The sequence below is a fragment of the Myodes glareolus genome, chromosome 25 (genome assembly GCF_982192425.1).
Source record: "Myodes glareolus chromosome 25, mMyoGla1.1, whole genome shotgun sequence".
Taxonomy (NCBI): Eukaryota; Metazoa; Chordata; class Mammalia; order Rodentia; family Cricetidae; genus Myodes; species Myodes glareolus.
The window spans coordinates 15098663-15242841 of NC_142050.1; the positions used below are offsets into that span (position 1 = coordinate 15098663).

Genomic DNA, 144179 nt, shown 5'->3' on the forward strand with positions numbered 1-144179 from the left:
TGAAGTCATGAATTCTTTTTACTGGTTAACCCTGACATCTGCCAAGAATTCTTTACATGTGAGGAAAAGGGGGTCAATACAGTGCTTTAAATAATTATAATTTTAAAGCAGAGAAACACCTTGAATAGTCTGTCTTAGTGGCAAATACACCTCTATACATACATGAACAAGGACAAACAGATATTCCATATCTGTCATATGATGTAATAATTTCCCAACTGTTTTCTTACAGCACAGCATCCCCTTATTGTGGCTAAGTTTTCATTTGATTCACAGGTCTATTATAATTTCCAAAAGGACTTTAAACAAAATAGATCAACCTCTGTGACACGTCTATTAGATCACTAAGACCTTCTTAAGTTCAACGTCAGTGAAGATGTAAGAGAACAAGTTATATTTAGAAATAAATAGGCATGGGAGGTTCCCATAAGTAACCACAGGATTATCGTAGCAGAGTAAAGATTGCAAGTTCAAAGTCATCTGGGCCAGCACAGTAAGACCTTGCCTGAAAATACAAACACAAGACCTACGATCAAATTTTCTATTCTGTCATATCCAGTACACTACCACAATCACAATACATATATAAACACATGAACATCAGTCAAATTGAAATTAGAATAAATAAAAGTTAATTTTTTGTTAAATCAAGTGTGTTTGTTTTATTATGATAGTTTTACATGAATGTCCCTGTACGGTGGAGGGAACGGCTTATTGCTTAATAATGAGTACATTTCTCTTCTCCATTAGGTGGCAGCAAAGTTCTTCCATACTGTTCAGTTTTCAGCACTTCCTCTTCAAAAGTTGGGTTACACCTCCCAGAGAATTAATGTTTAGGAGCAAGATCAAATGTTCCGTCTCAGGGAAAGGGACTGCATGAACACTAAGATTAGCAACACATGGAATTTAAAAGATTGCTACTTAGCAGAGGGGACCAACTTTCAAATTTTAAAATAGCAAGCAGAATTACTTCAATTTTTCAATCCAATGTTAATAACAGGAGAAAGCTGATTTCCCCTCCTTTCTCCTCAGTCCTTGTCATCTGAATAACCATCCTGATTACAGAATTCATCCGTACCGAGAAACCCGAACTTCTAAATCACCATAACATATCAAAATTAACCCAGCTGATGTCGGGGTTCATCTGTTGTGAGCCCCACGTTGTGGCACTGTCTGTCATTATTCAGCCTCCACAGGGTTCATCTATCATGAGCCTCACGCTGGGGTGACTTCTGTCGGGGTTCACATGTTCCAGGGTAGGGATATGTGGATTAGAAAAATTAGATAGGAGAAACAGAGATATGAAAGAAATACAGAGACACGGGACAGAACCGGGAGGAAAATCCAGTGAATACTGAATTTTCCTACATTTATTTTCCATAAGTTTATATACCCCAATCCAAAAGGGAGGGGGAAAGAAGGCAAAAGACCACTTTAACATGATACAAATGAAAAACAGAGAAATTACTTGCTTTAATACTTTGCTTTCAAACATCAAGCTGCTACATTCTGAGTTAAGCATTCTGGTGTTTAGGCAGGACATGCAACCACTACACCTTAGACCAAGCATCCTGTAGGCAGCCACTCCCTGGGTCAAATCTCCTGTCGTATTCTTGAAGAAGGTTGAATTCAATGAAATCTGGACAGGGATGAATGGATCCACCTCTGTGGGCCATCACCATACCCAAACATCAAGTAACTACACCCTTGGTCAAGATATCTTCTCTGTAGCTACAACTTAAGTCAGACTTCTTGCCAATAACTTTGAAAGAGCAAGATAGGCTTAAACTCTCTGATTTTTAATCAAGATTGAGGAAACCCACTTCTGTAGGCCCCCACATATTAACTTTAAGCCCTGTCTACAATATTTTCTAAAGTTACCTTGTTTGCCACAGTTATAACTTTGGCATTTTGAATTTCTCAAAACTCTGGAAATCACTTCTCCTTTCCATGCATCATCATGGTCATGAGACCCAATACTTATTCTATCTTGAATTCATTCCTCCAAAGATGCTGACCTTGTCTCTAATTGCCTAATTATTCTTTTGCATAGAGAATTGGCATTTTCAAAGGCCAGAGATGCAATTATTTGTCTAGCTTCTGAATTTGGTATCATTTTATTCACTGCTGAAGTCAATCTTTGTGAGAAATCTGTAAAGGCTTCCTCTGGGCACTGTATAACTTTAATAAATGACTCAATTTTCTTTCCTATTTCTCCAATTCTAGTTCAAGCATTAGAGCTGCTGCACAGCATAAATCCAGGGTGTGGTCATCATATACAGCATGCCTTTCTATAGTAGCATAATCTCCTTCCCCAAGAATTTGATCTGGGGAGATTTCCAAACATCTAGCTTTACTCCATTGTTCAATAATTTTTGCCTCTTCTCAGAACTAGGTACTCCATTGTAATTGTAGACCAGGCTCTAAAACTTTGTTAACAGATTCTATCTAGTCTTTTGGAATAATTTCATTACAAACTAATTACAAGTTTAACATTTGGTTCACACAAGGTGAATTCATGTCATATGAGACTATCGCTTCCTTGAATCTCCATAAATCTAACATTGACACAGGAGTTAAGTTAGCTGTAACAGAGCCTCTGTCATTTGATGTTGTTCATCTGTCAGGAGCCCCATGTTGGGGCAACATCTGTATGCCTGCACACCAAAAGAGAATATCATATTTCATTGTAGATAGTTGTGCACCACCATGTCATTGCCGGAAAGAGTAACCTGTGCTCTTAACCTCTGAGCCATCTCTCTAGTCCTTGAATGAATTATTTATCAAGGAAAATTTCTACTTGTGTGTGTGTGTGTGTGTGTGTGTGTGTGTGTGTGTTGTATACATGTATTATAACATATTTCAAACCAAATGTTCCTCATATATCCCTTAAACTTCAAAGAGAATAATTCTCTTGTTATGAAAATTTAAAACTGTTGTGATAATTGTAACTAAATTATATTATTTCATTATATTATCTCTGCATATTCTGACATTATAGAATGTGATTTCTCTGGGTTTTAAAGCACTCTGAGCCTTCTCTATTAAACTTAGGTCTAAGAAGAAAGAAAAGAATCACAGGTAACATTGCTCCTTGGAAAGTATCATTATGAACAAACATCACCTGATCATAAAATGCTTGGCATAGTAGAGACAGTCTCAACGTCATCAGCATCATTTACCTTTTCTCCACCCCCTATTTTGCTCCAGGAAACAAGGAGTAAGTAAGCAAATTAAGGTCAAATCTATTGCATAAAAGTATATGACTAGCTTCCTCTTCAAAAATTTCACTGTTATTTTACTAAACCTCTGTATGCCTATTGCATTGTAGAAATATGGTACTTGTTAGTAATGCCCCAGCTTAATTATTGTCATTCTTTCCCCAAACTATGGCCATCTTGCTGTTGAGTATTCTTTCTGCCTTCTCGCTTTATATTATCAAAGTAGTATGATGTAAATCAATAAATGATAGACTTAAGGATGTAGATTATTTTTTCCTTCAAAAACAGTAATAAACAAATTTGTCAAAAAAATTATCACAACCCAATTTAAAACTAAAAGTTACCCAAACACTTGCATCACTCCATGAGGAAATATCATTAAAGAGCCATTGACTCTTGATGTGAATGACAAGCTTTGAGACATTCTAACCCTTAACCTTGAAAATCAATAACCCATAATTACAAGGAAAATCTGTAAGCTGGAAGCTAATGGAGGAAGAAATAAGATTAGACACTCACCCAAGTTCCTCTATTTCAAGAGAACTATAACTATTTGAGACACCTGGGAGGTCTATTCACAGGCTGTCTATTTGAAGTGGCTCAGAAGGGTGAAGGGTGGCTGGCATTTCTGTTCCCCTTAACACATTTGCTGAGAATAATTAGAGGTCTGGTTAACTATGCTTAGCTCCCTGAGCTAAGGAACAACAGTTGGGAGAAATAATAAGCTAACCAAACCTCTTGAAAGAGAAAACTTGAGAAGATATCCAAAGTTGTTGATGCACAGCTCTGGAGTATTACTGGGAATCCCAAGGCCACACACATGCGCATTGCTATATGAATGCTCAGGGCATAGTTGAGAGGGCTCTAAGTTCAATTCTGGCTAACCTTGAGGTGCCATGTAAGTGGGAGGGAAGGCGACTACAACAGAGTTGAGCCAAATGGTAGAGGAGGGCTGTCAGAAGCAGAGATCCTCAGAAATGACTGGTGGACAAGTGGATTTAAAGAACACAAGCGAAGCTCTGTTTTACGACTTCCAAGATAAGCATGCAGAGCAACCCCCTTGGGGTTTCACATTGGATATTCTGCATATCAGATATTTATAATTCATAAAAGCAGTAAAATTACATGATAGATTAGCAAAATAATAGTTTTATGTTTGGGGTTCATCACAACATAAAGAATTGTATAAAGGGTTGCACCATTAGGAAGGCTGAGAATCACTGATGTAGATGATGTCGGGCTCGTTCATGTATGACAAAGAATACAGAGTTTACAGCAATAAGTTAGAGAACTCACTAAGCTCACAACTAACACCATTTAGGAAGAGGAAATCTGATATGTAAGTCTGTTACGTTCTTTGATTAAAATCCTGAGTTGCTGACAAAACATGGGACATATAAAGTGATGATAGGGCAGCAGGGGGTGAATGAAACTACTCCAAGAAAACAATAGCCCTCAATTTATTAAACAAATTTTCACATATTCTATTTTAAAGATGTTAAGAAGAAGGATAGGAAAATATACCTCAAGAAGGAACAGAAGTAAAATAGAAACAATGTCTTACCAAGTAGAGAATATAAAAAAGTCAAAATTATAAGATGAGAAATTCTGGAGCTGATGGGCCCAGCTAAAGTGGAAAGTACACTACAGGTGTTGAAGGAGAGTTCTGGGGAGACAGAAGACAGAATCAGAGAAACAAGGCATAACTACATTGAGATGATTTAGTCTGTGGAATAACAAAAATGGAAATCTAGCAGAGATACAAGCCATCTATGGCTCCTTCTACCCTGGGTCAACTAAAAATACCTATGCTAAGCTCCTCCCTGCTACTTTCTGTCAACTAGTTGGTAACCCCACCTATCTGGGTCCAAGTTAATTTTATTTAATTAATATAAATGAAACACATCTTTTGGTAAGCAAACACAACAAAAACAAGCGTTACACATCTTTGCCTAGTTAAACAAATATTCCACATTTCCCCCTTTTTCTCTAAATAAAAAGAAAGGTTTTAACTTTAATAAATAAAAACTATATGCAATAAGAACAGTTATCAAGTAAAAATTACATTTACAATATCCAGTTGCTTTGCATTTGGCAAATTCAGAGAAATCACCCTATTATCTATTCTATCTTAATGAGTCCAAAAATCTGTACCTAATTTACCTTCTATCGTAACTATGAAAAACTGTAATTGTAAGTAACCTGTCTTCAACTCCATTAAAGACCCCATAGGATATAGTATTACTTGCATAAACAGAAGTGCAGAGCAAGCAACTTCCAAAACTATAGAAACAACAGAGACATCTGACTGCCTGGGCAGTCACCTATGGTTCTTCTACAACATTGGGGCATCCATTGTCAACCTACAGGCCTAGAATTTCTATAAAACAGGAATTTTGAAGGATTGTCCCATCACGTCTTGGCATATTTCAGCAGTCTTTTTCCTTCATGTTTTGTTTGTCCAGTTTGTCCAGTATACTGTCAAACATTGAGGCAAGGGCAGTTTCTCACCCAAACAACTAAATGACTAGACTTGACACAATAAAAGAGAACTCCATATGGAGGCTCTCCGATGCCCACATTGTAAGTAGATTAGTGCTGCCAGGAGCAGATATGTCTCATTGTCCTGAAAAGTCCTATGTTAACAAAAATTTTGAATGTCATATTCTGTGGGTATTTGAAGTATTTGAAGACCATCTATCTAAAATATTGATCTGTATGATCTTGAAGCCATAGCTAACATAACTACAAGCTTGATTGTTATAGATGATTTTAACTACTAACCGACATTTCTTAATTATCCTAAATGATTTATTACAAGAATTTTCCAGGAATAGAATTTTACCTTATATGTTTAGTAGAGCTGCATAGGTTCAATACCTTAAGCAAAAGTACAAACGTATATACAGTATGTTGTAACAAAAGTAACCTTGACTTTGTATCAATATATAAAAATCTCTTAAACAAGAGTAGAGGTTTATACACAGTATGTAACAATAAAAGTAACATTAAATTTGTATCAATATATAAAAATCCATACCAAAGCAAAATATTTGAGCTTAATAGTTGTTTTCATTTAAAGTAGATTCAATAATCTATCCTTTCATTCTATCCTTTTCATAGTCCCACATTTTTTTCCTCAAAAAGAGATACTTGAATCCAGCCCTCCTTGCTTAATTTCTTCCCTTACCATGACCAGTAGCAATTTACACCCAACCACCCTAAATGATTATATCCCTTCATATCCCACCAAATGACCAAAAACTACCTGTGGCATCTCTTGGGAATGTGGCTTCATAGTCTTAAAATTACTTCATGTTGTTTGGGGGCAACAGTATATTTAAGGGACCCTGAGACAATTGAAATAATGCTCAAGTCTTGGGAGAGCTAGCTATGTTATTTTTTGTTTAGTCTCTGAGTTATGGGACAGCACACAACTTATCTGAAATCTTAACTGGAGAGTCTGTGAGACAGGCCCATCTCAGCTTTGAAAGTGTCCTGAGCAGTTTGTAGCTCAAAGCTGAACTTTGGGTGTTGTTTGTTAGTTCAATGACATTGACACAATACAGGTAGAATTGTCGTTGTGGGACCCTATCATCCTTTTGAAGACTACAAAGGTTCCTGTTAGGAATGATCACAGTTAAATGCAGAAAACTTAAAAATTTTTAAATTTCACATGCAGTAGACTTCAGGTTAAAGAACGACAATATATTAAATGTATCCAGGATACACAAACCTAATTCTTAGTTACCTGATTCAGGCTCAAGCCCTAAATCATGTGCAGGAAGCTAGATAAAGACTATTTCTAGAATAAGTACTCTATATGACCATTAATTTCACAACATAGAGTTTATATATATATATATATATATATTTCAAATTTATAGATAATATTTATACCTTAGTGACAACAGAATATTCTCTTAATTTTTATTTATTTTTTTTGGCCCATATAGGTGGCTCTCCTGACATGAGACAGAGATTTTGAATTTTCTTTTGACAAGTGTGCTTGGTTGTAGAGAAGAGAGCTATACTCTAACTTCAAACCTAGATTTGATTTTTAATTGTATTAGAATCACAAAAAGACTATTTGCCTTTTAAAAAGCAAAAGAAATAATTATTTGAGAAGATTTATAAACTCTATGTATTGGAAATGTGCTATAAGCTTAGACCAATTTCACTTTTATGCTTGAGACATTGTTGTTGGGATAATTTGTCCTTCTTCATATCTTTTATTTGTCCAGTGGTCTTCAGAATCCTTTATTAGATGCTTTCTTTCTTCTGGAAAGACAAAGTCAAAATTCCACCCCAACCCTAACTTTGGTGAGTTCTTTTTCTGTCAAATTTTATCTTAGTTAATACAAAGTGTTTTGTGGCTTCAGAAAAAAACATTATCTTTCACTAATAAAAATTATGGTTATTTTTTCATACCTGACCAAATAAAAGGCATTTGTTAGTCTTATAAGTTAGTTTAGATTGAATGATCAAGCTGTTTGATAAGCTATCGCCTATCCTCATTAGGAAGGCTCTTCTGTTCAAATCTAATCTTTATCAATCTTGATGATATTCATAACTTTTCTTTTCCTTTAGAAACAAAAGCAAAATATCTTCACCAATGTAACACATATCCTAGTTTTCGTTCTGAGGTTAACATATCTTTAAGATATGAAGGCTGATTTAATTCAGGATTCTTTTCAATTAGTCAATATCTCTCCAGAGCTGTTATTCCTTTGACAGTAGTATTTACAAAATTTAAAGTCAATAAAGCACTGAATAATCTATCTCTGGGGTTTATTATTGCCCCTTTTTGTTTATTAAGCATATCTTTTAAAGAACAATTACATCTTCCTATAACTGTTGCCCTGTATGACTGTGTGATGTACCTATAACATGCTTTATGTTATATTATACAAAAAGTACCTGCTTCATTTTACTGGAGACATATGCTGGAGCATTATTGGTCTTAGTTTGTGCAGGTATCCCCATAATAGCCATGATATCTGATAGTGTGCAATTAAAGAATCAGGCTCTTCAGAACTCAAAGCAGTTGCCAGTTGAAACCTTGAGTATGTATCTATGATATGGTACACATATTTTAATCTTCCAAACTGAAAAAAGGAACCATATCCTGAAAAAAGGAACCATATCCATTTGCCAAATTTCATTTCTTTGAGTACTTTTCAGGTTACTTCCTGCAAGAAATGGAGTTTGATTTTACAAAGAACAAGTAAGACATTTCCTTATAATTTCCTTGGCTTGTTGCTAAGTGATAGAAAAACTTTCTTCAGACTTTTTCTATTAACATGGTATTTCTTATGAAATTCTGAGGCTTCTAGAACATTCCCTACCAACAGCTGATAAATTTCATCATTACCTTGTACTAGAAATACTGGGTAAACCCATATAGGAGCTGATATGCTGTATATAAGGGATGATTTCTTTTTCAGATTAATGATTGTAGTTGAATAAATAACAAAAGTTAATTCTTAATCATTTGGAAAAAGTTAATCAGTTTCAATTGTAAAACAGTTCTTTCTGTATATTGATAGTCAGTAACTATATTAAGAGTTTCTGAAAATTCTAATAATACCATGAGACTGATTAATAAGACCATACAGTTCTGGTTTCTGAACTGAGTCATAAGGGTTTTGAGCCACTTTATTTATTTTGCCTTACTTATAACCTGCCTTTTGTGATTTATTTGCTTTGGTATAGAGAGTAAGGGCTCCAGAAATTGGGTAACCTTTATTATATGAGGGAGAATCTAAAAATAGTTCTTTTTATAAACTCTTTTGCTTGGGGGATATTTGTTGCTAATCTTTCCCCCCAAAATACTGCACTCTCTTTACCAATTTTCATTTTCTGTTCATAATGAGGAAATTTCAGCATTAATAAAGGTACCACAATTTTTGCTGGGTAACTTCCTGTTAACTGATGAAGTCTCAACTTTCCTTTCAGGATCAATCCAGAAACCTTTTCTATATAGGTCTTTAATTTTTACTCTGTGTGGTAAAAGTATTCATTCTAAGAGATTGTCTTTTCTCTGCATAAGAATTCCCATGGGAGAATGAGTAGAAAGCAAAATAACCAGAATGCAATCATGCTCCGGACCCAAGCGATCCACATGTGTATCCTGTCCTGCAGTTTCTTTTATACAGAAGTTGGTTATGTCTCAGCCTCAGCTGATAACTTCTTGGACTATTTAAGTTGTTATCACAATGTCAGGTTTAAAATAAATTACTTTGTTCTTGAGTTATTAATCCAATTTCATCTTTACCCAGTTTATATCTTCCAGACATTTTTGAAAATCAAGAGTTCATAACTGATCTCTCCTGATTTGTCCTTTCTGTGGTTGGATTTTCTGTAAACCTATTTTATACCCTAAATAATCAATAAAATCTCCTCTTGTGTTTTGTTTTTTTTTTCAGGAGCAATTCTGTAATCCCCAACAAGGCAAATTTATCTTTACTTCATCAGACACTTTTTCTCAAGTATCTGGGTCCTAATCAGCCAATAAGATATGACCCATGTAATGTTAATTTATAGAATGAGGAAGCTATTTACAAATTCTTTCAAATAATAGTTGTACAAAATATTGATATAAGTGGCTGTTTAACATTCCTTGTGGAAGAATCTTCCACTAGTATCTTTTAACAAGCTGGCAATTATTATAAGTAGGCATTGTGAAGGCAAATTTTTCTCTATCCTGTTCTTGTAAACATATAGTAAAAAGCAGGCTTTTAAATAATTCACTGTAATAGACCAGTCCTTAGGTAGTAAAGAGTACACAGGAATTTCAGGCTATAAAGAGCTCATTGTCTGAATTTATTATTTTACATTATTTATGACTTAAATCAGTTACCATTCTCCACTTTCTAGATTTCTGTTTAGTTGTAAGACCTGACTCCGTGTTACCCTCTCAGTACATTTTGCGTGCAACCGTACCTCACGCAGGTCCGGGCAAAGGCCTGGAGATTGAAATAAAAACACAAGAGACCACGGTCATTCGTCAAGAGATCAGCAAATGCCACTTTATTTAGCTTTCTGCAAAGCTAATATACCTTGGCCCCAGGAAAGGAATTTCCTCCCAGCCAGAGGGGAAGCCTGGCACGAGGAGCCTGGCACCACAGGGAATTCCTTTCCGGGCATGAGGGACCTGGTGCTGTGTGTAGGAACTCCTCCTGGGCAAGTGGGAAATTACCATACCAAAGATAAAACAAAGCCCTACAGCTAAATCACCAGGCTATAGCAGAGTGAGCACAGGAATTAGCAGGGAGCTTTAGCTGGCTGACCAGAACTGTCCTCCAGACGCATCCCAGGGAGCAAGGGAAGACCGGGCCCTACATTTCGAGATAAATATTGGAGAATTCCAAAGACTGGTCAATTCTTCCATATGTTTAGCATTTAACTTCTCCCATAACACTTGTTCTAGTGTCTGTTTTCTTTTCTTTTCTTTTCTTTCTTTCTTTCTTTCTTCTTTTTTTTTTTTTTTTTTTTTTTTTTTTTGATGTCAAAGGACATTGTTCCACCTACACAGGTTTGTCAGTTAACCATTTTAAAGGTAGGACTGTTGATACCTTTAAAAGACCAATAGGCCAGTGGCTGTTGTGTTCGGCTTATGTACAACTTGGATTGTTTGTGGCCATCCTTGATAATACCCTCTAATATTTCTCTGAGAAGCATTCCTTAGTTTATGGTTTGTTTTGAAATTGGGGGAATGTTAATCTGTGTTTTTTTATTGCTGCAACAAATCACATCCCCATCAATTCATTACGATGCTAGCCACATATGACTTTGGTTTTCCTATCTGTCCTTCTCCCCTGTCCACTCCACCCATCTTGTACTTCATTTTACCTGAGATAGAGTTTCAATCCCTAGAAACTGAATATTTATTTCCTGAAGAGATCAACCTGAATACCATGATTTTGTTGAAATTATTGCTACATCTACACCTATGCTACTAAAACCTCCATTTCTATGCCATTTATTTGTGTTTTGAGCTTTGGCCTTCGATCATTTAGAGAAGTTCACCAAAGTACTTGCTCTATGGCTTCTCCTAAAAATCTTGTTTTATCTGCTGAAGCTCTTCTGTCACTCAGAACAGCATGGCTTTCAACAACAAGTATTAAATCTTTTCATTGCTCTGTGGAGGGGTTTCTCTAGTGCTGCAGTGGAATGAATGAACCAAATTTGAGATTGGGGCCTGCAGGAAGCCCCTCAGGGCATTGCTCCATGGCAAAGGAATACCTTGCATGTCCCTTGTTGATCTCCATTCCTAAATCCAATGCAAATCTTTCCCCCTCTCCACCTTTTGCATACTGTAGAAGGCTGAGGCCTTCTATCTGGATTATTTACTGAATAAGTGTTGTTTCTAGGAGCACCTTGCCTACAACCTCCTCTCAGATGACCTTGTCGACCATAATTAAAACATCTAACATTTTGATTTTTCTTGATATTTTTAAAAGCAGTGCTCCTATCTAAGTATCATTAGAAGTGTAGTGTCCAATATCATCTGTATTTCAGATCCTCTCTTCTTTGGGTGCTGAGTCATTAGACAATGTGAAGTATCTGCTATGAACAAATCCACAAGAGAAAAAGTCCTAGACTTCTCCATCCAGTTCCCCGGCAAGCATTTATCTATGCAAATACAAACTCCATGGAAAGTTATATTATGTATAAATAGGTCTTCTCCAGACAGCTCTCTGGATCTTACTTTTAAAGGCCTAGTCACCTTTTGCATTCTGAATTAGCATTTTCAGAAGCCAAAGATCCTATTAATTTTTTTCCTAACATCTAGATCTGGTATCATTCTATTTATAACAGGTGTCAATCTTTGTAAAAAAATAATTAGTGAAGACTTCTTTAGCACCTTGCACAATTTCAGTAAATGCCTCAGTCTTCTTTACTGATTCTTCAACCCTGTCCCTAGAATTCAAACATGCTACATGACATAGAACCAAGGTATGATCTTCAAATATAACTTGTCTTTGCAAATCAGCATACTGACCCTCATTGAGATTTTGGTCTTGGGAAATCTTGTGATCTCTAGCCCTACCTTATTGTTCATGGTCCTAGTTTCCTCTCTCCACCATGTTCTCCATTGTAACTGAGAACCAGTTCTAATGCTGCTGCAACTAAACTCTTCCAGTCCTGTGGAATAATTCTGTTCCAGTGTTCATGAATTTAACATCTGTTTTACAATGGATGAATGCATACCAAATGAAGTTACTGCTTCCTTAAATCTTCTCAAATATAGCATTTCTATAGGATTCCAATTAACTTTTCCATAACATTGGGGGTTCTTGTCATCTTGTGATCATTCTTATATGGTAACTGGACATATCAAGGTTGATGTCCTAATAAACTTACACTGTTGCTCTTCAACTTCATAATGCAATGGCATGGTAGGTTCTACTCTAATTCCTCTGTGTGTGAATATTTTTCTTATTTTCATTATTAGTTTTTTCTAAGATTTGTGCCTTATTAGTACTCAGTCTCTCTAAAGCTTGTATCTTATCAATCATGTTATCATATTTGGCACAGTTATCAGAACACACTTTAAGGAGAAAATATTAATTACCCAACCAATAGTAATTTCAATCAACATATGTCATTTGTCTTCTCATTCACATTTTCTATAGTAGTTCTATACAGTGTCCTATCACCCTGCATTGTGATGTTCCCCATTCTTAATGTGGGAAGGAACTCTTCTAAAGGATTTACCAGGTAGCTTACAAAATCTGCTAACTTTTCCATTTGTGCATGTTGTATGCAGCAGGTCAGGCCCCTCCTGCGCTTCCCAAACTCATGCCTGCTTTCAGAGTCCCAGCAAGCAGCAGCTGCCTACTGTGAATGCTGGAGTGGAGAGGCACAGAGAGCACCTGCGGCAGAGCGGTCTGGTGTGACTCTCCATCTGAATGATTATACTCTGTGTTGGAGTACCCAAATGATGTTTTTCTGCTGATACAGCGGCTTCACTTTAAACTATTAGAGCCCAGCTGCTCAGGCCATAGCCTGGGGAAAATTCTATTCTCCCAGACAACAGCTCTGTTGCTGGTGCTAACGGTAGCTTTAACCCCAACTAAGACACATTTATTGACTTTTCAAATAAAGTCTAAGTCCCTCTACAATCAAGCTTTATTAATCTATTTGTCTACTACTCATTGCTCTTTTAGCTATTCAATTGCTCATCCAGAAAGACCCTTCAGTCTTTTCACCAAATGTACTTTCATACGTCCATGTCTTATCTGTTTTTTTCTCATTCCAAAAGTAAATATTGTTGTCTGCTTCTATTATACCCTATTTCTTATACTTAGCACTTTTTAATTTTTGAGTGTGGGGGATATAAATGTGTGTAAATATATATATATATATATACATATATGTGTGTGTGTGTGTGTGTATACATGTGTGTATTTATATGCATGTGAGTGCCCATGTGTGTAAAGGTTCACATGCACATGTGCTCATGTTTGTGGCTGTTCAAGGCTGACATCGAGTATCCTCCTCAGTTGCTCTCTACCTTGCTTGTTGAGGCAGGATCTCTTGTTAAACACAAAGCTACCCATTTCAGATGGTTTTCCTTGTCAACTTGTTCCAGGAACTTTCTGTTTTCATCTCCTAAGTGCTGTGATTACAGGGAGGCTATCACATCTATCTTTTTTCCAAGAATGGTATAGATCTACTGAGATTTCCCAGGTCCTATGATATAAATCAAATTTCTATAACCAAACCTCTACTCAGGGACAATTGGCCGCTCCATATTATGAATAAAAAATTGCAGAGGTAGTGGACACCATTATTTATATGGGCATAAATTTCTGTATGATAAACTCTTTGTATAGAATCATTTAGTCAGAAGGGAAATCTATTTGTAATTTCATTTCCAAATTGTCTTTCATTAAGAATCTGTTATTTTGTACTCTGATGATGAATAGGTGAGCGGCTCTTTCCCCTCAGCTTCACTAAACTTTGAGTTTTGCTAACCTCACAGTTGAGAAATGTAAAAAATCATGAGATTTTAATTTGTAAATCTTTTATTGTGAAAGAAGTCATGCCTTCCTAGATCTGCAGAATTACCTCCTTTCTGATTGACTTGTCTTTTGACTTTGCTCAAAGTAATTTTGTCACAAGGTTATTTTTTTAATGTAATCAGTTGTGTCAACTTTGAGACTCGCTCCTGCATTTTTTAAAAAAAGTTAGGACTTTCCCAATCTAATTTTAAAAAGAGATGCTCTTATTTTTTTACTTAATCTAGTAATTAAAGGATTTCATTTAAATTGATGCGTTTATATTGGTGTCTCGTTAAAGGAAAGGATCAAATTGTATTCTTTTCTAAACAAAGCTACTTGGTCGCTCTGCAGTGTATTTGTGTTTTAGTTTGTTGTTGCTGTTGTTGTTGTTGTTGTTGTTACTGTGATAAACACATTTATGCTTTTACCTCTTGGTCACCAGAGAAAGACAACAATGTAGCATCTTTGAGCTTCGTGGCATATTCACTGGGAAAGGAATAATCTCTCTGTAGGAAATGAAATGATATGGTGGACATATAATTAATTTTAATGCAATTAGCATCTTGCTATGGGCCAAGAAATGCACCATGAAACTAATTATTTGCCTTTTATTACTTAATTCACCGAAAGCAGAAACAAGAGGATAAAATAAACTGCACACATATTTCTTAATTTCTGAAAAGCGTGTTAGTTTTTAAGCTCACAGAGACATTAAACCTTAACACCACCACCACCTGCCGCAAAAAAAAGAAAAGAATCAGCCAAATCAATTAACTCACTTTCCTTTAATATTTTGGAGCATCAGGTATGTATGAACAGTGATCCAATTTCTGTAATAAATCAAAATATGCAATATGATGAGAAATTTGTGCAATTTACTATTCAGTAATCCCAAAAAAGACATAGTGACCTTATTTGGCATATCTTTCACATCATTATATTGACTAATTCATATATTTAAAAGGCAAGGCCTTACAAGTTTCTACCTCCTTGTATGGTAGGGGCAAATGTTAGACCTTTCAAAGTGCATTCCCAGAGTGTTTCAGGGAGTAAAAGCCTAAGTTTTAAGTGGGTGCAATCCACATTTCCTTCTGAACATAATGGATGTTCTTTCTTACTCAACTATCACGTTAAGACCTACACTAAAGTAGTCACCAATAAGCTGGACCTGTCCTCTTTTAGGACGATGACACTCATGGTAAACAAATTAGCAAATTCTTCTCATACTGATGCATACCAGAGACTCAAATTTATATATAGTTAAGAGGCAATCTTAAAAGTATTTTCTATTAATCATAGCATACTGTGCTCTCAAGAAAGACAATGTTTAAAATGATATCCTTTTAAAGTAAGAAAATTTATTATATGGTAAGTTCATAGGTGGAAGAACTTTCTGTTACAAAGTAAAATTACTATTTTTCTAAAAGTGGTATGCACAATTAAGGCAAGGGTTTGTGTACAATTAATATAAAACTGAAATATTCATAAATCTTACTATCCAGGAGCCAGGAGGCAGGAAGCAGCATGCGCTCCTCGATTTTACAACAGAGTGGCTGCCCAACGTGGTTAACCAACACCGCGTAAACCTGAGAGGGCTTTAAAAGGAATTCTAGACACAAATATAGAGCTTAACCCAGCTTTTTGCTGTTTGCTAGGGTATGCTGTAGAGAGATTTCCTAATTCTGTAACAGCAGCAGAAAAAAAGCCATGCCATTTTAAAACGCGGCTTCCTGGGCTGTGCCTCCAGTGCAAACTCCAGCTATAAAGCATTTCAATGGCTTTTATGGGACTGGATGTTTGTATGCGCACTCGGGATCAGGAAGAAAGTACTCTGAGACCATGCCCAAAGGCTCACCACTCCCTGCCTGCACCTGGGCAGGCAGTAGGATCAGGTTCACTAGGCATGCACAAGCAGGAGAGCATGGCAGATTCCCACCGCCATACACAGAGATGTTTCCAGGCTGTGCAGTGGTCTGCCTGGCAGATTAGGCTGTAACTGAGATAAAAAGCTCATTCTCAGAGTTAAAGTGCTGAGTGTGGCTCCTACCTGGAGGCAGAAAAAAAAAAGCCGCACAGCTTTAAAATGTCAGCTTTCTGGGCCGTCCTGTCAGGGCAAACTCTGACTCTTTTTGGCAAGCAGTCCGACTATGAAGCATTGGAATGTGGTCTGTGAGCAGAATGCTGCAGCTTGCTTGCTGGCAGGGACCTTGAAAGGCTGTAGAGTTGTGGCAGTGAACATGGCTCTGGCCGGTACCTCAGCCATGAGGCTGAAATCTCAGAAAGCTAAGAAATGGGCTGGATCTAGTCATCAAAGCCACGGCTTTAATTCTCTCCATACTTGTAATATGAAGGCCCGCTTGTTGGGGTTTCTGTCCTACCCGGTACTCCACAGCCAGCATTGGATATTTTCCTTGGGGTACCAAGGAAAATCACATACAAGACTCCATAAGATTATAAAGTGATTGGCCCACTAGCTCAGGCTTCTTGTTAACTTTTATAGCTTATATTAACCCATTGTTCTGATCTATGTTAGCCATGTGGCTCTGTACCTTTTCCAGCTGTCAGCTCACATGTTGCTTCTTTGGTGATCTGGGCAAGAGTGGCAGAGGGAGCTTCCTGCTTCCCAGAATTCTCCTGTTCTCATTGCATCACCTCTACTTCCTGTCTGGTTTTCCCACCTATACTTTCTGCCTGGCCAATCAGTGTTTTATTAAAATACATGATTGACAGAATACAGATAATTCTCCCACACCACATACTGCTTAGCAAATTAAAGACTCTTGTAGTCAGAGAAAGAGAGCTATACAGTAAAGAATGATTCAAAGACAAAGAAAACCTCTAAATGGTTTACAGTGTGTTAAAAATATGCAGGCTTAAAAAAGGAGTTAAAATCCTTAAAAATAAAAAGAAAGAGAGTAGTAGGGTAGGGTGGTACACATCTTTAATCCCAATGCCTGGGAGGCAGAAACAGACAGATCTCTCTGAGGTCAAGGTGTGGTAACACATGCCTTTAATCCCAAAGCTTGGGTGGCAGAGACACACAGACTTCTGTAAATTAATTTAATTCTGTAAATTAAAGGTGTAGTGGCAGACACTTTTAATCCCAGCACTGGGGAGGCAGAGACAGATGGATCTCTGTGAGTTCAAGGATAGTCCAGTTTACAGAGGGAGTTCCAGGACATAAATACACAAAGAGAACCTATCTCAAAAAGCCAAAAATTAAAAGTAAAAATAAAAGAAAAAAGAGGGTAAAGTAAAGCCGCATATAGATGGAAAATACACAGAGAATCTTGATACTGTATGTCATTATGCTCTCTTTGAATTGTTTGAATGCTGAGGAAGGAGCAACAGCTGCTAAAAGCATTTATTTGCTTATAAATGCAGCTGAATTAATTCAAGATAGGTATTTTTAAAATACCTTGACTGCAAAACTGAAGTCAAAAGGTATGTTACTTTGGAGAAGAGATTTTGCTTTTGTTTCCACAGAAAATGAGAGGCTGTGGATTCATTCTGAGATAAGAAAAATCCAGTTTGATTAAGGAAGACCACCTAAAAAATCTCCAGTAGGAACAGATGGCCCGGATGTCTGAGTTCTACATCCAGAACAGATTCAAGACTGCTGCCTGAGATGATCAAGACTCACAGGATACTCCAGTCAGGACTTGATTATAACTTTAAATTTTCTTTAGGTCCCCATAAGATTATCAGCGTCCCCCAACCAGCAGGAAGTAGCCTGAAAAACAATGCCCACATTTCAAAAAAATGGACTATGGATAGAATTGTCTGTATTCTGTCAGTCATATTTTAAGTAAGTGCTGATTGACCAGGCAGGAAGTATAGACAGGTCAACCAGACAGGAAGTAGAGGCAGGGCAAGGAGAACAAGAATATACTGGGAAGAAGGAAGCCCATTGTCCCCACTCCTGCCCAGACTCCGAAAAAGCAACATGTGACCTACCCTGCTGAGAAAGGTACCTAGCCTTGTGGCTAACACAGACAAGAATAATGGGTTAATATAAGCTACAAGAGCTAATAAGAAGCCTGAGCTAATGGGCCAATAAGTTTATCTTATGGAGTCCTCTGTGTGATTTTCTTTGGGGATTGCCAGCTGTGGGGTACCAGGCGGGACAGATATCCCAACCTGTAGGCCCTCCTGTTACAAATTTTGAGTTGTGAAGCAACATCATCCAGGACACATTACAATATTCAAGCTGGATTTTATTTCTGTGTGATGATTCACTGTGCTTATTCCTTTCCTACAGGAAGAATTATAGCTGCATTATTCAGAAAATAAGTTTCTACAGTAGTTAAGAGAATGTAAGACTTGGTGACATTTGTTTAAATTTGCATTTTTTTACTCAAAATATTTTCATAGTTACTTTGATTACTGAATAAAACTCTCAAAAGCCTTCATTACTTATTTATAAGAGATATTATTTTACCCAGGGAACACAGGATTGTAGACAGTAATTCCACAAATATTACTAAGCACTCGCCCCACTTACCCACAAGGAAATATTTGTTTTAAAAATAATGAGAGCTTCCAGGGCACACAGAGATTCCTAGCCAATTGCTTCAGTAATCCCCAAAGTATGTTTTATACTTTTGTTTTATAATTCTATTTCTCAAATTGTTTATTAAAAGAGGATATATATATATATATTGACCATTATTATTAATATTTACTATTAAAATTTTCCTTTTAAAATTGATTTTTATTAAGCTTTACATTTTTCTCTGCTTCACTCCCTGCCTTAAGAGAAATAGACATTATTCCTTTTTCCTTTTTTTAAACATTGCTTATATTCTAACCCAGCATTTAAAAGAAATTATTTCTTGCTGTGAGTTCATATTAAAAACAAATTTTAGTATATTTTGTTGCAGTAGTATGGAATCTTCTCAATCAAAACAAATAAAAAGACTTTGTTCTTAGAGTAGAAAATGAAGATTTTGAGTCACCATTTGCCTCCAGGTTATAAAAACCAGAAGTAACTTTTGATACCAGTGACCTCTCAGCATACTGAGACACTGCAGTGGATCTCAGATCATTAGCAGGCTGTTTCAACCTTGCGTGTATGATGGAGCTTCTTCTATATGCTTAGGGAAGATGTGACCCAGAGTTGACTGTAGCCTTTTCTCCTGTGACACAGGGCCTCTGGTCTAGGAGAAAAGCATCGGAGTGTAGCAAACAGGAGGGAGGGAGGGAGGAAGGGAGAGAAACTGTGAGTTCTGTCCGTGTTCAAGTCTCCCCTGATGTCTACAACTGCTTGCAATATTACATACAGCCAATAGCACCTCACTCAGCTGGCTTACATCAGTTCAAATTGTGCCCCTGACACATGCAGTGAGATAAGACCGACATCACAAATTAGTTTAGCATGTGTAAAGGGCAGGCCACTTCCATGAGATAATAACTTGTTGAAAGACTAAGTGAGATAAATCTCATTCCACTCTTCCTTTAGGACACAGGCTGTGTACTTAAGAGTTTTCTAAACCTAGTGTCAGGGTGTAGAATGTGCGGGTGACTTCTTATAGACATCCACAAGTTGCAAGATCAAGAAGAGCTGTGATTACAAGCAGACTAATTAAAAAAGAAAAATCTTCAGGTGATCAACCGTTTCATTAAGAAAAGCCCTTTCCACCTGTGGCCAGAAATCCAAGTTAATGGAGGGTTAAAAGTCATGCTAAATATAAAGGTTGAATACTGTCCTGTACTAATTCAGTATGTGGTCTGAAGCATCTCTTCAAGGTTCAGAGAGCACCAAATTCTGCCAAATTCCTTTTTAAAAAGTCCTCAATCCAAAAAAAAAAAAAAAAAAAAAAAAAAACAGCAATGGGTCAGCCAAGGGACATGGTGAAGCCTTTATGACCTCAGTCTGTAACAGGGACGTCAGTCTTAAAAGTAAAGTGAAGGTGGATAAAGACACAAACTCGGTTCTATGAGATTGAGTCTACTAACACAAAAATTATACTTCGCACACATAGAAAAAAATAGTTACCAAAATCTCTCCCGTTGTGCATTTTTACCTTATGACATTGGTGCTTCTCCTACCGCACAGTGTGGTCCATGCTCTCTTTGATCCTACGTGGAGCTTGTTGAAGCCCATTCAGAAGATGCTCTGCACTTTCACCTTGCTTTCTAGGCATATCTTAGAACCCAGCTACCGTGATCTCCTAATGTTCAAACCATCTCATCTAGAAAGAAGACACAATAACCGTCGCCAACTAGGTAATTCTTGCCCAACCAGTGAGGGAGTGGCCTTTCTCGACTGGGCTTCAAATCATTCTTCTAAAGCCCCAGAACAGAAGCAGGGTTTTCTTCTGTCTGAGATTTCCATGAAGCCTGTGAGAGCCATAAAAAAAAAAAAAGATTCAACAACTGGAGTAACAACATTCAGAAAAAAATGCTTTAATAATCATGTTATGGTTTTTATAGTGAAGGACACAGATTAAAATTAGCAAAGATAATGTACTGCGAACCAGGAAGCTCCCTTGAGCTTTGTTGGCCAGGATTTTCAATCATATGTTCATACCTATATGGCCAAACTTACGCAGCCCTCATCACTCAAGATGTCAAACTGATATCCTGTTTTCACACTGTTAGCATGTACTATCTGGTATGACATAGATCCTTGTCAGGGAGGGTATTCCGAGGATTTAGAGATTGTCCTCTAAAAGCCAGTCAAGAGGTTATCTTTGTTTTGGGATATATAGTGTTTAAATACCCAAGGTCTGTCAGTTAACCTTCTGTGGCACACAAGTGTAGTTCATAAAAATGACAGAAACTCCCTCTACCTTGCTTTCTAGACTATATTTTTATAACCCAGATATCATACTGTGAGGAGGTTCAAGTCGGTTCACAAAAAAAGAACACTTAACAGAGATAATTGTCAGTGGTCCTGATTAGCAGCCAGCATCAGACAGATAGGTAAAGCCACTACTAGTCGATTTTGGCCCCCAGTTGGATGACTGAGACATTCCCAGCCTTTAAGACTTCTGGCTGCAACTACACATAGCAGACAGTACTTTGTTTTGTGTTCTGTTCTAATTCTTCCCACATAATTTTTAAGCTTTCTTGCGTGCTGTTTCATGCCACTGGCTTTGGGGTGATTTGTCATAAGCGTTAAAGTGGTTCCCAACCTGTGGGTCACATGACCCTTTGGGGGGTCACATATCAGATATCCTGCATATCAGATATTTATATTACAATTCATAACAGTAGGAGAATTATGGTTATAATGTATCAATGAAATAATTTTATGGTTGAGAGTCACTGCAACATGAAGAACGATACTAAGGGATTGCAGCGTTAGAAAGGTTGAGAACCATTGCTTTAGAAGGTCAGATACCTTTGGGGTACTAGAAATAGGATGCTGCCAACGAAACAAACATAATGGTAATGTGAGGACTAAAAAGAACCTCAAAAGGCTTTGAGAATTCTATATGGGAGTTTAAACAATTTTTAGGAAACAGTTGTCTGTTGCTAAAATCCCAAGGAGACTGTCAGTGGGAGCTTAAAGTCTCAGAAATATTACAAGCTAGAAAAAGAAAGATTAGACAAGGGTAATTACTGTGTGAAGATTGTTGCTTACAATGATACACATGATTTAAAAAATTGTCCAGAATTGGACTATTACATCTATTGTGTCCCTTGGCTGGTTCTCACTCCCTATGATAGTAGTGGGGAAAGGGAGAGTAGAAAGGGAGGGGAGGGCAGAAGTGTAGAGAGGAGAAGAACATGAGAGAATAGGATGGCTGAGATGGAGGAAGGACAGAGGGAGGGGGCAAGGAAAGAGATATCTTGATTGAAAGGGAGCCATTATGGGGCTAGTGAGAAATCTGGCACTAGGAAAATTCTCAGGAATCTACAAAAATGACCCCAGCTAATATCCAAAGCAATAGTAGAGAGGGTTCCTGAACTTCCCTTTCCCTGTAATCAGATTGATGGCTACCTTAATTGTCATCATAGAACCTTCATCTAGCAACTGATGGAAGCAGATGCAGAGGTCCACAGTTAAGCACTGGATTGAGCTTCTGGAGAGCAGCCCAAGAGAGGGAGGAGCAATAATATGAGCAAAGGAGTCATGAACATAATGGGGGAGACCCACAGAAACAGCTGACAAGAGCAGTTGGGAGCTCATTGACTCTGGACTGATACTGGGGGGACCCGCATAGGACTAAACTAGGCCCAATGAAGGTGGGTGACAGTTGTGTGGCTTGAGCAGCATGTGGGACCACTGGTAATGGGACCAGGATTTATCCCCAGTGCTTGAACTGGTATTTTGTAAAGCATTCTTTTTGTTCAGTCTAGATATAGGGGGGAGTGCCTTGGTCATGCCTCAAAGTGATATGTCAGACTTTGTTAACGCCCCATGGGAAGTCTTATCATCTCTGAGGAGTGGATTGGGGAGGTTGGGTGGGGAGATAGTGGGGGAAGTGGGAAGAAGGGAGAGAGTGGAAGCTGGAATAGGTATTTAAAATCAGAAAAGATGGTATTAAAATTATTAAATTTGATAAAAATAATAAAAATGTAAAAAGAAAAATTAAAGAATGAACAGCTTCAAATGAAGTACATTCTGCTTCTTCTTTTTTTATCTTGTTTATGTTTGTTTTGCTTTTTCAAAATGAGGTTTCTCTGTGTAACCTTGGCTATCCTGGAACTCACTCTTAGGCTGGCCTCATACTCACAGAAATCCAACTGCCTCTGCTGCCTCTGGAGTGCTGGGATCAAAGACATGCCCCAACAATGCCTGGCTCTTTTGTTGTTGTTCTTTGGTTGGTCTTTGGATTTTTGGATTTTCTGTTTCTTATATTCAAAATTTCCATATGGCAAATGCCTTTTAAGTTAGGAATTTAAAAAAATGACTTCAGAAAAAAATCGAATTGAAGATGTTAGTTACATGCCTTTAGTAAGAAGCAAGCAATATCCAACCCAATATTAACACCAGTCAACTCAGAGAGAAGGAGTCCCAGGGATCCTAAGAGTGCCTTTCATAGATAATTTGCATAAAAAGAAAGGGTTTCCAAGGGTATTAAATGCAGTCATATTTCATTTGTATTTTAATAAATAAAGCTTGCCTGAAGATCAGAGAGTAAAGCAATCCCACTGGTCAGCCTTACAGACCAGGCAGTGGTGGCACACACCTTCAATCCCAGTAGCCACACTAGTTTATTATAGAAACTGGGTGGTAGTGGTGAGCACCTTTAATCCTAGGACTAGAAAAGATCATAAAACGGGAGGAGACAGGTATCAGACACAGTCTCATTCTGAGATTCCTGGAGGTAGGATCACCATTTCAGACTGAGGTAGAGGTAAGAGCCAGTGGCTGGTTGCTTTGGTTTTCTGACCTTCAGGTTGAACACATGCTGTCTCTGGGTTTTTATTAATCGTGCTACAATTAAATGCACTATTCTGTGAAAGTCTTGCATTGGAAACACAAGCTAGAAAAAGATAATCTGAAAGAGACTTGTGGGTGTGGCTTGGAACCAATAGAATTAGTTATACAAGATCTACAAGGTTTCTGAAGTAATTGTAGCAACAAAGGATGAAACAAAGAGAACTTTGACCCCTGACTTCTGAAGTCAAGAAGTAAGGCAATGAGAAATCGAGAAAGTTTGATAAGAAAAGAATGACTCAGAGAGCAGAAGCAGGAATTATGCAGAAGAGGATTGCGAAAGAAGAGGGGATGGAGGACACCAAGGAAACTGCTTTCACACACAACGGGACTGACACCCACATGACCTCACAGGAACTATGGCAGCACACACAAAGCCTATGCAAGTTAGAGCAGTGCTGAAAAGGGGGTGTATACAAGATTTCCTACCCTAACGAAGGAGCTATCGCCAACTTACAACTTCTTGCAGAGGATGCAGTTTTCTCCTATGGAATCTCAGTGGGTATATTAATTACACTTAAGCGGGGGTCCAGACCCAGCAGTAAATGGCCAACACAAAATGAACTCAGTGGTATATCTGCAGACTTTTGTCTCCTATTTCTTTGTCTGGGAACGTTTATTTTTGTCTTGCTGGTCTTTTTGCTTGTATATTATGGTTTCTGAATTTGTGTGTTTACGGATTTTTGTTTTGTGTGTATATGTATGTATGTATGTGTTTCTTGTGGTTTTATTTTCCTTTTTTCCTTATTTCTTAGGTTATTCTATCTTATTTTTTGCTTGTGTTTTTTTAAAGGAGGGGGGGAGAGGGCCTGGAATTGGGTGGGTGAGGAAATGGGGGAGGATCTGGGAGAAGATGGGGGAGGGGAAACTATGTTCAGAATATATTGCATGATAAAAAAATTTCAACTACAAAAAAAAAAAACCAGCCCATCCAAGCCCAACAGGTTGACACTATCTAGAGAGCGGGAAGCGGTGCTGATTAAGAAAGCAGCACATTGCTTGTTGGATTTCAGAACTACTACAGAACCGTGACTACTGCATCCACTTTTGCAAGTAAATTTTAGAATTTTCTCACTGGAGCATCTCTCTCTCTCTCTCTCTCTCTCTCTCTCTCTCTCTCTGTGTGTGTGTGTGTGTGTGTGTGTGTGTGTGTGTATGGATGTGTATGTGAAGGACAGATGACTTTCCCTTTTACCTCAGAGCCCTTCTAATCACGAATCTTGTTTTGAGGGCCTCGGCTAATGACCCACACCTGAGGAGCACCTACACCCAGGCTCGACTTGGACTTTACATATTAGAACTTGAGATGCAGAAATTTAAGGAACTTAGGACCACAATGTTGCCGTATTTGACATCCAGGAAGAACGTGAGCTTCTGTGGTCACAGTTGAGGAGGCAAAAGATCATATTTCTCTCATTCCTTATACTCTTTTCTCTTTGACATTCATCATACTGGGGTGGGGGACTCTTGTCCTCTCCCCTTAAACATGGGCAGATCTTTATGATTATCACAAACAATAACACAATGGATGAGACAATATGGGGTGGTGGGGCAGATCACTAGTGTGTCATGAATCCCACTTCACTTACTTGGGATATTTTCTTTCGAATATTTTCTTTTTCAAGGCCTTCATGTTGTGAAAAAGTCCGGCAACCCTTAAGAACCTCACAGGAGAAAGAGCCACTGTTAATTCCAGCCTCACTTGCCAGTCGAGCATGCAGAATCTCAGCAGAGCCATCAGCAAGTACTGCCAGTAGACAAGGCATCCTTTCCTTTCCTTTCCTTTCTTACAGGAGAGCTTGAACAAGACAGATGTTTTTTTGGTTGTTCTCATCTACTCTTTGAAGACAACTGATAATACAAAACTAGACAAAGATTATGGTATCCTGTACAACAATGATTCTCAACTGGAAATGATTTTGCTTCCCAGCAGGTATTTGCCAGTATCTGAAGACAATTTTAGTTGTCATAACTAGAGTATGATGCTACTGGTATCTGATAAATTGACTTCTGAGATGTGGTTACACGTTCTACTATACACAAGGTAGCCTTCTATAATAAATATCAACTGTTTCAAGGCATACTGATTAAAGTCTTTCTTGAAATAAAAAATGACAGATAGTTACTGTAGGTTTTAAGTTCAACCAAAGAAGAAAATAGATTATTGCCCTATAGCATCCCAAATAACTGCTTTCCATAAAAGAAAACTCAAATGATTCCTTGGTAGAAAATTATCATAGAGGACAACACACAAGGAAAAACAAACCACTCAAACACATAAAACTTTTGGAGTGAAGATGCATTTTATCTAGAATATAAGACCAAGAAATCAGCTCCATTGGAGCTTAAGTGAGGTCTGAGGTTTTCATTTTACCAGGGTGTGATTTTGCTGTAGGACTATGTGAAAAAGAATTAATAATTTCCTTTTTTTTATATTGAGCTTTATTTTGTCTGGCCTGCTTACTGTTCTACCCAACAGCAGCCAGTTTCGCTTGCAGTAGGTAAAATAGTAACCTCCAAAGTTCATAACCATTCAGAACTTCAGAATGTGACCTTATGTGGAAATAGTCTTCTCAGATTTACTTAGTTAGGATGAGATCATACGGATGTGGGTGGGCCAATGACTAAGAGAGAAAAGAGATTTGACCATAAGAATATACAAAGAGAAGATGACCATGTGATGGGGGAGGGACAAATTGAAGGGATGCCAGAGAATGACAGAGATTCCAACAGATACCCAAAACCAGGAAGCCTAAGGGATAATTCCTTCCTGGAATCTTCAGAGAAAAAAAATAGTTCTTTTAACACTTTGATGTTTGTGTTTGCAGTTTACAGAACTCTTAGAAAATGTGTTTCTGTTGCTACAAAGCTACCCAATTTGTAGTCATTTGTTCTGGCATTCCTAGTATAAACCAACACAACCCATTCTATATTATTTGAGTCATTTTAAGATTTATTAGGGGATGGAAAGATGACTCACTGGGTAAAGCTACTTGCCACCAAACCTGATGATCTAAGGTCAACCTCAAAAAAAAGAACAGATTTCTGTAAATTGCCCTTTTACCTCCAGAAGCACACAGTGGCACACACAAATCCATATCTCCCCCTCAAAATCAGACGTACAATAAAAATAAATGCTATGTTTTTGTTCAGTTAGTTTTGTTTTTCTGTTTACTTTTGTGGTTTGTTTTGGTTTGATTTGGCTTTTGGTCTTGTGAGATAGTGTCTCTCTGTGTAGCTGGGATGTCATTGTACATTCTGTGTAGATCAGAATGGCCTTGAATTCAAAGATCTACAAGTCTCTGCCTCCCAAGTACTAGGATTAAAGATGTGTGAAATTAACAGAAAAGAATTGAGTCAGACATGAATCAAATCAATTTGTGCCATCCAGACAGTTTGGATTTAGAGCTGGTTGCAGGAGTTTTATTTGATCCTAAGACTGATATATTTTGAAGAAGTAGAGGAGAGACATTTTGGAAATGTGTGCATGGACTAATGTGTACACCAGAGAATGGACATAATTGGCACTACTTATTATCTTTGCTTACAAAGCTTTCCACTAACCATTCTGCATGTCTCAATGTGAGGAGTTTGTCAGAAGCTAAAGGAATTCAACTCTTGTCTCCGAAACAGTTTTAAACCCTCCTATTTAGTGCCATGGTAAGCATCTGTTTTCTTTTAGAAAAAAACAAAACAGTATGACCTAATTTTAGTGTTGTCCATCACAAAGAAGTGAAATGCTATACTGATGTTTGAAAGAAAATAGCCCACGAAGGGAGTGGCACTATTGGGAGGTATGACCTTGTTGGAGGAGGTATGTCCCTCTGGAGTGAGGCTTGAGGTCTCATATATGCTCAAGTCACACTCAGTGAGACAGAACACTTCCTATTGCCTGCATATCAAAATGTAGCCAGCACTATGTCTGTCTGCACCATGTCTCACCATGATGACAATGAACTAAGTCTCTGAAAATGCAAGCCACCCCAACTAAATGTTTTTCCTTTATAAGAGTTGTCACGGTCATGGTGTCTCTTCCCAGCAATAAAAGTCCTAAGATATGCTGATATGCTGTCTTAAGTTTCTTCTTTTTCTTTTTCTTCTTCTTCTTCTTCTTCTTCTTCTTCTTCTTCTTCTTCTTCTTCTTCTTCTTCTTCTTCTTCTTCTTCTTCTTCTTCTTCTTCTTCTTCTTCTTCTTTTCTTCTTCTTCTTCTTCTTCTTCTCCTTCTCCTTCTCCTTCTTCTCCTCCTCCTCCTCCTCCTCCTTCTCCTCCTCTCCTTCCTTCTCCTCTTCTTCCTCCTTCTCTCCCTCCCCTCCTCCTCCTCTTCCTCCTCCTCCTCCTCCTCCTCCTCCTTCTCTTCCTCCTGCTCCTCCTCCTTCTCCTCCTCCTTCTTTTCCAAGATAAGCTTTCACCATTTAGCTCTGGCTGTCCTGGAACTTGCTCTGTAGACCAGACTGGCCTCAAACTCATAAAAATCCACCTGCCTCTGCCTCACAAGTTCTGGGATTAAAGGCATGCGCCACCACCACCCGGCAAGTTTCTTAATCTATAGGTTCTCTTTCCGACTACTTTTTCCCCTTGTAATTTTTCCATTGAAATACCAGGTCATCTATTTGGTAGAGTTTTCCCCAGTGAAGATTTTACTGGATTGGCATTCATTAAACAGGACAATATTTTTTTGTACCCAACTATTTCCTAACAAGTAGAAGCTGTAAAGGAAAACTAGACCATATTGGGATATTATTCTTCTGGGAGTCCTTAGGGAGTGCGTTTGGCACATGACATGCTTATCTCTTTTGTGATGGCAGCAGTCAGTGATGATGCTCCTTGCTCACTGTGTGCTATGGAGTAATGATCTTCTGTCCCTTCAGTATTGGTTCAGAACCTTCCAATGCACTCTCTAATATTTAGTTTTATAGAATACTGAAAATTTCAGAAAGGCTGGATAAATCCTGAAGTAACAGTCTTGACTTATTTCTTTAAATGATTATTGAGTTCCCTAGCATTCTCTAGAATTCAATATATATGAGTAGCATTATTTATATATGTCTATATTTGTATATATACATATATATGATGGATTCATGGATTGAAAAACATTTGATGAATTTCAATCTGCTATAATTAAGGTCATTATTGAAGGTCAAACTGACCCCTTTTGGTCTATGGAAGATCCTCCCAGTTGGCTTCTGACTTAGTTTTAAGTGATGTATATTCCATGTATATGTTTACATGAGTATATTTTCACATATATGTAGGTGCACTCTGCCCATACATAGAGGCCATAAGAGACTCTCTTGCCTTATCCCTTATCCCCCTATCTGTTTCTTTGAGGCAGTGTTTCATCCTTGAACACAAGGCTCCCATTTTCAGCTTAGGTAGAAGTCACAGGAGAATCCTCCTGCCTCCACTCTCCTCAGACCTGGAGCTATGTAAGCAGCAATGGTGACCCTGGACTTGTTAGCTGATCTGAACTCTGCTCCACATGATTATCAAACAAGCATTCTTGGCTGCTGAACCATCTCTCCAGCCCCCACTTCTGACTTCTTCTGAAATGACCCCAGAAGGTTTTCACAGCTCTCTTTTGTGAAATGCTCTCAGCTTATCCTGGATATTTTCTTCTGGGTCAGTCTTTTTTTTTTCCAAGAAGTCCTACGTTTCGTTTGCTGAAATGTTTTATTTCAAATTCATAATCTGTGCACTAAGGATTTATTCTACCAATAGGTTATTGTTTGTAAGCCTTTTGTGGGAATAAAACCAGTGTACACCAGAAAAGTTAGGTAGTTAACTGCCAAATGCCTTTTATTTTTAAATCCATGCATAGAATCCCATTTCTTTCTTTATCTTTTTCATTTATTATTCTATCGTATCTGTGTCACAACTGCAATTTTCCCTCCTTCCTTTCCTCCCATACCCTTCCATTTCCCCCAGAGCCACTTCTTTCCTTTCATAAAAAGGTGTACCTCCCAGGGATAGCAATCAAATGTGGCCTTTCAAATTATAAAAGGAGTAGGCACATCCCGCTTCATGAGGTAACCCAGTTGGAGGAAACAGGTCCCAAACGCAGGCAAAAGAGTCAGAGATAGCCACGGCTCCCACTGTTAATAGTCCCATAGAGGAGCAAGATAAACAACCATAGCATGTATTCAGAGAACCTAGGTCAGACCCATGCAGGCTTCCTGGATGTAGGTTCAGACCCTGTGAGCCCCTATGAGCCCTGGTTAGTTGTTTCTGGTTTTCATGTGGTGTACTTGACCCGTATGGTGTCTTCAAGTCTTCCTTGCCCTCTTCTGCAAGATTCTGAAAGCTCCACCAACTGTTTGCCTGTGTGTGTCTGCATCTGCTCCCAACAGTTGCTGAATGAAGTCTCTATGATGATGATTGTGCTAGGTTCTGGTCTACAAATACAGCAAAATATCATTAGGAATCATTTCACGGACTTTTTATTTTCAGACATGTTCGGTTCTTTCCTAGGTCTTTGGGCTATTCAACCATTGTTTCCCAGCAATCCGGGCAGTGACGAGTGTGGGATCCCTCCTGGCATGGGCCTCAAGCTGGACCACTCATTGGTTGGCCACTCTCACAAGTTCTGTGCCACCGTTATCCCAGCACATTTGCAAGCAGGACAGATGGTAGATCACAGGCTTTGCGGCTGGGTTGGTGTCCTAGTCCCTCCACTGGAAGTTTTGTCTGGTTACAGGAGATGGCCAGTTCAGTTTCTGTGTCCTCCATTACTAGAAATCTTGACTAGGGTCACCGTCATAGACTCCGGGGAGTCTGTATTACACTAGGTTTCTACGTTACCCTTAAAATGTCCTCCAGTGCCAGTCATCTCTTCCAGTCGTCTCTCCTTCTATCCCACCCCATCTGATCCCTCCCGTTCCCATCCTCACCCACCCTCAGTCCCCCAACAAAAGTCTATTCTCCTTCTCCTTCTCAGCAAGACCCGAAACTCCCCTCAGAGCTCTCTTTGTTACTTAGTCTCTCTAGGTACGTAGATTGAAACGAGTAGAATTTCATTTCTTTTTTTTTTACTTATTTATTTATTTATAAAAATTTCCACTTCCTCCCCTCCTCCCAATACCCTCCCACTCCCTCCACTCCCTCCCTTCCTTTCTTTCCAGTCCTAAGAGCAGTCAGGGTTTCCTGCCCTGTGGGAAGTTCAAGTTCCTCCCCCCCTCCCTCCAGGTCTAGGAAGGTGAGCATCCAAACAGACTGGATCCCAAAAAGCCAGTACATGCTGATGAACCAAGACCCTTTTTGTTTTGTTTTGTTTTGTTTTGTTTTGTTTGTTTTTCCAAGGATAGCCCTAGCTATCCTGGAACTCACTCTGTAGACCAGGCTGGCCTTGAACTCAAAACCCAGAGACTTACCTGTCTCTGCCTCTGCCTGTGCTTCTGGCTCCTGAAAGCTGGGATTAAAGGTATGTGCCAACACCACCTACGGAATCTCATTTCTTAAAGTTGCAGTAAATGGTAAAATTAGATGATCCCATTATCTACCTGCTGTACAAATAACAGCAGACTGATGCTAATACTATCAGCAACACGAATTCTAAGAGCTCTGTGATAATCCTGTGTACTGTATCCCCACTCGCTGTGCAGGCCATCTGTATTGTCAGGTCAAGGGGTTAGTGTACTCTTCACCTCTTGTCAGTCTTGAAAGTCTGTGTTTTATGTTTCTCTCTTTTTGTCAACATCTCCTGAAGAACTTGGCTGTTAGGAGCTCATTCTGTACAGTTTCTTCAGAAATGTTTGTAAAAACTTTCTTAAGTTCTTGGACGACAGTAAACATTTTTATTTCCTTCCTTCTTTCTTGATCTCTCTCTCTCTCTCTCTCTCTCTCTCTCTCTCTCTCTCTCTCTCTCTCTCTCTGTGTGTGTGTGTGTGTGTGTGTGTGTGTATGTGTTGACAACTTTGTAGAGTTGATCTCCTTTCACTTGTATCTGAGTTCCAAGGACTGAACTCAGGTCACCAGGTCATAAACCTCTACCTCTGAGTCACCACCCAGGTCTGTGTCCTTTATGTTTGAAAGTTCATAACCACGTTGAGTTCACGGTATCTTGTTTGAATATCTTATTATTTTCCTCTGGTCTCGGGGGTTGCCTTAAAATAGGTTGATGATAGTTTCCATTCTCCTATAAAGCAAATGCCTTTTTTCAAACTACCCAGACTCTCAAATAATTTATTTTCCCCACTCTTCAAAGGTACATCTGCCTTGGATGTTTCTTTGTGGTGGTTTTTCTGAGTTGGTGTTTTGGTTATTTATTGTACTAGCCCCATGTAGCTATAAATCTTTTTATTATTATCATTTGGTAAAGCTTTCTTGATTTATGTTTTGGGTATTTGTTCTTTTGGTTCGACTTCCTTCTCCTGGGATTCTGATCATTTCCAACACTTTCTTTTCTGCCTCATTGTCTTTTGTCAGGATCTGCTATTTTGACTATAATACTCTAGCCTCATAAAAATTTATTTTTATATGCTTCTTTGGCCTGGACTTGATGGTACAGGTCTGTAACTCCAGTAATTCCAGCCTCTTGGGAGGCAGAAACAGGAGAATAGCAAATTCAAGGTTCTTCTGAGCTACAGAGTAAGTTGGAGGCCACCCTGGGCAAGATCCTGTCTTCAAATAATAGAAAATGGGCTGAGATATGGCTCAGTGGCTCAGCACTCGCCTCACATTTGAGTTCTTCGAGTTCAGCCTACTTTCCACAGCTCTTAGAGACATGATGCTTAATATTCTTGTAAACTTCTCACAGTATACTCCACTTACAAAGCATTATTTATCTTTAAGTTTGTCCTGAGGTCTATCACTTTATGCTGCACCAGGCTTTTCCTTTTGGGGTCGTCATCCAGCTCCCAAATCAAGACACAGAGACTTCTTATTTGTTATGAATGCTATGCCTTATCTTAGACTTGTTTTTTTTTTTCCTAATTTTATAACTTAATTGTTGGGAGATACCTTTTGGGGGTAACTTCTGCCTAAACCCCAGCCATTCTAGGGTAGGAGCATGAGGATTAGAAGAAATGTTTAGTACGAAGAACAAAGATAAGAGCAAGACACAGAGACACGGGATAGTAGCAAGAGGGCAACTCAGTGAATACTGAATGCTGAGTTCACCCACGTTTATTTCTCATACACTTTTATACCCCAATACAAAAGTGGGAAAGAAGGCAAAAGACTGCTTTAACATGATACAAAGGACAACTAGAACAGGTACTTGCTCCAATACTTGAGACATCAAGTCATTATTTCCTGAGCAAAGCATTAGATGGTTGGGCAGTGAATACATGCTAGACCAAGTATCCTGCAGGCAGTTGCTCCCTAAGTCAAACCTATTTCAAAAAAAGGAGCAAAAGTATGCTTGAATTCTTTGACCTGTGGTCTGGGTGGAGCAGATCTACCTCTACAGGCCATCTTAATGTCCAAAGCACCAAGAAGCCACACCCTAGGTCAGGGTGTGTAGTCACAGTTGCCAACAGCTTCGGAAGAGCAAACTAAGCTCCAACTCCAGTCTGACCTTCAGATAAGGTAGAACAGGCTCACATTTTGGGGTCTCCACACTTAATCTGACCTATTTCTCTTTAGCTACATTTTGCTCCAGAGATTTTTAACTTTCCTTCCTTCTGTGTATCTTACTTCCCCTGCTGCTCCATGGCTGGCTGGCAGCTGACTGGCGTCTGGCTCCAGGCTTGTCCCTTTCTTCCTCCCTCACTCTCTCCTCCTCTTGAGCCTAGATTTCTTCTACTTATTCTCTCTCCCTGTCAACCCGAACTATTCCTCAAATGCACACATCTTTACATAATTAAACAAATGCAGCCTAAACAGATGTAACACATCTTTTTATTGCTAACAAAGGCAGAAGAAACAACTTTGTTCAGTTAAAGTCATATTCCACAGCATAAACAAATGTAACACATCTTTGCTTAGTTAAAATAAGATTCTACCGTATTACGCCTAAGGTTTTACAATTATAATTTATATAATATTTACATATATCAAGGCTTTTATTTCTTTAATCTTGTTTACAATAATAGATCACTAGCTGGGAAGATGGCTCATCAGGAAAAGACACTTATGGCCAAGCCCCAAGACCAAAGTTCGATTTCAGGCGCTCTGAGATAGAAGGAGAGCACTGACTCCAACAGGTTGTCCTATGATCCTCCACTTATGCTGTGCACTCATTCCCATTCTGTCCCCACAAGCTAAATGAATAAATAAATGGAAAAATTGTTTTAAATTAAAATAACAGCTCATTGTTTTGTTGTGCCCTTATGATCTGTAGGCATATTTTTCTGATCTATTTTTTCTTACGATGAACTTAGTGAATTTTGCCATCAGAATTTACCACAGCTCATTTCATACGTTACTCATTGTTTTGTTTGTTTGCAGTAAAGCAAGGTCTAGAAAACTTTTGTCAACATCACAGAGCCTAGTCTTTGTTTTTAAAAAGTGTTTAGAAATACAGTGGTGTTTGGGGGATTTCCTCTCCTCACTGAGAAGAGGAAGTATGACTAGCGTTAGTAAGAGGGTAAAATTTAAATTTGTAAACACTCTAAATATTTTAATATAGATTAAAGATTGCACTGCTACTGGCTTGTCTTCTCCAAATGCTTTAGATCATATATTATTGAGATAAGGTTTTTTCATTAAGGAATATATGATATACATCATGGGCTATGTTTTGAAAGGAAGACAATTGACTCACTAACCAAAGAGAAATCAGTACTGACATTTTATATACTTCTTTCAGAACCCCTTTCTGTGCACGGTATTTTTTTCATGATTGTGGGAATATTGGATATACAATTCCATGTTCCCCTTGCTCCTATGAAGTAACTGTTACCCAAATCCCCAAGTACCATAGTTTCATGCCGTGCTAAATCTACTGCGTGCTTCATCCATTACTCACTAGTCAAACGCCAGTGTTTGGGCAGTTTAAAAAGCATTCCATGTGGTGTTTTTTTCTGAGATATACAGGTGCCTATTTTCTATTGAGGTATGTCTCCTACGGGAGAGCCTGCAATGCTATCCAAGCTGCTAATGAGTCACAACAGCCATACCAGGCTCACAGGAGCATTCTTCTGACAAGTTTCAAGCAATGATTAACTTCTCTGTGGAGGCTTACAGAGTCCATGGTAACAGCTGAGGAGAAAGATGTAGTCATCATTATCTTGAAATCTCACCTCGTTTAATTTATACAACTTTCCAAGGATTCCTTTTGGTATTTATGGTGTGTTTAATATGTATATTATTATACGTACACGTGGGTGGAGTAGCTGTGAGCAGGTCTTGGAACCAACTCGGATCCTCTGAAGGGCAGGAAGTGGTCTGTATCACTCGCTGTTCAATCTCTCCAGCCCCATATGCAAACACACGTAGTCCTGTGTTCACATCATCTGTATCTTTAGCCCCACCCCTTTCTGTTTGTTATTAGACTCAGATTCCACCAGCTTTGCAAATTTGGTACATATGAAACTGAACTCATTGCCTCTCTGTTACTTGCAATCAAAAAGTGTTTAATTACAACATAAGCTCCAGCTAAACAAAATCCCAGCATAAGACAGTGGTAGGGGGTATTCTGCCATTAGTTGAGGAACTATTGGCTTTTGATAGCATCTAAGAAAGGAAAAGTCAATTTTCTTTAACGGTCTGATCCCTGGTAGGTCTGCTACATGCCGGGGCCCTAACCCCAAGTCTAGCTGACAAACACAAACATCTCAATGGAGATGGAGAAGGAGGAACCAGTGTCAGTGGGAGAGGAGTTGGGGAAGAGTGTTGGGATAGTCTTTCTGTACACTTTGTATAGATATGTCTCTGCTTTACCTCATCTTCCTAAGGCACCTTCTGATTGGTTTAATAAAGAGCTGAATGGTCATAGGTTGGATAGGATAGGTGGAACTTCCGTGTGCAGAGATAGGAACTCTGGGAAAGATTCTAAGATGGGACATTCGCCAATTGAACAGAGGAACTTGGATGTATGGTCCTGCAGAGAGGTAACAAGCCATGTGGCAGAAAAGAAATTAATATAAATGAGTTAATTTAAGTATTAAGAGCCAGTTGGGAACAAGCCTAAGCTAAGACCAAGCTTCCATATTTAAAAAAAAAAAAAGCCGGGGTCTAAAGAAAAACCGTTTACAGAAGGGGGCATGAGTATGTTCACAATGCATTATATGAAAGTCTCGAAGAACTAATAAAAACATTCTTAGAATACACTAATCTTCAGCCAAGGAATACGCCTCTGGGAAGTTTGGCAAACACCCATACCACCCTATCCCCTGACCTTGGTTGTGCTTCCTCAACTGGCACAGTTTTGTTACTCCTACAAGTATCCTCTCTGTCTGCAAAATATATTGCTAATCTGTCACAACTTAAGGACAAAGGAAACATCTCAGGCATGCTTAAATGGCTCAGCGTAACACTCCCACAACAGCACAAAGGTTACAAGAATGGTTCATCCACTTCCCTCATCAGAGACTGTAATAAGATAACCCACTAAATTTAAGTGGAAAAATACTACATTGAGATTACATAAAGAACTTTTTAGTGTGTGTGTGTGTGTGTGTGTGTGTGTGTGTGTGTGTGTGTAAAATCTAGACTGTTTGCTTATTTTTCTAAGGATAGACTTTCAAATCCCAGTATACTCACTTCTCTATCTGATTGATTTCTTTTCTGTCTGAGAAGGTCATGTGTTTGGCTGATTTTCCGTGAGTTTGGCAGTAGGGCCAAGTCAAACATTAGCCACAGTACTTCAGTAGGCACAATGGGAACTACAATTAAATAATACCTGCCCCACAATTCACCAATGCACTCCCCAAAAGTTATCAGTGATTTTTGTGAAGTACACTTCACACTTGACCCTTATAATTCACATTGTTAGCTAACCCTCCCTGGATTGCCTTTCTTGCTTGTATAGATTTTAGACTCCTTCACTTTCTGTGTACTCTTTGCCTAGCTTTTCATCTCCTTTCTGTGCTGGTCCTGTTCAGTCTAGCTTATTAGTTGTCTTCCGTAGCTTCTACTTTACTATTCCCACAAGCTGTTGTTGTCTCCATGACTTTTAATTAACTCAGGTAGGATACTTACCTATGTCACGATTCGAGCAGAGGCTTTAACCCTAAACTTTATATTTTGATGCTTGACTTCAACATCCCAATTTCCTTACCTTTACCTGTCCATCTCCGCAGTGACAAATGTACATAAAATCCTTCCTTGTCTTATGGATTCTCCTTCCCCTGAATCTTCCACAGAGATGGTCACGCTGGAAAGTCCTGTCATCTGCCACCCCCTGTACCCAATCATCAAGCCATGCCAGTTCTAGCTCCTTGGCATCTCTGCTGCTTAACACTTAAAGAATTGATTGCAGACTTCAGTTCAACTTTCCTAACATTGATCTACCACATTTTACTTTTCTATAAATTATGTACTGATGATTTGCAAGAATCCAGAGCTGGCACGATGGGGAATCCAGTTAGAAACCACTGAATCCCAACGCTATCTTTGCTAATGCTGCTCACACCACGTGATACTGAGAAGGTTTGCAAGGGAGAGGGGAAAGACAAAATTTGATGGTTAAAGAAAACCAGAACAACTAACACCTCCATATTATTTTTCTTGGGGTCATCTCTGCTATTTCACAAAAAACGGGCCCCCAGTTTATGTCTCAGCATTTGCTTAATGCCTTATTCTAAGATGATTTACCGGACATTTTCTATCTGTTAGACTTTCTGGGAAGGCAAACACACTATCATTGCTAGACCTCGTCAGAGTACATCAGCACTTAAAGGGGTAGACTTTGCAAGTCCACATCTGCCCCATTGTTTGGGAAAATGACTTAGAATGCTTTACCTCAGTTGAATAAAAAGGAAAAGAAATGATCACAATCTGTTTTGGTCATTGCATTAATCAGATATGGAAAACATTCTGATAACTCTGTACTCTGCTAAGCACTGTTAACACGTTATCAAGTAAAAGTGTAGAAAGTGTTAGCTAAAGTGAATTTTGAATCGTTCTAGTTGCCAAGTTTCTAGAGGTAAAATGAAACAACACCAGGGCTCAAGCACGCCCATTGTATGGAGATTTTATATTTAATATTGAATGTATACTTACTTAGAGAGACATATATACATGCATACTGTAGATGCCAGATTAGGGCACTATCTGACACCTAGCCATTAACACTTTCTACTACAAGTAGGAACTGAAGAAAATTGCTCGGGGCTGGAGAAATGGTTGAGGTATTAAGGGCTTCTGCGGCTCTTGCAGAGGACCTGATTCCAGTTCCCAGAGCCCAATTCAGGAGGCTCCCAGCAACCGGTAACTCCAACCTCATAACATCCCAGCCATCCTTCTGGACTGTAAGTGAGCCTGCACTCACAACTGCACATGCTCATTCATAGACATGTAATAAAAAACGTTGATTTGCCTAAATCAAAACGCTTCTTTCCCTCAGGTCCACATCCTGGAGAAGTTACTGTGACTCATGCGGGAGCTCTGCCCCCAACATGCCAAGACATTTGACATGTCTTTGGGGCCTTCAGTTCCCAGCAAAATGTGTGAAGTGAATTAATCCCTACACCCCACCCAGTCTCTCCAAGGTGAGGGTCTTCATTGCATTTGCTCTTGAATGAGGGTATGAAGCGGACTGGCTTCCAGTGGTTCAGGCTTCTGTGAGACTGGCGTTTGAAACCGGACTTCACGAGAAGCAGGGGCAACCTCGCCTTATTACACTTAGTAGGCACAAAAGGCAAGCTTCTGTTTCCCAAACAAATATACCACTCACTTCTGCAGAAGTTTGTGTGAGCCTTACTTGCTCACAATGTAGCAATCTTCATTGGCATGTAGGGTGTCAGGGAGGATTCTTCGGCAGTGTTCGGGACTCTGGAGAAAAACATTTGAGAAAGGGACATCTTCACAATTCAGTAGTGAAATCAAGGCTTGAATATCAGGTTCCTGGTATATCCTGGTATGCCGAAGGAGCTCCATGGCTCCTCTTTGCCCTAAAAATCAACCAAGAAGTTGGTATTAGGGGAATCACTCCTCTTGGCCTGAGTCAAAAGTCCCGGCGACATACAAGCCAACCCACCGAAATAGAAAGGTCTGAGCCTGGTCTTCAGCTGGACGCAAGCCTGCTACACCCGTCCTGGTGCTAGGCTTTGGGGAAACTGAGTCCCCACCACTGGACAACTCCTCAGGGCCCCGCCCCCTCGCTGCCCCGCCTCTCACCTTGCTCCGGCCGCGAAGGTGCGTGCGGCGCGCGCTGATTGGCGGCTTCCTGGCACTGCCCCGCTGCCATTGGCTGCCAGGGCCTCTTTGTTCCAGATCCCAGCCTCAGCCGAATCGGGCTGCGGAAGTTCGAGGGCGCGGTGTGTGTGTAGCTGCGGCGTCGGCGCCCGAGTCCCCGCAGCGGAGCTCGCGGACGCGGGACCGAGCCCCTCCGACGCCCAGCATGGACCTTGAAACCAAAATAAAGAAGGTGAGTGGCGCGGGCGGCGGCCCAGGTCGCCTCACCTGAGCGCGGGAGCTGCCCCGTGTTCCCGATCCAGATCCCGGTAGGTGCGGGGAGAGGACCACCCCGCCGGCCCCGAACCTTTGAGGGACTGTCGCCATAGGGCGGGACCCTGCGAGCCGTTGTCACCGCGCCTGAAACTTTCCGGAAAACCTTTCAGCCACGCCTTCCCCAAAGCCCAGGGTGAGCTCTGGGCGACGGTGCCTGACAATGCTTCCTGCCTGGGGAAGCTGCGCTCTGGAAAGCCGGTGTGGTTCGATGATGTGGCTTTGACAGCCCCGACCTCCTCCCTGCAGCCTGGCTGCCCCAGGCTCTCTAAAGTGTCTGCTGACTCGCGACACTTCCTTCACACCCGCGCTTGCTGATAACTTGTGAAGTGATGACTTTGGGGGAAGTGTGTGTGTGTTTCACTGATGGACTGAATGCCAAAATACTGTCTCCTTCTTGAGAAAATGTTTGGCCGCCAGCTGCACACAGCGGTTGTTGCAGATGCTGGGGAAACACCCCCATGACTGTTCCTGGTGTCCAGGCTAATAGCGCTACCTGAGGAGCTCCGAGATTATGGGGAATCTCTCAGGTCGCCTGGGAGAAAGGGGTGGGGATCAGACTATGACTCAAAAGAACACTGACGTCAAGTTCTATTGTAACATTCGACCTTAAAGGTCTTGTTCTAGGGAATTGTGCCTGTTTACATCGAAGTAAATTTAAGCTAGTGATCTTTTATCAAATAGGGAAGGAAGTTGTGAAGAGTAAAAAGAAAAGTTGAGAAAACTTTCTTGTCTTGCTACCTTACAGTTGCCGGTTCATCTTCTAAAAGAGAATTTCTATTTTGTGCCCAGAATTGGATTTTTAGAATTGTATGCAAATATAAAGTATGAGGGTAGGAAGCAGTTGACAAATAGATGTTTGAACCTAGAAAACACTTCCCTGGTCCTGTCTGATTAAAATCAGCACTCAGAAGGGAAGTCCAGAACAGGAAACATAAAATACACGCTTGTCTCTTCCTGTTTGGTGTTTATTCCCTTAACGTGTTTTCTGGTTAACCATGCTTCCCTCTTAGAAACCATTTGATGGGTTGTGTAGTCTCTTATTATGAATACTGAACTCACTGAGTGTTAATGGAAGAACTGCTTGAGGCATGTATCTCAAATGGGAGGGTATTTTTGCTTAGAAATACTGATTTGAAAACTGTTCTGTAAAAGTGTGAATTCCTTGAAAGTAGAGAGGGGTGAATAGGCAAATCGGAGGATAATGACGCTGTTGTGTGTAATACTGTCCTGGTATGTATTTGTCAAGCCCCACAGGATATACGGTACCAGAAAGGAACTCCGATGTGGATTTTGAACTCTGGCGTTAGTGATGTGTCTGTGTGTCTCATAAATGGCCATCTCTGAAGCACAAGGTTGATAATGAGGAATGGGCTGGACATGTGGAGACAAAGGCCAGTAGGGAACTGAGCTTCCGCTCAGCTTTGCTGTGGACCCAAAGACTATTTTTTAAAAGTATTCTATTTTTTTTAAAGGCAATCTTTGAGACAATAATTCTTAGAGGAAAAGTCCAAAACTAAGAATTATTTCTACTTGCAATGGGTTTAAAAAATGCACATCTTTAAAAGCACTTTCCAGCAGTCTGGGTTATAATAAATATTCTTTTGAAATATGGCATAGCTATCCCCCTTCATTCACCCTTTACTTTAAAAGGATGTCTTTTCAACCAAGTACCCTAGCCGTCTCTGTAAGCTTACTCCTTCCCATTCCACCTGAAGAACAGGTGTTTAAAGAAGATGTTTCAGAAGTTTAAAGAAAATGAAATTACAGCAGTAAATCCTATTTGATGAAGCTCTTGCTCCCAGTGATGCTTAGAGGGTCCTCTCTCGGTGATGACTAAGACACCCAAAAAGTGTTCCATTTGACTGCCGACTATGTCCTTGATCTACCTTCCTAAGCTGATTTTAGTGGATTGGATAAAAGGTTCCCCAATGCAACACCCTTTGAAGATTCTTGGAGTCAGTTTTACCCTGTAAGCCATAATCTCAAAAGAAACACTTTTAAGAATTGCTTTATTTAGAAGTTGCTTTCAGACACACTTAGAGAAAGAAAGATTACAAGACTTCTTCCCTCACTGTCAGATCTTCTTAGGTTGCACAAGAAAAGCCATAATTTGGATGTACTTTCCAAACAAAGGCAGTTTGGAAATGGAAATACAGAGGCATTTAAATAAAAGTCAACTTGACCTGTAGCTGAAGAAGTGTGGTATTTTTCCCTTTCAAGGCCCTTGCGTTTCATTGTTGACTCCAAAAGGAATTTTCCCCAGGCAGATGGAAAATGTTATTTATTTCCCATATCCTGTAAAAAGAAATAAAGAGGGCAGTCTTTACCTTTCAGTGACCTAGGTGGGTTACTCTATTGTAAGAGTTTTGGTCGATAAAAGGAGAGATTTCTCCATATACTTGCCCTTGGGTTGATTAGCAATTGCACACCACTATCATGGGCCCTTTGGGTTTCATGATTGCTGTTTTGCTATATTTTGTTTTGTTTCAGGCGAGTGAGCTGTTTCTAGGATGTGGAAGCTGGTTTGTCTACACAGACTTTTGGTTTAGCAATATTTTAGATGAGAATTTGACTTTTATGTTTACGCCCTGTCCTCCGAAGCACTCAGCTGGACCCTGTCCCTGCCTCTTGCATCCCTTTTCCTGTATGTAAGTAAAAATCTGTGTCTGATTGCAAAAATAAGCAATGGCTCTGAGAGGTGGAAACAGCCTCATTTTCATGTTCAATTGTGGCCCATCACCAGCTGCTTTCCCTTGGTGCCACTTTGTCCAGGAAAATCAACTTTTATTCTAAAAAAGATACCAAAGAGAAAGAAAGACTCCGGGGATTGCCAGTATACTGCCTAGAATTGCTGCCGGGGTTTGATTCTGCTGTATTTTGTAAACTTCATTTGAAAATCTATCCTAACATCTTACATGCTTTTCTTGAAATTCTTTGTTTCATTAACTTTACTTTAAGAAGAATGAGATGCATCTTATATACGGAAGGCCACTAACAAGAGCGAGAAAAGTCCCTCTCTGCGCTCAGATTTGTTTAAAAAGCTTTAATTATTATCCAGAAGTGGATAGTAAGTCCAAGTGACTGGAGCTGGAAAAGATTCAGAACAGAGATTACTGCATTGGAAATGAGAATGAGCCTTTCCTCATAGGTAGCCCCTTAGTTGAGTGAAAAAAAGCAACTATATTGGAATCTTTTGTCCCTCAAATCTAGTTAGCTTTTCTGCTTGAAGCCTTTCTTGGTATGGGAAAATGTTGACAAAAAACTTACAACTCTCACCAGATAGGAAGGGAGGAAGGAGGGAAGGAAGAGAGAGAGAGAGAGAGAGAGAGAGAGAGAGAGAGAGAGAGAGAGAGGAGAGAGAGATTATTCTGGAGCTATTTTGAGTGACTATGGCCCAGGAATACAGATTTAAGTTACCCGATATTCCATGTTCCAATGTGGAAACACTTTCATGATAGTTTATAACTTTGCAGTACAGAGACAGTCATAAATCAAGGCAAGTCTAAAATATGCCAGAGATGCAGACATATCAAGATGAGGGAGGTTTTCTGTAGGCCAAAGATACAAGATGACATCATGTTGGGAGGTTCCTGTAGGCTGGAGATTGAGGATACTGTCTGATGACCTCATGTTGAGAGGTTTCTGTAGACCCAAGATTCTGACGGCCTGCTTAGCTTTTTGAGTAGGTAGAAGCTAGTCATCTGCTAAGTTAACAGATTCCAGAAAGATTTCTGTCTATTAGATGTTAGTTCAGATTCAGATGGGCTGGGAATGGCTGTTCCAGAGGGCTTGAACTAGCCCAAGATAAGGTAAGGCTTCGGGCCTTTAGGTGGGAGGAGGGAGGGGGTCAGCATTCCAATCTTTCCGTAGTGCAGCATTTCTGATCAGTCCATCACTTTCTGCAGACACAGCTTGTTTCCAGGACTTTTTGTTCACAGAGCACTGGAAACACATTTTCTTCAAGTGTCATCGACACGCATTGGAGTAAAGGGAGATTGTCTTTAAAGGTAGACGCTCCGACTCAGAAGCCATGGAAGAAAGTAAAGTGCCCCAGCTAAGCTGTTTCTCTTTCTGTTGCTCTGGTCAAGTGCTCCCACAACAATAATATAGCAGAAAGGGTTTATTCTGGCTCATAGGTCAAGAGTCCAGTGCATCACGGTGGGCGAGTCATCACGGTTCGGAGCTTGATGGAGTTGGTCAGAGCAAAGCAATGGTTAGGAGACAGAGAGCCATGAATACACTTTGCTCCTCAGCTCTTATTTTCCATTTATACATCTAGATACAAGCATAGGGAAATGATCACCTACTGGCGTACTAAGAGCTCCATCTCCCAAGGGAGGCAGAGGCAGGAAGATTTCTGTGAGTTTGAGGCCAGCCTGGTCTACAGAGCCAGGACAGCAAGGGCTCCACAAAGAAACCCTGTCTCTTGGGAAGAAAAACAAAAATAAAAAAGGCAAGGAAAAAAGAAGAAATTATGTTTGAAGAAGTGATTTCTATACTAATAAAATTACCAGCTATCCTACTGGTTTTCAAGGTGTGGGCTTAAGTCGGTGTTTGATGTATACCCATTAGTGTTAGCTGACAGATAGAAGTCTACAAAAGTAAAAGGCTCATGAAAAGGAATTTCTGGGAGACTTTTACAGACAAAGAAACTCGAATAGAATTTCTCATCATATCTTCTAGAATTCTTCCAACTTCTCAGTTTGTATTGGGAGCTGAGAGTCCATATTCAGTGAGATCCTCAGCAGTAGGTGGCCTGTGTTGGGCTCTCTGCTTTGGGAAGTCAAACATAGCATAGCATCGGGATCTACAGGGGTCCTGGTGAGCGCGGGAAGGGCTCTACCTTCTGAACTTCACATGCGGTAGAAATCTCCACACTCTGTGGGTAGGAAATGTATTTTGCAATGGCACATGCCCCACGTCATAGTAGGCCAGCCAGAACAAATGAAAATATCAGGGCACTCCTTATGCTGAGGAAGTTATTAATTTCCCTCCTGCTTACAAAGAACTTTTGGTTAAAAAGGCAGTGAGAAACACCAAAGTGGTGAACTGTCTCTTGAACTTGCTAGGGAAATAATATTGAGAATGGAATTGATATTAGGGCCAGCACTGTGCGGAAAAGCATGCTTAGTAGGGCTTCCTTAGTGCTACACTTTGTTTGTTCTCTGAGAATTCGAAGAGCGCTTGGCTATCCGATAATTTGAATACAAGTTCTTTGTACAAACCGAACCACACAGTGTACTTAGAAATTAGGAAAAATCAGTAATGTCCAGGTTTGTCTGTGTCTGGAGAGAGTACCCGTGTATCCAGACTTTCTCCCGTTTCTTTATCAGCATCCTTTCAAATCACACTAGGCTATAGTAGGTCTACTATTTTTTTGTTGTGCTGACTACCTTGGATCTCAATTTCCATGTGTGAGAAAGCTCAGTTGTTGACAGGGATTATTTCTAAGGTTCTAAATCCCTGGATATGAAAGTTATGTTAACAGTCTACCAAGTTCCATGCCGCTTTAAAAACCACGTAGGCCACAAATGTGCCTGTGAACACATATGCACACGTACACAGTGTAACTGTTTCATACATCTGTGGGGTCCAAAGGAAGTTATTCCATGAGCAGATGAACTCACATAAGAAGTGTTACGTTCCTTAGTGTATGGAGAAATGATAAAGGAAGAAAGACTTGGTGTTTTTAATCATCCTGTCCCTCAAGCAAGCCTTGTCTCTTAAAAACTGTCTTTAAAAATGATACCTAGGGCTGGTGCAGGATATTTATTGTATAGCAATAAACAGAAAAGACATAGGTTTACACTCATATAAAGAGTGATAAAGCAAAAACAAATAAGTACAAGCAAATGACCGATGGAACAGGGCCAGGATTGCAGCGTCCTGAGGAGCCTATACAGGTTAGCAAGCGCTGGATTTCTAACACAGGGAAGTTCGGGGTGAGCCTTAAGGATCACGAATCTTGCAAACTTTGGAATTCTCATTTCTTTTATCTTAATGGCCACTGGGGGAGAAAATGGTAAAGCAATTCTATATAGTGAAATGTAGATCAACCGTAATAAAGTGGGGCAATGTAACTGTATCCTTGCACCTCTCTGGTAGTCACATTTGCTCTTCTTGATTACAAATGCCCTGCGAGAGTCAGCCTTGGGTTCCTGTTTGCTGTGCTCACACAGTTTGGTTAGCATCTACTGCCATTTTTTTCTGTTAAGACAGGGTTTCTTTATGTAACCCTGGTTGTTCTGAACTCACACTGTAGACCAGGCTGGCCTCAAACTCAGAGATTCCCCCTCCCACTGTGTGCTGGGACTAAAGGTATGTACCTTCACTACTCAGCGATATTGTGAGTTCTTAAAAGTCTCTTCATTAGGCCATTAATATTCAGGGCGTATAGGAAATTCATTTTTATAAGATGGTGAAATGTTCAGAAAAGTTATCTGGGTTGTGATTAAGGAAACCTCAAAAAAAAAACACAGAAGGGGAGAAATAAGACCAATCAAATTGAAAATAGGTTGCAAAATACCATTTGCAAGATTTTAAAGAAAAACAGAGTCACAGGTCTTGGAATAAATATGCACTCAAGCCCTGTACTAGAAGTTGAAACATTTTTTTTCAACTACCCAACTACAGCCTTCAGCTCTCCTATGAAACAGTTACAGTCTGATCTGTTTTTTATTTTCCGAGTTTCACGTCCACCTAACTTCCTGTTTCAGTAACTGCCTAGAGAGAAAGAAAGGTATCTGTGATCCGTGTTCTAGCTCTTCCTGCTTTGACTTGGTCCCCACAGTAAAAGGGCTAGTTCATCAACTCCACTTTCTCTCATCTCCCCCAGTCTGCTGAGAATGGGGTTTGGCTGAGTTTGGCCGAGGCTTAAGGGTGGAGCGTGTTTGGCCTGAAGCCAGCCTGTGGGGGCCTGCAGAGATCTGCCTGCTCAGTGACCTAAGGCTACTACTGGAGGAATACTTTGTCACTGAAGCACTGACTCAGACCGGGAGAGTCTGAGCATGTGTTTATCATAGTAACACTCTGACTACCTTAAACAAAACTATGAAAAGGAGTTTCAGGGAGTTTATTGGGAAGCTTCTTATCTGAACCGTGGCCAGCGGAGCACAGAACACTGGGCTGGGATGCTGTAAGCCGCAGCTACAAGAACTTCTTGCTGTATCTGATACGAAAGTGATATTATATTTCATTGCAATAAGGTCACGCAGATGGTAAGGTAGACTTTTGGTTTTATATGGACACATCTTCAGGACAGCCGGATAGCATGAGTCACAATGGTAGAATGTCTGGTTTTGTCTTTTATGAGGCTCTGGCCTGCAATAAAAGTAGCTGGGACTCCGCAAAAAGTTATGCTTTGTTTACATTTAAGATGGTAGACTCTAAACGGGATTCCTGCCCATGTCTCTTGAACCTAGGTAGTTTAGAACACTAGGGTGCCAGCACTGGTAAGAAACACGGGGAGCCTGGAATGAGAGGAAGGCAAGACAAACGTAAATCTGCCGCAGTGCTGGCTAGGCTGGAATAAATGTAATAGTATTGTTTCTTTCTCCTGGTAAGGAACAACTTTGAAAAAATTATCACGGGATAATTATCTAAAAAGAGTGAAAATGAGTTACTAAAATAAAAGCACCGAGCTGTTTTGTTGTTGTTGGTGGTGGTGGTGGTGGTGTTTTGCTTTGTTTTTCTTTTTCTTTCTTTTTTTTAAATTGTCAAAGGCTTACTGGCTCCTGTTGCTCACACTCACTTCTTTATATGTCTCGGATTGCCCTGGTGAGTCATGGTTTGCCAACTGCCACATTTTTGAAGAGCACAGCAATACTAGGAATGCAAACAACCGTTACTGAGTCCCTGAGCGAAAGTAATTCCCTCTAATTGGGCAGACTGGGAGTACTCTGTTGAGGAAGCAATTCCTAGACAATAAAGAGAATTTCATTAGGCAAAGAAGGCGGTTCACAGGCAGACCAAGCAGCAGGAAGCAAAGGTGCTGGCTAATAGAAAGTCAGCAGGTGCATCCGTGCTTGGAGTTCTCACTGCTGAAAGCTGCTCTTTGACCCTTCTAACCTAAGCCAAGGGCATGGACGCTCCAGCAAAACTTGCATTTTTCCCAAGGTCCAGTTTGAATTGCGGAAATATGAAGCCAAGCTGCTGAAGCAGCCTAGCTCAGTGCTCTGGATCTCTGCCCCTTTGCTCCAACTTTGATTCGCATTTGCTAAGTGGCTTCAATCTGCCTGTAGAAGGAGGGTACTCCACGTTGTGGGCTAGTTGGTGTTGGCTAGACTCGGCTTACAGCTGGGGGTTGCCAGCGCTCTGCAACTGTTCTTTTGTCTTCATTATACCGCCTATAAACTCAGGGTTTATTTGTTCTGCAAAGATAAATAGGCAAAGTGAGACCCAGGGTCCGCAGCTGTGGCCCTGGGTTCTTAGGATCCTCAACCTTACTCTGCAGTGTGAGCGCTCTGCCAGGGGTCCAGCAATGCCAGTGAGCAGCTAGTCAGGGGCCTCACCGCCTCTCAACAGCCAAGGGCTTTCTGGAACTCTCTCGATGGCCAGGACCTGACACTCTTCAAGAGCCTTGCCTCTTTATAACCCCCACCTCACAGCCACAGCTCTCTGTGGCTCTTCCTACCCCTCTGCTTGTCTGTCATTCTTGAGCTGCTCTCAGATTGTTGCTGGGTACGCCTGGGTCCGGAAGCTTGTTGAGTCGTCAGAGTAGTTCATTCTACCTGTAGTAAAGACTACAAGCGGCTGCCAAACCCTCTTAATGTGGCCTTATTGGAGTTGGGCCTACAGCATCAGTGGGAAACGTCCAAGAGTTCTCCCGGACTGCTCTGGACGGCTGCCAGGGAAGGAAGAGCAGTGAGCAAACCCTTCACGGACACTGTTATGGATGGGCTAGGTTCTCCTCCCAGTCACAGTGAGAACTTAAGGGACATATTGCAGGGTTCTTAGCAGGGTCACCTGAAGCTTAAATGATGTAATCAGTCTCCTGAAGCAAAGGCGCAGTTGGAGAGGCAGCCACGGCAATGGCAGGGCTCCGCGTGTGTGGAACAACATTTGTGTGCATTGATAGGTTCCATTTCTCTGTTATCAGTTCAGTCTTCGTGAGAAGCTAGGAGGGTGTGTGTTTGCAGATGTGTCTAGTTTTTATGAGATAGGGTCTCACTCTAGCCCCAACTAGCCCAAACTAACCTTGAACTTCTGGGGGTCCACCTAGTTTAGCATTCCAAGTTCTGGGATTACAGATATGAACCCCTATGCTTAATTTTAATTTTTTAAAAATAAAATGTGACATAGCCCAAGATGACTTTGAACTTTCTATGTTACCAATGATGACCTTGTGGTCACTTCCTTATTGTCTCAGAACAGACAGGTGAGTCATGGTTTGCCAACTGCCACATGTTGACGAACATTGCAGTAATTCGAATGTCAACAGCTTTCTGCTTTCTGTGTACGAAGAGTCACTGATGTCCTCCACCGTGCCATGCCTAGCTTTTAAAACAGCCTCGCCTGTCATGACAGACATTCAAGGAACTTCTTTTGGGTCTGCGCGGGAGTTGAATAACTCCCGTGTCCCTTGAACATGGTGGGGCTGAAGCTGTGGCTGCCCTGCTCCCGCGGATCTCCTGGAACATTGACTAGCGCATCCACAATCCAGCAGGCTCTGGAACAATGGACAGCACAGTCACAGCTCCATAGCCAGCCGTCACCTCTGTTCCCCCCCTTGATTACTCACTCCCTTCTCTACCCAGCACCACTGAGGCTAGAGGTATGCAGAGTACCTCACAGCTGTCAGTCAAGTGGCCATCAAGCAAAGGAACTGCCCAACTGCCTTACTCATGATGAGGAAGAACATGAGGGAATAGATATAACAAAGATCTTACAGAAAATTTATCATTTTCAGTGAATTTTATCGAACAGTCCTTAACTTCCGGCTAAATATCCTTAAAGAAGGTGGTCACCTTCTGATCTGTCTCACCTAAGTCAGGGAGTACTTGAAGCAAAGGGTTGAAACAGTAGAGGGCAGGTAGTCTTTGGGCCTTCTGAAAGGCTGTGAAAGAAAACTAAGATCTTTTTAGTGTGACTTACTTGATTTTCGGTGGGCCTGTTTTTAATCTGGTCACTTTCCTGCTAGCTTTAAGACACAGATCTCTCCAAATTCTTCTCAACCGGGTTGTGTTTCTTGCACGTTGCTTGAGGAAATGTAGAACTTATTTCTGTGGAAGATGCCAAATTGCCTGAGGTTTTTAAGAGAGGTTACAAAGTCTGACCTTTTAAACACTATAAAAATTCCAAAATATGCTACAGAAACGTTCACGCTATGGTGTGAGTGTTAGAATTCGTCAGTGCTAATTGGATGCAAAGTTCTCCAAAGAGAAAAGGGAAGGATGGAAGGCGAGACATATTTACCCCAACTTCACATTCTTCAAGACACCACAGAGAAAGTCTTATACCTTCTGCTGACCAGATGGATTCAGTCAGGATACTGACCACTTCCAGACTCTTGTCTGTTACATGGGGATTTAAAGGAAGCCCTGCAGAGCTTGGTGTTCCTACTTGTATGTTTGAATCCCAGCTTTGATACCTGCCTCTTAATCTGGACTGGGACTTCTTCTTCTTCTTCTTCTTCTTCTTCTTCTTCTTCTTCTTCTTCTTCTTCTTCTTCTTCTTCTTCTTCTTCTTCTTCTTCTTCTTCTTCTTCTTCTTCTCCTTCTCCTCCTCCTCCTCCTCCTCCTCCTCCTCCTCCTCCTCCTCCTCCTCCTCCTTCTTCTTTTCTTCTTCCTCTTCTTCTTCTTCTGTTTTGATTGCTCTGTGAACTGATAATAGTGCTCAATAATGTTTTGGATTCTCTGATAAGGATGCTTAACGCTGATAAGTAAAGGTCTGGAGAGCCAGGATTGTATCAGTGTTTGTAGTGTACCCTGTAGTCTCTTCTTGGTGTTAATTCCCTCTCTGTACACAGCCTACCAAGTTACTTAACCCTCCAAACCCTACCCTATCCTCGTCCTCAACTGTCGAGGTCACTGCGAGTGCCAGTGTAAGTGACACTAACATTTAAAACATTATATCTGGAGACTACACATAGTAAACAAATATATCATCACCATCATCCCCTAGAGGGAAGAAAACCATGCAGATATCATCATGCCATTTAATAAACACCTCATGGAATCATCAAGAATTTTGTGATGACATGCTGTCAGCAAACTTTTGCAAGTTGATGCTTTCCTGACCACAAAGAAAGATTCCATTAAAGCTTGGTAACCTGGGGTATGTTAAATCGCTGGATTTAATTGTCTTCCTTTTCAAAGCTGTGTTAAGTTCTCGTCATGACCCACTGATTGCACAGTGTCAGGTGTTCAGGATAGGGAACTGGCATGTCTTTTAAATCAAAATCTTTAATTTCTTTGGTTACTTGCAAGAATATCATAGGTCTTTGCTGCTCCTCCCATGAGATTGCAATCTGCCCATCCCGCCCTTCAGTCTGTACTGTGATGGGACTGACTTGGCCCAGTAGGGTGTACTGGGTGTGCTAATGTCAGTTCCAGGCTTGGGCTTTAAGAGACGTTGCTTGTTGCTCCCTGCTACCTTGGAGCCCTATCTGGGAAGTAGCCCAGGTCAGTCTGGAGGAAAATGAGAGATCATGAGAAACAGGTGAGCGATTTCAACAGACACTGTCCTGAACTACTTGTCCTGAGCTGCACAAAGCATATGTGGCTGCTGGTGCATGGCTGCTTACCCCAGGACACACACATGTGGAAGCATGAACAAACTACTATGGTCAGACAGGACAGAATAAATAACTGTCTTTACAGGATGCATGGATTTTTAGGTTTTTAGGCACCAAAGTATGGCACCTGTCCCTTGCTGGGATGGAGTCTGATCACCGCTATGCAGTGAGAGGTACCAGAAGAGTCTGCTGGTGGCCTTCCTCATTCTGAATAACCTTTGCTGTCCATAATATTCTGTGCATAGGAAAGCATCAAAGTAACATTATAGGTGACTTGGGAATGGGCCCGCTAATCACTTCACCTTAGTTTTTTCCTTGTTCTGCCAAGATAAAGGGAAATTGAGTTAGCATGCAATTGAAATCTGATTGCAGTTATAAATAGAAAGTATATGCATGCTTTGAAAATGTCCTAATTTTCTTGAACCATTAAGCAAATGTCAATGCTGCCCATGTGTTTTCTTCAGTGGGGAGGTCCTCCCACAATAGTCAGTAAATAAGGAACACAGTTTATGAAGAACCAAAGCCTTCTGTCTTGTTCTTTTTCCTCTTTTTTTAAAAGATTGTTTTTATTATTTTTAAAAACAATCTTTCTCATTTTGCATACCAATTCCAGCTCCCTCTCTTTTCTCCTCCGGTTACCCATACCTTCCACCCACCCCACCTCCACATCCACTCCTTAGAGAGGGTAAGGCTTCCCATGGGAGTCAACAAAGTCTGTCAAATCACTTTGAGGCTAGATCAAAGCTCTCCCCACCATATCTAGGCTGAACAAGTTATCCCGCCAAAGAGAATGGGCTCCAAAAAGCCAGTTCATGTACTAGGGATAAAGTCTGGTCCCACTGCCAGTGGTCCCACAGACTGCCCAAGCCATTCAACTGTCACCACATTCAGGTGGCCTAGTTTGGGCCTATGTAAGTTCCCCCACTGTCAGTTCAGAATCAGTGAGCTCCCACTAGCTCAGGTCAGTTGTTTCTGTGAGTATCCCTATCATGATCTTGACCCCTTTGCTCATATTATTGCTTCCCCCTCTCTTCAACTGGACTCTGAAAGCTCTGACCACTGCTAACTGTGGATCTCTGCATCTACTTCCATCAGTTGCTGGATGAAGTTTCTTTGTTGACAATCAAGGTAGTCATCAAACCAACTGAATGGGAAAAGATCTTCACCAACCCCACATTGGGCAGAGGACTGATCTCCAAAATATATAAAGTACTCAAGAAACTAGATGTCAAAATACCAAATAATCCAATTTAAAAATGAGGTATGCATCGAAACAGAGAATTCTCAAAAGAAGAATTTCAAATGGCCAAAACCACTAAGGAATTGCTCAGCATCCTTAGCCATCAAAAAATACAAATCAAAATGACCCTGAGATACCATCTTATACCTGTCAGAATGGCTAAGATCAAAAAACCAATGATAGCTTATGCTGGAGAGGATGTGGAGAAAGAGGAACACTCCTCCATTGCTGGTGGAAATGCAAACTTGTACAACCACTTTGAAAATCAGTATGGCAGTTTTTCGGAAAATTGGAAATCAATCTACCTCAAAACCCAGCAATACCACTTTTGGGCATATACCCAAAGGATACACTCGCATACCACCAGGACATTTGCTCAACTCTTTTCCTCTCCCATTAGGGAGAAACTCAGAACTTGGCTCCTCCATCCCACTGAGCCTAGTCTCAAACCAGTTTTGTAATCCATCAACTTAGATCACAGGTCTAAATTAATTATGGCACGCCCCATTCATGCATTCCGTTTTGATTTGTTTTCCAGAGTAAGGAATGGTGTGGAAAGTCTGGATACTAAGTAAATTAGCAAGCCCAAGGACCGCCAGTAGGAACCTTTTCCAGTTTCCTGACTGTTCTGTGAAACGTATTTTTCTTCTGCATGTCATTCTTCCCCCTGATTCCCTGTGCCTTCTCCCTTGGGCCTTTACTCCCACGTTATCTCGGGTTTCCCAGCTTCCTTCAGCAGCCCCCTCTGCAGCTTTGTCAGCCATTACAGCGAGCCTTTTCTTTTTCTGGTGAAAACCTGCCTGTACTTTCCTTGTTCCTACATGCACTCCAAAGAGATAGATGGGGAACAGGGGTCAGTAAGTCATTTGACTGTGTGGTCACCTTCCCCTGTTCCTACTAACGTGTTACAATGGCGTACTTCTGAAGCAGTTATGCTACAGACCTCGTACTTGTCAAGAATGGTGGCACTATTCAAATTCTAAGGTGCACTGTCTTCATAACGCTTCTTAGTGTTCTTCTGTCTGAATGGTTCCTCTTTGGAGCCAGCTATGGAGGTAGTGACTGACACAAGACCAACTTAGGGATATTTGCTGCAGTTCACCCTCTTCTGAGGAACTCCCACAGATAGATACCTTTTGGATGCAGGTTCTGAAAGTCCCTTTTATAGCTAATAAAGAGAAAGTTTTTCAGGACATGTTTCTTAAGCATATCCCACTGCAGAGTCCTTCAGTGGAACCAATCTTAATTAAGAAGTGATTTCAGCAACAATGATAGTGCTATTAACTGTGGCATCTTTCCAGCTTGCATTGGGTTTTCTCTAAGTAACAGATTCTCGGGGAGGCCTTTTCCTAGTGAAGCTTATGCAAGAGGAGATCTATTAAAGGTCATGACGAATATAATTTGGAAGTTTTCACTGAAAGTGTTTCTAAGGAACCTGCTTAAACTAAGGAGATATATGGCAATTTTTCTATTCATTGTTCACCCAAAATATATGAAATCTAAATTACATTGTCTCTAATACTATTCTGTGGTCAAATTGTCTTTGAATGCTCACTTAACATTACATATAAGGATGGTTGGCCATAAGTGCTCCCTAATTTTAGTTATGTAGTAATATCCTCAGACCAAGGTCCCATGTCTTTTTTTTCCCAAGTGTATTTCTGTAAGAGATCTTATACAGACCCTTATATAAAACCTTTCCTACTTTTTCTTTGTGTTCTTAAAAGAAAACCCTCATGTGTTATAGAATTGTGGAGATTTTCTCATAAATGTGTCGCTCTAATTTCCTACAAATTAATCCTGGTATTTTATATAGTATTCTATAAGCATTTATCACTGCATATGTGTATGTACAGTTGTGTATGCTTACATACATTTGAGAAGGAGAATGGGGTTTTGAGGATTTAAAAGAAAGTTATCTACTGTCCTGACTTTGGGAAGATTTTCCTGGTCCCAACAGAGTGAACAACCAACATATTGAGAAAGAAATTACTTGTAGGGAATAAGTAAAATTCAGTTTTAATGTGGTCATTTGACTAAAGAGATTTGATACAAAACAAAAATAAATAAAAATGAAGCAAGGTGCCAGCAATCACTCCTTGTACCTGTATTCATAGTGTGCCTCCTGCGTCACAAGTCACTTTGTCAGTTGGACGGAAATATGGGCATCCATAGTACCCATGCTCTCCAAGCCTGTTAGAGGGCTCCCACAAGTTCATGGAACCAGAACGGAACCGTGCCTGGCAGCTTGAATGCCCAGTAAGTATGGGCTCTCGCTGTTACTGTCATAATCCCTTCCAGGGACGTTCTTGTGAAAATGGTGAAATTGGTTGGGGGTAAGATACTGAGGTTTTTCCTCTCAGCTTAGCAGCTCCACTGATATTTAATTATCATCTGCTGCAGTAGGGGACGTGGAAGAAATGAGGCAGGGTGGGTTTGAAAGTATCTCCTCTGACGTTGGAAAAAAGAGGAATTCATTGTACATTAAAAGTATCTGGTAAGAGGAGCATTGTGTGGTGAGTTAATTTTTGAAGCAGCTGGATGACATACAGGGGGAGGGCTCCGTCACAGTGTGGCACTACATGGCCATGTGGAGAGTCTGATCATGGACACTGGCTATGGGTGAGAGAGCAACCTGGCGTGTTTAGGGCTCAGCCCACAGTAAGCATTACCTGCCAAGGATTGAGAAGATGAGAAGACTTTGGGCCCTCAGTGAGGTGATGAGGCAAATGGTCACAACCCTTGCTTTATTATTTCTCTCATATATTTTGAAATGGGCCAAAATAGGAAGTTTTGATCTTCTAAGTTAAAAAAAAAAAGGTAAACCTAAAGGTTTTACTTTGGATAATTTATCTGTTTTCTTACCTTTGGAAGATGTTTTTGTATTATGGTAGAGATTGGGAAACAGACAACGATCTGAACAATCTCAGCAGTTTGAGACCTTGCATCAGAGAAGAGTCAAGACTTACTGATTGGAAAGTGGAGGTGGAGCTTCACAGTAACTACTCTGTTTCTATGAAAAGCATTGTTTAGAAATGTCATTCGTCTATGACTATAATATAAATCCATACACAAACCTATATGTGTGTCTGTGTATACACTTGCATGTATGTGTGTCTATGTTTCCTATATGTGAGTAAACAATGCACACATGGAAGAAAACATAGACTATGTGCATTTCATATTCATATCATTTTCCTCAGGAAGCCTCGTTCCAAGGTGATCAAACAATGTCAGTAACACTTGCTCCACAGGGAAAGTTGGTTATAAGGCAACACAGCTCACATGATCTCACCCTGAACACTTCATAATATCTTCCAGATCCAAATTGTCTCCAAATCAACCCAGACCATGTTTGAAATACCAGATGTTTTGTACCCTTCTTCTTCCCCAACCCCCTTTCTCTTTCAAGTGTCTGACATGCGATCCCTCTGCTCTGGATCAAGAGGGTCACTTGAAATGTTGCCAACATATCTGGTTTCTTGACATTATAATTATGGAGAAATTGATGCCATTTCCATTTCCAACTCTAAGATAAACAGAGGGAAGCAGGGGCTTGGAGACTCAGGTCATGGAAATGTAAGCTGTGTTTCTGGAGCCTACAGTGATGGCTACTTAAAAAGCCTTACCTGTGGCTAGTATTTCAGGATAGCTGCCACAGAGTGACTGTTGTCCTTTGAGAGGCCCTGGATGGAATTCGCACAGCCCAGCTATGATTTCTCCGAATATAGTCAATCCAGAGGACCTGTTTTCTTGGGCAATGAAAAAGAAAAATTAATGTGTCATATCCTTCTATTGACAATGGCCAGAATGTGTTGCTAAAATTGTATGAAGTAAACAGCTTCAGAACTCGTGTGCTTATGAGAACCATGTGTTTTTAGGCACCAGCTGTTGATCCTGCAGGGAATTCCACCACACATAGCTTTTGAAATGGCGGTGTACGATAGAACCGAACAATGCAACTCACAGCTGGGTTGCTTGTATCCTATACGTACTTTGCAGACTGTGGTCCAAATCATTGTGGCTTGTATGAGCTGCTAATACACTGCCTTTCTCAAATGATCATTTTATATTTAGCAATTTAGCTTTGACAGGTTGACAAGAGACTAACAAAAGATAAAGTTGCCCAACATGTGATTTACAATCATAATTTTAAAATTAAAAAAAGCCTGGAGCCAATCCGATTCAATCCTTTCCTTATCTAGACAAAACCCAGAGGAGAAAAATGATTTTAAAAAAAATCTTTGAATGTGGCTGGTGACACTGTGGGACTAAATCACACTTTTCTTGACTCTTCTTCGTTGGTCTTTCTTCATGTGCACAGTTTTCTGTTTTATTAATTCTCTCACGTTTATACAATACAATTTCATCATTTTCTTACTAACTTGTAAAACTAACTCTTACATCACTATTACATACAATCACACAAATCTTAGTGTTCATATGAGCCAAGGATCTGGCTTTCATTGACTAAGTGGCCTGTTTGCCTTAGCTGAGAAGGAACTAAGACATAGCCCGCCCCCTACACTCTTCCATTCCATCCCACACAGACCATCAACCTGAGTATCATTAGATAACACATTCACACAGACCTGCATCCTGAGTATCATAGATAACATATTCACACAGACCTGCATTCTGAATATCCTTAGATAACACATTCACACAGACTGCCTCCTGAGTATCCTTAGACAACACATTCACACATACCTGCATCCTGAGTACCATTAGATAACACATTCACACATACCTACATTCTGAGTATCCTTAGATAACACATTCACACAGACCTGCATCCTGAGTACCATTATATAACACGTTCACACAGACCTGCATCCTGAGTATCATAGATAACACATTCACAGAGATCTGCATCCTGAGTATCATAGATAACACATTCACACAGACCCGCATCCTGAGTATCCTTAGATAACATAGACACACAGACCTGCAGCCTGAGAATCCTTAGATAATACATTCACAGAGACCTGCATCCCGAGTATCCTTAGACAATACATCCCTTAAGATTCCTCCCCAGCAGTTCTCAATAACAAAGAACCAGACAGAAACTAGCCTCTAAGACTTAGGTGTCTAAAAATAGCGATCACCTCTTCTGTGAAAAGGAGGACTCTGCCCAGTTGGGGTGGTCTTGGCTGAGGACAAAGAGGAGGGAAGAAGTGTGGTGAGGATTCTGGGTCTTAGATTTCAGGGAATCCCGACCACAAAGTAAAGGAAAGAGAGAAATTGCTGAATATTTAAGAAAAAAATAGGGATCTTGAACTGAAATTCAAAGGAATTGGAAGCCCAGGTCTCCTGACTGTGCATTAGAAGATGGGAGTGGACCTTAAAGAACTCAGAGGCGGGTTGGTGTATCTGGCTCTACAAAGTAGGATTAGTATGGTTTCCATCTTCTAGGTTAGGCTTGACTGAGAGGAGACTGACATTGTCAGATGCCTCAATTAGGAGCAGATCAGAAGAAATTCATTGCATGCCTGTAGAGCTACCGACAATGTTGTTGTATTGGGTTTTAGAACTGCATTCCAGATTACAACTCAGTCTGGCAGCGGGTACATCTACTGACCACAGAATGAGAGTGGAGATCACTAATGTCTTTTCTTAGAGTGCTTTTGTGCTTGCTTATTACAACTGAGGTTGGAGAAGAGAGTTGGTGTAGAGAAATTCTTCCCCCATGATGTGGCATAAGATAGAGATCTTCAGCTGGGTGACAGTGAACTTTAAGTTCTGTAGCCCAGCTTGTGGAAATGCAAAATAATTTCTGTCATAGGCAATAAAAGTTCATGGCCAGCTCAAAATTCAGTCTCATGACTTTAGTTGATAGCAGTAGTTCTGAAAACTAGGTGCCTTTATTTTTGTTTTGTTTTTAATTAGGACTTCTTCCCTTGGGTCACAAAAGGACACCGTATATACTGGTGTGATCTCCTGCCACCCTTAGTTACTTAATTCCTCTGTCAGGGACATTGTTGGTGCCTTCACTCAGCCTTGGCACTCAGAAAAGATGAAAGTATGTGTGCCAATCTCTGTCTAATTCAATTCCATCATCATTATTACTACACGTGAGCATGTATCTTAGTGTTCTTATTATGGGTTCAAGGATCTCCTACTTAGCATGTCATTTAGGCAACCATATTGTTGGGAGTTCATGCATGTAGCTTCCCTTTCATATCCAGATGTTACTATCCAGCTGCAAGTATCTGGCCCTCTGGCTCATACAGTGCCTCACCACACCCTGATGTTCCCTGAGCCATATTGTAGATGTGTCATAGCCCAAATTCAGTTGTTCTGTGCAAATAGTTTCCATCTAGTACAAAAACACACCTTTTTGATGAGGACTGAGAGATACCCTTACCTATGGGTATAAGGTTATGTATGCATTTAGACTACAGTTTGATATTATACCGCTTTAGGAAAGTGTTAGTAGCAGACTCTTCTCTAGCATTCATGACCTCTTAGCTGTCGATACTTGTTTGGTTTACAGTGCCAGGCTTAAATCTCTACCCCCTGGGCAGGTCTCAAGTCCAAGTAGACAACTGCTTCTCACCCCTCATATAAAAGTACCACTATTGTGCCATTGTGGCTGTCTCAGCAGGCTGGTCATTGTCAAATCTAGATTTACAGTTGGCTAGGCCTGTTGACTGGTTTTCTCCCGTGGCAACCTTCATAACCCCTCTGGGTACTGTGAGAGATAGTCCTCAGAGAGGAGGTGTCCAGGTAAGTTCCAGAATGTGCTGACCTTTTGATCCTGAGCAAATTCTGAAAACTTTTTGGGTTTCAACGAAATCATCTTTAAAGAACAGAGAACAAGCTGGCCAGTGGTGGTAGCGCACACCTTTCCTGCCAGCTCTCAGAGGCAGAGGCAGGTGAATCTCTGTGAGTTTGAGGCCAGCCTGGTCTACAGAGTGAGTTCCAGGACTGCCAGGGCTACACAATGAAACCCTCTCTTGAGACACACACACACACACACACACACACACCACAAAACAAAGAAAAGAAAAGAAAGAGAGAGAGAGAGAGAACAGTGCGATAGTGCTGCCTGCTTCCTAAGTGTTTTATGCGGTTTTGTAAGATTTTAATTCAATAGTAAGAAATAAAGAATACTGTTTCAGGTATTCAATAAATGTTTGTAGTTGCTTTGATTATATTTTCATGATATAAAATAATATTTTAATTGTAATTCCTAAACTCTTTCGCATATTTATTTGCTTTCCAGTCTTTGCCCTTTGAGCTCTCCCGGTATTTGAGGTATTCTGGGCACATAATGGGCAAAGACATAAATTCATGAGTTTTGTGGCCTTTCACTGTTTGTAGTTTTCTCTAAAGTTGTATTCGCTTCTTCTCCTTTCCTGACAAAAGCAATGAGAACATAAAGTATGCTGTGTACGGGCTTGCAGCCTCTATTTACATACCTGATGCCTTCGTTGGCTGAACAATGTGAAACCCATAAAAGATTTGTTTGAGAGTTACATCAACAAGGGTGTTAAGTGGAATTAAAAAGTGTGGTTTATTGAATTTTTAAAATTTTTTCAAATTCATAATACTAGATTCTCTTTTTTTCTCCCCCTTAACAGATGGGCTTAGGTCATGAGCAAGGATTTGGAGCCCCCTGCCTGAAATGCAAAGAGAACTGTGAAGGGTTTGAACTGCACTTCTGGAGGTGAGCTCTTGAAACCTACCGTAGTATCATCAGTGTTTTCTCCTGTTGGGCAGTGTCCCTTGGACAGCGTGCGTGCACTCTGACAAGCTCTTGACCAGCTGCTTAGTTGCGGGGCTTCTGTTTTCTAAGAAGTCAGTAGACTGTTCTACGTTCATGTCATGAAGTACGACAGAGTGGGTTGGGCAATAACGATTGTAGGAAGAGGTGCTTGATTTCTTACTCCCCCACCACCCCCCACTAAATATGCCCTTTCTGAGAGGCAGAGGAGTTTGTGGTAATCCCTCTGAGGACTGCTAATTAACCTGATACTAATAGTCAACTCCGCATGGCTCATGCCTGCCTTTGCACGGGGGTCAGCGTGTATCAGTTGTGAGCTCATATCCTCATTGTCAGGAAGTAACACTAAGTTTGTTCTTAAAACCTTCTCTCGGGTCAGTTCATTACTGAGAAACTTTCAGGAACTTGATCCTTTTTAAAAGAAGTTGCCAATTTTTGAATGATGCTTATGTACCCAAGGGACAGAAGTACAGGCTCAAAACTGATACTTTGAATAGATCTTATTTGTAGCCCTTAAATCTAAAAATGGAAGTGTGCTCTTTCAAAGAACATCAGAGTTCTTCCACATGCCTTCTGGAAGTCAGAGGCAGCATAATATTGTCAATAAAAATACAAATCAGTAATCGGTAGATAATGGTTGCCCTGTGGCAATGTTTTCATTTTAAATACTGAGGATTGTATTGTACGCAAGGCAAACATTCCACCACTGAACTGTAGGCCCAGTCCATGTTGAACTGACTTCACTTAATGACTACCTCCATGCCTCGGGTACCATGCAACACTAGAATAAAAGGTGTCAACATCCATTACGGCTGTATACAGCGTAAGCGGGAGAGGGACATAATATAATCTGCCATATTTGTCTCCTTTAAAAGCTGGCATATTCAATAAGCTCTAAGAAATAGACAAAAATGTCTAAAAACCGATGGCAACAGAAACTTCACCATTTCCAGCAGTAATGCTTCCGTTCTTTATTTTTGTTGTTTATTTTCAAAAAACTTATTTAGAATTTTCCATTGGGTTTGTAAATTCCTGTCTTAAAATAGCTGTCGTGTCTGTAGGGACATACGAAGATATGTATCATTGAGCAGAAATAGTTTCTCAGGATTAGAGGTTATCTCCTCGTACTACCGAAGAGGCAGAAGCACACATGCTCAGATCTCATTGTGAAAGTCTCCTGTTTGCTTACATTCTAGCCACACACTTCTTCCTATTTCTGTTGGTGACTAATTCTTCCGTTGTACTGTTTGGGGAAGAACAGCAGATGTGTGTTTGTTTTATTCCTCCTGTTTGTTGAACCCATGAGTGAGGAACCCGAAGATACCTACCTGGGTGGGTTCCCATTTCACCTTACTGTCCGCACCACTTTCCTTTGTGACTACTGTTGCTTTTGCGGAGGGACACGTCGCCCCCTGCTGGACACTGTGTTTTCAAGCTTAAAATAATCCTTTCAGCTAGGCAGTTCTGTAAACTGCTCATGAGATCTGTAAAGCTCCTTCCTTAGGGAGATTTCCTCCTCTGTAAACCAGGCTAGTTTAGAGTAACTTCTTTGTCTGGGTCCTTTCTATCCTGCAGGCCGCTATCATCTGATATTTTCAAATTCTTCAAACATTGGCCAGGCAAGAGCAGACCTTCATGGCATGAGAATCAATTCTTTACCTTTTACCACACAGGCCGCTTGGATAAACTGGCCAGAGACTTAGAGTCCAAGCATCGTAAATGTTAGAGGTTGGCCTCCAAGCCAGCTGGTGCTTGTATGGTCCACCAGATGATATTTCTTAGTAATGTTGTCATTCTCCTGGCGGGGGTCCAGACACATTTCTGTGGTATGATTTCTCATCAGTCCCCAGCTTCCATAACTGGAAGACCAGAGGCAGATGCCATGGGCCTCTGGGTGAAGCTAGTTTTCAGTATTTTTTAAATGTTTTTTAAAGTACTTATTTGTTTATTTATTTATTTAATGTATATGGGTATTTTGCCTGCATGTATATCTGTCCGCCACATGTGTGACTAATGCCCTCAAAAGCCAAAAGAAGGTGTATGATTCTCAGAAACTGGGATTGCATTCAATTGTTAGCATCCAGGTGGATGCTGGGAACTGAACCTATGCCCTCTGGAAGAACAGCAACTGCTCTTAACCCCTGAGCCATCTCTCTAGCCCCTGTTTGGTACAGTTGTAGTGAAATAGTCCAGACCAGGGGTCCTAAGTGCAAACAAAGATGCTATCTGCAAACCAGAGGCATGGGGTCCACAGCCACTGAATCACCTTCATCATCACTGTCAGTCCTGACATTTAGGATTCAGGTCTGTACCTCTTTACCAATGCAGCCTCCTCGTAGCCACAGAATGTGATGCTGACGATGGTTTGTAGTACTGCTGTGGACTTCGTTGTTTAAGAATCCTCTGTGCACACTGAACCTATTCATTTCATCACCTTCTTTGGCCTTTGTTGGCAGACTTCAGCATCTGGCCCCACTTCTTTATCCAGTCATTCTCTTTCTTCTGAGCATCATGTACTCCCAACTACTTATTCCATGTTATTTCCCCAAGTTCCATGAATTTCTTCCCACGTATGTCCGTGCTTGAGGAGATACGATTTCCAAGCACTAGAAACAGAAATTCTTAGATCACGCACTACTGTTGCCCACTGTATTAGTTAGCTCCAGCTGCTATAACAAAAGAGCACAGATTTGGTGGATTAAGTATAAATGTATTTCACCAGGCATTGAGAAAGCTGTGAAGTCTGTCAAGGGTCTGCTTTCTGGGTTGTAGGCAATCGCTTTCTCACCATGCATCCTCATGGCCAGTGCATGTGTGCATGTGGACACACATACATGGGACAGAGTCGTCCATGTGTTATACATGCCCTCCAGTCCTATCCAATTAGGACCCTTTCCGTATGACCTCATTGATTCCTAGTCCCCCCCCTGGAAGCTTTAACTTTACCAGGCTTCTGTTAGGCCATGGGAGTTCAGCATATGGACTGGAGGGGGGCGATGTGATCTGTGGCCCTCCTTCCTGTGTTTCCACACATTCCCAAGTTAGAGATCGTTTCTCCTGAATACTACGGCGTATTCAGGCTTCACTCTGCTTCTCTGGCTAGTGCCTCGCATTGCCTCACGCTGAGGACAGAGGAGCCCCCTTTATATGGTCAGCCTCTTGGCACAAGACAGAGTGCCGCAGTGATGCATGGATCCGAGAGGTGAATGGAAGCTGAGAATGTGTCACTAAAGTTATAGCAAACTAAAAATATTTGTACTTATAGAAGTTTATCAAACTTTATTTAAATAGCAAAACTTTAAAAATGGTATAGTGACTTGTTTTGCCAATGAGTTTTTAATATATATAATTTATGAACCCTTTCTATATACCACAAATGTTTACTGCAAATTGGTATGCAAAAACAGCACCTATGGATTAACTAGCCTTGGTTTGGACTGCATAGCTGAGTCTGTTTCTTGGCGTTTCAGAATGGCACCATCAAAGTCTTGATACATACCAAGACTTTGTTTTGCTTTTGTTTTGTTTATATCTAATTACTCAGCCCTGTTGTTTGTAGAGTTTGATTTTTCCTGTTGTTGGACAACTGAGGTCCCCATTTCCTCATTACCATTCAGATGAGGTTGCTGTCACCTGTGGAAGCCACACACGTACCTTGACTTACGGTCCTTTCCGTTTCCAGTCAATAGTGCTTAGGACCTTTCTGCGTCCCTCGTCTCTCTGATTCTGTTTCCGTTCCTTTTGAGGGGCTTGAGTGATCAGATTCTTACGGTGGCATTAGTCTGCCTGCCACAGCATTTTATTCCCCTGATTATTCCTAACACCCATTAGGAGGAAGCCTACTTAGGAGAGTAAATAAATACCTTACCAATGTCATGGCTTACGGAGGCAGAGCTGAACTTGACCCCAAAGCTTGGCACAGTCCTCCTCACGCCGCGTTAGGAACTGGAACACATGTTCATTCTCACAACCAGGCAACTCTGAGCTTCACCAGGCCGTCTGCTCTGCAGTGTGATTTTGGTGGCACAGACATCCTTGCGATCAGTGGCATCCTTTATCTGAGAGCTCTTCCCTCCTTTAATGTGCTAGAGAGTCCAAGACTAAGGGAAAACTAGAGGCTAAGAAAGTTGCTCTCTATGCAACAAGAAATATTTATGGGACACACTTTGAGCAAAATGCAGATATAAGTATTTATGAAATGTCTGGCACAATGCCAAGATTTTAAAACATTTGTAGCCAATTTTTTTCCATATTGAGTATATAGTAAGATCATTACAACCGTAATCACTCACGCGTCATATAAGCAATGGAATTACACTTTGACCTTACCTGTGTTAAAACAGCCGCATTTTACAAAAGGTGAAATTCCTTCATCGTCGTGGACATGTTGCAGAATTTCTGACTGATTTAAAGCTGGTAGAAAGCTGAAGATTCCCTGCCATAAATGGAGTAACCATTCTGTTGGATTCTGTCACAGAGGCCCACACTCCTGCCCATACATGTATATCCCTGTTCCAAAAGGGCAGCTTCTAGCCTTTTAAATTAGGGTTTGTAGCGGTGGCATAGCCTTGTCTTATGTCAGCAGGACAGCTGGCAGTGCACCAGAGCTCTCCAGGGTCCACCGCTTGCAATGGAAAAATAATCATTTTTATGAATCATGGTACAAAAACCATTTCTTTCTTAGGAGGGTGAATTGACATCTTGGACTGCTTTCAGCTTGAAACCGTAAATTTCTGTGTTTTTCTTTGTTAAGGCTTTAGAAATTCCATTCTTTCTTGGATTTAAGTAAAGAACTCTTAAGTTATGCCATAAAATGTTAAACCTGGAGTTTGGGTTTGTTCTCTCTCTCTCTCTCTCTCTCTCTCTCTGTGTGTGTGTGTGTGTGTGTGTGTGTGTGTGTGTGTGTGTGTGTGTGTTAGGTGCTAATTTTAAAAGATAACCTTCTACTTTTCTCTCTCTTTTTTTTAAGTAAACTAAAATTTTAACCTGACTTAATTCTGAATCCCACCAGCTATTTATTTCCCCGTGCATCTGACGTGCCTGCTCATCCCCATAACTCCATATCTGCCCCCTCTTTGTCTCTCCCCTCCCTGTCTCCTTTCTCTCTTGTTTCTTCTCTCCACGGTATGCCTAGTGTTTCCAGTTCATGTACTAGAAAGAATTTTAAGAACACTGAAGGCACAAAAACATATAATTATATAAGAATTTGTTATTTGGCAAAGACATCCATTTATCTCTTAGCACTTCGTTTTTCCTGGTTCTGGCATAAAATTTCAACTCTAAATCTGAAATCCAGTTAAAATCTTCTCCATGCTAATGCTTTACATTTTTATGTGGCCAGTGAGAGCATCAGGGTATAACTCCAGAATTCATTTATTCTTTCTTCCTCTCTTCCTTCCTTCCTTCCTGATGAATCTGATTACTTGTGTTTCGTTGATTTCCTTCTCTCTGCTCTGAATAATACCTACAGGAAAGTATGAATAGAATTGAAAATAGCAGGGTTAGTTTCTAGCTTCAAATCTTAAAATTAATATACTAACTACAAATGTGTGCTCAGTATTTGGTGGACTGGGATTGGGTATTTGTGGTTTCCCTCCTGATTTTTTGGTTTTTTGGGCAGTCATGCAGTGAGTTATTAAGAAAACAGAAACAGCAGAAAGACATTGTTAAGGGAATGGAAGCAGCCGTGGTTCGCCTCCCTACAGCACACTCCCCATCCCAGCTCACCACCTCCCTCTCATAAGCATCAGATCGGGAAGGGAAAGGGTCAGCGTCGGCTCCAGTCTTCTGATGAGATCCAAAGACCAACGGCGATCAAGAAAGACGTCAGAAGCCTCCAGTAGCCAAATTCAGATGACTAGTTCCCCTGTCATTCTATCTTTATTCCTCATGGTTTAGAGTTAGTTGACCTTTTCCCACTCTTTCCTGGGTGGCATTCTTCACCCTGTAGTTGTCCTTTCGTCCTCTCTGGCTGAAGCAGCGGAAGATACTCCCTCAGCAAGCCGCTAAACTCTGACGTTTTGCTCGTGATCTGTGTAATCTGGCTCACGGCTAACAGTATCTTATGCTCATTTGCCTCTGACTTGGCCTCCTGAGTAATCTAAGGTTGCAGAATGCGTTTTGGAAATGATCGATTTCATTGCCCCGTATTTCCATCCAAGCTTACAGCTTTAATACCACAGAGCTCCCCTGGCCCTTTGCCTCCTCTGTCACCTTTCCCAGTGTGATCCTTGCTAGACACCCTCTGCTCCTCAGCCTTTCCTGCCCTGCTTCCCCCAGGAGGTGAAGGTGGTTGGCACAGTTTTCACATTGCTCTCTGAATCTCAAGATCTGAGGGCGTTGTTTTGTTTCACCGGAATAGTTAACACTGGATTGTTGTTTATTGTAGTCTACTTGATAGCATTGTCCCATACCTCAGGCAATCCAAATACCACAGTAGTTTAGTCCTGAAGATATTCAACCTTTCAACTTTTCCCACTCCTTACCTCAAATCTATTTCTCTTTTGTATTTAATCTTGATGAATCCAACATTCATCTTACTCTCCTTTTCATTATCAAAATCTGTTTTTTTTTAGAGAATATCACTAAGCCCACACTGACCACAGAGTTTAGTTATATTTACTTGTATGAAGATCTGAAATCTCTTCTTTTTGATCCCACTCTCTAATGCCCTAGTGAGAGCTGTAGTATGCCTTACCCTCAGCACAGCAGAGACCACCAAATATGTGAGTTACATTAAAAGTAGCTACGGTGGCGCTGTCATTAAGAACCACACCGCTGCTAACTCAATGCACAATTCACGCATAGCCTTCAAGTATGTTTTATCCCACACTCTGCATGGTAGGTTGTGTGGGTATTTGAAACAGTAGGTCTGTTCATGTTTCTAATTCTCTGTGTTTAAGTAACTCATAAATGCTACTGTAATGAAGGTCAAACTCCGCATGATGCACCTACAAGTGTCCCGTGCTTGTGTCCTTCTCCAGCCTCATCAGCTTCTCACTCATTCACTGCTAGCCTCATCTGGTATAGGACCCATGTGAATATCCCTTTCCTCCTTTAGGGCCACTACAAATACTTCTCTTTCTATTCGTGTGTTGGGAACCTTTTCTTGTCCTTTCCCCATCCACAGATACACACTTGCACACCCCTATACTTATGGTTTATGCAACTTTCAGGTCTAAATTTAAATGCCCCTTTCTTTTCGAATCCTTTCCTTACCAGGTTGAAGTAAAAATTCTACAGTCACGGAAGTCTGTTTCTCCATTCCTAACACAGATGTATTATAAAATATATCTGTGTGTGTCTGTGTAATCATCTCACTAGGAAATAGATTTTATATGGTCAAGCTAAGCAGTTGTGGTGCATGCCCTTAATCCCAGCACTGGAGAGCCAACCTGGTCTACAGAGTGAGTTCCAGCACATCCAGGGTTGTTACACAGAGAAACCCTGTCTTGACAAACTAAACAACAGCACAACAAGAACAACAGAAGTTAAATCTGTGTTTGTCATTGGGTCCTGGTTTCAAGCATGCTGCTTGACACATGGACACACACATAGGTTGCATGAGTGAATGTGTGATGCTAGAGAGATTGGTGGAGCATGGTTTTGTTCTTGAACTGCAAGAAACACCATGAGGCCAGAGGATCTTTGATTCATTTGTCTTATTTTGGAGTCGTGGTGTCAATATGTAGCCCTGGCTGGCCAGAACTTAATACCAGGCCATTTTTCTCTTATGAAAATAGAATACATGACAGGTGGTAGATAACTATTTGAAAAAATAAGAGAGAAAAAGGGAAGGAATGGGGAAAGAAAATATGAAAAAGGAAAGGAAAGGGAGAGGAGTAGAGGAGGAAAGAAAATTGAGAAAGGCTATAGACCTGAACGTAGGATCTTGGTCTTTTAAAAAAAGCTTAGGGAAAGACAATGAAATATTAACAGGTAATGAATAGAATGTGAGATCCCTCCACCCCCACACACACATACTTTATCTGCATTTATTTTATGCTGAGTTTATTCCCATGCCATAAGTTTTTGTTTCTTCTGAGATATCTTTTTCTTCTGTGCACCTTCCCCTTCTGACTTTGGAACAGTTAGTTCCTTTCCGGGGAGGGTCATCTGGATGAGGCGGGGGAAGCTCTTGTTAATCCGGCCATGAGCTCTGTAAATCCATCGACGTATCTTAGGTGCTTTGTCCACTGGATGTTTTCAGTAACTAGAGAACCTACATCTCAGCCCTTCGGTTCGTCTCCACTCTACATTTTTAAGCACATGCAGCAAATTTTCAGCACTCTGTCTTGGCCACCGACCCTGTGTCCAGCCCCACTGTTTGGCCTGGGTGCAACTAACCGACTCCAACACATAGCTCCGGACAGCACCTTTCAGATACTTGGTGGCTTTTCAGATATGCGCACCCTTGATGGCCTGGGCAGTCTCACGGAGTTCTTAAAATGAACCCGAAGATTCACACCTCTTGATTTGCATGATTTTGTATAGTAGCGGACCATCTTCCCAGGTCACCTCAGGCGGCTTATAGGAAGAAGAATGGAATGTAGCCCCTCTTGCTGTAATACTTTGGGCAGCTCTATGTGTTTATTTATTTTGGTTAGAGGGTAAGGTGTGAGGAATAAAGATCACATGGGTCATCTTCAGACCGGCCCTCTTGAATATGCACTTTTTAGTTATAACCTGGCTTGTCGAAGTCCCATAAAGCAAGGATGTGATTTCACGTGTCTTCATCCCTCCGCATGAAATAAAGTACTTTCTTTTTTATATTATTATATATAATACCTTCTAAAGTATTTTATGAGCCATGAAGGACTGCACATTAGGTTTCTTGGTTATCTTCTGCTTTTCCCCAAATGATAGGAAAATATGCCGCAACTGCAAATGTGGGCAAGAAGAACATGATGTCCTCCTGAGCACCGAGGAGGACCGGAAAGTGGGGAGACTCTTTGAAGACACCAAGTACACCACCCTGATTGCCAAGCTGAAGTCTGATGGAATTCCCATGTATAAACGCAATGTTATGATATTGACCAATCCGGTTGCTGCCAAGAAGAATGTCTCCATCAACACTGTTACCTATGAGTGGGCTCCCCCGGTCCAGAATCAGGCGCTGGTAAGTACTGGGGGGAGGAGGATGAGGGAGGAGGCTTTTGTTGTTCTTGTTGTTGGTACTAGACTTAGGAACTAGGAAGTACTTAGTACCCTAGTACTTCCTTCTGTAATAGAGTCAACCGCTACACATCTGTTTTCCTTGAGTTCCCATTACAGAGACTTTAGGTTCAGATTACTACATTTTAAAATATGAGTCTAGATAACTCATAGACTTTTTTAATATTTATTTATTTATTATGTATACAATATTCTGTCTGTGTATGCCTGCAGGCCAGAAGAGAGCACCAGACCTCATTACAGATGGTTGTGAGCCACCATGTGGTTGCTGGGAATTGAACTCAGGACCTTTGGAAGAGCAGGCAATGCTCTTAACCTCTGAGCCATCTCTCCAGCCCCTCATAGACTTTTTTGAATGTCTAATTTATCTGATTTTTAAAGGAATCTTTCTAACAATTTTAGTAATTATGTGAAAATCAGATTAAAATAATTGAGAGTTTTTATATCAATCTGCCCAATTTTCTGGTATACTCACAAAACTTTTTCCAGGATGAGGAGGAATAAATAATAGCACTTCTGACTTTAATTAGAACTGAACAAAAATGCTCCAACATTATATTTCTTTTACTATAAAAGGCAAAATATGTGATTTTTGCATCAAGTTTCTTCCATTATTATGACAACTGGATGAGGCATTGGAAGGTCAGTTAGGTCGCCATCACAGTAAATCTTGCAGTGGCGTTTGTATATGCAGAAACAGCCGCTGACCCACAGCGCTCACAGTGATCTGCCCAAAATCTTCTCAAAGCCACGCGTCTGTAGATTCAACACAGCTAAACAGTAGTGATGCAAATGTTCTGAAAACTGGATGGAGGGGGCTGATTTCATGGAGAAAAATGTGTTTATTATGTTCATAGGAACCTGCTTTTTATGCCTTACTGTCTCTAGTTGTTTATAGTAAAGGATGAACCGCCCTTCCTGAGTAAACTTGTTTCTGGTGCGTTATGAAAGATTGACTAACCCATTTAACACCCACCTCCCTGCACTCCAGGCCAGGCAGTACATGCAGATGCTGCCCAAAGAGAAGCAGCCAGTGGCAGGCTCGGAGGGGGCACAGTACCGGAAGAAGCAGCTGGCAAAGCAGCTCCCTGCTCATGACCAGGACCCCTCTAAGTGCCATGAGCTGTCACCCAAGGAAGTGAAGGAGATGGAGCAGTTTGTGAAGAAGTACAAGAGCGAGGCTCTGGGGGTGGGTGACGTGAAGCTCCCCTCTGAGATGCACGCCCAGGGTGACAAGCTGCACAGCCCTGCTGGGGATAGAAACACTCCAGCGGCCGTGCTGCCCAAGGACAAGTCCGCCGAGCCCAAGAAGACCCAGTATGTGAGTAGCCGGATTGTTGCCTTGCGTTCGTGGATGCTTCCTTTCTTAGAACGCTTCCTTTCTAAAAGGAATGAACAAGGGAAAAAAAAAAAAAAAAAAAAACGAGTCAAAGTTCAGTTTGGACTGACCTTGGAGAGTTATATTTAGGAGGTCTGTCTGAAGCTACATTTTCTGATTATTTTAAAGAATAATCTTGAGTTTGTGTGGTCACAGTAGTTGGCCTTACCTTGACCTCTTACTTGAACATAACATGCCTACCTAGCATCTGTTTCTTTCAAAAACTTTTGAATGTTGTATTTATTTATTATTTTTGTGTGTATGGGTGATTTTTGCCTGTACTATATATCCACAATGCCCATGGACGAGAAGAGGTTTTGGGTGTCCAGGGGCTGGAGATATAGACAGTAGTGAGTTACCATGTGAGTGCTGGGAATTGAACCCACGTCCTCTGGAAGAACAGCCTGGTGCTTTTTTTGTTGTTGTTTTTTTTTTTTTTTTGAGACAGGTTTTCGCTGTGTAGCTCTGACTGTCCTGAAACAAACTCTTATATTCCAAGCTGGCCTCAAACTCACAGAGATCCACCTGCCTCTGCCTCCCTAGTGCAGGATTAAAGGCGTGCACCACCGCTGCCTGGTCCAGCCTGGCACTCTTAACTGCTGGGATATCTCTCTAGCCCCAGCATCTTCTTCCAAACATAATCTTTGTATTAACTAGTTATCTTTTATATATCTAATGTTTCTACAGTTTATTACATAGGCTAGCATTGGCTAATATCATCAGTGTTAACACTGAGTGGTGATGACATTACTAGCATCTTCCTTAACTGACTTCAAAGAATACACTGAATTTCTGTGTCTTACCGTGATATAGGCAGATCAAAGTAAGGGAGTGTCTGTCAACTCCTGCTGAACGTTTTATTAACGCCTGTATTAATGAAACGTTTGTTCCTTTCTCAAGTTTGAGTCAACTTGTGCTTTGACAATTTCACACATATATGTAATATATCCCGATTGCCCCATCCCTCTCTTATCTTCCTCCCACTCATGTTAAGCCCCCATGTTCCTTTCTCACACTCGTATCTTTCCGTTTTATTATCTACTGAGTTGGTGGCCCTGGGGTTGGAACTCTGCACTGGAGCCTAGTGGGTACCCAGATGAAGACAACGGCTGCCCATCACCCAGAATCCATCAGTAACCCATAGCTCAGCAAAGAGGCCATGCGGCCTGTGAGGCCCGCCCTAATGCATGATTGACTGTTGACTGGCCCAATTTTGCGCAGGCCCAGTGCAGACAGCCTCTACCGCTGTGCGATCCTAAATGCATCGGAAGAGTCATTTCACAGCCCTCGCTTCCCTGTTTTCCAGTTCTTAGACTCTTTCTGCCCCGTCTTCCTAGGTACTCCGAGTGCTCTCAATGTTCTCTTTGAGGCTGGGCACTTGCCACCAAATAGCCTCAGCTCCATGAGCAGCCTCAGCGTCCTGAGCCGTCTGAATCTTCCTTCGCCGTGACTAAGGCTGAGGGCAGTCTTTGTTTATAAGCATAAACAAGAACATGTAGAAGGCAGTGTATGGCTGGATCAGTGTAACTGGACAACAGTAGTGAGCTCCTCCCTAGCACCACCTCAGCCAGGGGTTCTGACTGGGTTTACAGTAACAAGTATGGATTCCCTCTTAGGAAACAGGCCTGAGATGCAATCAGAGAGTTTATCTTTAGACATAGATAAGAGTGAATCATGCTTAGGTTAATCTAGTTTTGCTTGTGAGACCATACCTAAGATTCAGACTTGATGTATACACCTGTATTGGCAAGAGTTTTTAAAAACTCTCTTCCGGAGAGGTTTTTTTTTTCTTCTTCTTCTTCTTTTTCTGTAATAATTTGACCATGAAGGAGAATCATGATTCAGCTAAACGAAGCATCAGGTCTGAACTGACTGTAATGTATTTCTCATAGATACAGTCAGCAATCGGTTAATACCGTTTAATCTTCAAAAGGCTTACTAACAACTTTAGAGAATAGTTTTTGCGGGAACTGATAAAATTGAGGTGAAATTATTTTCCCCGAGTGACTTCCATGCAAGAGATAGGGCTGTGTTGTACACAGGGCAAAGGAAGCGGTTGGGTTAGGAAGAAGCTGAGCGGTTCCATTTCACGGGCGTGTTCACTCTGTCTTGTCGCGTTTTTTAGAAATGGCCTCTCTTGAAGCCGTTGCTTCATATGCCCTGAAGCGGGGTCTGGGACACCAGGGCTCTGACGATTCCCGTTCGGGTTCTTTCCCCTAGTCATGCTACTACTGCAAACAGACCATGAAGGAAGGAGACCCAGCCATCTACGCGGAAAGGGCCGGCTATGATAAACTCTGGCACCCGGCCTGTTTCACCTGCAGCACCTGCGGCGAACTCCTAGTCGACATGATTTACTTCTGGAAGAACTGGAAGCTGTACTGTGGCCGCCATTACTGTGACAGCGAGAAGCCCCGCTGTGCTGGCTGTGACGAGGTGTGTGTTCTCCAGGGCTTGCAGCCTCTCCCTGGTGCTGCTCGTGGCTCCCTCAGCCAGCAGCCAACAGGCATTCACCAAGCACTAATTATGCAGGAAACTTGGTTACTTTCCACCCTGCGTGTCCTGAGTAAACTAACAAAAGACTGTCGGCAACCAATTGATTTTAATTATAAATTCAGACCTAATGTTACCGTTTTCAAATATCGAACCCCAAGAAGGCATTCGCTCTTGTTGATTTAAAAGCCTGCCTAGAGAACCTGGGTTTATCACTGTGGTCTAGAAAAAGAGATGACTAAGGAGTATTACTTTTCTCCTCTGGCCAGCTGATATTCAGCAATGAATATACCCAAGCAGAAAATCAGAACTGGCACCTGAAACACTTCTGCTGCTTTGACTGTGACAACATCCTGGCTGGAGAGATATACGTGATGGTCAATGACAAGCCTGTGTGCAAGCCCTGCTACGTGAAGAACCATGCTGTGGTAAGTGCCGCGGGGTGGGGGCGCCCTTGCCCCAGCCTGTCTGCTGACTGCAGTGTCTCCTGAAAGTGGAAAGCTCGTGGTTCCTTCATGGGCTGTTTAAAACCAGGCAGATCAAAAGCTGCAAATGCATTGACAGCCGGGACCTGTGCATTTATTTGCCATGTAGACTATATATGATGCTTGCTGATAAGTTCCTAACCGGGAAATAAATTCTTACTATGAATGGATTTATTCTTATTACTGCAGATTAGATTGCACTTAAAATGACTTCTGGAGACTTTAGAGTGGGCTTAGCAGTTTTGAGAGCTTCTTGCTCTTCCAGAAAACCCAAGTTCAATTCTAAGCACCCACTTGGCAGCTCAAAATCATCTGAACCTCCAGTCCCAGGGTTTCTGATGTCCTCTTCAGGCACTAGGCACATACATGATGCACAGACGAATATTGCAGGCAAAGCACTCATGCACATAAAATACTAAAATGAATACACTGAAAAAAATTAAAAATGGTTTGTGTATATATTACTGACTCACCCACTAGGACCTTGTTTTTCTCCCTGGAAATGACAGTGACTGCTTTTTAAAACCCTCATGGAATTGATGTAGTACAACAAAAATTGGCCTTTATATTTAGATTTATTGTGTGGACCATTCAGGTGCTTAATGTGCAAGCGTATTTTTATTGCATCCATTATGTTCGCAAGAGCTGCTGCTGCATGCTGGCCAAGAGATGGGAATGCAGATGCAGGGCGAAAGATGACCATATATAGTCGGGCTCATAAACCAGGAGTATCAGAACGACAGGCACCTACCTTTTTTTAGTTTAGTTTAAGGCCCCCTTAAGCTATTACATAGGGGAAACTCCTGGGAGATGAAGAAAATGTACTTATATGTAGTTCTAAAAGTACAGTGCTTTGACAAAAAGGCAAATTTTGACATCTGCCATCTTCAGTCTTGACTCATTGTCTCATGAATTCTCTATCCACTTTAAAAAAGAATGTCTAATCATTTAATTTTATAATGCGCCATTGTTTCTTTTAGAAAAGTTACTTTTTCAGTAAAGTGAACCATTGGCTTTACCTAATAGTAAAGCAAGACATCTTTATCCCTCCTGAAGGGGAAAGATGTTTGTGCATGCAGCGTGCTACGTGACGCAAATCTTTGGAGATCATTGACCTCATGGGGTTAATTTGAGTAGATATCTTAATATTTTTAAAAAGTGACAGAGAAAACAATTATTTTTTAGAGCTGAAGAAATATCCTCAATCTAAATAGGATTTCTGAGATAAACATCAACTGGAAGGAGATGTGAAATGACCAGATACCTAGTTTGGTTTGTCTCCATGTGCTCCGGAATCCCATGGGCACCCAGGATTCACATCTGGGAGGCTCATAGGGTCCACCTGCGAGAGAGCCATTTACAACGAATAGAATTAGCTACCTCACATCTCATGTTCAAATGAAAAAAGCCAGAAGGAAGGAAGGAAACAGTCCTCTGAGCTTTGTGAGGTTTATGAACACAGGACATATCCTGCCAGATACATTGTGGGAAGGGTGCTGTTCCCTCGAAGGCCCTTAGTGCACAGGTGGCTTTGACATTCTTGAATAAGTTTTCTGCATTAATATAGATGATCATGTGCTTTCTTCCTGTGTATGTTCAGTTCCGCAGGATATTGTGCTGTGTGTGTATGTATGACGGGTGCGGGAGAATTATCTGTATTCTGTCAATCATGTATTTTAATAAAATGCTGATTGGCCAGGCAGGAAGTATAGGCGGGTCAACCAGACAGGAAGTAGAGGCGGAGTAATGAGAATAGGATAAGGCTAGGGAGGAGAAAGGTTCCTCAGCCATTCCTGTGCAGACCACCGAAGAGACAGCATGTAACCTGCCCAGCTGAAAAAGGTATGGAGCCATTATGGCTAACATAGATGAGAATAATGGGTTAATATAAGTTATAAGAGTTAATAAGAAGCCTGAACTAATGAGCCAATCAGTTTATAACCTGATGTAGACTCCGTGTGATTTTCCTTGGGACTTGCTGGCTTGTTATGGTACTGGGCGGGACAGAAACCCCAACAAGCTGGCCCTCATATTACATATGACTGTGTCTGCATCCTTTGTATATTTGAGTATAACACACAGGGCACTGAAGGGCAGCCTGGGACTATAGTTCAGTGGGTGCAGGACTTGCATTGTGTGCAAAGCCCTGGCTTTGATGCCCAGCACAGAAGACATAAATCAGGCATGATGGTGCCCTCCCATTATCACAGCACTTGGGAGGCAGAGGGGGAAGTGTGGAGAATTTGGGCCCAGCCCGGGACCTTGTCCATGAAACACAAGCGGAGTGGTACAGGGGATGGAAGTATTAAAGTCCGTGGCATAGATGCCAGACAATAATGACTGATCTTATGACGGAATGGAAGCTAATTAATTGGAGCTATATTTATGGTGTGGACTCATTATTCTCAAGAACTGTCAGTATTTTTAATCGCATCCTTAATTACTTTGAAAATGGTTTTAATTTACTACTCTCTAGAGATGAGTCATAGGTATGACATGTCCGTGCCATAGGTATGAGGGTACCACTTCAAAGCTTTAATGAACTGGAACCAAATGCGGTGCTTCTGGGTTTGCTGCAGTAACATCCTATTTATAACACCGGAGGGGCATCTTAGGAGCGCCCTCTACCTGTTTGCCTTTACCTGCTACTTCTCACCTTGCTCGGCATATACAGATCCCGGCTGGCTTCGATGATTCCTGAAGATGCTGCTGTCACTTGTCTGTTTTTCACATCCTTTTCAAACTGACCATCTGCAGACTCAGGTTCCGTTTGCCCCCGGGTGCCAGCGTGGCTGACGCAGTCAGTCTCTAACCATCTTCTGCTGACTTTACCCCCAAACAGGTGTGTCAAGGCTGCCACAACGCCATCGACCCGGAAGTGCAGAGAGTGACCTACAATAGCTTCAGCTGGCACGCGTCCACAGAATGCTTCCTTTGCTCCTGCTGCAGCAAGTGTCTTATCGGGCAGAAGTTCATGCCTGTGGAAGGGATGGTTTTCTGCTCCGTGGAGTGCAAGAAACTGATGTCCTAGGAGGAGAGCACCGAGCAGCGCTGAGCCATAGCGATCCACAATGGCCTGCATCTCATGATACAATGCAATTGGAAAAACTAATAAAAGGGGGGAAAAAATCTATATAGCAAACCAGAAGATTTTGTCCAATATTTTTTTTTAACGTTAGGAATTTTGTCTGAATTAATTTCAAATTACTGCTTTAGGCGTGTGATTTAAAAAAAAAAAAAAAGTAGAACAGTGAAGAACGTCGCTTTCATTTCCACACCTGAAATCTTTGAGTTGGAAGCTTGAATTTAATTGATCTTTATAACGGCGTACCCATAATGCCAAATAATATATATATCACTTAGTGATATCACGTTAGTGTCCTGGGAGAGATGAACGTTTTGACTCCTATGCTTCGATTCACATGGAAAATGTAAAGGAATTAGATGTTGCCTGATGGGGCACTCGCAGCCTGTCTCATTGAACTATGTGACGCGCAGTGAGTTCCTTCTGCAGATACTTGGGGTGCTGCGTAGTGGGTGTCCCAACGCCTAAGCCTTCAGAAGCGGCTCCTTGGAGGCAGGGGGGACTCTTTCTCGTTGCCTTTCTTTGTATTTCCCTCTCAGTGTTCTCTTTTGCCATCTAGTGACCTCCATTTATGGCCTTGGATATTTTATATGTATGTGGTGGAACAATATGTGCACTTTGCTCTTAGACTTTTTTTTTTGTCTAGATGATAAAAGCAGGCTATTCATTTAGTTTTTTTTTCTTTTTTAAATCCAAAGAGTATGTATAGATTTCATACCTAGGGGGGGAATTATAATTTGTGCTGATGTCATTTGCCATGGATACTGCTATGGCAATATTTTTTGCATGATTTTCAGTCTTAGCCAATGGAAACTCTCTTGCGCTACCTCTGGGCTTGCTGTAGACACGGTCTGTCTTCTTGCCTGCACACTCCCATTCTTGGATGTTTTTAATGTTTTCCCCTTGTATGCTTTCACACATAACTATGCACTATAAATATTAAAAGGAATGACTATTATATATGCTATTCAAAATAAAGTCTCTTTCACTTTTAATAATTGTCTTTTTTTTTCCACATCCGTTTTGCAGTTAAGTATCTAGTACAGCAGGGGGCGATGTCTCCAAGAGTAAAAATACCCTGACACACATCCTCATCTGAGAGGACAGACACAGAGTGTCTCCATGCAGAGAAAGAGGGAGTTTTGGGAAGCCTTAAGTCAGGATTTGTTCGTAATCATAATATTTAGGTCATTCAGAAGTTTTTATTAAAGGTGTCACTACCTTAAACTTTAGAAAGAGAACCAAGTATTGCATTCTACTTGTTTTGAGAGGGCATTTTCTTTCTTTCTTTCTTTCTTTCTTTCTTTCTTTCTTTCTTTCTTTCTTTCTTCCTGTCTTCCTTCCTTTCTTTCATTCTTTCTTGCTTGCTTGTTTGCTTTTTGCTTTTGTTTTTATTATTATTTTTTTGAAAAGCTGGGGCCTCAAAAGGTCGTCCCATTAGCCTGCCTCAGACTCAGTTCTCCTGCATTAGCCTCCCAAGGGTTAAGACTTCAAGTGTGCCCTATGGTGCCTAGCTATAAATACAATCTTACAAATTTCCTAGGGATTTTTCTAGATTCTAGACTACTGTGTGTGTGTGTGTTTGAACTGAAACTGGTTTGGTTTTGTCTGTTTTAAGATAGGGTCTTGTGTCTTAGGATGATCTCTTAATCACTTTGTAGCCAAAGATGACCTTGATCTTCCTGTGTCATTCCCCGAGTACTAGGATTGTACAGCTGTGCACCCTGAGCCTGGTTTCTGCTGTGCTCTTAACAAAACTCAGGAATTTCATGCATGCTGGGTAAACACATTCTGCCTCCCTCCCTCACCTCCCCAAGACTTGAAGTTTTTCTGTCTTAGTAGTTTTAATTTTTCTGACCCATACTCAGGACTGTTGGTTTGGGTTTTTATGTTTTTGTTGATTTTTGTTTTACTTTGTTTTGTTTTCAGTTGCTGTTTTTCTGTTGCATTGCATTTATGTATTGCATACGCACACACACAAACACACACAGAAAGTATGTACAGAAGTACTTAACAAGTACATTGTATTCCTTCTGAATTGTGCCAGCCCCAACAATGAAAAGTACCCTTTGAAGTTGGAGCACATAGAACAATGTTGAAAAGAGTAATCCAGTCCTACATATTAATATCCTGTAACCACCACTTTACCCTTATCTTCACCTTGGTTTGTCCCAAATAGTAACAGGTACGTTCCAGTCCATTTTGTCTGTAACGTTTAATACTTTCCCCAGACTTTGGCAGACTGAGAATAAAACCGAATGGAACCCCCTTCACACTACCACAGCGCACTCATCCCAAGTCTGACCCGCTGCCCTGTGCCTCCAGCTAAGGCGGAATAAGGCTGGCACTAGGCATGCCATTCACTAAGGGAATGATTACCTGTATCTGTCATGGATGGAATGAAGAGCGGAGATGGCATAGATCCAGTGGGCCTGACTCTCCCCTGAATACGTGTGGTTTGCCCTTGCAATACAGGGTCATGAACCTTGCGGCTAAGGGGTCATCAAGGTACTTGAACATTGTTGGTCGGTGCCCTAATTTATCTCTGTTGCTATGGAACACCACTGCCCAAAGCATTCTGTGGGGCATTTGATTTATAGGAGACAGTCCCTTATTGAGGGAAGCAAAGGCAGGAACCTAGAGTCACAAATTGAAATTAAGGAATGCTTCCTATTGGTTGGTTTCCTTCAGCTTGCCCAGTTAGCTTTGGTACACAGGTTAGGCACACTTGCCTTGGAATGCCACTGCCCACAGTGGACTGGGCCCCACTACATCAATTAACAATTAAGAAAATGTTTCACACACAAAACAGAAAAAATAAGAATGATAAAAAAAAACCCTCAGAAACATGTCCACCGACCAATTCCATGAAGGCAATTTTTCAATTGATCCTTCTTCAATTTAAAAAAAATAATTTAAAAAAAAATGAAGCAAGCTTGGGCAGCCCATATATGGTGGCTCTGTTGAGCTTGTCCATATTGGGTTTCATGGTCTAAGTTGATGAGGACAACTGACCAAGTCTCTTCCACAAGAGGGCACCAGATCTCACTACAGATGGTTGTGAGCCACCATGTGGTTACTGGGAATTGAACTTAGGATCTTTGGAAGAGTAGGCAATGCTCTTAACTGAGCCATCTATCCTGTTCAAATTACTTTATTCTATAGGAAAGTAGGATACTAATTCTATGCTATTATTTTTCTTCTACTACTGAGGATATAGCTCCCTCCCTGTCACATAGCCATTTCTTCTGAATAGAAGCATTCCCTTAAGGAAGGGGGGACAGACCCTTATTACTCAAGAAGTAAGCAGATTTCACAAGTCTGAGAAAGCTGAAACAAGATTTATCGGTGCCTCTCCCGAGGTTGTAGAACAGTGGTTCTCATCCTGTGGGTCATGATCCCTGAAAGGACCAGAATCAGTACAAGACACCCAAGACCAAGTTCTCAGCACAAAGGAGATTGATTTCCCCTGGAGGAAGAAAGGAAAGGTAATCAGGGACACATTTAGGAGACAGAAGATGAGGGGGAAGGGGAAGAGAACAAGGTAAATAGGGAATGGATATTTGCCCTGGTGGGACAAAGGACTGCCTCTGGATAGAGGAGTGTGTCTCTCTCTCTCTCTCTCTCTCTCTCTGTGTGTGTGTGTGTGTGTGTGTGTGTGTTTGTAGACGCACATGGCCCATAGGCAAAGGACAGTTAATAAAGTAAAAGGGGAAACCCCATGTTAGGATGAGTTGTTATGTTTTGATTGGACATGTTAATTAGGATAACCACAAGGGGACTTCTGATTGTTGAACTTCAATACTTTGATATTCTCAGCAGAGAAAACAGCCAAAATAAGGGACTAGACCTTAGTGGCTAGCTTTAGGAATGCAATATAATGGGCTTTTTGTTGTTGTTGTTTTGTTTTTAACAAGGAAAAGGGAATGGGGAAGGAGGACAAGGCCTGTCAGTACCAGGTTTGTCAAGCTTGGGCCTACTGGAGGCCTTCAACCCCTTTCACAGGGGTCCTCTAAGATCACCGTTGAGCAAATGAACATTAACTAAGAGTTCTCTTGCTGCAGACACCAGCACTAAACCCTTCCCTGGAAGCTGAAAGAAAAAGGTTCATCTGGATTTGTACATTTCTTTTTCTAAATATGAACAACAGAATAGTTTTATTCAAATTACCTGTTAACTGGTAAATGATAATAAAAAAATTTCTTATTAGACCCACATGTGAGTTCATTCCTCCGGTGCAGAATTTAGTTTTTTGATTTTTTTTTTAATTTCTGATATGGCATAAATGTGACAACCACATCATTGCAGTTAACATCAAAATCCTCACTAGAAGAGAGCTGAGAGCCATGGCTGGCACTGAGGGCAAGGCCAAAGGTGTCCTCATCCTCCACAGAAGCCACTAGCTTCATTATGAAAAGACGTGATGGTGACCTTTGCTTTCTTGTCCCCTACACAGCAGTGGTAACTCAAGAGCAGAAAGTTCAATGAGGAAAGAGAAGGGAGAAGCTTCTTGAGGTTCAGGAAGTTCAAAAGAAGATGCGGAAACCGTGTCAGCATGCGTTTCGGAAGAATCTCAGACCACCCAAAAGTGGTTGATCGTGAACTCCTTCCTGGAGTCCACACATGCACATAACTTTAGATACAATTATAATTTTGAGAAATTGGTGGAACTTTGTTGTTCGCTTTCACTTAAGACATCCAAGGTGCTCTAGTAGCATGTTGGCCTTCACGTTTGTGACACGTCATTTTTGTCTTTTAATCTTCCTCTTTTTTTTTTTAACAAAGGACAACAGATTGTCTTTTCTTTAAGAAGTTCTAACCGAGCCACAGTGACTGAAGTCTCTAAGCATATATTTCCAAGTTGACTCAAGGGTTTCAGATGAATTTCACCGAAGGCAAGAGATTCAGCACTGAGTCATTCTGAAGCAATTTGCAATACGTCGTGTTTGAGCTCTCCCAACTTCACCGTGGTTACAAGACACACCACCAGCCGAGAACAGTTTTAAGCCCTTGTTTCAAAATGCCCTGGCGTATCTGAACTTGTCTTCTGAGTTTGTCCTCACCTTCTTAGAAATGTATGACTTCCCTGTGGCATAAAAAAAAATCACTTGGGAGGCATATCTCATCTGTCACCCTCTGCCTGTCCTCACCACTGCTGATCCAAGTGCTCAATTAACTCTTGTCTTTACTGAATTCTCACATATATGAAAAAGGCCTCCTTCCCTGGGCTATTTAGATAGGGGTTTCAGCACACAACCTGACTGGCATTCTGGCTTTATTAATAGAATTGTTTTTCTTCATATATTTACCAGATGTTTAAATACCTGTGGCTAATGATTCTGTCTTTTCCTGGGGAGCATGTCATTGTAGCTCCTATTTAATCTGCTAATATATTTTGAAACACTCAAAACAAAATACCATTAACCTTTATCCTTGTTTTGAATGTCATTTTAAATGACATTTATAAAGGCTGTTATTGATTTTTCCTCAATGCTGCATTTCCTTAGGACATCTTGACCTTCACCCAATAACAAAAGCACCTTCTACCCAGTTGCCCTTGGTAGCCAGAGGAGTCAGCCACTACTGCATCGAGTCATATTGCCATTGGTATCCAGAGTCAGCTACTACTGCATGGAGGCATATTGGACTCAGTTCTCTGTAAATACCGTCTGACTGAGAACCTGGAGGCCATGATAGAGCTCAGAAATTCTGGGTTTAGGAGGTGAAACAAACTCCTGGCAAAAAGTCATTGACTCTCCTCTCCAGTTACAGCTGGACAGGTGGAGGGCAGGAGTACTGGATTTCAGGAAGACAGGGAAACTCAGGCTCAAGTGTTATTTGAACACCCACGAGTCTGCTGAGGTCCTCACACAATGACAACAACAACAGAAATGCAAGAAAGAACGAGCCAGAGACTAATGCTATTAAAAAATATAAAGGAATATTCTGGAATTTGACAGAAAATAGGAACATATATATATGCCAAGTACCACTTCTCTCTACTGTGTGGGGGTTTTATCACACAATGCAACAAACATTCTAGCTTCATGAAGAGGGATTTTGTCTCTCATATACTTATAAAATGCTTAAATAGCTTTGTCTAATGAGTTTGCCCTTCCACTGGGAGCGTTTCATTGAGCCTCCTATGTAACACAATAATTATTTTTTTTCCTGAGGCAGAGTTTCTTTGTGTAACCCTAGGTGTCCTGGAACTGACTCTGAAGACTAAGCTGACTTAGACTCACAGAGAGCCACCTATCTCTGCCTCCCTCGGACAGCAATTAAAGGCATGCGCCGTGACCATCAGGCGACAATAATTACTTTTTAAGCCTTCGAAACAAAATGGAATTGAATGGTTGGAAAAGAAATAGGTGTTAAAGTCCAAGGCTCCTTATCACACGTTCAAAGACTGTGACTGTCAGAAACCAAAAGGAATTAGCACAGAAAAGAGTCTGTATGAGGAAGGCACCGACCTACCTACCTCACAGGCACTGTAGCCAAACTGCCTGAACAGGGGAAGAAAGAGTGTCTACTTGAAAGAACTATTAATAAAAGTAAAATTTAAGTGCAAAGCACAGAGACCATTTCAGCCACAAGCTGAAGAGGTTTTCAGTAGAAGGGCATCTTCGGTTTCCAACAGTTAGATTTCAGAATATCAAGAGGAAAGAGCTCAGGAAGAGAGAGGGTCAGATGAGGAGACGAACAAAGCAGCTTGGGTATCTGCTTTCCAAAGGAATCTGAAAGCTTGGGGTGACTGGGGGTAGAAAGGGCTAGAGGCCCACTGAAGTTCTCCCAAGAAGCTTCCTAGAGAAAGGTGAGTAATCAGGAATGCCTTGGGCAATGACTGAAAACAACTGAGTCACCCTCCTGGAGACTGTCAGCTAACCAGATTTGGCTCAAACAAGTGTGTGTTAATCTGTCCACTCTGCGGTCACCTATGGTGCCTTCCACCCTGGGATTTGCCACTTCTTTAGCACTAGTCCCCTGACACCAGCATAAGGGATAAGGGTGAAAAGAGGGAGAGTTGTTTCCAGGTAGGTTTCCAGGTAGGCTTGCCTAACTTTCTGTTTGGCTGGTCACAAATGACTCATGTGTTTATCCCATAAAAGGTAAAAATAAATAGAACATCTATGGCTAACTTAGCCTGTCCTGATTTATCCCTGAAGAGCTAGGTCTATAGTTGTCCAAACAAAAGGAATTTTCTGAACCAGAAAATGGAGACTGCAAGTTCATTTTCCAGCTGCCCAGACCCAAATAATGACACAGAAACTATGTTAATTACAGCACTGCTTGGCCAATAGTTAGGTGTATTCCCAGCTAGCTCTTAAATCTTAAATAAACCCATTTCTAATAACCTGTGCATCACCATGAGGCTGTGGCCTACCAGTAAAGTTCTGGTGTTCTTCTCCTTTGGCAGCTACATGGCGTATCTTAGACTCATCCTCCCTATCTTTCTATCTATCTTTCTATCTATCTATCTATCTATCTATCTATCTATCTATCTATCTATCTATCTATCTTAGTTCAGATTGCCCTCCTTACTTTTCTCTGCTAAGCCATTGACCAAAATAGCTTTATTCATTAACCAATAAAAGCAACACATATACAGAGGGACATTCCATATCACCAGGAGGAGGAGACAAGGCTGTCAGATTTTTTTTTTAAAGTTTTTTCTTTAACATAGCATTTTATTTGTCCTTTGGGAATTTCACATTATGCACCCCAATCCCACCCATTTTCCAGTCTTTTCATATCCCAGCCTCTACCTTTGTAACCTCTCCCCCCAAAAGAAAACAAAAATAAATAAAAAAAATAAAATTTAAGACTGAAAAAAAAAAGTACATTTTGCCAGCATCTCTGGGCATCAACCTGCTGTCCTTGCACCACTCTGCTCCACCATCTTTCCCACCTCTCCATCACTTATTCGTTTGTCTTAGTGGTACTGGGTACCATGGTGTAGGTCTATCATCACGCAGTATACCCTTTGGCCCCAACAGCTTTCATTGCAATGAGTCATTGGTCTGGTTTTTGATACACCATCTATACTAGACCCCCATCAAGACTCCTCTTGAATATCCTTCTGTTGTCCTGAGTCATGGAGATCCTGTGGCTATAGTTCCACATCACCGGCCTCTTCACAGTGCTCCAGAGCTCATAGATGGGGTAGGTGTTGGGGTATGCCAACTCAAGATCCTGGAACTGGGCCTCAGTGTTAGAAAAGCTGATCAGTTCAGTCTCAGCTGGGCCTCCCCGCTGACTGTGCAGCAGCAGGCCAGGGGCAGGGCCACATCTCAAGGGGTAGGGCCTGATGGTTGCATTTTCAATCCACAGAGATGGCTATGGTAATTATTTAGATTCAGTCTTCAACTAGAAAGTGTGCTTGCTCGCATGTTTCTAAGTTTGGAGATTGTGTTGAGTTGTAGGATGATTCAACAACATCACTTGGGAACACAATTCTTAGGCAAGAATTACCTTAAATAGACAGCAGATATATGACTTCAGACTTAGAGACCGTGACATCGTCAAGGAGGTTACTTACTGGTATCTTCCTTGCTCTTCCCACCATCTTATTCCATCTTCTTGATCCTTTTCTAACTCATGGGCCATTGCTATTTTATCATATCCTGCCACCCACAAAACAGTGCAGCCTATTCCTAGGCATTGTTAACATGCAGACTGTCTTCCTATATGAAACCCTTGTTTGCATTTGACTGTGCCTAAGGTCTCCATCACTGTAGCCAGGACTTCATTTCTGAACCAGCAGCTCTCATGAGGCTCACTCTGAATTCTTGTCTGGGTTTCCTGTGCCCACTCTCACTCTTGATCTAATTCAATGGTTCTCTGACTGGAGTAAGCATCAGAACCTTCTGGAGGATTCCTGAAAAATGAACAACTGGATCCCATTTCTCAGACTTTCTGATTCAGTAAATCTTGAATATGGCCCAATGGTTCATATCCTAACAAGTTTCTAGGGGACTGGTGTAGATGATATGAATTCACAGTTTAGAAGCTCTTGTTTGGATCTAGTCTTTGTTATTTGGCCAAAGCACAGGAAGAAGACAGCATTTCTGCACCCTTATTTAGAGCATCAAGCTGTAAGCCAGCTTCTTCCAAGCCCTCCATTCATATACCTTGTCATCTACATTCCTAAATGCTTACACCCTTCCTACCTCCATGACTTTGTAAAAATGTGGCACTTTTGGAAAGTTAATTCATGGCCCTTTTTCACCCACCAAGTTTGGGACTGCTAATATATGCTCACACATATCTTGTCCTAAACCAAGAGAATTTTTTTATGTCGTGTCCCACTTAAAGGCAGAGGTATAAATCGGGTATTCAAACACCCTAGCAATTGATTGTAATCATCAGCAGAGGAAAAGATGTAGTGATTGGCCTCAATGTTTACCAATTCTTGGCATATGATGGTAGTCATAATTGGCATTTTACATTCTTTGTTAGAGTTTCTACGTCAAATATTAAGAAGAACTACTTCCATCCAATTGTGAGTGATAAACTCCAAGGATGAGACTTTCAAAGTCTTCACCCTGAGAAAGTTAGTGAGTACTGAAAACTATGTGTAGCAAAGGCATACAGCACAGTTTTACACACACACACACACACACACACACACACACACACACACACCTCTTTTCAATCTAAGTTCTGTGAGTGGTGTCCAATAGGGGCAGAGAAGAAGGAAGCTAGGAGCCGGCAAAAAGCACAGGACTGCTGCAGAATCTGGGACTTCATTCTGGGTGTGGTTCCCATGCTCTGTTCTGTGCTCACTGAATGGCCCTGCACCCAGCATTGGCTGTCATCACCAAACACCCTTCGCAACTTCTCATAGTGTCTTGTTATTATGATAACATACTATTGTACTTTCATTATTTTTACCCCATGTCACCTTCTCCCTTCAGTACTCTCTGCTCTCACTAGTCTCCTTCTCTCTTCTTCACATCATACATATGTATGTGCATGTGTATGTATATAGTCTACATGTGCATGTTACTAAGTGTAGATTTTCCGTATGCTAGAAAACATGAAACATGAGCTATTTTGTCATTCTTGCCCCATTTTCCTCTATTCTCCCTCCCCTTAGGTCCTTTCCTCCTCCCTGTCATTTTCTTTCTATTCCACATCTCTCTCTCTCTCTCTCTCTCTCTCTCTCTCTCTCTCTCTCTCTCTCACACACACACACACACCGTGTGTATATATATTTTACATATAAGAACTGTGGCTTTTCTCTTCCTGAGTCTGTATTTACTTAACATGATAATCTCTAGTCCTACCTGCCTACCTGTTTTTCCACACATGACATAATTTAATTCCTGAGATAGTTACAAGATAGTAAACAAGGCAGAAGCAAGGCTGTCATGGAAGCTGCTTCTTGGCAAGATGTGCATCCTAGGAGGGTAAGATTTAGTGTTTTCATGGGAGGTGATGATGTGGAAGTCCTGTCTGTGTACTGTCATTACCATTAATGAATAAAGAAACTGCCTTAGCCTGTTGAAAGGACAGAATGTAGGTAGGCAAGGAAGACAGAACTGAATGTTAGGAGAAAAAAGGGCAGAGCCAGAGAGACACCATGGAGCTGCCAGAGTCAGTTATGCCAAGTCTTTGCTGGTAAGCCACTGCCACATGGTGATATACAGATTAATAGAAATGGGTTAAATTAAGATGTAAGAGTTAGCCAATATGAAGCTAGAGCTAATGCGCCAAGCAGTGATTTAATGAATACAGTTTCTGTGTGGTTATTTCAGCTCTGGGCGGCCATGACGAACAAGCTCCCTGCAGCAAGGTGAAGACAACCCTTGTTTCTTATAAATACAGTTACCACTTAGGCAGTCAAATGATTTTTTTGACAGCCCTACCAGACTTCTTAAAAGACTTATAGATTTGTTGTTATTGTTTTTTTTTATTTTTGCATTCCATATAAAGTTTCCTCTCTCTCCTTTTTTTTCTCAGCTACCCCACTGCGACGCGCATCCTGACCAGCAGGAATGAACGCCACTAAAAACGAGAATTCCTTCCCTGGTCACGTCTTTATTTGGAGCATTCCGTTGAGGAAAATTGGGGGAAGGGAAGATAGAGCAGGGACAAGAGAAAGCTTAGAGAGAGAGAGTAGAGCCCAGAGGCAGCTGCTTTTAAACGGTGGAGAGGCTTGAACGCTGTCCTGATTGGTTAATGCCATTCTGCTGGTCTGAGCATGTGCAAGCAAGGGTGCAGGCAAGGGTGCTCAGCCCCACGTGGCTAAGCCAGGTATACCTCCAAACTGCAGGACCACCTGTGCCTCCAGGTGGCTTCCTACATCTCCCCCTTCTAATGTAAATATAAGCAATAAGGCAAAACTATTTTCCAATCTGGTCCCCACCTCATGATGTGTGGACCAATTAAAGAAAAGAAAAACAAGACACACCCTCCGCCAATGCATACCTTCCTCCGTGCTTTGTGGGACTATCTGGTCCCTAGAGGGTGCAAAGGCTATGCATGGCTAATTGCCTATGAGCTCTTTTGAGGCTGAGAGCCAAACTTGGGGTGAGGATACACAATCCAAGGCTGCCAAGGCCAGTGCCACAAAGACCTTGTCCCTCCTCACTTGGGCTAGCAGGTAGCACACCAATCAAAGACATACAGCACTTCCACCTAGACGCAGCATGCCAAGAATATCTCTGCTCCCACCCACTCCTAAGGAAGGAAAAGGCAAAATAGAGTCAGTCAGAAAATTGTTAAGAGATAAGAGGTTGCACAGGGTGTTGCTCAAGGTGATAACGTGAAACAGCTGCTCTTGACACCGCCCAGAAGGTCATCTCTGCTGCCTCTGCACGAATCTTCCACAGCAGGACACTCAGCATCCACTGGGTCATCTTTCTTCTTTATTTCTCTTGTCAGTCTCGCTGGCACCAAGATGTATGTCAGCATTCCTAGAAAAACATAAACAAAACTCTCCTCCCAAATTAACATTTAAGAGTACTAAAAACTCTCAGTGTAAAAATTCAGCACAATCAGTACTGGAAGTAGGCTGGTTTTGAACTTAGAGATCTGCAGGTCTCTGCTCCAAAGAGCAAATCTTGTTTGCCTGTGCCATCAAAGCAGGCCTTAGAATTAGATGGAATTGCTTTCAAACAGAGCATGTCTGTCTGTTGCTGTTTTTCCAGCAAAATTTTGAATTAAAAATTAAGTGTAAAGAATGCAAGAGAAATCCTTTCTCTGGGGGAAGCTGTCACTGGTAGTCCCCCTCTATTGTCTAAAACCAAAACAGTTGTCACTGGGAATTGAACTCATGACCTTTGGAAGAGCAGGCAGTGCTCTTACCCTCGGAGCCATCTCTCTAGCCCCCTTTTCAAATGCGAAAAAAAACCTCTAGGTAGCATTGTTTTATTCCACCCATTGCCAGAGGCAATAGGTAATGGTAACCAGGTTGACGCGCCTTTATTATGATAATTACGACCAATTCTTTGAGGGAAAATGGGCGTAGACCATCAATCTGACTACTTCCTGCTGACAAAAGGACATTGTGAATTTTTGGGGGGATAAATGTTTTTATCTGACTGAATTTTTGGCGACAAATGTTTTTATCTGACTGAATTTTGGGCGACCTTGGCTGTGAGCGGCGGCAGCAGCAGTGGACGGCGACAGCTCCGCCTCTGAGGCCCATTGTGGCGCGCTCAGCATGGCCCAAAGGCATGGCCCCGCCCCAGGCCGTGCGCGGGCTCGCTGTTTATCCCGTACCTGCGAACTGTGCGCTCTGCCTAACCTCAGGCATAGAACTCGCACAGCCGGCCGTGAGCCTTTTCCAAGCTCCGGCGAGGGGGGCCTCTCCTGCCCGGTCTGCCCGCGCGCGGAGCCCCGTTCTCTGGGAACTCACCTCCCCGCTCGGGGAGGGCCCGGTTAGGGCCGCGGGTGGCCCCAGTCTCAGACCTTCCCAGGGGCCGGGGAGTGACGAGCACTCAGCACGTGGCCCTGCTGATGAGCTTCCTTCGCCCGCCCATGTTGCTATGGAAACGCGGTTTTTCCGCAGAGCCTGTGCTGGGATTAAAGGCGTGCGCCACCACGCCGGCTACTTCCTCAATCAAAATTAAAGTTTTCTGTACGTGAGAGCCAGAGACTGAGCTCTCTTATCAAAATTAGGCGAAAATCACCTCAGAAACTGTGTGGCTCTTTAAGAACAGGGAAGGCAGTGATCGAGCCCGCCTCCCTACGAGACTGTTGCCTCAGAGTCTCTAACAGCGAGTTGGGAAGGGAGCCGCGGATCTCCCAACCATAAACCTCGCTTTTTCTCAGCTCCACCTGCACTGAACTTAAGGGATTTTTCTTCCCCGTTGCTTCTGGTACCTTCTTTCAGATACCTTAACTTTGGTTCTTTCTATTTTCTTTTCTTTTTAGGCCTATACCTTTTCCATTCTTTTTCCTCCCCTTTCTGGAGGATTTAACTGACGTCACTCACCGCTCCACGTGGCAGAGTTCTGAAATTCACGGCTCTCTGTGTCCTGGTGTCTGATCTCAGCTTTTTCTCCCGGGCTGGGCGCTTCCTTCTCAGGGTCCCCCAGTGTAGTTGTCAGGGTCCCTCGGCGTCCCAGGGTTTCAAGCACCAGTTGCGACGCGCATCCTGACCAGCAGGAATGAACGCCACTAAAAACGAGAATTCCTTCCCTGGTCACATCTTTATTTGGAGCATTCCGTTGAGGAAAATTGGGGGAAGGGAAGATAGAGCAGGGACAAGAGAAAGCTTAGAGAGAGGAAGTAGAGTCCAGAGGTAGCTGCTTTTAAACGGTGGAGAGGCTTGAACGCTGTCCTGATTGGTTAATGCCATTCTGCTGGTCTGAGCATGTGCAAGCAAGGGTGCAGGCAAGGGTGCTCAGCCCCACGTGGCTAAGCCAGGTATACCTCCAAACTGCAGGACCACCTGTGCCTCCAGGTGGCTTCCTACACCCCACTTCCTGTCCCATCCACTCGTCCTCCTCTGTTTCCCCTCAGATAGACAGGCCTCCCATGGATATCAGCCCCCCATGGCATATCAAATTGCAGTGAGACTAGGCACCTCTTCTTCTACTGAGGCTGGATGAGACAATCCAATAGGAGGAACGATTCTCAAAAGGTGGCAACAGATTCAGAGATATCCCCTGGTCTCACTCTTAGGAGTCTCACAAGAAGATCAAGCTATGCAACTGTAACATATGTGCAGAAGGCCTAGGTCAGTACCATGCAGGCTCCCTGACTGTCAGTTCAGTCTCTGTGAGCCCCTATGATCTCAGTTTAGTTGATTCTGTTGGTTTTCTTATAGTGTTCTTGACCCCTTTGGCTCCTACAATCCTTCCTTGCCTCTCTTTGGAAGTTATTTCCCAATCTCCGACTAATGTTTGCCTGTGGGACTGCATCTGTTTCCATCAGTTGGTGGAAGAAGTCTTTCTGATGAAAATTAGACTAGGCACTAATCTATAAGTATAGCACAATATCATTGGGAGTCATTTTATTGACCTTTTTTTCCTTGTTGGTTTTATCTTAGCTCTCTGGGGTGTCCCACCTCTGGGTCCTATCCCTCAGGGTGGAACTCCCTCTCAGGGTAAGGGTCTCCAGCTATGCCAGTCATTAATTGGTCACTCCTACAATTTCTGCACCATTTTTACCCCAGCACATCTTATAGGCGGACCATCCTTCCAGAGATTCCCCCAGATTCCAGTTGTCTCTCCTAGTACTTTTCCCTCCATTCTACCCACAGCTAATCTCTCCTGATCCCATTCCTATCCCACCACATTACAGACCTCCACTCACTCCCCCATACACTGGCAATGTCCATTTTATTTCCCTTCCCAGTGAGATTCATGTGTTCCCCTCCTTGTTACTTAGCTTCTCTGGGTCTGTGGAATGTAGCGTGGTTCTCCTTTACTTTACAGCTAATATCCGCTTAGGAATGAGTACATACCATGTACTTCACTCAGGGTGATCTGTTCTGGTTCCATCCATTTCCCAGAAAATTTCACAATGTCATTGTTTTTAACAGCTGAGTAATACTCAATCGTGTGAATGTATTACGTTTTTTATCCATTCTTCACTTGAGGAACATCTAGATTGTCCCCAGGTTCTGGCTATGATGGATGTACATCTGGTTTGGTATGTCAACATGGTGCAAACTAGAGTCATCAAAGAGGAGGGAGCCTCGATTCGGAAAATGCCTCTATGAGATCCAACTCTAAGGTATTTTCTCAATTAGTGATCAATGGGAGAGGATCCAGCTCACAGTAGGTGGTGCCATCCCTGGAATGGTGGTCCTAGGTTTTATAAGAAAATAGACTGGGCAAGCCATTGGAAGCAAGTCAGTAAGTGGCCTCTTTCCCCCAGGTTCTTGCCCTGTTTGAGTTTCTCCTGTCCTTGACTTTCTTCACTGGTGAACAACAGTGTGGAAGTATAAGCCAAATAAATCCTTTCCTACCCAACTTGCCTTTTGGTCATGGTGTTTTGTTACAGCAACTGAAATTCTAAGACTAATTGGTGCCAGAAGTTTGGTATTACTGAGACAGACCTAACCATGGTTTTGTTTGGAGGAATTTGAATTTGGGGACTTTGGGTTAGGAAACTAGTGGGATGCTTTAAACCCTGCTTAACTGGCCTACCAGTGGGGTCATGGAAGGCAGTGATGCTGAGAGTGATTTGAACTGGCTGGGAGATGTAGCTCTAGAGGTTTCAGAGGAGAATAATTTTAGCATGTTGTCTAGGAATCATACTTGTGATATTTTGGTGAAGAATATGACGGCTTTACCCTTGTCTGAAAAGTGTGCCTGAGGCTAAGGTGAAGAGTTCTTGATTAATACTCTTGGCAAACGAAATCTCAAAGCAGCCTACTACAGATTATTGTGCGGTTACTAGTGTTAACTCTAATGAAGACACAATGAAAAGGAGCAAGCTAAACAAGAAAAATATTTGAGGAGAAAGCGAGCTCCAAGAAGTGGAATGGAGCCAAGTCCTGTGTTCAAGGAGATAAATAGAGTAAGAAGTGGAATAAAGGAAGCGGTGACCTCAGAGCAAGATCCCACCCAGTTACGTTTCCAATTTGTGAAAATGAACTCCAGAAAAGCTTAGAGCTAGTTGTGGTGGTGTGCGCCTTTAATCCCAGCACTGGGAAGGCAGAGACTACTTGATGTCTGAGTTCGAGGCCAGCCTGGTCTACAGATCCAATTTCAGAACAGCCAAATTTGGGCAGTGAAGGTGGAAAACAGAAAGCTGGTGAAGATGTAATTGAACAAGTGGAGCATGTGCTAGCCCCAGCAAGCAGCAGAACTTGTCAGCTTTTGCCACATGGTTCTGGCTTTAGAGTAAAGGAAGAAGAGAGTGATTATAAAATTTGCCCTTGCAATTAAAGAAAGTCTCTGAGGCCAGGCAAGTGTCAGGGATGTCCCTGAATGGGCCTAGAGAGGACATTGTGTGAAGCTATGAAGGTGAAGCTATCCCTGGATTGCCTTGAAAACCCCAAGATGCCAGAATCATGGGATACCTGCTGAAGAAAGGTGCTAACAAGGAGTGGAACCAGCCCAAGATAAAGAAGTATGATGCAGTCAACAAAGCTGAAAGGAGTTGGCGATCTGAAGATCATTTTTACAGCAGACATGGGGACGTAGAGTTTGGAGTTTGCCCAGCTGATTTTCAGTCTTACTTTGGTCCAGTATTCCCTTGCTATGCTCCTTTTCCTAGATTTTAGAATGGTAAGAATATCCCGTGTCATTGTACGTTGGAAGTATGTGATCAGCTTTTTGATTTTGATTTTACAGGTTATTACAATTAAACGATTACATGAATCTCAGAAGAGATCTTGAGCTTTGGATTCTTAAAATTTGATGAGACTGTGAAAGCCTATGGGAACGTTTGAAGTTGGATTGAATGAGTTTTTGCATTATGATATGGTTACAAGTCTTTGAGGGCCAGAGAGAGGAATGAGGTAGGTTGGAAGAAAATGGCTCCCAAAGGAGTGGCACTATCGGGAGGTGTATCTTTGTTGGAGTGGGTGTGGTCTTACTAAGGAAATGTGTCACTGTGGAGGCAGGCTTTGAAGTCTCATGTGTGCTCTAGCCATACCGAGTGTTTCAGATTACTTCCTGTTGCCTGCAAGATGTAGGACTCTCCATTCCTTCTCCAGTACCATGTCTGCCTACGTGCTGCCATGTCCCACCATGGTGATAATGGACTAAACCTTTGAACTTTAAGTAAGCCACCCCAATTAATTGTTTTCCTTTATTTGTGTTGCCGTGGTCATGGTGTCTCTTCACAGCAACAAAAACCCTAGCTAAGATAGAAATTGTTAACAGTATAGTGGGGTATTGCTGTGACAGATCTGATCATGTTTTGGGGAGGAGTGTCGATGGACTTTGGAACTTTGGGCTAGAAGAACCATTGAGTGTTAAGAGTTCTGTGGGATATTCTGTGGGAGCTTGGAAGATAAAAATGTTGAGAGCAGTGCAGAAGATGGAGGCCTGGCTTGTGAAGTTTCAGAGGGAAGTTTAAAGACTCTATCAGGGCTATTTGTTATTTTGAATTATGATTCTATGGTTCTGGTTAACTGGGGCTGAAGCATCAGATAACCACAGATTGACAAGATACCAGAGCTGTTAAAGCAAAGTTTTGCTCTAATGGAATGCTTAATGGGGCTCAGCTGGAGCTACGAAATTAGCAGTGATTAAGAAGAGACCCGCATCAGCCAGGTGGTGGTGGCCCATGCCTTTAATGCCAGCACTGGGAGGCAGAGGCAGGCAGATCTCTGTGAGTTCGAGGCCAGCCTAGTCTACAAGAGCTAGTTCCAGGACAGGATCCAAATCTACAGAGAAACCCTGTCTTAAAAGAGAGAGAGAGAGAGAGAGAGAGAGAGAGAGAGAGAGAGAGAGAGAGAGAGAGAGCAGCACTACTGAAGTGAAATCTTCTGGGACATATTTGCTGAGAACACAGAGAAGCTGTGTTCCAGAGATGACCAAGGTTATACCTTGTACTAGCAGTCAGAGTTGCTATTTAATGTGTAAGAGTCACCCAGGTGGTATTTCATTTAAAGACATGAAAAGTTGATGGAGAGCAGCTGAGGTCTGGCACTGTGGGAAGCCAGGAAAGGCCATCGGTGAAGGTGCAACCTCAAAAGCAGTTGAAGGCCCAGGACTGAAGGGGTCATGAAAAGAAATTAATGCTTGGCACCCTGAAGAGAGTCCTAGAGAGGTTACTGGTGAAAGCACAGCCCAGTCGCCGCAGAAGACCCCGGTGTTTTGGAGATGCCAGTACCATAGGATGGCAACCAAGAACACCAGCAGCAGTGGCGTGGAGTGGGCCTGGGCTTAGAAGACAAGCTGTGTGTGTTGCAGAAGGCAGAACCAGAGAAAGGACCCGCGTCCTTGGGAGGTGTTCAGAAGATCATGAGTGAATCCCAAACATTGGACAGTTGAAATTTTGTTTTGATTTGATATCATTGTGACTGTGCCCTGATTTTTCCCTCTGAAATAAGAAAATATTTTACTAAAGCCTACAGCTGAGAAACTTGAATTTTAAGTCTTTAGGAAGTAACCCAGACACAGAAAGACAGTTATCACATGTACTCACTCATAAGTAGTTTTTAAACATAAAACAAAGAAAACCAGCCCACAAATCACAATCCCAGAGAACTTTGCCAACAATGAGAACCCTAAGAGAGACATACATGGATCTAATCTACATAGGAAGTAGAAAAAGACAAGATCTCCTGAGTAAATTGGGAGCATGGGGATCTTGAGGGAGGATTGAGGGGAGGGGAGGAGCAGGGGAGGGAGCAGAGAAAAATGTAGTTCTCAATAAAAATCAATAAAAAAGTCGTTGGGTTTTTAAAGAAATTGGCTATTTTAAAGGGACTGAAATTTTAATATGTTTGAATTTGTAAAGACTGTGGTACCTTTAAGGGTATTGAAGATCTTAGGGATGAATAATAAAGAAAGGGTTATAGCTTAATAGCGGTGTGTTTTATGTCAAATTTGCAAGGGCTCAGTTGTGCTGACTGATTTTGTGTGTCAACTTGACACAAGCTACAGCCATCAGAGAGGATAGAGCCTCAGTTGAGAAAATGCCTCCATGAGATCCAACTCTAAGGTATTTTCTCAACTAGTGATCAATGGGGGAAAGCCCAGCCATGGGTAGCTGGTGCCATCTCTGGGATGGTGGTCCTGGGTTTTATAAGAAAGCAGGCTGAGCAAGCCTTGGGAAGCAAGCCAATAAGCAACACCCCACCATGGCCTCTGCATCAGCTCTGACTCTTTCAGGCAGGCAGTCTGACTACGAAGCATTTGTGTGTGGTCTGTGAGCAGAATGCTGCAGCTTGCTTGCTGGCAGGGACCTTGAAACACCATAGAGTTGTGGCAATAAACATGGCTACAGCCGGTACCTCTGCCATGAGACTGGAATCGCAGAAAGCTAAGGAATGGGCTGGATCTAGCTGTCAGCCACAGCTTTAATCCTACCCATATTGCTTGGTAAATTAAAGACTCACATGGTCACAAAAAGAGAGATATACAGTAAAAGAAAGATTCAAAGACAAAGAAAACCTCTAAATGGTTTACACTGTGTTAAAAATATATGCAGGCTTGAAGAAAAAAGGTTAAATTCCTTAAAATAAAAAGGAAAGAAAGAGAGTAGTTGGGTGTGGTAGCACACTCTTTTAATCCCAGCACTTGGGAGGCAGAGACATGAGGATCTCTGTGAATTAAAGAACAGCCTGGTCTACAGAGTTATTCCAGGACAGCCAAAGATATACAGAGAACCTGTCTCAAACAGTAAAAGTAAAAATAAAAGAAATAGAGGTTAAAATAAAGTCACATAAAGATGGAACACACATAAAGAATCTTGATACTGTATGCTATTATGCTCTTTTTGAATTGTTTGAATGCTGAGGAAGGAACAACAGCTGCTAAAAGACTTTTGTTTACAAATGCTGCTGAACTACCAAGATAGGTATTTTGAAAATGCCTTGGCTTCAAAATTGAAATCAAAAGGTATGTTACTTTGGAGAAGAGATTTTGCTTTTGTTTCCACAGGAAATGGGCTGTGGCTGCATTATGAATTAAGAAAAATCAGGTTCAATCAAGGAAGACCTGAGAAATCTCCAGTAGGAACAGATGGCCTAGATGTCTGAGTTCTACATTCAGAAAAGATTCAAGACTGCTGCCTGAGATGATCAAGACTCACAGTCAGTTACCCAGCTACACAGTAAAGTAAGAAGTAAAGATAAGCATATAGAATAGATAAAAATAAAAACCCCAAAACAAAAGGCAGGTAGGATAACTTAAGTTAGGAAAAATTGGCTAGAAATAAGCCAAGCTAAGGCCAGGCATTCATAAGTAAGAATAAACCTCCATGTGATTATTTGGGAGCTGGGTGGTAATGCCCCTCCCCAAAGAGTATAAGAGTAAAAGAAAAAAAAAGTGAACAACAGAATTGAATCTGTAGATTGATTTTGGTAAGATTGTCATTTTACTGTATTAATCCTACTGATCCATGAGCATGGGAGATCTTTCCAACTTCTGATATCTTCTCCAATTTCCCCCATTGATCACTAGTTGAGAAAATACCTTAGAGTTGGATCTCATGGAGACATTTTCTCAACTGAGGCTCTATCCTCTCTGATGGCTGTAGCTTGTGTCAAATTGACACACAAAATCAGTCAGCACAACTGAGCCCTTGCACATTTGACAAAAACCACACCACTATTAAGCCATAACCCTTTCTTGTCAAGACTTCAAGCTCTTGTCATTCAGGTCTTTCATTTGCTTGGTTAGGGTTACAGCAAGATATTTTATATTGTGTGTTACTTGATTCCCTGATTTCTTTCTCAGTCTCTTTATCATTTGTATATCGAAGGGATACTGGTTTTCTAAAGTTAATTTTGTACCCCGCTACTTTGCTGAAGGTGTCTATCAACTACAGGAGTTCTCTGATCGAAATTCTGGGATCACATATATGTTATCATATTATCTGCAAATATCAATACTTTGACTTCTTCCTTTCCAATTCATATCCCCTATGATCTTTTAACTGTCTTACTGCTCTAGCTAAAACATCAAGAACTATATTGAACAGATACAGAGAAAGAGGACAGTCTTGTCTTGTTCCTGATTTTTATGGACTTGCTTTATATTTCTCTCCATATAATTTGATGTAAGCTGTTAGTTTGCTATAAATTGCTTTTATTATGTTTGGTATGTCCCTTGTATCCCTGATCTCTGCAAGACTTTTATCTTGAAGTAGTGCTGGATTTTGTCAAAGGCTTTCTCAGCATCTAAAGAGATGATCATGGTTTTTTTTTTTTAATCTTTCAGTTTGTTTATATGGTGGATTACATTAACATAATCTTTCAAAATGAATCATCTCTGCATTTCTGGGATTAAGCCCACTTGAGCATGGTGAATGATTATTTTTTTATGCATTTTTGAATTTGGTTTACCAATATTTTATTAATTATTTTTGCATCAATGTTTATGAGGGAAATTGGCCTGTAATTCTCTTTCTTTGTTGTCTTTATTGTGTCTTTGTGTAGTGTGGGTAGCAGTGTTAACTGTGGCCTCATAAAAAGAATTTGACAATGTTCCTCTGTTTCTATTTTGTGGAATAATTTGAGGAGTATTGGTATTAGCTCTTCTTTGAAAGTATGGTAGAATTCTGAACTAAAACCATCTGTACTCAGGCCTTTGTTGTTGTTGTTGTTGTTGTTGGGAGATTTTTAATGACTGTTTCTATTTCCTTGAGGATTATGGTCTATTAAAATTATTTATCTGGTCTTGATTTAACATTGGTAAGTGGTATCTATTGTCCATTTCTTTAGATTTTAAAAATATGAAACTTTATGAATTTGTGTGTCATCCTTGCCCAGGGGCTGTGCTAATCTTCCTTGTGACATTCCAATCTTAGTATATGTGCTGCCAAAGTGAGCACAAGGCTTAAAGATTTTAACAAAAGGTGAGTGAATAACATTGAAATGACTGTTGTCTGTGCTTGGGTGCATGCTTGTCCATGTATATGTACATGGGTACAGGTAGTTGTATGTGTCTGTACTTGTGTATATGTATCTATACATGTGTGTGTGTGTGATCATGTATGTGTATGCCTGTCTGTATGCACACGTGTGTGTACATGTGCCTGGGTGCATATATTTGTATATGTGCTTGTGCTAGTGTGTAAACAAGTGTATGTGTGAGTGTGTGTGTGTGTGTGTATGCATGTGTTGTGGTGTCTGTGAGATTTGGAGTATGGTGTATCCCGCAAAAGCAAATTTGACTGAAACTTTTCATAAACAAAGCTCACTTTAAGTCTTTCTTTCCTTTCTGAAACTGTCTTACTGTTCTTTTGAGCAGAAGTTCTATTCTTTGAGGTGATCATGTAATTCTCATAAGAAGTCCTCTTCTCACATCCTTTAACAAGAAAGTATCTGACGATGAAGGGATGATAGCATTTGGCCACAGCCCTGCCTGCAAACTAAATGGCTAGAATTGGGATCCTAGTAAGGGTTCAGTACCCAAGGCTGAACCCTCTTCACCCTGCCACAATGGCCTGCTGAGCATCCATTTCTACCTTCTTCCCTTCCATAGACACTGCAGCAGATGATTGTGTCAACACCACATGACAGTGACGGGTTTTGCCTTTTTGCCCTCTCACCAACATCCTCTACCAAGACCTTCTAACCAGCCTACACAGGGAAGGGCACACGTCTGGAAGGACTTGCTGCACTGTGGATTCATTCCTGTGGGGAGGCCGGCAGCAGCAGTGCAGCTTGCTACAGACAGAAAAGTCTTTGCATTCCTAGCAAAACCCCTCTCATTGTGGGCTGAAAGCAAGAAGCTCTCTGCTGAGGTGCCAAGGAAAACACTTGCATTATGAAGTGTTTCTAACAAATGTTTGGGATTGCAAAGGGGAAGTTTTCTAAATATCCGAGGAATCTTCAAGCAGCCAGCCTAGACTGCAGGCTAGCTCTACAGTCTAAGCAGCTTCTGAGGGTTTCCATTTTTTTCTCTGAAAGTCAGCACAACTGTGGCAGGGTTGTCCATTTATCAATTGCCCAGTGACACCACCGTATTTTTCTAGGACTCAATGATCCAAATGGTTTTATAGGTCTTTGATTTTGAAATATATGCAATTTTATTATAATTTTGGCATCCTGTAGCAGAATTTTGAAGTGGAATCAAAGGTTTATCTTTATAAAGTTTATACTCATTCCACAAAGTTCAAGATGTTTGGCAGTGCTTGGAGACTTAGAAACAGTAATAAAAGGTTACCATGAGGAGTTCAAAGCGGCCTTGTATGGTAATGCTGATTCAAGCCACAACATACTTCAGCATCCTAAATCCAGCGGTGATTGGAGTGTTGGATCAGTACTATGGGGCCACAGAGAATTTAACTGGTTTGCCATTTGACAATGGGTAAGAGGTTTCAGGACAGTGACAATGCCTCAAATTTTGGAGAAAGAGAAAGGGAGAAAAATGAAAGAAAGAGGATGGGAAGGAAAGAGACAGACAGACAAATACATATGCATGCATGTGCATGCTCACACACACACACACACACACACACACCCTAGGGTTACATTTAGGGATGCTTTTATCACACATTTATCAAGCACCAAACTGCTCTTTGGTAACAATAGCTGCTCCCTTCCTTACAACTTTAAACTGAACTGTGGGGTTTTTTTTTGTTGTTTTTTGTTTCTTTCTTTCTTTTTTTTTTTGCCAACCTGGAATGCACACTGTATTCCTGCCAGGTCCAAGCTCACTTTACTGTAATCCCTCAGACCTTGGTATGTCAAGCTCTTGAGTTGTTGGCAGCCAGTAAAAGGGGTATTCTTATGAATCACAGTTGATGCGGAGATTGAATGATAGCCCCTAGTCCTGCACCATAATCTATATGGGATGCATTTAAATAGAAGACAAATCTAAAGTTTAGCTCAACAGTTGGTCTCAAAGATACTTTCAAGAATAAGTTCCTTCCTCAAACATTGTCTGGAGATGGAGACAGAAACTGAGCTGCTAAGCTAATGCTCTGAAGTTATTGATTAGGAAACAGACAATATTTGACCCCTTTAAATGACCTAGCTTTCTGACAGAGGCGACAGGAATGGTTCAGGGGGGAGTTAAAGTAGAAAGACCTGCCACGAGAGCACACAGGTACCACAGACAAAACTTCTGGCTAATTCTCTTGAACAAACCTAAAGGTCAAATGAGTCGCAACCTCAACTGTAGAAGGCTAATACCCTTACAAGATAAGGGCTGTTTATTAAAGCCACAGACGGACGTGCTGTGTTCTTTGCAGGTTTACCCAAAGATGAAAATACAGGTTTGCTGATCGACAGCATGCACATACACAGTCAACCACGAGTAGTTGTCACATTTGAAATTTTATTTCAGAGGAAACAGATACATTGTGCTTTTCAGATGTTGTCATTTTCCCTTTTTAATGTCATGAATACTAACATACCTGAAAATTTAAAAATATATAATGAAGGCATTTTGAATGAATAAGAAAGCAGAAAAGATAAATGCAACAAACTCACATATTCTACCAAATTATAGAGAATCCCTACATAGGCCACAAATTGTTCCCTCTTTTCCAAGCAATAATATGAACATGCCTTTTTGTTTTGTTCTTTTTTGTTTTTTGTTGATTTCTTTGTTTTTCATGACAGGATTTCTGTGTGTAGTCCTGGTTGTTCTGAAACTTGCTCCATAGACCAGGCTTGCCTCAAATTCATTGTGACCCACCTGTCTCTGCCTCCTGAGTATTGGGATTAAAAGTGTGCTTCACCACACCCAGCGAACATGCCCTCTCAATTTGTGAATCCTATTAGGCTCCTGAGAAGGAAATATATATGATGCCTACTGGTTTGGGTTATTATTCAAAAGAAAAAGTCAAGTTCTTTCCCTCTTCTCACTTGTAACAAACATTTCAAAATATCCAAGTGGTAAGTGAAAAGAGACATGAGAAGCAATCTATTTTCAGGCCATTGTAATGTTGACTTTAGTAGAAATTCCCATCAGAGTCAATAGTGTGGCGTCATCACCAGGTGTATCTAATGTCAACGATCTCATCCAACAGCCCGCTAAAGGCAGGGAGAAAATACCTGGTCTGTGCTTGTTCTTTTCCTTAACCATCAGGGCTCACAGAGTTTTAAGAACTGTGATACCACTTATAAGATGTACAAGTTCATGAGCTCAAGAACTTAGCATGTGGAGAAAGAAGCAGATACGCGATCAATGAATCATCATGGAACATTGCCAGAGTGCAGATATCCTCCCTAATTCTTGTGCTGGCATTGTCTCTTCCAGAGGAGTATGAGGTTATGGGGGTGAAGCCTTTGTCATTCTTACGAAGGAGACCGAAAAGGTCATCTGTCACTGAGTGGGAACGTTGACTGCCAATGAAGAAGTGGACCTTTAGCAACCCTGGAGTCTTCTGACACCTTGATTTTGCGCTTTCAACTCCAGGACTGTAAGAACCAAATTTATTTCCATATTTTATAAGTCCTCTAGTCTATGACATTTTGTTATAGTAGAAGGAGGCAGTACAGTAGACATGGTGGCATCACAGTCGAGCAAATGGATGCATTGTGTGTTAAGATCAAGACATGAATGCGCATGTGCAGGAGGATGAATGCACATGTGCAGCAGGAGGAGTAATTTGACTGGCGGAAGAGAAGGATCTATGTGGAGAGAGGCCGCCTCTCAGCTGGTGGAAAGGAGAAAGCCTGAGCAAGACGTGCTCAGCAGTGCCCCTGCGAAGTCGTCTTTTCAAAGGCTGCTTGACAGAATGGTGGCTTTGCTGACTGCCTTTTTCTTAAGTTACTTGCAGTGAACCGACAAGGGAAGGGTTTTTTTTTCAAGCATTTAAGAAATTCTGAATTTATTATCCATATCATTTCTGTGTCTAATATGTTAATATATTGTGTGTGAGGTATTGTAATAACGGCAAATGCCCATGCTTAACTGACCCTGCTACACAGGCTGTCGTGAGGAAAGTGTAGCATATGAGGTGCTGGAAACAACCAGGGGAACTGAAGCTCAGAATCACTAAAGGGTGAGGAGAGTCTTAAGAGAGTTTGAACTTCAGGAACTCCATTTTGGCAAAGCTAAAAGGGAACTTGGGAGACTGAGATGGGAGGTGAAACTCTAGGAAAGTCCGTGTGAATGGCCCAGGAAGTCTAAATTTGATCATTTCTAGAAGGCACCGGAATAAATGGTTAATTAGAATGGAAAGGTGAACGGGGGCACAAATGATGAAGTAAAGAAGACGTCAAAGTAGCAGCACTGTGCTACTGAGAAGAACTGAAGGTAAAGGAGCCGGTGTGGTGCATTGACAAGGTTGTCACACCACTAGACACCATATGGTGCGGAAGCCTGTTGGCAGCTGTGAACCCCCAGATCCTCAGTTTAAACAACTTGTTCTCCTTTGCTCTGAGACAGCTTGCTGCTGGTCTGAACATGAGATCCTCAGGAGTTCCTGATGGCAGGAGAGTGGTTTCTGGTGCATTTGGCTGGGGCATGGCTATCCCTATATAAGCTGCCCCTGGACACACTAAGGGGGGAGCATTCTTGGAGCATTCTGGCATCAAGGATGACCCGTGTCTCTGTCTGTGTGTCTTTGTGTGTTTCAATCTGCAGCCCCTTGCCCGGTTCACGAACTGTGTGGTAGCGCATGGAGCGGAGACGGGCGTGGTGTGCTACAGAAGCTGACATTTACCTGGAAAACATTCTGAAAAGAAAAATCAGTGGGTTATGTTCTTAAGAAATATAGAGGCAGTGAAGGTTAAGGAAGGTTCAAGAAGTATGAAACAAAAAAATAGGAAAACGATATCATCCAGGCGTGATTCCTTGTGGCATCTCAAACCTGCAGACTATGTGCCGCAGTAGACACCCATGAGTTTGATAATCCTATGTCAGTTTTGACTTTTTATAGTATGCTCATTTTACTGTATTCATTTTAGAGAATGTTCTTTTTCTTGTAAAGTAGCAGCAAGATGTTTAAGCAATAAGTGGGGCATGAAGCCTGTTACTTCTCTCAAGCAGAATAGAAAAAAGGCAATATATACACATATAAATATATACTACATATTTCATGTGGCAAATTTCAAGAAAGAGAGAAAGAAAGATACGGCAAATATGGTATGTTAAAAACGTGCACTGTTAAGATCTAGTTAAGACAGGACTTTGTAGCCATGCCTTTAATCCCAGCACTCAGGAGACGGAGGTGAAAGGATTAAACACATTAGTGATGAACTCTCAGTCACCGGCAATGCGTCAATGTCATATTAAGGAAAAGAAATAAAAGAACCTTCTCTTGGAATCCTTCAACTAAGAGAAAGCCCATATTTGAATTCTCTACTTCATGTCCCTGTGTCTTCTGTTCTTTTTCTGATACACGAGTCTGAATACATGCCTGCCTGAAAAAGGCTGTCTTGTGAGTCTGTCTGTCCTTGTGTCTGTCTCTGTGTGTCTGTATCTAACAAAGATCTTTATTGAACAGTATAAAAAGCATCCCATGGAAAAGGAAGGGAGTACTTTATAGAAATGTTTACCAGAGATTTACAAGGGATTAAGTGACTGCCTCCAACTGACCTAGATAACAAGTAGTTATCAACCAGTATCTAAAGATAATGTTCAACATTTATGGTGGACCTTCATTTTAAAAGATTGCTTTCCACCTCTGCATTTGCTGCTTTTAGCAACTGATACACAGTGTATGATATAATACAGTGTGTTATACTGGGTGAGGGTATGGAAGAGTATGTAATTTGAGGTTATATCTCCTATGCATTAACTTCAGTCATAAAAGTTGATGGCATGGGAACTACAAGGCAACTGAGGTGGGTTGCTACACTGTTGCAAGCTGTGTACACAGGAGGATAGCAGTCTTACATCTTAAGAGACCTCAAGTTGGATTATTAACGATGGCTGTGAGATCCAGCAAAAGGTCCGGTTTCTTAGAATAAGAGATATTCTCATAATATTGCATCATCACACAGAGGTATGCAGATCTCTGTGTTCAGAGCCAGCCTGATCTACATAGAGAGTTTCAGGCCAGCCAGGGCTACACATGAGACCCTGTCTCAAAGAAAGAAAGAAGGAAGGAAGGAAGGAAGGAAGGAAGGAAGGAAGGAAGGAAGGAAGGAAGGAAGGAAGGAAGGAAGGAAAAAAGGAAAAGAGAGAGAGAGAGAGAGAATTTTGGCTGGAAGTTGTATGAAAAATTTTAGTAGTCTTTTTTTTGCAATTTTTCTACACATTTGAAATTTCTTTTAAAAAGAGCCTTAAAAATATTTATTAGCCCATTGTCACATGTTAAGTATTTATCTGCTTTTTTCACATTTATTTTATGTGTTTATGCTTTCGTGCCTGCATGAGATGTGTACTACCGGCATGCAAGTGTCTGTGGAAGGCAGAAAGCATCAGATCCCCAAACCTGGTGAATTACTCATGGTGTGAGCCAGCTGCCTGATATGGGTTCTGGGAACTGATCCTTCACAAGACCGTAAGCTCTCTTAACTGCAGATTTATCTCTCCAGCTCGAAATCAAAATCAACAGGTCCAAAACGTGATGATTCTGCCACCTCTACCTGCAGGGCTGAGCTCAGAAACAAAACACACAGATCTGGAGATAACGGTCTGACGGAGAAAAGTTAGCTGTGTCTGGAATGTGTTTCTTCACAAGGCCGTGTCATGCTGAGGAAGGCATACCAGGAAAGTATGTCCAGAGTGCAGGAAAGAACAGGCATTGAAGTCTGAGATTTGGGGAGACATCTTTACACTGATGCCCTCTCCTTGCTAATGGTTCTACTTCGATAACATCTCTTCATTCAAACTGCTTTCCACAACGAACTTCCAGCCTTAGTTGAGGTTTTGTGAAACATACGGTATTATTATACTTTTTAAAAAATGAGCTAGCCTCTCCTGAAAAGAAAACTGGCACAGAAGACACATATTTGTTTGTTTAAAATATTCAGATCTATTAAGTAACTTATTTTCAATGCAGTCGTTATTAGGGTCCAGTAACTACAATTTGCTATTCTAGCCATGAATGGGAATGAAGGGAAGTTGGTATATGATGTCAACATTAATTGAAAATGATGACATATCAGGTTAGGATTTAAAATTCCTTGAGAAAAATCACCCTCATCCTTTTATCTTTCTTAAACTTTTATGATCTACAAAGACTTGTTTTGATACAAATTTGATGAGGACAAACAACACTGCAGTGAAAACACTCGATTTAATACAGACTTCCCTATTACCTGAAACTAATTTCATCAGAACAGGGAGAATATTAATGCCAAAATAGAGTGTGCTAGCTAGGCTAAGTAAATGCCAGGTTCCCCAAACCTTTGGGTACAAAACTGAACAGACTTGAAGGGTTTTGCTGAAATAAATATGATCTCCATCTTGTGTGCATAGGCAGCTTCCACTTTTTTCAAGGTCAAATGATGGATATTCTTACATGAACCATTGGTTGCAAAATGCCCGTGATACCTTCCCGCAACCCATCTGTGACTCACACTGGCATGTAAACATCTCATGCGCGATTTATTTCTACTTCTTAGAGCAATTATTGGAGTAAAGCAGAGCAACTCCTTGGCTGTCTTTACTGAATTTAGAGGCTGATCAAATTATATCAAGATGAGCATTTGGCTGTGCTCCCTGGGTTTGATTATAACTCCTTCTTTGGAAATGATCTTGGATGAGGTCCTATTCTTTTTTGAGCCTTGCTTGCCTATCTATAAAATGGAGCAATGAAAACATCTTGAGTTTGGTCACATGTTGGGGCATGTACTTCATGAAGAGGAAAACTAACCCCATCTACCTAGGCAAACAGTACCTACCATCTTCCTCCCGGGACCTGGGGACCACTAAGATGTTGCTGTGTCTGCAGAGTCAGGCCTGGAACTTCCCACCCACGACATTGAGAGTGCTTCTTGGAGGGAAGTCCTCTACAGTGCTGGTCACATGTCAGAGGGCCTCTGGGCTCCTGCTGTGACCATGGCCAGTTCTTCTGTCAAGCTGCAGTATCCAGAAGTGAGTATGGAACACTGCTTGTGTCCTGCTTTACATTGCTGTGCCCTGGCCCAGACAAGTCTTCCTTTCTCATCTCCTGATCTCTTTCAAGACCACTGGAGCACATACGTCGGCCATCACTGTAGTCCAAGAGCTTTTCAAAATGCTGCTCACTGCCTAATTTGAAAATATCAGCCTGCATATTTTAGTATTTTCTTTGTAACAATTTTTATTAACTTCCTCTGGAAAAATCCTCCCTCTAGTTCCGTGAAAGGGTTAGCTGAGGTCAAGAATGCTCATGTTATGTATGGATACAGCATAGTGTGCAGATTTGTACACACCACCACCAAACCCAAATTAAATCCATGCAACAGAAAATTTGACTCTGTACAATGTGTTAAAAATGTTCAATGTATATGTGCTTTGCAACAAAGCTTTGAGGAAGTGTCATTTCCCAGCATAGCCTCTTCTGAACAATTTTAACAGAACAAAGATCACCTAAGAAGAGGCTACAATCTAACAGAAGTCCAAGGTAAGTTCATCTCAACACAAACTTGGAAGACTACCCTATTAAATGACCAATGTGATCTCTCTGAAGCAAATGAAAATATGTTTACCTAGATTTTATATCCAGTTATATCTCACAGGAGATAAAAATCTCCAGGGGTTTGTTTAGGAAAGTTCGATTAGAGAGACAAGGAATTGAGTGCTGGCTCATTGACCTCAGAGGAAGGAACGATAGATAACCAACAGTCACTTCAGTGGGTTGCAGAAAATTTCTCAAAATATTTGTTGATTCTCAGAAAGAAGTATGTCAGAGACTCAATAAAATTAAGCTCAGTGCTAAGGATGAAGCCTGGTGGTAGAGAGAGGAGAACAACAGAGACAGAGACAGAAAGAGATCATATTTCAAATTGTTATGGTATCCATGCATCATCCATTCCTACAATCATCTCCAAACCCATGGGCATTATGATTATCCAAAATTGTTCCAGTGAATCAGAACTGAGTTTTTGTACTATATACATTCTTGATTTTGCTTTGCTTACTTTTTTATACAATATCTTTCTGCTTAAAACTTTGCTTCTTTGGCTTTGTAATTTTCCTCTTAATGCTATTCTATTATTGTATGTCATATTCTTTTTTGAAATAATATTTTACAAAAAATAAAATTTAAACCACTGTCCTGAAATTATCTTCATCAAGACTGAGTTCTTCATTTCGCTTTGTGTTTGCCATGGTCCTCATCTACAGGGCTCTTTAGCGTGATGAATTTGTTGTACATTCAACTCTTGCAAGCTTCTCCAGGTCTGCATGTATTGGCATGAAGTTCTAGCAAACCCTCCTGGGATGCCTTGCCAGTCCACATCCCTCCCTGGGAAATGTTAGTGGAGATTCTCATCATCTGTGGAACTAGTACATTCACTAAGCGTTGTTTCTAAAGGGTGAGATTAGACCTATAACTCAGTGCCAGAACAGAATCCATCCACTCACTCATTGTGTATTTTAGAGTCTCAGTCTATGTTATCCACTCTGTTCAGTTTAGAGCAGGAAACAGCACAGACTAAAGATGGTACCCATGCGTATCAGCTTCTGGGGAGACAAGACAACAATGAATAAAGAACAGAGCAAATATAAGACCCAGAGTGTGGAGTTCAGAGTGAAAAGGCCGAGGTGACTAGTGAGGAGTAGATAAGAAGAGTGGAAGGCAGAAGTCAGAGGCATAGAAGCTAGGACACAGAGACCCAGGCAAGCATGTCTAGGGCTTGAGCTTTGACTTGGGGGACTGTGAGAAGCCATCTGAGGTCATGTTAGCAGACAGAGGAGTGATGTTTGTTTTCTAAGGCTTTATCTTTAGGTTTATTGCCTCCTACATTATCTCTTTCCAGCTTGATGGACAGTGGTCCCCTCCTCTTGTTACGTTACTGCTGGGGAATTTCTTCTTCCTCTTTCATTTTAAGTTAGGTGTTAGGAGAAATTAAAGTGATTCACACAGGTTCCTGCCCTCTCTTCCTACTCCACCCAGGGGACAGTGACTTTTGTTTCCACTGTACTCCCATTTTGGTGGCTCTCAGGAAGGGCCTCTCTCCCGGTCACCTTCCGGGCTTTGTCACAGTGGGCTGTGTCAGCGCTGCTCAGAGTCACACCAGCCCAGCTGCAGCTTGCTGGAGCCTTGGCTTTGCGAACCTGCTGGGTGGTGCTTCACAGCTCCCTCTGCCTGAGTGCGCACACAGCTGCATTGCTCTTTGTCTAGCTCTAACCCTTTGCAGAGTTTGAAGTGTATATAAGAAATAGTTGTAGATTTATTTGTGAAGATTTGCAATAAAGTATCAGGTGGTAAGATCTCTTATCTAGTAAAAGCCAGATGCCTTGGGTTGGACCTGCATTGTTTCCTGTTCCACAGGACCCATGTGATGGAAGGAGATGTAGCTAGTCCCTGTTTCCTTTTTATTTTCTTAATTTTATTTTCTTAGTATATATTTATGTTTGCTCTCAATTTTGCATTTGTTATTTTGGCTTCTTACCAGGACTAGCAATGTCTACTATCAGCCTCAGGCCTTGGAAAAGGTAAGAGTTTCTCCCTGATGCCGACGTAACTTCAGGGATGAAAGCAAGCATGTGGGAAAATTGCAAAGGGAAGTGGCTTTGTATTTCCTCATCTCCACATAAATGCATATGAGTCTGGAGAAGGAAGAGGCTACAGACGCTGTTAAATCAGCGTGTATCACCATTTCCGTGTCAGGAGAGGAGGCCAGGAACATGGGGGGGGGGTCAAGATTAACATGAGCAACTCTAACCATTGTGTAGCAGGGGAGTGTCAGAGAATGGGGAAATCAAAGACAAAGAAACCAAAACTCTGTGATCTCCTAACAGGAGAGAATGAGGGTGCTATGTATTTGACCCACAGAGGCTTGTCCCTCTCCTGGCTGTGGCTGAGAATCATTAGAACTTCTAGCCTTCCCCAGCTCCTGCTTCTACACTAGAGTGTTCCTTTCCTCAATAAAAGCATCTACGCCTATCGCTATTCCTATGTCCCGAGTACAATTCCCTATTCCTGGGTACAGGAACCTGGAAACCTCAGTGTTTGCCCTTCAGACTCTGGCCTATGCCTGTAGCTCTCCCCTCCCATCCTCCAACTATGAGGGAGAGTTTCCCCATCACCTTAGTCGGGTAAAAAGGGCCTTCAGAGCATCAGAGCAGGACCTTGTCGGATCCTCTGGAGCTCGACCATCTGACATCTCTTGGAGATTCCCAGTTGCCAAAGCTGTTACTTTCTGTCCCTAGAGCTGTGCTTCCTCAGAGGCAGGCAGAGATGCTCAATTTCTCATGATCCTACTTGGGAAGCTGCACAAACCCACACAGGAGAATTTCTGGACAGGCAAAATGGCCACTAAAGAGAAGCCACACAGACTTATAGCCAGTCAGATAGTGGGGCTTCAGAGAGAGACCTCGTCTCAAAGAAGAAGGTGAGAGGAATTGACAAATACACCTAGCATTGGCATCAGCCCCCACATGCATGTACATGAGCATCATTACACACACACACACACACACACACACACACAGAATATATGAGGGCATACCCAAACTCCATTTTATTTTCTAAGGTTCAGAACTGAAGAGTCCCCAGAAGTGTTAAGTTCCCTGGCTAAGATCTAACGCTATGAAATGACCCAGTCTGAGTATTTCAACTTACTAAAAAAGAGTCTGATTCAGTTTTTCTGATCTGTCCTGTTTCTCGAGCAAGTCCTAGAAGCAGTTCATTCTTTCTCTGTACTTTCAGATTTCTCCCAATCTGAGTTATATTTAACACATATTCTTTGAAAGAGACAAGTATTTCTGAGTATTTCAAGCTTCTCATGAATTAGTTTAATTGGAGTGCTTCTGTCTTACACAGAAGCCCAGCGGAGTGTGTTGCAAATGACAGGCAGAAGGTGGGGAGAATGGAATGAGGGTGATGGAGGTTATTTCTGCATTTGGACACTGCACAGCACTGCACAGGAGAGCTGTCCGGATGTCCCCCGTTAGCTGGAGGAGCCTTAGAGACAGAAGATGTGAGGAACTATCAGGGTAAGATGGCTCCACTGCCAAAGGATATCGACAAGAGCACTGCTTCTAATGATTGCATTGAAGTGTACTCACAACTAATGCAAACCAACGCTAAGTATCAGGTTGTATGTGTAATCCCATCAATCCAACCACAGACCTGAACAATACACATATGCCTTTTCCCCATATACGTAAATGGAGGAGAGATGTTGAGAAACTCCCTGGTTTCTACTTCATTAGACAACCATCTGGAATAATATGACATAAATATTGTATAATAATATATTATATGTAAACCTGAATATTTTTAGGACCATCCCAATATTCAATAGAAAAACAGTCCCATTTAATTTCATAAAATATGGACTTATTTTAGCACTTAGAAGTATAAATAGGAATCTACAGTTATGTTTCCATGGATTGCACTTTAATTTCTTCCAAGTTCCCTGGAAAGGGCTCAGAGGATAAAGGAACAAATGATTCTGTAGTCAAGGAAAAGCTGACAGTCGAAACCATGTGATTCCTACTCGAACTCCTCATCAGTGCTTGTTAATTCATAAGAAATCTCTCTCCCTTCTATGTTTTGTTTCTTATTTTGCTGTTTTCTAAAAGTTAAAAACCTCTCCATCAGGATTTTTACTTAGTCGCTTCAAGGTGACAGCCCCTCACTATTTCCGTTTTTGTGTATGCATGGCTTGGTCATGCGTACATGGCTTGGTGTGTGTACACAGCTTGGATGGCTCAGTGACATGGTTGCTGTGGGAACACAAGGACTCGAATTTGAGGCACTCATGTGAGAAGCTGGGATTGGTGGCAAGTACTCACAATCCCAGTGCTCAGAGGTGGAGCCAGGCGGATCCCCGAACCTTTCTGACCAGTCACCCTAGCCTAATCAGTGAACCCTGGTCCCAGTGAGAGAGACCCTGTCCAAAAACAAACAAACAAAACAAAGACAATAACAAAAAATGCAAGCTTGATGTCCCCTGAGGAATGAACCTAAAATTGACCTCTGGCTTCCATCTGCACATGCCCACACACATGAACATGCACAAATACTTGTATATACACAAATGCATATACATACATAAACAACCCCCACTAACAAAGTGTATAGGCTTAGTGGGAAATCCTTAGGTCATTAGGGACGTACAATGTAATTCTCATAGGATGACTTGAGTTCTTATGAGGCCATTTTGATCAAAGGATCAGGCCTGGCCTTTCCTGGACCATCTGCTCCTAGTTCAACACAGAAATATTTGTTTGGTCTCTACGCTTTTTCCACACTTGTGTTCCAAACCATGAGATGACTCAGTAAAGGCCTTGCTGTAGAGCCTGCTCTGTGCATTTGGACTTTGAGCTTCCAAAACTATAAGCTAAGTAGTACTCTTGCTTCCCTTACATACCATATGCCAGGCATTTCACTGTGGCAGTGCAAACCTAATGAGTACAACATGGTTTTGGATGACTGTGGTTTGGATTCCAGTCTGGATACTACGCGACTATACTGTGTACAAATGATTACCAGATACTGGTGTGACTTCAGGTCAGCTTCCCAAAATTATACACTCAGTTGCCAGAGTCTACAGGAAAATGAACCTACCTCCTCTGGGAGTTTTTTTATTAACTTTCAATTTTTTTTTTTGCCAGAAGAAAATATAAATAAGGAAGCAGTGGTTGGTATTTTCAAAACTATAGCCCGGTAGCAGTTGAAGACACAGTGCGATCAGTAATGAAAGGAACTCCCCTATCAAGCAGTCAGTAGAAAAGGCAAACTTTATTGAAGAGTGGTAAGAAAGTAGGAGACAAATGATATAAAAATCCCAAGAAACTGTGAGGGGAGTGATGGGAAGGAGTAAAAAGCTAAGACAGGGTCAGCCAATATAGCATCAAACTCAAAGCAGACGTATTGGGGAACAAAAGAGAATGATTTCTTCCTACTGGGAAGTAGGATTAATAGAAAAATGTAGCACCCCTGGGGGAAGGTGGCAATCCTCGACGGGACGTGTCCCACTTTTAAAGTGGAACTGAGAATACCATAGTATCTTAGAAACTGCTGGCCAGAATCTAAGGCAAGCTAAAGTTTGTCTTTTAAAATCTAGACAAACATGACTTCACTTCTTTGCTAAAAGTATCATTTTTAAGTATTAAGAAGTTCGTCAAGAGAGAGGGATAGATTACGATTTCCAAACTAAAGAACTGCGACTGTTTCTGGGGAGAGGCAACGCTGTTTACCTCCCTAACCTTAGCAACCAGCCAGGGACTGGCTGCTTCCAATTGCTCAGTAAATATTAGTTGAATGAGTCAGACTTCAAGCAGACCACCCTGGGTAGCCAGGTGTTGAGTAAGCAACAAAAGACAAGATTAAGGACAGGGGTTGTTAGATAATCAAGGAGACAGTGAGATATATCATCCAGAAGATAAAAACGTAGTATGAGCATGTGTTATGGCTTGAATCCGTAAAGTGCCGCAAAGTCGGTGTGTTTGAATGCTTGGTTCCCGGCTCATGGTGCAGTTTGGTGAGATGGGAGAAGCTTTGAAATACAACCTCACCAGCTGAAGTGGATTAGTGAAGGTGTAATTTGCAAGTTATATCTGCCTCTGGTTCTGATCCAAACTCTCTGTTTTTTGGAGAGCTGCCATAATGAGACCGGCTGAACGAAGTTATCATGAGCAGAGACTAAGCCAATGCAGTTCCTGCCTTCCCATGATGCACCGGAACCTCTGAAACTATTAGCCAAGGTGGTCCTCTGCTCCCTTAAGTTGATTCTGTCAGGTAATTTGTCAAAGTAATAAGAAAAGTAACTAATAGTACATCATTTTAGGATTTCAGCATTAATAGCAAGCCTGGTCTAATCGATCAAAACTGTTTTCCCCCAGTACTACCAATAGCAGCTCAGAACTCTGAATTCTCTGCTGCACTCTCCAACCTTTTGAAGGTCTGGAGGTGTCTCCGATAGTAGCACAGAGCATTGTTCCCATTTAGATGACTAGTCTAGAACTTCACATTTGTTACACCCACCGCTGACCATCTAAGAAGCTCCTGTTGGTTGGTAGATAATACGTGAGAGGAAGCCGATAGGCTTCCCTGACTCCATTGCCAAAGTTGGAAACCTTATCGGCTAATATTCATTGTCCGCTTGATTGGATGTTTGGTCACCTAGGCACTAAGAGATTGGTAAGGCACACGTCTGGGTGTGCCTGTGAGGGTGACCACACACATATTGAAGTGAACCACTTTGAATATGGGTTGCTACTATATGGGTTACCCCAGGTCAGGGGTGACTGAAAGGAGAAAAGAAAAGAGTCGTTAGAACACTGGCATTCTCCCTCTCTTTGCTTGTTTGTCTTTTATGGCATGAAGGGCTCTCTCTGCTCAGCCACGCCTTCTCAACCATGATGGCTGAAACTCCAGGCAGAGTTAAGGTCTTCCCCACGAGAGTTGTATCTGACTTGTATTCTGTCTGATACAGGGATGTGTAAGGAGACTGCTGTGTAAACTAAAATAAACGTGTAGATCAGTGAGAAAGAAATTTTTGTTGGATCTGGTTTCTTGAATCCTTTAAAATTCATTTTACAGATTATTTTACTTGTAATCCATGGTAGTAGCATCAGAAAAAAATATAACAAATTCAGTTTTAACTCTAATAGAATTTGGTGTGTGGGAGAAAGGTATATGGGGTTCATGTTTGTGTGCACATTTGTGTGCTGGTCATATGTGAAAACCAGAGATCAATGTTGTATTTTTTACTTGATCACTCTCTACCATGTGTGTGTGTGTGTATATGTGTGTATGTGTGTGTGTGTGTGTATATATATATATATATATATATATATATATATATATAGAGAGAGAGAGAGAGAGAGAGAGAGAGAGAGAGAGAGAGAGAGAGAGATTGCCTCTCACAGGATTTGGAGCTCAGTTATTTGGTAGACCAGCTGGCCAGCAGACTCACAGGATCTTTCTGTATCTGTGACCCCAGCACTGACCTTACTTCAGTGGCAGGCACTTCCCTGTCCTTGTTTGTCTGTTGTTTTACACGGGTACTGGATACACAGCAAACACTTACCGATTAAATCCAACCATAGTCTTATTGAAGACTAATTAATTATGGTAGTCTGCATTCTATACAGTAGAATGGGAGGTCTTCTGTGATAACTGAAGAGTATTGTGTAAGATGTAAGCGATGACCCAGTCCAGGAAGAAACTATCGAGCAGTGTCAGGTCCCTGATGACAGCTTCCTGTAGCGGTAAAGTCGGAGGTCACTTCTTTACTACCCTGCAGTTTCCAACTTTCTGGAAAAGCATGTCTTGGCACCTATCTGCTTTCTTCAGGTTCTAGTTTGGTGTGACATTTCTCAAGAGTGACTCCTTTTGGTCTGGTCTATTGGTATACAGTACAGGAACTCAGTCCAGAACAAGCCCCCCCATCATTTTTGTTCAACTATAACTACGAGGCAAACAGCCAGCCCCCTTGGATCCGTGGGAAAATCAGAACAAACGGTAGAGATTTCTTCTAGAATCTTTATTAGCTCATGAATCTGATTGGAAGAGCATGACAAGGTGGGAAGCAAGCCGAACCTGCTGTATCTCTCCATGTAGTTATTTTCGACATACTTTAACTTAAATTTATCTTCTATTCTTCTTAATAGTAAGAGCCTCCAGTCCTCCCCATCTCTATACTGAAAAGAAAGAAAATGATGTCCCTCTTAAGATCTAAGAAATGAGTTTGCACTTTTGAAAGTCTGAGGGTCACAAATACTTAATTTAGGATGAAATTTGATTTTAAGAGAAATGCCTTCTTAGATAAAGTTCACTGATTGAGATAACCTGGGATCATCAGGTACTCAGAGTCAACGGGAGGTTGCAGTTTAGTACAGCACCACGTTTTATCGCAACCATGAATGTGACTCCTTAGGGACCTTACACATTTTCACTAAGACACCTGTGTGGTTGTTGCAATTATATAGTAGGTCTTGTGGTGCTCTTATCTTAGTATGCACTGAGAGTTTGGCTCTAGCAGACTCATAGCATCTGAACCAAAGTTTGCCAACACCTGGCAAGAGACTGTGGAAATTTGAATACACATATTAGGAAAATTCATTTCCCCCTCATATTGGTTGTTATATCATACCATAACATTTTCTACCTCCAAGATGGGATTCCCCTGCCCCATAGTACCTTACCTTAGTTCAGTATCATGGAATGAAAATTACAACTGCTACTAAATCCTTGTGTGTGTGTGTGTGTGTGTGTGTGTGTGTGTGTGTGTATCAGCGATGTGGAGACTCTACTGACATATTTGTGCTATTTTAAAAATAAGAATAGAGTAACCCTCACTGAAACTTTACTGCTGGCAGTGATTCATATAGGAGACACAGAAATATGCAAGGCCTATATTTTGCACTAATTATATTTGTAATGTATAATGTAATTGAGATGGTACATGGATAAGGTCTACTAATACAATGTAGGACAAGTCCGGGTGAAGTCTGTATCATAGCCAGAGAATGCTAGCAATGGAGAAGTGTAAACGTCCCTATGGGAGAAAGTCTAGAAAGCAGGTTTATTTTGGGTCAAAAAGGCTGAGTGTGATGGTGTTACAAGGATGACCAAAGCACAGAAAAATCTACAGTCTGGTGAACACACGCTGGATAGGAAGGGATATGCAAAGTAAGCTTTAAGGGTTTGCGATAGAAAAGTTGGTACCAGACTGTCTATAGGAGGAAGGTGGGGTCACAGAATAAATTTCCTGAACACAGAATTCTACTGAAGAAAGGTGGGGGGACAAAGTGGCTTGAGTAACGTATTTAAACTCTAGCTTGACAGCGGTGAGCACACTTCAGCTGTGCAGCTGCTCTTTGAAAATGGGGATCCTCTGGGGTGTATCACATGGCATCGATACACACTGGGACGGATTAATAAAAACCATGTGGAGTGAATGCAGGTGAGAAAGAAACAACCAGGGGAAGCAATATCTTAGAAGGCCGTGCAATCGGCATGAAAAGAAACAAGCTTGTGCTTGTTTGTTTGTTTACTGCCTTTCGAGACAGGATTTTTCTGTAGCTTTGGAGCGTGCCCTGGAGCTAGCTCTTAACGAGTAGACCAGGCTGGCCTCAAACTCACAGAGATCCGCCTGCCTCCTCCTGAGCGCTGTGATTAAAGGTGTGTGCCACCACTGTCCAGCTAAGCTTGTGTTTAAAATAATGCCCCTTGACCAAGAAGCAATACACAAAATCCATCACGTTTGGTAAAAATTAAAACTCAAAATGAAACTTTTTACTTCAGAAGTGTTCAAATATGCACATCTACTATCAAATAAAAGCGAAGTCACAACCATGTACCTCACTATCCAGCCAGGCTACCACCATAACATGTGTCCAGCTAATGAGTGAGATCCCCAAATTATTAAAGGGCTTTAGAAAATCATTTTTAAGTCAAATTTTATGTCTATTGAGAATGTAATTATTCAAATGTCACCTTATGGTAATTGAAGCTACTAAAGTTTATGTAAATTGAAAGGCAAAGGAAAATATTTTAAATTCCTCATAGCAGGTAAGGTTCATAAAACCAACTTTATTAAGAAGTATTTTAAGCATGGATAACATCATTCTAACACTTGGGAAAATACCCAAATTGCTTTCCTTTGCACTCTGAAAGAATGTATATGTTTACATAGCTCATTTGAAATATTTAACATTTAAAATTAAACACAAAATTCCTACTAAAGCTTAACTTGTATATACCCTATGACCAAATAAACCTCTTGTCTCTTCCTATATACGTCCTTAACAGATATGTGTTTGGAGCCTCATAAAAACACAAAGGCATGCCCATGGCAGCACAATTCAGAATATGCCAGATTGCAGAGAGCTGAAATGATCAACAGTAGGATGCGCAATCCAGTACTGCACGTTCCAAAACATTAGAGGAGTTAAAAATAAATCATTGCAATCTCAAGCGGCATTATGGACACATGTCACAAAATACATTGAGTTGAAGGAGGCAGAGCCATAAGAAATACAGTGTTTGGTTCCTTTCATACACAGTTGAAAATAGTCAAATTAATATGATGTCCATCCTATGTGACCACAACCCTGAGGAACTGGATGTTGAGGCTGTGGTTATGAATGCAGGGCTAGGGGATGCCGAGGAGAATAAACACAGGCGCTAGAACCCAGTTAGTGCTGGTTTGCATTTGTGGTGTCATTCCTGCGTCCTAACTTTGCAAAACCTCACAGGTCCGCCCATTTATTTAGGGGTCCTCCTGATGCAGCTGTGTGCTCAATCAAATCTGGACAATCCCACCCACTGGCCCCCCAGTCTCTGATCTGGTTCTGTGGCCTGCGCATGACTCACTTTTGTCTTACCTTTTATACACAGTATCTGGATACTTTCTGACAAACATTAATTAGATTCATCTCCTTTTATAGGTGTTGGCTTCTCTAATTAAAACAAAGTGATTCCTTCCAAGGTCTGTGCAGAAGCAAATTTGAAAGAGCACTGGGTTATATAAGCCTCCACTCCCTCTCAGGTCTCCAGGCCTCTTAGATGTCTAGTTTATGGATTGCTACTGACGCCACTAACTCCCAACTTTTTACATCTGGCTACAGAATAAACATTGTCCCTTCAGTTGCTTCTACGCAGAAATGCTAAGATAAACTGATACTTTCATAATAAATTCTAAGGAAAAGAAGCGCCAATAGAAATAAAATTTAAAAACCAAATTGGACCTAGATAGAGTTAGCTGTGCCTCTAATATGTGTTTCTCATCCTATCATCCCCGTACCTGCCCTATCCACTATTTCCTCAAAAGCTGACCCAACATTATGAACAGATGCAACTAGTTCCGTTTAATCTCTTGATTTATAAAGAAAGATCGCAGCTTTCAAATTACATGCTCAAATGAGAACAAACCTATTCAGAAGGAGGGGAAAGACTCTCGTCATTATATCTTTTCTCAAATTAATGGTTTTAGTTGAACTAATGACTTTTATACATCTACTCCCATAGACTGTCTAAATTCTAGTCAAAAGAAGACTCAGAAACACAGCTATGGGTATACACAGCCCAAAGTATAGAAGAGGTATTCTGCAAATACAGATCAGTCACAAATGCAGGTTAGAAAACACACACACACACACACACACACACACACACACACACACACACACACACGAGTACAAAGGAGAAGGAATTTTGAAGAAAATAAAAATGGGTGAGTAATTAACTCTTTGATGCCCAACATCAACTCTTAACCATTGTCATATTTATAGTTTCAAATAGTATTTTCTGACCTATCCATACACAACCATTTATCTTGTGACCAACTTCTTTTATTTTTTTAAGTAAGATGATCTGTATTTCAGTGTTATCACAGCTGCTTCTAAGAGAGGACCCCTCAGCAATACTCACTTCAGTGCGAGTTAGCATCCCTGTCTTGATAGTTTGAAAACCATGAATTTAGGTCAAGTTTAAGCTTATGAATTAAAACTTCTAAAATGAAGGTTTGTTGCTACCAACCCTTCCCACATGAACTAGTAGGGAAATGGGAGTGGTGGAGGTTTAGTGGAGAGAATCTATTAATGAGCAAGCAATGATGAAGGAAAAAATATGGGTAAAAATTGCAACTGTCTCTGACATTATATGGTGTATATAATTCTTTGCATCTACATTACAGTGAGGATTTGCATTATGGCCTCTCTAATTTAGAATGTAGAGCCAGGTGACTCAAATTATCTTCATAGTTTGTACCATTTCCAGATATTTGGCTTGTGATATTGATTAGAAAACTTCTGATAAGTGTTTTAAATGAAGCTTCATCTAAAATGCCATCTCCCCATGCTGCCTTTCACCTCCAGAATATATTCCCACATGTATTACCTAGGTTTTTGCCACAAGTCAACAAAACAGTTGAAACTCCCTGTTATGTAAGCTTTTTTTCCATTTTATTAACAGAGTATGCAATCACATAACTGCTCACAATGACAGTCAAGAGAGATGCTGTGGGCAGCCAGGAAGAGAAGCTTCCTTTGCCTTCCTCCAAGCAAATAGGGTGGGGTGGGGAATGGAGGGCCCTGACCGGGATGATGGTGGGGACTCTGAACATGACTGTTTCAAGGCCTATTTAATCCATCGACTCCTCCTGACTTGTCATAGGCGCACAGGAAGTTCAAATTCAATTGATTTTCTTCATGTGTTGACTCAGAGGACGTAATTTTTCGTGTGATTCTCAACTACTCCTGTTCCCGTTCAAATCTGGACATTTCTAAGTCCTTTGCTTCTTGTGATCCAGGAAATACCTGCTCCTATGTGCACACTAGCTTTGGGGGTGCTGGGTGTGTTGTCTTTCTGTAAAGTCTTTAGTGCACCTAGGAAGCAAGCAGTCAACCCTGCTAGCTTACATTCCCCAAGCACGCCCGCCCTACGGATTCAGAATCCTGGCCGTTTGCTTTGCCCTTTAGCCTGTTAGCTGAAACAAACACTGCTGAGGGCTTAGCTCAGTGGTTCTCAACCATGCTAATGCTGAGACTGATACAGTTCCTCACGCTGTGGTGACCCCCGGCCGTAAAATTATTCATTGCTACTTCATAACTGTAATTTTGCTACTGTTATGAATTGTAATGTAAATATTTCTGGAGATAGAGGTTTGCCAAAGGGGTCACAACCCAAAAGTTGAGAATCACTCAAGTCTTATTATTTCATCACTCTTCACGTGGGCTGGCAAAATGTCTTACGTGGTAACACTTTTATTCTTGAGACTCTCACACAGAAGCTGGGCAGATAATGGAAGATTTCTATTTCCTCACGAATCTAAATGCTTGCTACTTCTGATATTGTTTGTAATTTCCATCCAAGTACTAAACTGTAAAGAGCAGAAACTGTTCACACTACTTCACGCATGGACTGGAATCCAGAAACGCATCCTGGGCTTCACAGTATCTGTGTGGGTCAATGGTCCGAGCCTCTAACAGTGTCTAGTTAGAAGAGCCAAGCCGCCTCACCTCCACTATGGCACCACAGCCTTCACAGATATATTTTCCCAATGCTTTCGGGGGTGAGGGGAGATAAAACAACTGTTGCCACCTCTGTAAAACTCCCCAAGATCTTCTCAGCACACTGCTGAAGACACTGACTGTTGATTGCTATTGGAGCTGCAAGCACAGGGACCTCGTTTTCTTGAACACAGGCATTTTTGTTTGTTTGGTATGGTTTTTCAAGACAGGGTTTCTCTGTAACTTTTTAAGTCTGTCCTGGAACTCGCTCTGTAGAGCAGGCTGGCCTCGAACTCACAGAGATCTGCCTGCCTCTGCTTCCTGAGTGCAGGGGGATTAAAAGCATGCACCATCACCGTCCAGCTTGAACACATGTTTTGAAGTCAGGCAAAGAAGATGTCCTTGGACTGTGATGCTCTATTTTTTGGTGAGTTCACCAAATATAAAGAAAGAATTTACTGGCATAGAGCGGTGCATGGTGGCCTCCTATTCTTCTCACTGGTGACAGATGAATTCCTGTCACTTCTATTTTGAGGAGCCTGAAGTAACAACAGTTTTAAAACTATCTGGGCACAGGGAAGAACTGGGTAAAGGAAGCCAGCACACCGCAGAGACCACGTGGAGAGCTGCACCCGCAAAGAGAGTGAGTGGGTAGGGGCTGAGGAGGACAGACTTTTCAGTACCCCAAAAGAGGGGAATATCCTTGGTATGGGGGGGGGTTGGGATCAACACGTTTTGTTGCCTGATGGGATGTCTGAGAACTGAAGAAGCGGTTCTTCTGGATTCGGGATTCTGGAGTGGCTGGTTCTACAGGGATCAGCAGGCATTGTGCCTGATGTCTGTGGGAAGGGGGGTTGCTCGGGTCTGGGACCTTATCACCAGGGCAGAGTGGCAGAGCTTTCAGCAAGTCTGAATTTTACTGGGTCTCAGCACAGGATGGACTAATAAACCTTAAGCTTACAACATACAAAATCGCATACATGACAAATGCCTACAGCAGTGTATTTACAAAATGTTATTTTTAAATCTCATAAATCTTTTTTATTTTAATACTCAAGTTGATAATTTACTTAAAATTTCTATTCTATTATGAATATTTTCCATCATACCAAAAATAATGCTTATTATTATTATCATCATCATCATCATCATCTTGGGGGGCTGGCTCTTGTTTACTGTTTGGGCAGTCAAATGGTGTCCTCCTGCACCACATTTCAGTGTAGCGTGAGCATTCACCCCCTGTGCATCTTGCCCCTTCCTATACCTCCCTAGTCTACCTCTGTTTCAAAATGCCCATTATGTGCGGTAGTGGGAAAAACATAATTCAAAATTCTATTCTTCTTTGGGGGTTTCTGGAAGTGCTAGTTCTCTGCTGGTTGGGCAACACCCATGCAGTGGAGCCCTGCGCTCCCACTGTACTGAGTCTAAACCACACATCAAAGCAAATGAATGTGTTTAAGAAGAGTTGGTTTATCTTCTCCAGAAATCAAATTTGTCAGGGTCCAACCTTGATGGGGTTTGCACTTTCCAGGATAGGGGTGTGTAGATTAGAAAAATTAGGTAGCAGGAAGAGAGATACAAAAGAAACACATATACATAGGGTAGAACGGGGAGGGCAATCCAGTGTATACTGAATTCACCCGCGTTTATTTTCCATATACTATGACCTCCAATCCAAAGGGGAAGAAAGGTAAAAGATTTCTTTAACGTGACACAAGGGGCAAACAGAGCAATTACTTGCTTCAATACTTGAGACATCAAGCCACTATATCCTGAGCTAAGCCTCTGTCGTCTTAGGCAGGAACTGCAGCTACTATACCTTAGACCTAATATCTTGTAGGCAGCCACTCCCTGGGTCAATATCCCTGTCATATCCTTGAAGGAGGAGGAATAGGCTTGAATTCTCTGACCTTAGGTCAAGGATGGAAAGGATTCACCTCTGTGGGTCATCTCAATACTCAAAACACCAAGTAACCACACCCTAGGTCAGGATATCTTGTTTGCAGTCACACCTTAAGTCAGACCTCTTGTTGATAACTTTGAAAGAGCAAGCGTAGACTTAAACTCCCTGGTTTTCAGTCAAAGTGGAGCGGATCCACTTCTGTGAGTTCCCACATACTTGGTAAGGTGGAGCAGACCCACGTCTGTGGACCCCCACGCAGACTCTATTTAATGGATCTATATAATGGACACACAGGCGTACTTCTTCCAGTTCTCCAGTTTTCTGTTGTAGTCAGCCATTTGTGTCTTAGCAGAATCCATGAATAAATATCCTCTTTCCTATTGGAACTCAGAAGTTGTTGAAGGATAGAAGATGAGTTCAACCTGTTAGCTTATAAGAGAAAGAATGTGATCTTCAAGTGGCAACCATTTTGACCTCAAACACCCCCACCTCCACACACACACACCACTACCATACGATGGTCAGAATAGTAGGTTCCAGACAGAAAGCCACAGAGCCAACGAGTCCCAAGCTTTCCCCAGGCAATCCCCACAGAGAGAGGTTACTTGGTGGCTCGCGCTGGAGCTACCATGTTCTCAGGGGAACAGACCTGGGCAAAGGAGATTGGGGGGCAGAAAGGAACTTGATTTTTTCTTTGTTTCTGTTTTAATGTTTACTCCTGTTCCCTGTGTGTTGGTCATCTGTGTTTTCTTTTCCGCGACGCATTCCTAAGTACCCTGAACTCAGCAGTACAGTAAGTACTACTACTTCGTAGTACACCTGAACTTCATTATTGAAAACTCTTAGTCGGACATTTCTCAAATTTAGGTGAGAATCTCTTCTGTTTTTAGGGGTGACTCACGAGTTAGAATCACCCCTTCCTGGAAATATCCAGTGATCTCAGCAGAGGAAGGAAGCTTTCTTGGCAGGAAAGACTGCAAGAGGCAGAAGTAGGAGTGGTTGTTTTCCTTTTCTGGTTGGTAAAGAGGAAGAGTATCCTACAATCGTGGTTGGCTGGAATCCAGTATAGGAATTTAATCCAAGCCAGTAGTCACCCATATGTACTATCTGATATCACTCTATGGTAAGAAAATTCGTTAGTGATTTGGTAGTATAGTGGTCAACATTGTCCTTATTTTCATTTTCGCATAGTGCATTATCCTGTTTCTTTTTAAATGAGAGTCTTTACTTTCAAAATAAATTTCCTTTAGGAATACATCAGAGTGGCACATATAACTGACCCTAGCCGTGGACAGAGTAGGATCAATTGGAAAGAGGGGTTGAAGAAGGTGAGTAATCATGGCGCTGACTTCCCCAGGCAGGAGAAAAAAATTAGAGACTTGTTCTAGGGATTTCAAAACAAAAGGCACCAAATCAAAAGATATCCATCCAAGAGGAGAGACGTCTGCTTACATGTTTCTCTGAATTGTGGTTTGTTCCTCTATTTAATTTTTTATGACATTCTACATATCTATATTGATAAAAATGTCTCTATCTCTGTTTCTGTGTGTGTGTGCGTGTGTCTCTCTATGTATATGTGTATGAGAGACAGAGATCATCTTTTCACTAACCTAGTAACCTTTGAACTTTCTTCAAATGATGCCTTTATAACCCATTGGTTAACTGACAGATACAAGGAGGCAATTCATTGTCAAGTGAATCCTTTGCTTTTGCCAGCTTCCCTTTGCTCTATTGTCATCAGACCTGGAATGTCATTCAAAGTTCTTGGGCTCCCTGGTTGTCAGCTTTCACTTGTCCTTGAAATGGCTTCAGCAACCATCTCTCTGCCCTCTCATTACCTCTCTTAATTTGCATTGGTGTGATTCATTCATTCCCTAGCTGGGTTATAGGGTGTGCTTTTCCCCAGCGGTCTCCATGCTGGGAAGCTGCATCTTACTGACTGTTATCACAGTAGGATTCAAAATGCTCATTTGGCAAAGACCTGCTGCTTCTCATAGAAGACAGAGCACTCAACAAATGAGCACAGAGAGCATTTGAGAATAGCTTTTTATAAGATCTGAAATCCATTTTTGCTTATATTAAAATAGTTTTCATCAAGGATGAAAAAGCCTGCTGGCAGTCGGAGACTTGTGTGACATTCACGTCTACCCAGAGGAAACAGCCAACAGTGAGGCTTTCTGCTTTACAGATTTGCATTGTTCTGCTAACTTTCTTATGCCAAAAACACTCAGTTGCTCCCTTTCACCAACCTCTAAGGTCACAAGACAGACAGTTCTTTCTTGATTGCTCAAACAAATACACGTCTGATTCAGAGGAGGAAAGAGACTTGCCAGCAGTGGATGCTAAGGAAGGGCAAGGCTGCCTTGGCTTTATAAGGCAACCTGATGAATCACCACATCCATGACTAACTGTGGTGTTAAAATGTGCCCGGGAAGATAGCCTGGTTGTTACAAAGAGAAATTCTAAAAGAGACCCAGAGAAATAAGGAGGAGAACAAGACACTTGTGCGTGAACATACAGATGGCTTGGTCATTCCAACAAACTTAGTAAGTCTCTTGCTTTGCGAGAGGCAAAGAAGTCCTAGAAAATGTGACACTGGCATCGATCTCACATGCCTTTCCTCACAGCAATTAACTTCTTGAGCTCAAAAAAGGTTTTCCAAATGTTTTCACAACCTCAGAAGGTTAAGCCCAGACAGCAATAAACATAGACTGATAAAAACAGACTAATGTTTATGTGTGTAAAATATATGTGTGAATGTAAATATATGAATATATAATATAAATATGTGTGTATATAGACACATACATGCATATCTAAACAATTAAGATATGCATGCACATAATGATTGTACATATATAAAAATCTATGCCTTCTTTGTATCAGTACCAAGATATGTTATTAAGGAAAAGCGTAGTGTATTATTTTTCTGAGACAAGGTGTCACTATGTAGCCTAGTTTGGCCTTCAACCTGAGGCCCTCCTCTTTTCGTCTTCTGTGTGTTGAGCATCTAGACATATGCCACTGTGCTCAGGAAGAAAACCCCTGTTCTTTACATTAGTTGCATTGTCTTTTGGGAAAATACAATACGCAAAGGGAAATGCTAACACAGGGTGGTGCAACTGATAATGCATGTCTACAGAATAGAGAGAGAACAAGGGAGAAAAATCTTGGAAGGAGGAGACGACTGCAGGGAGAATTTCGAAGAAGTGAGAAATGAGCCGCTCTGTCTTCTAGGACTTGTAGCAGTCAAGTTTGATGGAGGAGAAGGAGGACTGGGGCAGTGGGTGTGAGATCTCTCAGATGGAGTAGACCAGTCAGCTAGAACAGCTCTGCCTCTGTTGATGAGCTTGAGAAATCACTACAAAAACTTTAGCAAATAGAATCTAACAGCGAATCGAAAGAAAAGCACAGCATGAATAAATGGAGTTTGTTACCGAAACGTGGCTAAGGTAGAAAATGTAAAAATCAATTTAAATAAGGCATTAAGAAAAATGAATTAAAATAAAACGAAACAAATACATTAGAAGAGAAAAGTCGATGTCATGTCATGTTTTCAAGATAAAAGTCGATGTCATGTCATGTTTTCAAGATAAAAGTCGATGTCATGTCATGTTTTCAAAACATGGTCATCTGGACATAGAAACAAAATTGACAAATTCTGTACCTCTTCAAGGTAGAAAGCACCCATTCTAGCAATCGAGGATAAAGGAAACTTTCTTAATTCAGTCATGGACGGTTTACAGCAAAGGCACAGAAGTCTGCTGCTCACCTGCTTAGAGAAATGTCATGCTGTGAGATCTGAATGGAGCAAGGATATTAGAGCAGAGTGGGACTCAGAAGGAAAACAAACAAGCAGACACTAAACATGCCACTGGTGTCCCCAGACTCACTCAGTACAAAATACCCCAAAGCGTCTTCAAGAGTCCTAAGAACTAGCAAATGACTTAAGCAAACTTTCGTGGCAAGGGCTCACTGTGTACAGACCAGTTGTAGTTTTAAATCCTGGTGCTCTGTGATTAGAAGAAAATTAGAAGTTTAAATTTTAAAATAGCTCTATTTAGGTTTAAATGAACCAACTACATAATTTTTTTTTAGGTAGGAAGCTATAACAGAGTGAATATATGAGAAAATAGAACATTTGTCTCAATAATAAAAACCCAGAGTCAGGTGTAGGAGTTAGTGCTGAAAGATCAGAGAAGAAGGGCAGCCAACTACTAGAGAGTTCTTACCTCTACCAATGCTCAGACCAAAAGGACCATCCTGTATCTATGAATCCTCAGACTGCTGCTGTTTCTACGAAGCCTGAGACTACATCCGTTTCTATGAATCATCATACTGCCTGTGAGCTCCTGTCCCTTCCACCTCTCTCTGCCCAGCTTTGTCACTCTTGTCTCCACCTCCCTAGTGCTGGGATTAAAGGCTTGTGATCCTAAGTACTGGGATCACCTTTGTGTGAGCTCTATCTCTCTTTTAGACACACACAATCTTGTGTAGCCCAGGTTGGCCTTGAGCTCACAGAGATCTGTCTGCCTGTCTTTCCACTGCCTAGCCTCTATGGCTAACTAGTGCTTAGCTCTGCACTCTGTTCCTCAGGCAAGCTTTATTTGTTAGATCATAAAGAAAATATCACTACAGCTCAGTCCCTAAAATTCTTGTCATATAGCACAAGACTTGAACTCAATCCCCAGAACTCACATGGAAAAGCTAGACATAAATCCACTCTTGGGATCATAGCTCTGGGGAAGTGGAGACACTTTGAAACTCACTAGTGGGCCAGCCTAGATTAATCATTAGTGAGTCAGCCTAGACTAATTAGCAGAGGGCCAGAGAATCAGCAAGCTCCAAGATCACCAAGGAGATACTTTATCTGAAAAACTAGGGTGACTGTTTCCTAAAGAACTATACCCAAGATTGATCTCTGATTCTGGATGCACACATATACGTACAGAGTCACACATACCTGTGCATGACTTTGTGTGAGCACACACAAAGATGTATAATCGGGTTGTCAATATTGCTCAGTGGTGGTAAATAATATATAATGTATTTAGTAGTTTTGAGCCCCTAAGTTTGATTCCCAGCACTGAAAGACAAAATGTAGTAGGAGGAGCAATGGGCTGCTTCCCACCACCCAGCTTCCGGCCTCCTGGCTAGCTTATACCCCGAAATAACAACACACAAATTGTATTAATTTAAACACTGCCTGGCCCATTAATTCTAGCCTCTTATTGGCTAACTCTCACATCTTGATTTAACCCATTTCTAATAATCTATATGTCACCACGAGCCCGTGGCTTACAGGGAAAGATTCAGCATGTCTGACCTGGCAGCTTCATGGCAGGCAGCTCTCTCTGACCCTGCTCTTTTCCTCCCAGAAGTCAGTTCTGTCTACCCCACCTACCTATGTTTTTTGCCCTATCAAAAGGCCAAGGCAGTTTCTTTATTCAACCAATGAAAGCAACACAAATAGAGAAAAACCTCCTACACCAACGAAAGGTTCGTCATTTATGGCATGTGCCTAGCTAGATAAAGTTTCACATACTCCAGTGCAGTGCCTGCTCCCATCAGTGGGACTGGAGGGTCTCCTAACTAGCTCACAAGCCATTAGGTCTCACTCAGCACTCCTCTGGAGCCACCTAACCCCTCAGCTAATCAAGACCCCAAAGTTCATCATGATCTCACCTTTTATCTACACGCAAAACTCACATCAAAATTCCACCTCTATCTTTTCTCAAGGAATAATTATCTATACTTCCTGGCATTCAACTGCTGATGACTTTCCTGTGTTCTTTCTCAAAATGACAGATTGACATTAAAGAACCATAACAATGCTAATTAGCAGTAACAAAAATCTTAGTATTAGTTAGGTCAATAGAAAGAAATTTAGATGCTATTTCCACAATCTCAGTGAAAGGAGATCGTGGCATGGTCTTGGATGATAATGGTGAGGATGGTAGGGAGGACTTCTGCATATGTCTAGGAAGTAATAATGGTAATGGTTGATAAAAATGTAAAATACAGGGCTGGAGAGATGGCTCAGAGATTAAGAGAACCGACTGCTGTTCCGGAGGTCCTGAGTTCAATTCCTAGCAACCACATGATGGCTCACACCCATCTATAATGAGATCTGGTGCCCAGAACACTATATACATAATAAATAAATTTAAAAAAATGTAAAACACAAAAGAAAAGTTAAATGTAAGGCTCACTCCAAAGTGGTCAGTTTGGTCTGTTGACAAAGATATCTGTATATATTCAGTTTTTCTGAGATAGAGAAACCTTTAGGAAGAAATAGCCCCAAACTGAGAGTCCTATTAAGGACAAGGTAAGTTAAATATTCCTTCTAAATTTTTTGTATTTAGTTAGATATACGACATTAGTAGTTGTATATACATATTGTTAGGAATATTTCCTAAAAATGAGCCGCTCCATAGATGCAAATAATCCCAATCAGACCGAATCAGACCAAATTCAAAGATATCCAGGTTCAATTGGACGCCTGTGCTCTCTGGTGGCCTGAGGGAGAAACCAAAAGCCAACAGGACCACCGAAGAGGAAGAGGGAAGACCACATGATTATTTTCTGGGGGACAGTTTAAAAAGCCTGTGGGAGTGGTCTTGACCCTCCCTGGTGAGGGGTCAAGGTTTGGTGGCCTTAGTGGAGGAGGCTTCCAAAAATGGAGGCCTGAGGCTGGGATTACATTCCAGACTCCTTGTATAAGGGGTGACAGGAAGCTGAAGTGATACTTATGACCAACATTTTAGGCTCTATTTGGATAAAGGGGCATCGACTCAAGTCTGGTTACTTTCTGTGGGCATGGGGGGATGTGGGGGAAGGGAGAGCTCAGCCAGAGGTGTAGCTGGAGATGCATCCTGTTTACTGTCATCCCGGAGACATGCCAGGCATCTGTTTCTTGAGTTGATAAGGCATGTGGCTAGGGGAAAAATATTGTTATTATCCCTCTTGTTTGTATCACCAAAGATGAATGTGCCAGGATGAGGAGAAGATAGGCCCTTCATTGTGGCATCTTGGAGAACCGGAGTATGGAAGGTCCTAACTGCTGGACAGACCAAGTGTCCTGAGTAGGTGCCCACTTGAGCCTGGAGAGATAGTACCAGCATGGCTGTCCCAGGAACCTGGCAGCCAAGGGGGGTGTATGAGGAGGCTGCAAGTTAGTTCCCGACTGTCCAGCTAGCTTGGACCCAAAATAATCACACAGAAACTAATCAATCGAAGCACTGCTTGGCCCATTAGCTCTAGCTTCTTATTGGCTAACTCTTACATCTGAATTTAACCTATTTCTATTAATCTGTGTATTTCCACATGGTAGTGGCTTACTGGGTAAAGTTCCCAGCTTCATGAAGTCTCCTGAGGCTTCATGGCTTCTCTCTGACTCCACCCTTCTTCACCCAGCATTCAGCTTAGTTTTCCCCACCTAGTTCTGTTCTGTCTTTGCCATAGGCTCAAAGAAGTTCTTTATTCATTAACCAATAAAAGCAACACATAGACAGAAGGATCTCCCACACCAGGGGGTGGTGAGGATTACCATGTGAGGTCCTGTCCATTGAGGTTCAAGAGACCTAGGAGCTAGCTGTTTGAGGAGTACTCTGTTCCCTGGGGAGAGCAGGGCAGGTTTAGGGGCATTAGGGTCCACTGGTGTGGGAGCAGGAAGACAATTGTCAGCAGGTGAATGGAGAAGGGACCTCAGAAGGGAGAGGTAGGGTAGATAACCTTCCAGTAGAGGAGTTTGGACTGGGACGTGATGGTTGAGGAGAAAGGGCCTGCCATAAAGGAGCTCAAAAGGACTCAGTCCTGTAGGGGAATGTAGGGGTGGCCTGAGGCGAGGAAGGGCAATGGGGAGAAGGGAGAGCCAAGATAACCTGAGTTCAATGGAGAGCTTGGTTAGCTGTTGTTTGATGAGTCCATTGGCCCTCTCCACCTTTCCCGAGGATTGTGGATGGTAGGGGATGTGGAATTTCCAGGACATGTTAAGAGCTTCTGATACAAGCTCCATGACCCTGGAAGTGAAGGCTGGCCCATTGTCCGTCTGGATGGTTTGTGGGACACCAAACCGAGGAATAAGAGCTTCTGACACAAGCTCCATGACCCTGGAAGTGAAGGCTGGCCCACTGTCCATCTAGATGGTCCATGGGACACCAAACCAAGGAATGGTGTGGTCCAGGAGTACCTGAGCCACCACATCTGCTGTTTCCCTGGAGGCTGGAAATGCTTCTATCCATCCTGTAAAGGTGTCCACAAGTACTAGGAGATAACAGAGATTTTTAGGAATAGGCATATGGGTGAAATCAGCCTGCCAATCTTCGCCCGTTTGGTGTCCACAAAGCTGATGTAGAGACTGGCATGTGTGAAGGGCCCCCTGTGGGTTGGGCTGGGTATAAGTCTGGCAGGAGGATGACCCTGTGAAATATGGTCTCAGAGATAGGTGGGGACAAAGAGGGGCTCCAAGAAGTGGAACAAAGCTTTGGGGCCTATGTGTAAGGTCTGGTGGATGTCTTAAATGATTGACAATGCCTTGTCTTGAGGAAGGATGAGACAGTTATTTAAATAGAACCATCCACATTTTGTTTTGTGGCCCCCCTTTTTTTATGAGCTTGTCCCTCTCTTTCGATGGTAACAAGGCTGATAGGAGGGAGTTAAGAACAAAATATGTTCTGAGGAATCTAAGGAGCTGGAGGCCAGTCCCCAGGCCACTGAGTCAGCCTTGGCATTGCCTAAGGCCACTGGGCTAAGTTGAATACCCAAATATACCACTGTAGGAGAGCACAGCTGAGCCTTAGTTGGTGAGACTCAATATCCCTGGGATCTGAGGAAATTATAGAGTGCAAAGGTGACCTGTTAGGACAAAAACAATGTAGGACTGCAGAGAAGGAGATCATTGACATACGGCAGGAGTGTGCTAGGACCTGGGTCAAAATTTGAGGATCTCAAGCCAGAACTTGGTCAAAGAAATGGGGGCTGTCCCGAAAATCATGAGGGAGAACAGTCCACATAAGCTGTATGGAGGACCGGGAGTCGGGTCCTCCCAGGTGAAGGCAAAGAAGAATTATGCATCAGGGTGTAAAGGGACAGTAAAGAAGGCATCTTTTAGGTCCAGAAGAGTAAAGTAGGAGGTGGCAGGAGGGACGTTAGACAGGAGATCGTATGGGTTGTTGACCAGTGGGTGAGCTGGAATGACTGCCTCATTTATGAGGCGGAGGTCTTGAACTAGGCAGTAAGCGCCAGAGAGCTTACTCACAGGAAGAATTGGAAGGCTGCAAGGTGAGTTGATAGGAATCAGAAGTCTTTGAGCTAGGAGATGGGCTTAAGGCCTTGGAAGTGGGCTTCAGAAATAGGAAACTGGGGTCTGGAAGGGAAGGACAAAGGGTCTTTAAGGCAACTAGGGCTGGCTGGTGGTGAGTAGCAACCACAGGAGTGGAAGTGTCCCATACTTGGGGATCTACTGGATCAGGGAGGGTAGGGACAGAACAGTCTGGGGTAGGAACCTGTGAGGCTGTGAAAGTGAGAAGGAAGTGTGATTCAGGAGACTGTGTGGGGGCCAAAGTGAGTGTGACCCCGAAGCGGCTGAGAATATCTCAACCAAGTAGAGGTGCAGGGCAAGCAGGTATGATTAAGAAGGAATGAGAGGAGAATCACCCTGCAAGAATGCAGGGCAGTGGCAAAGTTTTAAGTGGGGAGGAGTGGGTCCAGTCTACCCTATGACTGAACTTGGTGAGGGGAATGTAAGGCCCAAGTGAGATGTTACAATGGAGTAGGTAGCTTCCATGTCCAAAAGAAAGCAATGGACTGACCTGCTACCTACAGCGTTACCCTAGGCTTGGAGATGACTATGGGAGTCACCAAGTCTGGGCTGTGCCAATCATACACAAGGCCAAGAAGTTTTAAGGCTGGCACAGTCCCACTTGCCAATGTCGGTGAGGCTGAACTTCTGTGGCATGGCATAAAGGATGAACCTGCACGGGGGCATTGTGATTTCCAGTGTTCAGGTTGCTGGCAGATAGGGCATGACCTTGTAGGTGGAGGAGGCCCAGGGCAATATCATTTCAAATGGTCATTTAGATAACATTTGAAGCAGCCTGCCAGCTAGGTTGTCTTAGGCTGAGCTCCGACAGGGTGGAGCCTCATGGTTGAATTCCTTGTCCCCCTTCTGGGGGTCCCTGTAGCCTCAGGGCAGCTGTAGGCTTGAGATTGAAGCATTGCTGCCTCATCTGCTGGGAGGACTCAGCTGCTGCTTCTCGGGCATTAAAAACTTTAAAGGCCATTTTTACCAATTCCTGTATGGGGGGTTGGGAATCCTCCTCAGCCTTTTTAAACTTTTTTTCTATTATCTGGTACTGATTGAGTAATAAAATGGGTAGCCAGGACCATTTCTCCTGCTGGGGAGGCTGGGTCCAGTCTAGTATATAGGACCATAGTCTCTTGTAATTAGTTAAAAAAAAAAAATGGCTGGTTTTTTATCAGATAACTGTGTGATCTCTTGAAGTTTGTCAAAATTAACTATTTTTTTCTGAGGCCATTTCCATACCCTGAAGGAGGCAATGAACCATGCCGCCCCGGCTCTGTCAGCCGTTCTGGCCTGGTTGGTAATCCCAATATGGTTCTGTGGCTGGCAGGCTACTTCCTCCACAGGCTGTACTGTCTACTAGCTGGGTCTGGTCTGCGTACTGTCTAGCTTCTGCCTGAATTCAACTTTGCTCTTCAGGAGTGAGAGCAGAGGCCTGTATGACATAGAACTTGTGCCAGGTTAGATCATAGGCCTGGGACAGAGAGTGAAACTCCTTAATATAAACAGAAGGATTAGCAGAGAAGGATTGAGAGAGATCTGGAAGAGAGAAAGGAACATGGACGTTAATAATGTCATCGATTCCCTCTACCTCCTGGAGAGGGCAGAGAAGGGCAGGGTTATGGTGAGATCTGGTCTGGGAGGAGATGGGGGGGATTGGGAGGGGTTAGTGCAGTGTAAGTGTGTGGAGGGGGTCCAAGAATAGGTTGAGGCGTGGGAGGGTGTGGTAGGAGGGACGGGAGGAAGGGTGGTAAGGAGAAAGTTGACCTTGAACTTCTGGTTTGGCTGGGGGGGGGAGGGAGTAGGTGGGGGTGGGTAAGGGGAGGAATGTGGAGAATGTTCTTCCACAGGAAGGGGTTGGGTAGCAAGGGTTTGAGAGAGTGGGGGAGAGGCCATAGCTTGGTCATGGCAGAACTATCAAGATCCCAATTCCCAGATGGCCAGGAATCTGGAGACACCATGACCCTGGTGACCAAAACTGGTGCTGTAAGACACTGGCTACTGAGGGAAGAGCAAGAGCACAGTGCCCAGAAACCATGGGAGAGTTCTGTCCATCTATCCCCACAGCGGACAGAAAACTCAAGAATTCCCTCTGGTGGCCATCGCGTCCTATTGTCAAGGTCATATTGAGGCCAAATCTTAGTGCGTAGAGAAAGTAGCCATTTTGGACAGATTGTATCAGACAGTCCCAATTTATAAAGATTTTGTAGGAGGTCTCCCAGGGGCTTCGAATTGCAAGAACCCATTTGTAAGCCTATGCCCAATTATGGGGCTCAAGACAACCCTTGAGCCAAAAACGGGGCTGTAAAAATTGAGTGGTAGTCGTCCCTGGCCATGCAATTTCACCTCAGCTAAGCCTGGCTCAGCCACTTGGGTTAGACTTCAGCGGTGTGATCGCAATTTCAATGGAAAGCCTGAAAATTGACAAAAGTAAACACGAATGATTCCCCCCAAACCCTAGTAGCCTAAGCCAAAAATGGGAACTCACCAAGACCCAGTAGTTCTAGCCTGGAAGCCAATTTTCGCCTGGCAGAGCACACAATAAGGGCGTTTCCCAACACATGGCCTTAAGCCCATGGGAAAACAGCTTCCCCACCCCGTGGGACCTCCAAAATATTAGGAATATTCCTAAAAACAAGCCTCTCTGCCAACATAAATAATCCCAATCAGACCGAATCAGATCAAATTAAAAGATATGCAGGTTTAATTGGTCACCTGTGCTCTTGGGTAGCCAGAGAGAAAACGGAAAGCCAATGTGACCACCTAAGAGGAAGAAGGAAGACCACGTGATTATTTTCTGGGGGAGGGGGCAGTTTAATAGCTTGTGGGAGTGGTCTTGACCTTTCCTGGGAGGAGTCAAAATTTGGCAGGCTCAGGGGAGAGGGCTTCCAAAGATAGAGAACAGAAGCTGGAATTACACATATCTAAAGTTTCTGGAAATGTAGGTGTTTGATATTTAGGATTATCTGCATATAAAGATACTTAAAACCAAAGGCCTGAACAAAGGCTAAGATAAGAGAGAGAGATACATACAGAGAGAATGAGAGAGCAACAAGAGACATACTGTGTTATGATTGATTGTCACTTTAAGAGACAAGCCATGCCCACTCCCGGCAGCCCCTGCCCTCCTCTCGCCATCTTGGCTTCTCTGTGCCCCCTTTGGCTCGCGCTCTACCCCTCTCCCGCTTCCCTTTCTCTCTCTCTGTCCTCTTCTTCTCCCCTCCTCCTCTAAGTAATAAATATCCAATTCTATTTTGTATGATATGTCTGTCCACGTGTCTCCCACCCGCTCGCCTGCCTAGCTGCTTGCTGCTGGGAAACTGCACCTTCCAGCGACTCACTGTTGCCCGGACCAGCCCAGTGCCACATAGCTGGGCCCCGCCCGGGACTGGCGGCTCTCCTGGTCAGGGACCTGCTGCTCGGGACCAGACACGGGGACCTGCCGCGAGCTGCTTGGGACCCACAGAAAAAAATCATAACAGACTGAGAGAGAAAGAGAGAGAGACTGGGAGGGAGGGAGGGGAGAGAGAGAGAGAGAGGCGGCGGGGGGGGGGGTAATTGCACTAGGACCCAGCAATAGCTGAGCCAAAGGTGAAGAATTACTTGGAATTTGTCAATGTATTGAGAGACCTTGACAACAAAACTCTCCTTGGAACTGTTAGAAGAGAGCAACCTCGAAAAGAAAGAGTCTAGACATAAAAGACAAAGAAGTGAATTAGCTAATGGAAGAAAGAAGATTGGTTGGTGTACATGGGTGACAATGTTAAGCCGCGGTGGAAGTGGCCCGGGAAAGACTGAAACTCTGGGGGTTCCTACTTCATTTCATGTGCATATTAGTTGTGAGGTAAATGAGGAAATGTACGATGAATGAAATCTCTGAATTAATCAGCGGGTCAAAAAAGTCAAACACACTGAAGTGCAATATCCATTTTATTAATATTTACTAACCTTAATGCATTGTTAATATGTGGAAAGAAGTGCTCAAGTACATAATATACCATAACCATGCATTATCAGGAGAATTTAGTGGGTCACATTTGGCATCATGGTACATAGCGACCTGCTCTGACCAATGCTATCTATTTCCTAGAGTATAGCTTGCTTAGATTGCCATCAACACAAACAACACTCACCAGACAGCAACCTCACTGTGTCCTGAGCTGGCTCACAAACTGACATTTGGGCACTATCACTATCTGTGCAATAACCATGTCTGATTAAGTAAAAAGCAGGGTGTTATTAAAAAATGTGTACCCAGAATACTTGATGCACTTACCCACCACCGAAAACAAAATCTAAGACAGAGCTAAAATCAGAAAGTATAAAAGTTAGCGTGAAACCCCATAGCTTCTTTATGAATGCCTATTTGTACTGTATGGAAGTTGATGGAGTTGTGAAGACTTTGGGTTTGGCTATTTTCAGTGCGTGATATATTTATTTGTTAAAAAGCTTTTTATGATAAAGTTTATAAAATTAAAAATAATATCAGTACAGGTGACAAAAGAGAAATGAAAAAATAAATCCAAATATTTAGTTAAGGTAAGAATTGCTCACAGTTGCCATACTGACTGCCCAGACCGGTGCTATACCACAGGTTATATGTTTACCACCTCAGGCATTCACCAGAGTAATTCTGTTTGGGGGTTGCTACTGTGACCCTGTGCTACAAACCAGTAGACTACAATCTACTACAATGGGGAAATGATTTGCTGTATAGCTGGTGAACCATGTAGCCGAAATCTGAGGACACACTTTCGAGAGCCAGAGAGCATGACCTCTCTGATTAGCAAGCTGAAGTCAGGAGAGTGCGTGTGGAGGTCTGAATACACAAAAAGAAAGGGAAACTGAACTGCATAGAAATCAGAACAATGGATTGGTAATAAAATGCTAGATTTGAAGATTGCTTCAGTGTCGTAGAACATTGTCTAACTAAAGATGTAGGGAAAAATCTCCTTACTTAAGAAGGTAAGTACAACACATTTTCAATTTGAATTTGGAGACAGACTGTATATCCAGTATTTGGAAGAGGGAGGCCAAAAGCTGAAAACTCTACAAGCAACTTTATGAGGCAGACAGAATTCCTTTGGGACTTGATATTAAACTATTTTCAGTAGGGAGCACAAATATTTTGTTCAAAATGCTAAGAAACGCCTTTAAAACATCTCCTAATAGGGTCATACATGGCCTGTTGTAACCACACAAGCCGGTTCGCCCCTAAGGTACATGGTAGGCACTACTCCTAATTTTTTTTCTGACTAAACAATAGTCTACCTTGTACCAATGATAGAAACGTTATAAAACTGTGTTTGAGAAAAGAATTATATTTTTGAGAAGCCTTGGAGATAGCTCAGTTGTAAAGTGCCCGCCACACACTTCTGAGGGCAGCAGTATTGTTCTCTGTGCCACATAAAACGTCAGCGGAGCTGGACTTTGCCATCCCAGTGCTGGGAGGCGGAGGAGGCTCCCTGGGGTTTACCAGATGAAATGAAGAGTATTGAACTCTGTTTCCGTAATCAAGACTGCACTTTCAAGATGGCTCAATCAGCATAGAACTTGCCCTGCAAGTGTGAGGACATGAGTTTGAATCCCCAGGACCCGTGTGGAAAGCTAGATACTGTAGCATGCGCCTACAATTTCAGCATGGGGAGAGGTAAATCCCTGAAGCTCAGTGCCCAGTAAACCTTGCTGAACCAGTGAGCTTCATGCTTAGTGACAACTTTTGAATAAAATAAATAAATAAATAAATAAATAAATAAATAAATAAATAAAAAGAAACACACTAAGGAAAATACAGGACACCAGCCTTTAGACTCCAAAAGCATTACTCAAACATGTATCTTAATACATAGGTAAGCACACACCTGAACATGTACACAACACACACACACACACACACACACAAACGCACACCACAGGGTGGACTGCTCCTGAGGAACAACACCTAGGCTTAACCTCTGGCTTCCCTGTGCTTGCAGACACATCTGCACACACGCACACACAGAGGAAGAGAGAGAGAGAGAGAGAGAAGGAAAAGGAAAGGTTGGCGATTTATTTCCAAGGTTAGCGTCTTCTTTCTTTATTTGAAACCAACACACCCCTTTTGTAAGTCTTTACGTTTGCTGGAGGAGTGCATGGCTTAGAGCTAAATTTAGCATCTGCTAATCTGGGTGATGAACACAGTTCCAGGACCTGTAACAAAAAAGCAGCAGCCAAACTAATCAGGGTACTCCTGCAGGGGAAGACGGAACTACCAACTCCAAGTGTGTAAAGGGAATAGAAGAGCAGGGGCGAGCTGTAAGCAAAGGGTACCACCCCGTCCTCTTCCCTGGGCTGCCTTTTCCCTGGCAGCTGTCAACAAGGCATAAACCCTGCTATTTATTTTCGCCTTAGGGAGAAGTAAAGCTGCCATGTCTTTGCTCTCTGTGGGTTTTCATTTTAGTCTTTGTTTACAACCTTGCACCCCGCCCACCGCCTTTATGTGCATTTTGAGCAAGGGGGGATTAGTGTTAGAAAAGGTGTTGCTAGAGGAGGAGCCTTGAGAAGCCTATTGTTCAGCTCAAGGGACACAAATATATGCATAAGGACACAGCTAGTCCCAAAATAAACTACAATGCATTGCACAAAATAAATAAATCTGAGGTACCTAAATCACAGAATCTCAGCATGGGGTGGCATCTTTAATTTCATTCTTTTCTTTCCCCGCACTCCAGGGAAAAATGTTCTCCGTCAATGTACTAACAGATGGCCGGTAACTTACACCACTAGTTTTGATTTTTTTTTATTAACATGGCTAGATTTCAGAATCTAGCTTCTTGGCAAGGTGCTTTTCAACTGCAGAAACGCATCTGCTCAAACCCCAAAATAAACATGCTTCCCAGAGGGATCAAGAGCGTTCTCTGAAACCTCAGCCCTTTCTAGGATATGGATTCACTTTAAGTTAACTATGCTGTGATGAAGTTGAGGTCCTTCGTCCCGTGTTAACAGGCAATGAATGTGCTGGTGATGTACCAGCCTCCAGACAGAGGCTGTGCACTGAGATGTGCAGGTTCAAAGCCGGAGTGAAGCCTGACATTCAGCTTTGCAGGGCTGAGAAATTATGGTTTGGGAGATAATTCCATTTCATAATTTTAAGTACTCAAACTGCATGCTGTCTATCATTTTACTCAGACATGACCTGTAAGAGGATAAGTCTGGACCAAATGTAGCCTGTAATAGGGTCAGTGAGGCCTGAGAAGACCACCCCCTAAACTCTAGGCTCCCTGGCATTCTGCATTGTGATTGGAGATGCTGAAGTCAGCCAAAAGTAGTACAAAATAATTGGTGATCATCAACTGTCATCATTAGTTTATGTGTCTGCCTGTATAAAATGATTCACTTGCAGTGGGTCTGTAATTCTAACAATGCTCTGAATTTTTATTTCTATATATACTCATCAGCTTCCAACTTTACCCACTAGATAATATTATGGTATATGTGTAATAATATAGTTTAAAATAACATTTGTTCAGTATGAGTCATGTAATAGGGAAATATTCTATAATATTTAATGGTATGTAGCCAAACACTTAACAATAATTTCTACTATAATCTAGAAATAAAACGCAAGCCATTTAAAATCACAGATGCTCCACTTATGAAGCATATGGATATTTATTATAGCCAGAGATTAGTTTCAACAAGAGGCCTCAAGCTATGCTCTGCACAAATATGTATTTATGCAAAACACACTTCAGACAGTTTAGTTTGATTGTTTGATGAATTTTTCCATTTTTAATAATTTCCTATGGTCCTGATTCTGACTCCAAATTCTTTCACTTCTTTCCCTATCTCTTTAACTCCCTTTTGTAACATCCAATTGAGAGAGAGAGAGAGAGAGAGAGAGAGAGAGAAAGAAGAAGAAGAAGAGGAAGAAGAAGAAGAGGAGGAGGAGGAGGAAGAGGAGGAGGAGAAAATGGAGGAAGAAGAAGGGCTTTATATAAGTTTTTGGATTTGAACGATTGTTGCAAACCTTCCAGATATTCCACATGCAAACTAACAGGAAACACACTGGGGTTACGCTCCCTTTGAGATTTATAGTCAGGGTGAAAGGGCATGGCAAACTGCAGTGGTTTAGCCACAGCAGCAAATCTCTTACCAATTCACTATTGCTCTCCTTTCATTCTGTGGCTAAGACAAAATCCTCTGACCAGAAGCCACTTGGAGAGGAAATGATTGATTTGGTTTACACTTAGAGGTTCCAATTCACTGTGGAAGGAAATCGGCAGGGACCTAAAAGCAGGAACCGTGGAACCTTGTTACCTCACTCTGGTTTGCTGAGGGGAGTGGGCTTAGCTGGCTTTCTTATGCAGCCCAGGACTACGTGCCTAGGAGTGGTGCCACACAGCGGAGTGAGCCCTCCTGTATCAGTTAATAATCAGACAGCCCTCACAGGCTGGGAAAATCCCGTAAGCCAGTCTGTTCTAGTTCATTCCTCAATCAAGACTTCTCTCAAGTGACAGGCAGTTAGCTAGGATGGATAATTCAGTTTAAAAGCGAAGGATGTGGCAGGGACTCAGGATAAGAAACCTGACTGAGATGGTGGTCTCGGTCTCCTGTATAAGTTAGTACTGCATCCAACACCTAGCTGGAGAGCCTCGGCAAGGAGGGTTTAGGTTCAAGGGGAACCCTGAGTGAGAAACACGATTACTCAACTCATACTCCAAGTCCATTCTGAGATGAAGTTTGAAAACTCTTCTATTGAAAAAAAAATGTTTATTATACCCGCTTTATAGTCTGAAGCAAAAGCTGTCAGGCTTTTTTATTCTCAAGTCAATTTTCAACATTCTGATCTATGTTTTCAACACTTCGTAAGGCACATTTTTTAAAAAAAATTTATTCATTTTACATACCAAGTACAGTTCACCCTCCTTCCCTCTCTCCGCCCCAACATACCCCCATCCACTCCTCTGGAGCACATTCCCTCAGCTTTTTTCAGACTTGATGGGAGGAGGGGTGGGTGGACTTGGTCCTGCATGCGTTTGCTCTACATTGACCGTGTATGTTTGACCCAAAGAGGCAACTGTCTTCCTTGTGTGAAATTTCTTTCCTGGCAGATACTTCATACCTAGGATTGCTACCTGAAGAGGGGGATTTGAGCAGGCAGGAAAAGACTGTCACAGTCTAGGTGAGAGATAGTGGCAAAATAAACCAGAAAAGTGGAATAAAAAGCCCAAAAAAAGTGGAACTATTCAGGAAATGGCTAAGATGCCAAACTGGCAGAATTTGGTAACTGCTTGACTTTGGGAAATAACGAACTTCACTAGAGAGGATCTGTGTGGTATAAAGGTTGTACACAACAAAGAAATGATGTGCTTCAGCGTTGTACATTAGTTTTATGTGCTGGGTCACATGTCACCTTAACGGCGAATCAATCCCACACCAGTTATGTTTTAAGGGGTTATTTATTTTGGGGGGGTAAAACTTACATACACCATAAACCATCAGGAAGGGAGCCTAGTCGCTGGAGCAGGAGCCAGGAGCAGGAGCCAGGACCAAGCGCCGGAACCAAGAGGCCAGAGCCGAGATCTGTGGCTCTTTTTAAAAGAGAAATATACCATGCCCCAGTGGGCTGGTATTTCAGCGGCTATTGGCTGACGGAGCGGAAGGCACTCCCACAGCACCACCTGAAACACAGCCATTTAAAATGCTGTACCTTTCCTGTCTTGCAGTTACCCTACAGATTCGCAACTGGGACAGCTTAGCTGTAGTCTTTGTGAGGACACAGACTGTGAACAAAATGTCACCTGTGCTGCAACCCTCTCTGGAAAACTGCTTTGGAAAGATCAACTTCCCCCAGTTATTTCAAGAATTAATTTTTTGAGGAAGTATAACCAAAGGTCTTGATTTCTCACTCACTGATGACTGAAATAAATTCTTAAGTCTTTGGCATAGTTACATGCCACTTAGACCCTAGTCATCATGATACATATATAAAACAGTGATTTTCTCTATCAAGAAAGGTAGAAGAATCTCCAGTCACAGTTTGCTGACACTGAGTCTTGTGCACTTAAGGCAGTGACGGTCTTGGCTTGAAAGAAAAAGGTCCCTAACGGGAGTGGCACTACTAGGAGGTGTGGCCTTGTTGGAGGAAGTACGTCACTGTGGGGCAGGTCTGAATTCTCCTTTTCACAGGCTTCACTCAGTGCGAAACTCAGTCTACTTCCTGTTGCCTACAAGCCAAGATATAGGACACTTGGCTACTTCTCCAGCACCATGTCTGCCTGCATGTCACTACGTCACACCGTGATGATAGTGGACTGAACCTCGGAAAATGCAAGCCACCCCAATTAAAGGTTTTTCCTTTGTAAGAGTTGTGGTATCTCACAGTGACAGAGCTGGGAAACCAGCTCTGGATGTTTGCTACATAAACATGCAGAGTTCAGATCCTAACACTGATATGAAAGCCGGGAGTGGTAGCATGTTCCTCTAGTCCCTGTGTTGGGGAGGTAGATAAAAGGGAACTAACTTGTCAACCAATATACCCAAAAAGTGAGCTTGTTTGATGAGACATCCTATTCCAAAAATATAAGGTAAGAAAGACTGAGGTAGATTACAGAACTTGAGACCCAGCCTCCACATACATACGTACAGAGGGGCATACACCTGCACACACATTTATAGAAATACAACACACACACACACACACACACACACACACACACACACACCCTATAAAGATAGTGAGCTTCACTTTCTTTACTGAATATACAACTCATATGAAAGTCTGTAATGCATCTTTTCCACATTTAATTGTTTCTTAGCAAGCTATGGATTCTGCCCACATTTAAGGACTAAGCAGAAGTTGAGGCTCATTATGAATTAGCTTTTGATGTCACCCAGAGTTTGGATGTGTTGTAAATGAGGTAATGGAGAGGCAACTCACGAAGACATCGTTTATAGGTATAAACAGTATAGGGTACATCTAGAATATAGTAGTGACATTTTGGTAGCAATTGAGTTAAACTACAACATGTTCATAATATGTCTTCACCCAGCTTGTATTAGATAAGCCTATAAATCAGAAGTGAGACATAAGTTTGACAGCACACGTGAAATGGCACTTGTCAGGTGGCTATGAGAACAAAACCTAGAAAGATACATACCCTGGTATCCATCACGCAAGGCTAGAAAACTCACAGATGCCTTTTTATCTCTTAGAGCCAAAGATAAAAGAATTTATTTTGCTTCTCCGAATAGCTTCAAAGCACATAAATTAACAGCCCAGCCAACTCTCTCTTGGAAGGAATAGTTCTTTCTACCACAGCCTCTGAGCCCGCAGTTCATTTCAGTCAGCTTTCTCCAGACTGGGACCTTGATGCAGCATTTGGGAAAGTGAAGGGAGACGTAGGTGCAGAGGTCTGCAGGCCTGCGTCAGCAAGCCCGGCTACCATCTTACCTCATGCCCAGTGGCAAAATAAAATGAGTGTAAGTCAGTTACCCAGGTTACACGCTCAAGTCTGCCAGTGAGCTGGCAAAACTCCCTGGGCATCGTCCACAGACTGGTTCTGCCTGCACCGCCTCTTGGTGGCTGCAGCCTGAAGTCACTGAGTTTCTAAAAGCAGGAGGCACAAGAGTGACTCGCCACCTTCCACATCTGCAATCAGGCCTCGTAGTCCTGTGAAAGTGTGTCTCTGCACAAACTCAGTAGAGTGGCTCATGCACTTGCAGGGTTTAGCATTATAGCTGTGTCTTTAAACTGTAGGTACAAAAGCTTCACAAGCAAATCACTACCTGAGGGGCTACTTGGGTCATGTTTGATAAAGACTGTTAACTTGTGTCAAGATGACGTAAAAACCAGCCAGTCCAAAGGCAAAAGACACAAATGTCTAAGAAAAAAGTTATTCTTTTTTTAAAAAGACATAAGTGCTTTTAAAGTCTTAAAATCAGAAAATGGGCTCTGATTTTAACTTAAATTATTGCCTAGAACACCAGCCATATTTGTAGCTAAACTAGTTAAGTTACTTGAGACAAATTTGATGAGAAAAGGGTGATGCAGAACCCTGGCATTCCTTCCCCGTTAAAGGGTGTGTTTTGTGAGATTCTATTAATAAGTAAACACGTGGCCCACACTGACAAGACTGCACTGTGAGCCCATGCATTTATTCTCTTGAACGCATGCAAGCAGTGAGTTGCAAAAGGACTTTAGATAGATGGAGAGATGTTACTTCCCACTCATCAGAGCTGGCAAGAGCATCTTGTGCTCATGTGTGGCAAAGACAAAACTGTGGGAATGCTTTATGATAAAAATATCTCATATTCTAAGAAACTGGAACTTTTGCTGGATTTCACAGCCAGAGTTGTTAGTATACCCCGAGGTCACTTAAGACTTAGCACTAGTATCCTACTGTGTATTCAAACTGTTTCCTTAACCCCCCTTTA

The 144179-nt window shown here is 41.7% G+C and overlaps 1 protein-coding gene, 1 long non-coding RNA gene, 1 other non-coding gene and 1 pseudogene across 3 annotated transcripts; 1 reads left to right on the top strand and 3 right to left on the bottom strand.

Moving 5' to 3' along the window:
* Positions 1 to 35729: 35729 nt before the first annotated feature.
* On the bottom strand, positions 35730 to 38975 carry LOC125409808 (uncharacterized). Its single transcript, XR_015736700.1, has 2 exons — positions 38851 to 38975; positions 35730 to 38624 (listed from the first exon to the last, which is right to left on the bottom strand). It is a non-coding gene; the product is annotated as an uncharacterized LOC125409808 (long non-coding RNA).
* Tes (testin LIM domain protein) lies at positions 38969 to 77499 on the top strand. The gene is made up of 7 exons (XM_048448988.3): positions 38969 to 39100; positions 59744 to 59829; positions 68752 to 69004; positions 70052 to 70381; positions 72659 to 72874; positions 73201 to 73359; positions 76259 to 77499. Exons 1-7 carry the CDS (start codon positions 39074 to 39076, stop codon positions 76445 to 76447), a joined length of 1260 nt encoding a protein of 419 aa, XP_048304945.2. The 5' UTR covers positions 38969 to 39073; the 3' UTR covers positions 76448 to 77499.
* An 11726-nt stretch (positions 77500 to 89225) lies between these two features.
* Positions 89226 to 89481, bottom strand: LOC148117832 (Nuclear RNase P; annotated as a pseudogene).
* Positions 89482 to 98314: 8833 nt separating this feature from the next.
* LOC125409844 (U6 spliceosomal RNA) lies at positions 98315 to 98419 on the bottom strand. Its single transcript, XR_007234902.1, has one exon. It is a non-coding gene; the product is annotated as a U6 spliceosomal RNA (small nuclear RNA).
* Between the last annotated feature and the right edge of the window lie 45760 nt (positions 98420 to 144179).

Coding starts and splice junctions, on each gene's coding strand:
- Tes (XM_048448988.3), top strand. CDS start 39,074: ATGGACCTTGAAACCAAAATAAAGAAG. Junction 70,382..72,658: donor AGCCCAAGAAGACCCAGTAT/GTGAGTAGCCGG, acceptor TCTTTCCCCTAG/TCATGCTACTACTGCAAACA. Junction 72,875..73,200: donor GCTGTGCTGGCTGTGACGAG/GTGTGTGTTCTC, acceptor TCCTCTGGCCAG/CTGATATTCAGCAATGAATA.